This window comes from Mobula hypostoma, chromosome 13 (genome assembly GCF_963921235.1).
Source record: "Mobula hypostoma chromosome 13, sMobHyp1.1, whole genome shotgun sequence".
NCBI classification, from domain to species: Eukaryota; Metazoa; Chordata; class Chondrichthyes; order Myliobatiformes; family Myliobatidae; genus Mobula; species Mobula hypostoma.
This window is the reverse complement of record NC_086109.1, coordinates 44,828,015-44,948,456: the sequence shown is the minus strand read 5'-3', so window position 1 is coordinate 44,948,456 and position 120,442 is coordinate 44,828,015. Positions and strand designations below refer to the sequence as shown.

Genomic DNA, 120,442 nt, shown 5'->3' with positions numbered 1-120,442 from the left:
TGCTTTCAAGAAAACCTTTGGAAGAAGAAAGTCATGAAAACTGAATGACATGAATGGGAGTAAGAGTAGATAGCAATCAGAAGCGCAATTGGCATCTAAAGCCAGCTCAGTTAGTGGAGGGTCAAATCAAGAATGGTTGAACCACCTGTTACATTCTGTGACATTCTGCAAAATCTGTGAAGAAAATGTAAATTAATACTGAACAGCATAATTTCCTACAATATGTAGAGATCTTACATATTATAATGACACTAACAAAGTAGTAGTAAAAAGAACAATCCCCATACACCCATCTCATGGTTATATGATACAACAATAATGGAGTTATAGATTAAATTCAGAAATTGACAATAATAAATTAATTCTCCATTTGTCAAGGAGTAAGGAAAACCTGAGGTGGAAAGCTTTTTGGAAACTAAGAGCCCATCTGTCCTTCAGCAGATTATCTGAAACAAAGCATAAATTAAATTATTTTAAATGAATACATTGTTATTAACTATTTTTCTCCTGCTTATTGGATTTGAATTTGTTTTTAAGCACACATCTGACTTCGAGATCTATTGTACTAGATAAATTAAAACGGCAGATATTGTGTATGATTCAGACTGCCAAAATTATCATATCATGAATTAAACTGTGCTTGATACATACAGTATAATTCCTCCCTATAATTAAGCTGCCCTTTGGTTGCTCATTTCATTTCTAGTAATGTGCTTTTTGTATCTGAAGACCACAGTTTTCTAAATTATACCAATGACTACTACCATTTATAGCTGGATAGCCTTGCTTCAATCGATAATGACTATCCGGTACATCCAAACGCTCAATTTGTTCTACTTGTGTGTCATTTCACAAGTTTTACATAGACTATGAGATGCAAGAGCAAAATTTGGCCATTTGGCCTATTAAGTCTTCTTCACCATTTAACCATGGCTGATTTATTATTCCACGTCAACCCCATTCCCCCATAACCTTTAACACCCTTACCAATCAAGAAGCTACCAACCACATCTTTTCCCACTCCACACTACCGTTATACAGCACAGGAATAGACCATTTAGTTCAACTGAATAATAGCTTTATTTATAGAGCACTTTTCATAGAAATGCAGTTCAAAGTACAAATATGAAAATAAAATAAAATTAAAAATAAACATGAAAATAAAATACAAAAAATGCTAGTTAAAAGCAAAGTTAAATAAATAGGTGTTGAACTGATGTTTAAAAGTGCAAACTGAGTCTGTATCCCTTATAGTTTTTCACAGCTTAGGAGCATACTTCAAAAAAGATGTACTGCCAATTATTTTTGAGAGTTCTGAGTTCATCCCACATCCAAGTCTTCCACCACCTTTTTGCTGATAAAATCAGTCTATATTTTTTCCCATTTCCCTTGTGCTTGGTGGTGTTGTGATGCAGCAATTAGTGCCACTGCTTCAGAGTTCCAGGTACCTTCCTGACCTTGGTTATTTGTGTGTGGGTTTTGGGTGGCCATTTCAGTTTTCTTTGATACGCTGGTAGGTTCATTACCCTGACAAAAAGTAGAGAGTTTATGGCTCATGTGTATGAGAATAAGTTAGAGGAGTACGTGACAGGAGTGTGATAATGAAACTAATAGGACTGTGTAACTGGGAGCCATATCTAGGTTTCTTAAATGCATCATGCTCATCTTTCAATTATAATACTTAATTTGTTAAATTACCAGTTGAGTTTATCAGCACTATTTGATACTTATAAATCCAAATTTGGCCAACAAATTGAATCATTTTCTCTCTGAAACCTGTCCAAAAAATGATTTTGCAGATCTTTTATTATTTTTCACACTTCCAGAAAAAAACCATACACATCCTGTTCAATTTTCTTAATGGATAAAATTTCTTGGGCAAGGCATCATTTCAGTAAACCTTTCTACACTTTCTTTGTTGGACATGGTTAGGTACATCCACTAAGGTAAAACAAAAACACAAGAGTCCCGGTTCAGGATTTTGACAGTGACAATTCTTTTGAGTTCCTCCAGCAGATTGTTTTTTGAAAAAAAACTTTATTCATATAATAAAAAAAAACAGGACTAAACCACACAAGGCCTTTTCATTTGTGGTCAATGCATGAAATAGTGTTAAGTTGTATTTTTATAACAAATAGCACCATTGCCACTCATGTGACCTCCCGCCCCCAGGTAATACACTTATACAATATTTAAGTTGTTTTCCCACCTGGCCCAGCCCCTCCCTGTCCAATAGCAGAAGAATGCTAGACTGTGGACTTTCCCCAGCTTTGCAATGGGTGCACCAAGCTTCAGTACGTCCCTCAGCATGTATTCCTGTAGCTTAGAATGTATCAGTCGAACATTACATGCTGGGAGACCAACAATTTTCAGGCAGACCACAGATTGTCTTTCATGGAGTTGATCTTCCAGCAGTCTTGATGTCCATTTCTCTGTCTCTCCCTGGAAACAGTTCATTCACCAGAGCAGACTGCTTCTCTTTTTTAAATCAAAATAAGCTTCATTCATAATAAAACATTTACAATATATTTTCATTCATAGTCAATGTATTAATAGTGTTGTACTACATTCCTTAAAACCAGTAGGACTGTTGTCATTCATGGCTCCCTGGGGTGGTACACTACTACAATAATTGAGGGGCTTCCATACCCAACCCAGCCCCTCCCCGTACAGAGGTGGTAGAATCCTGTACTATGTTCCTTCCCCACTGAATGTGCCAGTTGGCAGTATTCTTCTTTAAAAATATCGAGGTGCTGGTTGACCAACAAGCTTCAGGCAGACCAAAAATTGTCTTTTACTGAGCTGATGATGAATCAGCAGCACTTGATGTCAGACTCTGTGTGTGTCCCTAGAAACAGCCTGAAGATCAGAGAGTCCTCTGTCACACAACTGCTTGGGATGAACCATGACACAGGACCCTGCATCTTTCTCCACACCCTCAAAAAAAATTTCATTCATAATAAAATTATTTACAATAAACCAGGCAATGCCTTACATTCAGAGCCAATGCTATCAGTACTGTTCTATTACATTCCCCAGAACCAATAGGACTGTTGTCACTCATGTAGCAATTGATGTCTGTCTCCTTGAGTCACTGAGATCACAGATCAGAGGCTTCTGTCACCACACCCTCCATGCTCCAGATTCTTGTGTCTCCACAGGAGTTCATTTATGGGACACAACGAGAAAACCAAAAGTATTCATGCCTCGGTACGGTCTAAACAAAGTTTAGTACTTGTTTAAGATATTTTCTCTTACAGATAAACTTTTAACCCAAATTACATTACTGGCTGACTATTTTATGGCAGTTGGCAATAGTTTTAAGGTGCATTACAGCTACCTTCTGAACTGGAATGTGGGTCAGGACATCAAAATCTTATATATTTAAGTCAAATTCTATAAAAATGGCCTGCATATAAAAGCAATAATTCTGTGATACTTTCTGCAAAGTATTATTAATGTTAAATTATATTTTATTCTGTGATAACTTTAAAATTAACCATCCCCTCTCTTGATGACATCTTGGACACCTCACCAGGACTTGCTCAACCATTTCTTGCTGATTACAATGCTCACACCTCCCATTCTAGTGTTTCTTCATTAAAAACAATGTATTACTATACATTGCTTTCAAGGATTTCTTATCAGCTCCCCTTTCCCTTCTTATTAAACACTTCAAAACACTTAGAACTTTCTTACTTTTGGTTTTTTTTTAATATGTGTTGCGCATGTGAGTTTCCCCTCCTCCCTCCTCCACTTCAACACATGGATGAACACAGGCAACTCACTGTCTATATCCCCTCCTTGACCTGTACCTACCATCCACACCTCCACATTCCAACTGCTATCATCCCCATCTTCACTTCCCTCTGCCTCCACCTTCCACCAATTCTCCAGTCATCATGGACTCACCTTCACTACTGAGCAGGTGAGAAGTGCTCTGGGGAAACTCAGACACGGCAAAGCATTGGAATCGGATGTTGTGAACCTCATGGTCCTGAAGGAGTATGCTAAGCAGCTGTGCGGAGTTCTCCAGCACATCTTCAATCCAAGTCTCAACCTGGAAAGGGTCCTGTGTGGAAAACATCACGTGTGGTCCCAGCACCCAAGAAGGGCCAACTGAAAGTCTTGAATGACTACCATCCAGTGGCCCCGACCTCACATCATTAAGACCCTAGAGAGGCTGGTCCTGGCTCACCTCCAACCCCGAGTCAGATCAGCCTTAGACCCTTTGCAGTTTGCCTAGCAGGAGCACATTGGAGTCGACAATGCTCTCACATACTCGCTGAACAGAGCCTACTCCCATTTGGATAAGCAGGGCAGCACTGTAATTTTTATTTCTCAAGTGCCTTCAATACCATACAGCTGTCATTGCTAGGGGAGAAACTCCATTCAATCCAGGTTGGCACTTCCATTGTAACTGGATAATGGACTACCTGACTGGCAGGCCACAGTTTAGATTATGAAGACATGCAGTCCTCTTTTACTGTCATTTAGTAATGCATGCATTAAGAAATGATACAATATTTCCTCCGGTGTGATATCACAAAACACAGGACAGACCTAGACTGAAAAAACTAACAAAACCACATAATTATAACATATAGTTACAACAGTGCAACAATACCATAACTTGATGAAGAAGTCCATGAGCACAGTAAAAAGTTCAAAGTCTCTCAAATGTCCCACATCTCACGCAGACGGGAGAAGGAAGAAAAACTCTCCCTGCCATGCCCGACCACGGTCTGACCCTGAGTCATCCGAAAACTTCGAGCCTCCGATCAGCTCTCCGACACCGAGTACTGAGCGCCATCTCTGTCCGAACGATTCGACTTCAATCTCAATCGCCAACAGCAGGCAAAGCCGGGGATTTTGATGCCTTCCCTCCGGAAGATTCCCGACTGCGCAGTAACAACAGCAGCGAACTAGTGTTTCAATAATTTCTCCAGATGTTCCTCTGTGCTTTCACGTCTGTCTCCATCAAATCAGAATTGTCCACAGCCCTTATTTAACAGATACAATATCATTTTTTACTGGAGGGCTGCGCACGCGCGGCGCGCTGCTCTCTCTCTTCCCACCATTAAGAGCTGTGTGTCAGACATGGGCACTGGGGCCCCACAGGGGACTGTATTGACTCCCTTCCTGTTTACCCTGTACACCATGGACTTTAGATACAACAGTTATCTGCAGAAATTCTCTGATCATTCAGCAATAGTTGGGTGTACAAAGGGAGGAGGGGAGGATGAATACAGGGCCCTGGTGGAGGGCTTGGTCAAATGGTGCAAGCTGAATCATCTGCAACTCAACATCAGTAAGACAAAGGATATGGTGATGGACCTTCAGAAGACTAAGCCTGCACTACTCCCGTTACTGCTGACGATGAGGATCTGGGTGAGGTGAGGACCTGCAAGTACTTGGGGTGCACTTGGATGACAGACGAGTGGAGCACCAACACAGAGGCTGTGTACAAGAAGGGCCAGAGTCACCTCTACTTCCTGAGGAGACTGAGGCCTTTTGGAGTACGCAGGCCTCTCCTTCACATGTTCTACCAGTCTGTTGTCACCAGTACAATCTTCTATGCAGTGGTGTGCTGGGGCAATGGCATTAATTCAGGTGATGCCAACAGGCTCAATAAACTGATTAGAAAGGCTGACTCTGTTATAGGAGTCAAACAGGACACACTGAAGGCTGTGGTAGAACTAAGGACCCAAGCAATTCTGGACAATGTTTCTCACCCTCTGCATGCCTCCTTGGCTGAACAGAGGAGCACTGTTAGTAATAGACTAAGACAACTGCATTCCTCCAAAGAACGCTCTATGTGGTCATTTTTGCCCTCGGCCATTAGGCTCTGTGAATTCACCTATAGCCAGGGAAGTAATGACCCCCTCCTGTTAGACTGTTTGAGGTAACACCTTTTATTTTTTTTTACTTCTCTTCTAATATTTGTATATCTGTCCACTTGTAATGCCACTGTGACACTGTAATTTCCTTTGGGATCAATAAAGTATGTATCTATCTTATCAAACCCAATTCCAAACAAATTAAGAGGTATCCACATTTTCTAATTCCATACCACGACGTTTTAGTTTTAAGTTTTGTTGCTCTGCTGAAAATCAAATCTCCATTTAAATGCCTAATCTTCCACCTTAACTATTGCCTCTTGAAATTTCAGTATTATAAATTCCACATTTCCACCCCTTCTCCAAATAGCTCTGTCATCCTCAAATAATGAAACTCCAATACTACTACTAGAAAATATATATTATTTATCATTATAATAAATAATAATGGACTAACAACACTTCTCTGAGTTCCATTTCCCACAATGTTTACTTGACATAGATTTCCCTACTTGCACCATGATAGATCTACCAATTAAAATTTTTTTATCCAATTTAGCATTCAACCTCTTAATTCCTTATTTATATAATTTGATGATCAAACCTTTCCACATCATATTATGCTTTCTCCACATCAAAAGAGACTGCTACTATGCCTTCTCTGTTCAATTGCATCCTCCTACCTCATGTTCTAGACATCAAACTGAATCCAAGGTCCTGATGAAGGGTCTTGGCCCGAAATGTCGACTGTACCTCCTCCTAGAGATGCTGCCTGGCCTGCTGCGTTCACCAGCAACTTTTATGTGTGTTGCTTGAAATTCCAGCACTTACAGATTTCCTCCTGCCAAGGTTCCTTTTTCTCCCCTATACCCACACTGATATTTAAAAATATCCCATCTTGTAATATGTCAATCTCTTATTAATCATTTTAAATCATTTTTCTATGATTTTACATAAATGTGAGGTTAATGCTATTGATCTATAACTTGCTGGAGTGTTAAGATTTTTGCCTGCTTTATGCATTGGAACTTTGATTGCTTCTATCTATACTTTAGTAAGTTTTCCTTTTTCCCCCCACACATAATTAAATAACTTCCCTCCCTTTCTCACTCAAATTAGGTAACTGATCCTTCCCAGGGAATTTTTCTTTGCCTTTCAAAGAACACTATTCAATTCTGTCATGGTGAACATTACATTTAGTGTACCCTCAAAATTTCCACCTATCTGCAATGCTTCCTTACTTAATCCTTCCAAATTCTCTAATGTTTCCTTTCTTTTTCCTTTATTACTCCTACTGTCAGAACTGTGTATTTTAACAAAAAGTATACACGAGCATTTCTGTTTTCTCTACATTCCATGCTACAACTCTCTCCCCATTACATAACACTGGGTATCCAATTTCCATTCATTATGTTTATCATCTTCCAAACACTTTCAATTGGTGTTTGAATTCCTACCGAGTCATAAAACTTTCATCTTTTGAATTGTTTTTACTGTTGCTTGCAAATTTTTAGTCTAATTTGTGAAAATTGTGTCCTCTTTAACATTCTAACTGCTGTATTATGAAGTCTTACTGCTCCCCCACATTCTTTTGTCCACCATGATAACATTTTCTTTTTAGTTCTATTCCATTCTTTGGTATGCTTATTGTTGTTGCTGTCATTATCCCTTCTACAATCGGTCACATAATAGATCCACATCCTGATTGACTTCAATATTCTGTAATTGCTGATCACTTATTTCTTTAAAATTTCCCCAATCAGCCTTTCAATTAGCCACCTTTCTAGCACACTTTCCTGATCTATCACTATTTCAATTGCTAATCTGCACAATACAGGGTAATGATCACCAGCTACTGTTGTTTCTTTCAAAACCTCCCATGAACACTTTTCTGCTGAAGATGCCATAAACTAATATTAAATCAATTGCTGTTTCAGAGCCCGTATGAAAATTTACTCTTGTCCCACTTTCATTATTTACACAGAACAGATTCATTAATGTCATCACTACTACTAATACTACTACATCGACTCAGGCCTAGGGGGCCGGCATCGGGCACGATGACGGACTCTCCACTTCTCCCTCTCCCTCATCAGTGTGTTCAGTTCATCTGCATTAGCCGCGCCGCTGTCTTCTAGGAGTGTCACAACACTCCCCCCAACAATCAGTGTGTATTAAAGTCCCCACAGCATACTGTATTTTCCTGGGTACCAATTTGCTCTATTAAAACTATTCTTAACTTTTTTGCAAGGATTATAGACATTTATAATTTTAATTCTACCTTCCTTTGTTCATACTTCGATTACTATGCACCCTGGTTCTTCTCCTTTCTTTAGTTGTCTATATTGTAAACCCCTTTTAACAGAAGTCACACACCTCCTCCACTTACTCTATAATTTTTTACACTATCATAAATATTTATTACAAAATCTAGTGTTGGGTTAAGCTATGTTTCTTGCACAAATATTACATCCAGTTTTTCAGCAAAATCCCTCACATAATTCTTAAGTCCCTGACCATTAGCCATTAAACTTCTAGAATTCCACTAAAGAATGAACAGGCTTAGCCCCTGGGCATGAACACTGAATTCTCCAACTTCCGGTATTTCCCTCCCCCCCATCCCTATTTCACTCTGCCCCCTCCCCCAGCTGCCTATCACGTCCCTCATGGTTTCTCCTCCTTCTACTATCCATTGTTTTTTCCCCCTATTCTTTCTTCACCTTTCCTGCCTATCACCTCCCTGCCTCCCCTCCCCCACCCCTATATCTTTCCCCTTACTGGTTTTTCACCTGGAACCTACCAGCCTTCTCCTTCCCACCCTCCTCCCACCTTCTTTATAGGGCCTCTGCCCCTTCCCTCTTCAGTCCTGACGAAGGGTTACGGCCTGAAATGTAGACTCATCGTTTCCACGGATGCTGCCTGACATGCTGAGTTCCTCCAGCGTGTTGCTTTGACCCCAGCATCTGCAGAGTATTTTCTGTTTAGGATCAGTACCAGTTGCCTTGTAAATAAACCTCAAGACTTGCATCATTCCGATCTAGTTCCACCTGTACTTGCTCCCATGATAGCTCTCCTACTGCTGCCTTCACTATCATTTTTATCTTCTCCGTTATAGTTTTTTTTGCCTGCTCAGAACAATTAATAACGTATGCCATGAATAAAACCAATTTATCTGCACTAAATTTATCTTCCATTGTCTTTTTCTAATTTTACATCCCTCCCATAGGCTGCACCTATAAATTTCATCTTGTCTGCACTGCTCAATTGAACATCTACCATACCTCTGCCTTCCCTTACACGTCGCCGCTACGTGCCCACTTTTCTGACATTTATAACACCTAAGTGGTGGTGGAGCATAGGCTCTGACACTAAAGCACATGAATCCAATTGTTACTTTTTATCTGAAATGTTAACATAACAGATGTGTTATCACTCTTTTCTCCATTCCTCACTGGTTTCATTTTTTAAAATCTCAGTCACGAATCCTCCATTAATATACTTATCTATTTGATATTTCCGTTATCACCCGTTTAACACAATTTCCCCCACTAGCACGCTCTTTTCTATAACCCCTCTTTTGCCAATATTTAGGACCTTCATTGCTTTGGCCCTCTGCTCTGAAATCTTACGAACAACCAACAGTGCTCCGTCACGCAGAATCTTTGCAATACTTATATTTAGATTACTAGTCAGTACGACCGGGTTCAGTGCATTTACTTCACTCTCTTGCTTAAAGTTAAACAGCACTTTGAACTCCTATTACCCTCCTTCGAGTCGATCGCTGTTCTCTACCGTCATCGTCATTTTCTGGTCTATTTCCACCTGTCTGCACTCGCTTGCACTCCTACATCATCGCTCTGCATTCCACCACCACTACCTGCCGTACGGACTCGAGTATGCCAAGTTCGCCGTCGCACCTCGCCCTCCTCGGCGGCCAGAACGGCCTTCCATCGTCGGGATGGCAGCGGCGCGGAACCGGACTGGACGCTCCTCACCTGTGATTGGTCAACTGGGTCACGCGGGAGAGAAGCCCCAAAGCGCCCCTGTGATTGGCCGTCGGGAGATTGTTGTTGACCGCTTCGGGCTTTGGGCCGGTACTAAGCGGGGCTGCTGGGAGCAGTAGTAGGGGTATAATGGCGGAGGGGTGGTCGGGAAGCGGCGCACGGCGGAGGCGGATCCTTTGCAGGTGAGGAGCGGGAGTTGCAGAACTTTCTGCAAGATGACTCTACCCTCTCTCTCGGGGTGGGGGGAGCTCTCGTGTCGCGTTGATCTCCGTTCACTGAAGCAGCCGTTGGGGCTCCCGTGCGCGCGGCGGGCGGGGGTCTGGAGCGCGGCGCTCGCGCTGGTTCCGGGTCCGCCGCGTGCTTCGGGCGGGGGGGAGGGCCCGCCGCCCGCCGCCCGCCGCCCGCCGCCCGCCGCCCGCCGCCCGCCGCCCGCCGCCTTCCGCCTTCAGCCGCTCCCCGGGAACAGGGGCCCCGAGTCTCGGAGCTTTATGGGCTGCTGATTGAACTGACCAGTGAGCTACGAGATTTTCCCCTCTCACTCCGACACGTAAGCAGTAATATAAACATGCTAGAGTTCCTCCAGCATCTTGTGTGTGTAAACAACTAACTGAGCTTGCTCTGCCCTCCAAGAACTTCACTAACGCCCTACCTCAACCTCTTCCCAGTCCCATCTCTATGTATCCTTCGATTCCAGTACTATTCAGGAAGCTACCGATCTGCTGTTTATTACGTGCACGGAGATGCGAGGGAAACTTCTGCCGGCCATTCCGGCACATCATACCGTACATCGAGTTAATAGAAATAATAAAAAATAGAGCTTTACTGTTACAGATAACGTGCTTGTAGGCTTGACGATGTAGATTTGGACATCGCTATTTTGAATGAATCTTCCTGCGTTCTTGGCTAGAGATTTCCACCGTTATCACCTTCAAGTACAAAGTAGTTTTTCCTTAGCGAACTGAACGGCTTGCTCTCTATTTTGAGTCTAGCCCCCAGTTCTAAACTTTTATGTATTTTTTCAGCTAGTTTAACTATTTTGTGGGATTTAAGGGTTTTAATGAATTATGTCTTTATTCAAAAGGAACATCAGGGATAAGGTAGGTCAGTTGAGAGGAGGGGAGAATAAGGAATAAGACTAATTTACACCTGGAAAGACAGTTATTGATCAGGGTTAGTCAGCATAGATTTGTTGGTGAGTGAACTTGTTTGACTAGTTTTGATTAAGGTCTAATTTTTAGTTAACTAAATTGGATTACTGTGTGGTTTATGTGAACTCCAGTAAGACCTTTTACCAAGTCCTGTGTTGTATACTGGCCCAAAAGCTTAGTTACCTTTGTGAGTGCTATTTTCTTATATATGTTAATGATTTGGATGTAATGTAGAAGATGTGATTAGTAAGTTTGCAGACGACATGAAATTTGGTGGAGTTTGTGGAAAAAATAATCCTAAAGTTATTTTTGAGGGGTGTAATAGAGGTATGACACATCATGTTAGGGTCATTGGGAAGTGTTGAATGCAGGGACCTTTACACTACTGGCTATAATACTGGAATGTAAAGTTTTTTTGCACTGTTTATTCCTTTGTATACATTTTAGTTGTGAATGAAGTATATTTTTGAAATCTACAAATAATTGTGGAAGTGTACATGGCCCAGTACTGTTAAAGGTAGGTTGAAGAATTATAAGCTAAAGAATTCTTGCCTTAATTGGCATAGAATACAATTGCAGTAAGGATTTAATAGCACTTCGTAGGCCACAGGTGGAATATTGTGTGCTTTTCTTGTCACACTATAGGGAGGATGTTATTGTACTGAAGAAAGTGCAAAGGAGGGTCATCAGGATGTTGTCTGGGATGGAATGCTGCAGTTATAAGGAAAGACTGGAATCAGTAGGCTGGGTTTCTTTTTCTTGGAGCAGAAGAGACTGGGTGGACAGCTGATGGATGGGAAGAAAACTTCCCATGCCAATAGACTGGAGGAAGGGTGGGGGTTTCAGGTGAGAAGGTGGTGTGATCAGATGATCTTTTTTTCACCCTGCACGTAATTGCAATCTGGAACACACTGCCGGAGAATTTGTTAAAGGTAGTTTTTCCTCACACGCAAGTAACATCTGGAAAAACTTCTGGTATATAACCAAGGCATATTAGGCTGCAAGCTAAATGATGGTAAATGAAAGTAATTATAGATCAACTTGATGGACTGAAGGATCGGCTTCTGTGCTTAATAACTTTAAAACCCTTAAGTTTTCTGAACTTCAGAAAATTGAAAATGCCTACTGTAATCTTTGTGGCAGATCCAGCATCTTGGGAGCGTATCTTATATACTTTAGCTGTTCACTCTCCTTGTTCAGTTGCCGGAGCCTTAGAACTCGCATATCATTTGTGTTCCTAACTTCCTGTTGCATGTGTATGTTAGCTTTCTGTGACTTGTGTACAATGGTACCCATTTTGTTCAACATTTCGCAAAATCCATTTGCTTTTCCTCCTCTAGTGGATATATTGTTTGATATTGTACTCCTTTTACCACGTTATACAGCCTGCCCATATATTAGCCTTCTGTAATTTGCAAGCTTCTAACATCGGGATAACAGATTTTTTTTTGCTTTCACCTTTTCAAATCACTGTGTGTCACATCTGCCATTCCTTCAGCAGAAGTCATTTGGAAATGCATGGAATTTTTGAAGATAATACTCAGATCCATTATCTCTATAGTCTCTTCTGTCAAAACTCGCCTATGCAGATCATTGTGTTCTTGATATTTATTGATTTTTCAGGCTCATTCACCTCTTTAATTGTCATTCCTCATTTGCTTTGACTCCTTGGTTCTCCAGTATTTTGGGGATTTTTAGAATGTCATTGCTATTCCTTATTACCCCATCAATGTACTACACACAATATATGTAGATTAAAGCTTAGTTCACTTGCTGTATTGTCCCTGTAACCTGTACTTCTGATTTCCTCATACTTTGGGTACATCACTGGACTGATAAATATTTCCAGTGTTTTCTACCTCTAACTCAATTCAAACTAATTAATTGTACTGAACCTAGATCCATTAATCAATGCGCTGATGTCATTGTTTATAAACAGTCCTAGCCAACTTATCATTTTGGTCTGTCCTTTCTGAATGTCAGATACTTTTGAATATTTGGTCCTTACCTTGAAGCTATGCTTCTGTAGTCGATGAATGGGTGCAATTTTTCAGCTGTGTTGGGCCTGCTTTACGGAAGTATGTTGCGTATGGCATGTAGGTTGTCAGTATAAAATCGGAGGAATCAATTAGACTTTAACATTGTACTATGTTTCAACCATTTAGTAGCTTTTAGCGATATTTTGAAAGCCCCCAAACTAATCTTATTCTAACAGTTCATTCTGTTGAGTCTGATTTAATCAGTCATGGCTAGTAAGTCCTATGAGTGCAAATGAAGCCATCCTGTGCATGCGCTATTTTATTGGCATAGAGCAATGTTTCCCACCCTTTTAGACCAACGTGCTCCCCTCAAGCACTTCCATACTTGCTGATTCTCTTCACCCCCCCCAAAGCACCTTCATACTTGCCAATACCCCTCTTAAGCACAATATACTTTCTAGTGCCCCCATTGTGTAAAAACATGTCTACCATATGCTAACATGAGAAAAGCAATTCTGCTTTATATTTTTATGTCTTTAAACCTAGCTTACACAGTATCTTTGTGCTGTACAGCAGCTTCAACATCATTGTGATCGAGCTTGATGGTTTTTGATATTTTCTTGCAAGCTCCCTTCCTGTTCTTCTACCCTGCAAAGAAATGTGTTAATTATCCAGTCGAGAATTTCCAAGTTATGCAGCTCCTTGAATTGATTCTGAAAATCCTTCAGTGACTGCAGGTGTAAGCAGTACTTTTGCAAAGCACCGTCTGTGAAAGAGAGTGCCATATTTTCCATGCTGGGAAACTGAGAACATTCATCTCCCAATGCTTTGCTTGTATATTTCCAATTTTCTGATTTAAAGGTGAACACTGCACTTTTTGCCTGGATTAAATTGAAATTCTCACCCTGCATTTTCATATTTAGAATGCTCATTTTATCATACAGATCAGCTCGACATGCCACACTTCCACGTAGAAGTTAATCTTGTTTCCCAAGATCTTGTCAACTTTGAGCAAAAATTCAACTACAGTGTCAAAAAGCGCAAAGAAATGTTTTAGCAGCAGCCTTTGGACAGCCACTGCTCTTCAACATGAAGAAGCAAGCTTCAAACTCTTCATCGTTATCTTGGCATAACTGGTGAAGTATGCTATTTAATGGGTGAGCTTTAATTTTGTTGATAGCAATGCCCTGTCTAGGACAGTTGACTCATCCAGTTGTATCCCAAATTCTATTTTTTTTTTTGTAGCTCTGTGCATAGTTGATACTCGATGTCTTCACTTATTTCATCATGATGAACTAGAGTTGTGACTCAGGAATTGATTACTAAAATAGTATCCATTTTGAGAACAGCACTGAGCACTACTGATACAGCAGGCATTAGTAATCTTCCACCAATTGTATGAGATTTTCCACACTTTGCTATCATTTTGGAAATGTTATAAGAAACAATAAGGCCACTATCAAGGTCGTTTTTTTTTACTTTCTTGGCAAATGACTCTAGTGTGCAATGATTTTCAAATGCTTTCATCTTCTGGAACTGAGTAATACCATAAGTAGCCTTTTCATGGTGTGTTCCTGCAATCTTGATGGCTTCATGGCTTCATTACACAGTACAGTGCTAAATAAGACACATGGGCATTGCTGTTCTGAAGGGGACTGAATAAAACCATACTCTGGTATGTAACATTGTGTTGACACACTTTCTGTAGTTTTCATTTCTTTGCAGGATTAGAATTCAATTGAGAGGGTATTCTTGACTTGCCAGCGGTTAAATTACATGAACACGTTCCATGCTGAGAGTCAGAGGGAACTGTTGGGTACTCTGGTTACTGATTTTATGCATCCCCAATAATGTCTTAATTGGTTGGATAAGATTGCCAAGTTTCAGGTGTGCTGTGTCAATGAGTGCGCACTGCCTGCAGAGGTCTGGTTCTCTGTATTCCAATGCCTCATCCTTTTTTTTCTCTTGGAAGTGCCTGCTCTACTAACAGTTGGTCAAGTCTCATGCCTCAAGTTAGGGTGCCACTTACTGCCCCCCCCCACCCAGAATCGTGAATGTCCCACTGATGATTTCTATTTCCCCAAATGCCCCCTTGGGGTTCAGTACAGTCCTCATCACTAATATAGAATGATAAATATTTTAAAATATGATCAAGTTCATATTGAGGTGTTCTGCTGTGCAAGGAACAGTAATTTGGGAGTTGGTACACAACTTGGTATACAATGTGAAGAAATAAGGTTATACACTTTTTTTTCTGTTCTTAAAATGGCTAATACAGAATGTTGCTGCATAGTGTGTGTGTGTATTTATGCACTAACTTCTAATATGTTCAAGGATGCTTGGTTAGTCCTGAATATTCCAGCAATTTCTTTCACAAAATATTTTAATCTCTCATCACTTAAAGGCTACTCTAACTTTTTGCTTATTCTGCTGGAATGGATGACTTCACTTTTCTCCACATTGCATTTCATCTGCCATTATAAGTTACTTAACATATCTATCTCTTAAAAAGTCTCTCCACTTTGTATTGCAACCTGCACTGTTACTGAGCATCGTAAATTTGGCAAACTTGATATAATGCATTGTATTTCTTTATTTCTTTCTTTCCTTTGCATTTCATTCTTTCATTCCCTTGATTTATTAATGCTAATTTATTTGAGGTCCTCGTTCACTCAATCTGTTACACTCTACTACTTCCAAGAGGATTTGTTTCTTTTCTGAAGACAGTGGGGGGGGGGGGTGAGATTGTTTGCCATTTAATTTTTGCCCTGAGGTTCGTACTAATTTCTGCATCTTTATTATAAAGATGATACTGTGGTGTTTATTTCCTGCCAGCTTACTGTTGTGTATATACTTTCCTGCTAATGCCTTGGTCATTTTTCTTAATTCTGTAATCTTCCCTGTCTTTTGGCTTTTCGATAATATTTTGCATCTTTTCTTTTGATCTGATGCTAAATAGCCATGACTGGATTATTGTTTTTCTTCTTTTACCTTTTATGGCAACTGGCCCAGATGGTGTATCTGGCTGAGTACTGAAGACTTCTGTTAAATCAACTGGCTGGAGTGTTAACTGACAGCTTCAACCTCTTGCTTTGGCAGCCTGAGGTACCCACCTGCTTTAAGAAGTCTTCAGTCAGACCTGTGTGAGGAATTGAGGATATAAAAAAAATCATTTTGAACCTATGTAACCTCTGGCTAAAAGAATAATTGGGACTGAATAGGAATTTTTGAACTGAAGTAAACTGTCTTCAGCAGTTGGCTAAAAAAAAAAACTGGCTTATACTGGTTCTCCCTTGGTTTGCAGAGAGACATTGAGAATTTGATAACATTGTACATTGTACCCTCATTTGAGTAGGAGGAGGAGGAGGACTCACTGATAAGGACAGGAATGAACATCCATCTGTAATTAAGTCAGAGCTTAGCAAAGGGAATAACTGATAAGGACTGGACAGTACATTTATCTGTAATTAAACCTTGATTTAGCGGACTCTCTTACCTAAGTAATTAAGTTTTGCTCCAACAGACCAGTTCAAATGACATCTTGCAACAGTAATGTATGGGGCTTACTACGTATAAATATACGGCTGTAACCGGAGAGAGTGGGGCCCACTTGTCGGATGGTGGCAGTACTTGCGTGCCTTCCATTTGACAACTGGGTCTCAACCTCCTGCAGGAGGGTGCGCAATAAACTCTTGTAACTATAAGAAGCTGGTGTCCTGAGTTTTATTCAGATTTGACTTTAACATGTGCCTAAGAAGAACATGGCAGCCTGCCTCAATGCCTATTGTCCAGTAGTACAACATTCCACTGTGGTGAAATGCATTGAGAGATTGGATATGAAGCTTATCAACTCCTACCTGAGGAATGACTTGGATCTGCTCCAATTTGCCTATCTTCACAACAGATGTGGTTTCATTTTATCTTCAGTCAGCTCTGCAACATCTGGACAACATCAGGATGCTCTTCATTAGCTGCAGTTCAGCATTCAACACTGTCATCCCATGGAAACTAATTACTTGGCTTCAAGACCCAAGTTTTAATATCTCCCTGTGCAACTGGATCTTCCTTCCTCACTAGCCAATATGGATCGATAACCTCTCCACAATCACAAACAGCAGAGGTGCAGTATGATGCTATATGAATAGACCCTGCTGTACTCGGCTTTATACTTTTGACTGTAAGGGTAAGTAAAGCTCAAATGCCATATTTAAGTATGCTGATGACACCACTGTTGTTGGCTGAACCAAAGGTGGTGATATATCAGCATATAGGAGGGAGATTGAAAATCTGGTTGAATGGTGCCATAACAGCAACCTCTTATTCAATGTCAGCAAAACCAAAGAGCTGATTATTGACTGCAGGAGGAAGAAGCTAGAGGTCCCTGAGCCAGTCCTTATCAGGGGATCGAAGGTGGAGAGGGTCAGTAGCTTTATATCTGTCCTGGGACCAGCATGCAAGTGCCATCACTCCAAAGGCATGACAGCACCTCTACTTTCTTAGAAGTTTGTGTAAATGCGGCATGTCTTCAAAAACTTTTATAGGTGCGTAGTGAAGAGAATCCTGACTCTTTACATCTCTGTTTGGCATAGAAAAATTAACGCACAGGAGTGGGGGAAAAGGTGATGGATACAGCTCAGTCCGTCATGAGCAAAGCCCCTCCCATCATTGAGCATATTTACCTGGAGCACTGCCACAAGAAAGCAGCATCTATCGTGGATCCTCATCATTCAGGCCGTGCTTTCTTCTCACTCCTACCTTTGGGCAGGAGCTACAGGACTCCTGGATCCTACACCATCAGTTTCCCTCCAGCAGGCTTCTGAACCAGTGTGGATAACTTAACTCGCATCACTGCTGAACTGACTGCACAAACTATAGATACTCTCAGCACTCTACAATTCATGTTGTCAGTATTTATTTACCTTTTTTATTATTAGCATGATTTGTCCTCTTAGTTGTTTTATCAGTCTGTATAGAGTTTTTCATAAACTCTATTGCATTTCTTAACTTTTTGCAGACAACTACAGGAAAATATTCTCAAGGTAGTATATAGTAATACATTAATTTTGAACACAGGATCAAGTTTCTCTAGATGTGTAAAAAGAAGAGTGTAAGTTAATGAATGGCCTTTTAACAGTTGAAGAGAAATGAAACATGAAAGTACATAGAGCAGTTCAGCACAGAATGGCCCCTTTGGCCCAGGATGTTGTGTTCACTTTTTAATCAATTCCATGATCAATCTAACCCTTTCTTCCTACCTTGCCCATAACCCTCCATTTGTTTTTCATCTCTGTGCCTGTCTAAGAGCACCTTGAATGTCCCTAATGTATCAGCCTCTGCCATTACCCCTGGCAGGGCATTCCAGGTACTTTAAATCAAAATTTACTTCTGATAGGTCCAATAACTTTTGAGACAGTTAGACAGGTACATAGATGGAAAAGTTTATAAGATTATTGGCCAGATGCTGACAAATAAGACTAGCTTGGGTGGGGCATCTTAGTCAGTATGGTCATTTGGACTGAAGGGGTATATGACTGACTGGCACCTGATAAATCACCAGGATCTGATGGCTATATCCCAAAAGTTTTAAGCAAGTGACTAGTCATCTTCTAGTAACACACATAAAAGTTGCTGGTGAACGCTTCTCTAGGAAGAGGTACAGTCGACGTTTCTGGCCGAGACCCTTCGTCAGGACTAACTGAAGGAAGAGTGAGTAAGGGATTTGAAAGGGGGAGGGGGAGATCCAAAATGATAGGAGAAGACAGGAGGGGGAGGGATGGAGCCAAGAGCTGGACAGGTAATTGGCAAAAGGGATACGAGAGGATCATGGGACAGGAGGTCCAGGAAGAAAGACGGGGGGGGGAACCCAGAGGATGGGCAAGGGGTATATTCAGAGGGACAGAGGGAGAAAAAGGAGAGTGAGAGAAAGAATGTGTGTATAAAAGTAAGTAACAGATGGGGTACGAGGGGGAAGATGAACCCACACTCAGGTTGGAGGAACAACACCTTATATTCCGTCTGGGTAGCCTCCAACCTGATGGCATGAACATCGACTTCTCTAATGCCCCACCTCCCCCTCGTACCCCATCTGTTACTTATTTTTATACACACATTCTTTCTCTCACTCTCCTTTTTCTCCCTCTGTCCCTCTGAATATACCCCTTGCCCATCCTCTGGGTTCCCCCCACCTTGTCTTTCTTCCCGGACCTCCTGTCCCATGATCCTCTCGTATCCCTTTTGCCTATCACCTGTCCAGCTCTTGGCTCCATCCCTCCCCCTCCTGTCTTCTCCTATCATTTTGGATCTCCCCCTCCCCCTCCAACTTTCAAATCCCTTACTCACTCTTCCTTCAGTTAGTCCTGACGAAGGGTCTCGGCCTGAAACGTCGACTGTACCTCTTCCTAGAGATGCTGCCTGGCATGCTGCGTTCACCAGCAACTTTTATGTGTGTTGCTTGAATTTCCAGCATCTGCAGAATTCCTGTTGTTTGCGTTTAAAGTCATTTTCTGGTATTGTGCAAAGCCTAAACTTGTTCCCGTAGATTAAGAAATAACAAATATAACCCCACTATATTTTAAAGAAGTTGGAAAAGAGAAAATGGAATTATAAACTGGTTAGCATTACAACAAAGAGGGAAAATGCTAGATTCATTTATTAAGGAAGTGGTAATGGTTCATTTAGCAATTAGTAATAGGATTGGGAGAGTTGGCATGAATCAATGGAAAAAAATGTTAGAACAAACTTCATTTTCAATTAGGATTATGATAGAAAATTAGAGCATGTGAGATTGTGGAGATTAGAATAGTTTATAGTAAAATGGCCATTATTGCAAGTTAAGGTTGGTGAGTTTTTTGTCATTTGCTGTTAAAGTTGCTATGGTGATTGGTTGCACAGTCAAATGAGTACAATTAAGAGAATCTTGGCATGTTGGTACAGAAAGTGTCAAAGTAAAGGATCAGCCATGATCTTATTGGCAGAGTATGAGGTGTTCAATGACCTACTGTTTTCTAATGTTATAATTTCTAATTTAATAGTGTAATGAACTTGGTGCTAACTTTGGGTAATTTTAAATGTTCTTATTTAAAGCATAAGGAACATTAATTGCTCTTTGCCTTTTCAGGAATTTCATCCATGGAGCTTGCAAATGGGGACATAACTGCTATTACTCGCATGACCTGTCTGTGCAGAAATCATCCCAGCTCTGTAGGCATTTTTTAAATGGATTTTGCTTCTATGGAGACCACTGCAGGTTTGTAATTTGAAATTTGTACAAATGCTTTGATTTGGAATTTGCCTAGTGATGAATTATTTTTCATCACTGGAATACTGTAAAGTGCTTCATTGTTAGTTTACTGAACAATGCATATAAGGTTAGCAAATGTGGCAAGCATCATGTCAGGAAAGAAACTTGCAATAAGATCACAGCATAGACTGATCCATCTAATTTGTTAGTTTGGTTCTCTTCTGGTTTAAGGAATGTGTAGGTATTTTAAATTTAGTTTCAATTTTGAGTATCATCTCCAGCCACCACCCCGCCCCCTTGTGTTCTTGGTTTTCTGGGATAAGTCACTACTACTGATGTAATTGTTGTCAAGTATTACGGTGTGGTGCAGGGTTCTTGGGAAATATGGAAGCAAACTTTGTACCAAATTACACAATAGTCAGTTATGTTAAGGATGTTGTGAGAATATTTTTGGTTTTTGAAGAACAGGTGGCTTAGTGATGCCCTTGTACTCTTGGAAACAGTTCTATAGTCTGCTTATAGTATAGAGCTACCTAAAATTTAAGTGTTGGGGATAAATATTAAAGTGGTGGGAATATTGTAAGACAACATTTGATTGAACTTTTGGACAATTTGAATGTTTTGTGCAGACCTAATCTGTTATTGACTATGCAGGACCAAAATGATTGCTTAGAGGAGGACATACTATTTTGCAACATGAATGTAATTAATTGCTGCCCATGCAAATCAAATGGGATCACTATACTGAACACAATAATTTGTTAGATTTGCAGTGGAGATTGGCTAGGCAGTTTATATGTGCCTCCCTGGTCTGGGACAAAATGGTTCATTTTTTTTCTAAAAAGGCTTTTTTGAAGTGTTAAATTGTATTTATGAACAATGCCTAAAAATATCATGCTAGATATCAACACATACAACCAACTGTAGGATGGTCATCTGGGAGCAGACGTGGTTCTGAGCCTGCCCTTCAGCTGAGGAGGACTGGAGAATCTTCTCAGACTTCCCATTATGTGGAATCTAGACACAACACTAGAGGATACAACCCCAGAAACAGGCGTGGTTCTGCTCCTACTATTCATCAAACTGCAGTTGGATCTTCTCAACCTTCCCGTACTGCCCACTCAACTACTGAAATGGCCTCTTGGAGTCAATGTGGTTCTGAACCTACTGTCTCAAGTTCCCTGCACTTGAGAAATAATGAGTGCTTTGGCATGCAGCTGGAGGAAGAAGCTGAAGAAGATAAGGAAAATGAAACTCCTTCAAAATCAGAACTTGGTGAAGGACAATTACCGTGGCTGTTTCAAGAGTGTGGTAAGTAACACTGAACTTTATGTAAGGCTATGTTTTGAATCTTTGCTTTCAAGTTCCATTTCTCGTGCAGTCTTTTGGAGGAAAAAGAAACTAATCGCTCAAATGAAAAGAGTAGGAAAAGATTTTGCAGCTATTGTGGGCAGGGGTGTCTAATATAGTATTTTTGGAGGAGGTGAAAAACAATTGGAAAATCTTGTTTTCAGACACTGCAGGGAAACTTTGGATCTATAAACTGAATTAGTAGGCAAAACAGGGCTAATGAATTGTAAATCATCCAACTGGTACTTAATGAATTGTTTTGGGAATTGCAGTAATATAGTCTTGCAACAGTTGAACTATGAGCACAATCTAAAGGTTGAAATAAATGAATTGATTGGCATCCATATAAAATGGGTAATACTTGACTAATCCTCTGAATGGTATAGGGACAAAGTAATATGCCAGGAAATCTTGTGGTGGGGAGTGCATTAGAAATATTTAACCAGATCATGCTTACAAATACAAGCTAAAAGCAGTGGCTTCATTGAGTACTCCTTTATGTAAAAGAGAATCAATACTGTTCAAGGTAGCAGTCTGAATATAGAGATGCTTGGAAGCTACACTCCACAGTAGTGGTCCCAGGAATCTCTACTATTTTCTTGATCTTTTTTGTAAGATGTTATGTTCAATTACCAAAGTTGAATTGGAGTTTGAAAACTGAGTGCCTTTTATGCCTGGATTCTTCACACAATCCAGATTTTTAATACATGCATGGAATTCTTTCCCCTAATCACCATGGTCAAAGACTCAATAGTTGTGAAATGTGGATATCTGGGATTTGAAGCTGCTTTTCTGTGTCTTTCATTACCTTATGAAAATCTGGAAGCTAAAGCAAAACCAGCTCTGGGAGTAGGTTAAATGGCCATTGTAAGTTGTCCCATTAGGTTAGGGTTAAATGGGTTTGTTGAGGTTTGCTGAGATGGTGTGGTTCAAAGGCCTTGAAGAACCTACTGTATTGCTAAAACAAGTTCCAGTTGAATTACTGAAAGTTGTGGCTGCATTTTGTAGTGTATCGTTCCTCACTTTCAGATCCAGGTCCTGCTGCTTGCCTTGATTTGGCCCAACCTTCCAATTACGCCCAGCACTTAAATTGGTCAAATATTGGCTTGTTCCTTGCTCTCGGGCCTTGGCATCACCACCTCATCGCTGCCTTGCCTCGGTTCTGTGGTTTCAGATTACCTCCAAGGCTGTTCCAGAAGCCAAACTTTGGCTCGTTCTCCACTCTCAGGCCTGGGCCCTGCCATGCCACCTCGATTCAGCCAGTACCCATCACATCGCAACCCCTGTCCTGCACCTTTAAGACTTCAGTTCACACCAGAAAACTGCCAGGTCGTACAGGTGGTTCAAAACCTCAGCTCCAAAAGGGAAGTTGCAGGCTGTTGACTGCAATGATAGTTTGGGGGACGGGGGGTGGGGGGGGAGAGATGATGATAAGTAGTTAACAGTTGTTTGCTGCCAGCAAGTTGTCTCTGTGCTTCACCAGTTCCATTTTAAACCAGTAACACTGCCCTCATCAATTTCCAGTAGTCCAATATGCACTCTCACCTCTTTTACTTAGTATATCTGGGGGGGGGGGGAGGGGGGAAGAAAGCTTTTTGTATCTTACTTTTATATTATCGGCTAGCTTACTCTCATATTTCGTCTTTTCTCTCAGTGCCTTTTGTTGGCTTTTAAAATCTTCCTCTTAACTAATACTGCTTTAAAAGACAAGACATTGCTGGAATCGAAAGATGAGGTAGCATCAGTGTAAAGAAAAACTGTTGTAACTTTTCATCAGCATGTGGGAGTAATAAAGGTAGCAGATCATTTTCGTGTTGCAGACAAGGGAGAGTGGAGAAAACAAATGGAATGAATATAGGGTGGAGACCGAGAGAATCTAGATGCTATTGCTGCTGCTGTCTGGTTAGTATCAGAATTGGGTTTAATATCACCATGAAATTTGTTCACTTATGGCAGCAGTCCAATACAATACATGGTAAATGTAGAAAAAAATGAGTATATATGTATATTAAATAGTTAAATTAAAAATAGCAATACAAAACAGAAATAATAAAAAGTGAGGTAGTGTTCATGGGTTCAATGTCCATCTGGAAATTGGGTGGCAATGTGCAAAAAGCTGTTCCCTGAATTGATGAGTGTGTGCCTTCAGGCTTCTCTACTTCATTTCTGATGGTGGTAATGAGGTGAGGGTATGTCCTGGGTGATGGGGGTCCTTAGTGATGGATGCTGCCTTTCTGGGGCACTGCTCCTTAATGTCTTGGATACTATGGAGGCAAGTACCCATGATGGATCTAAGTAATTTTACAACTTTCTATAGCTTCTTTCGATCCTGTGCAATAGCCCCCTCCCCCATGTCAGATGAAAATGCAGCTTGTCAAATGCTCTTCATGGGTGTTTTAGGTGACAAACCAAATCTCATCAAACTCCTAATGAAATAGAGCAGCTGTCTTGCCTTCTTTATAGCTGCATCGATTATTTTGGGATCAGGTTAATCTTTGACACCCAGGAACTTGGAAATTACTCACTCTCTCCCCCCACTTCTGATCCCTCTGAGAATTGGTTTGTATTCTCTCATCTTGCCCTTTCTGAAGTTCATAAGTAGCTCTTTGGTCCCACTGACATTGAGTGCAAGGTTGTTGCTGCGACTCGTACTAGTATATAAATGGGAGGAGATTAATTGGGACAGGAGGGAGAAAAGAATGCTGCAACTGAGTTGCAGAGCATGGGGGGGTGGTGAGTGGGTTGATAATCTTGCGGGATGATCAGAAGGGAAGACTGGTTATAGAGTTACATTCCTAATTCTTCATCACTCTGCAAACACTACTCGATACACAATACTTTATTTCCAGAAATTGCCACTCTGCATTTCAGTTTTAGCTGTACTTTTTTGCCCCATTTGCTCATTTCTTTGCATCTCTGATAATGGACCAATTATGAAGGGCCTTCAATCTGAAACATTAACTGTGCCTATTTGGATGCTGCCTGACTAGTTGAGTGTTTCTTGTACTTTTATTTCAGATATGCAGCGTCTGCAGTTTTTTAGTTCTTCAGTACAGTTTTATTGGCATATTACCTGGCAGCTTTGACAGTCTAGATGAATCAGTCAATGGAATTTTCTCCTGTAAATCACATAATTATGTACATAGTTAACTTCCTCATACTGTCTGTTTACTTAATTGTACTTGCACTATTTGTACTCATTTTCATTTAGATTTTTGTGATGTTTATTTTTAAAAGTGAATTTAGGAGTCTTCATTAGTTTTTGATATGGAAACCTCCACAGCTTACCTGACAAGTTGTGTGGGGATTTGATTTCTTCTAGCTGGGGTGCCTTAAAACAAGGAGCTATACTATGAGAAGGAATTTCCTAATGGACTCTGGAGGCTGAGTTTGTATAAGAATTATGTAATTTGTCTTGAATATTAAAATATATGATATTAAATCAAGTGGTTTTGGAACAGAGATTATTGAATGGTAGAGCAGGCAAGTGGCTGTTCAGTTTATCTTTGACATTTCAAGCAAGGATTGATGTCTTAGGTAGCAGATGAGAATAAATTGCGTAGAAAATACAGCCTGGACAGCTTGCAATCATTGAGGGAACAATAAATTCAAAATTGTTTCAAGACATTTTGCAGTAGAATGTCAGGGTGGATGATGCAACAAAATAATGATCCAAAACATGAGTAAATCAACAACAGAATGGTTTGAAAAGAAAATTCATTTTTCGGAATGGCCAAGTCACAGTCCAGACGTTAACCCAATTGAGATACTGTGGCGTGAGCTGTAGAGGGCTATTCATGCAAGGTATCCTGGAAATACTGATTAACTCAAACAGTTCTGTATGAAGGAATGGTCTAAAATTCCTCCTCTCCATTGCACAAGTCTGATCAGCAGCTAAAGGAGGTTCTACCAGTTATTAAATACAAGGGTTCACATACTTTTTCCAGCCTGAATGATTAAACAATGTGTTTACTAAATAAATAAAAAATTTGTGAGTTACTAGTTGAGGCAGATTCTCTTTGTCTATTATTGTGATTTTGAAGACCTGAACACATTTTGAGTAAATAATACAGAAAGCCAGGTAATTGCAAAGGGTTCATAAACTTGCAAATGTACTTTGACAATAAATTTACTTGGTAAAATTACACATTTGGTTAATCTGTTTGGGTAGCAATGAGTTCGCTTTGCTACATAGTTGAATTGCGAAAGGGTGAGATGAAGAAATTTCAGAACTTTAGCCTTTACATTTTTGACTTGTTAAATGTTAATAATGAGCAAAGTGGCCATGATTAAGAGATCTTCATTTAAAAGGATGCCTGTGTGAGAGAATTAATAGCAGCATAGAATTGCATAACAAAGTTTAGAGACATTCATTTGACATGATTTGCAGCTTTTTAGCATGGTTCAAGTTCAAACTTTAGAATTCCATTTTTGAAACATTGTGGGGTTTGCTTCACTGAAAATTTATAAGTGCAGATATTGACTTCTAGTATTTCTAGCCCAAGTTTATTTCAGTTATTGTCATTTCTTAAGAGTTTCCTGTTATACAGTGTAAAACTTGGTGTTACATTTCAGACTATTCATCAGCATCACAGGCAGCAGGTTCTGCTCAGCGTACGTGCCAGAAACCAAACAATGGAGTCAACCATTTAACTCAGGATGACCTGAAGGACTCTTTGGCTTCTCAATCTACTGTGAAGGTCTGCAATTACAATTTATGTAAAAGATCTACTTCTATTTATCCAACCCAGTTAACAACTGCATTTTTAAAGTTCTTCTGCTTGATATTTTGTAACTCTTGCATGAGAATTTTTTTAGGACTATATTGAATGAATTGGAATATGCTTCATGTCATTACGAATGAGTATTGTAAAACAAATTAGTTTTTTTTTATTAAAACAGGAGCAGTTATTACATAATTGTAGCATGAATGGAGGTTGAATGAGCATTATCTGTTGAAACAAACTGGATTCCCAAGTCTTGCATTCCTTCTCCATCCAAAAAAAAACTTAAGTAACTTCAGTTATTTAAGTTATCGCATAATTTTTCTGTGAGTTTGGTATTTTTCCTCTGATAGAATGCTAAAGTTTTGACTATAATGAATAAAAAGAGAAGAATGATTTACTGTCTTCTATTTACATTCAGAAAAAAATGACCACAAACCAGGCCTTTGAAATGAGCAAAGATATTATTTGTGGAATATGCATGGATAAAGTCTATGAAAAAACACCCTCTAAAGACAGGTGCTTTGCAATTCTTCCTGACTGCAATCACGCTTTCTGTGTGACCTGTATCAAGAAGTGGCGACACAGCAAGGGATTTACCAATAATATACTTAAGTAAGTAAACATCAAAAACTAAATTCTGTTTTTGTGCCATTTGTAAAATTGCTATTCTAATTGTCTTAATCATTGAATTGCCTGAAAAAGTGGTGTTTCAAGCAAGCAGTAAGGAGGTATACTGAACAGTGTAAATGTAATCACCAAATGTGCTGAATTGGTGGTTCCATATTAACTTCTGGGCGGTGGTGTGAGAAATTAATCTTTGCTACACTGTTCCTGATCAGAAAAACTGTTTTGGATCATTTTACTCTATAAACATTCTTGTAATTTAAAATAATACCGTAGAATATTCAAAGGTAATATTTTTCTTTTTAAAAAAAGAGGATGCTTGATGTTTGAGAGTATTTCAAGATGTCAAAGTGGAACTATTTCCATTACAATATTCTAAAATATCTGAATTTAAAATGTGCTGCATTTCCTAATTACAGTTGAATTTGGACTGTTATTGATGGCATTTAGAGGTTTGGCTAGACCCTCCATTAAACATTGAACATGAATTTTGATGGTATTTGCATTTTTCCTCTTAAGTGTCCTGGAAATTCAAATATTCTTTGTTTACAGAGCATGTCCTGAATGTAGAGTTGTGTCCAGTTACTACATACCAAACAGATATTGGGTAGTTGATGAAGAGAAACAGGAGCTTATTACAAAGTTCAAAGCTGAAAAGAGGTAGGTATATGATACTGCATACTGCAGTATCAGTATTAACTATTCGTTAATTGTGCATGCTATGGAAATTATGAATGTATACTATGTTCCACTTTTTTAAAAAAAAAAGTTACATTTATCTTAATCGACCTTGGACTCATTTTGTGACAACTTACACTCAGTAACCACTTTAGTTACAGAAGTGGGTCCTGGTGTGGTCTTCTGCTGTTCTAGTCCGTCTACTACAAGTTTCAATGTACAGAGATGCTCTTTTGCACACCACTGATGTAGCATGTTTGAGTTATTGTAGCTTTCCTGTCAGCTTGAACTAGCCTGGCCATTCTCCTCAGACCTCTCTGATTAACAAGGTGTTTTCACCCCCAGAACTGCCCTGCACTGGGTGTTTCTTGTTTTTGACACTGTTCTTTGTAAACTCTAGAGAATGCTATGCATTAAAATCATAGATCAGTTTCTGAGATACTCAAACCACCCCACCTGGCACCAACAATCATTCCATGGTCAATATCACTTGGATCACTTTTTTTTTCTTCATTTGATATTTGGTCTGAACAATAGCTGAACCTCTTGACCATGCCTGCATGCTTTTAATGCATTGAGTTCGTGTAATTTGTTTGACTGATTAGATACTTGCATTAATGAGCAAATGTACCTAATAAAGTGGTCACTGAGTGTGTATATATTAATGAGTTGGTGTTAAATTTGCTCATTTCCATAATGATCTGGCAATTATACCTCCTTGTGCATTTCACAACCAATGGTACTATGTAATGAAACTGGATGCAGGGATGGAACGTTGTACTTGATCTGTTTTATACCCACTGATATAGTTAGCTTTTAATTGTTGCTTCAGTTCAGAGACAATAGGAAATGGATGGATTATGTTGGCATTGTCTTTTTATTATTGTATGCATTTAAATATTCTCTTCCTGAGATGCAATGGCCATAATCTGTAACTTCTGTTGCTCAATCCAGAATATTTTCTTTTAGCTTCTACTTCCTGCTTTTGGTCAATGTGAGCTTTTACTATTGGAAGTAATTCTCAAACAACAAAATGTGATTGATTTATTTATTTTTACTAAGCCTCTTACATCCTCCCAAAAACCTGATTGGTAGGTTATGCTTAAGAGAAGTAAGAGAAACTCAGTAGATCAGACAGCATCTGTGGAGGAAAATGACTGATTGACATCGTAGGTCAAGAGAACTGAAAAAGGGTGGAGGTAGGTGTAGCCAGTATAAAGAGGAGAGAGAAATATGTGGCACAAGAGCTGCCAAGCAATAGTTACAGCCAGATGAGGGAGGAAAATGAAAATAGAGGCTGGGATTGATGGGTATAGATAAAGGGCTGCAGGACAAATCAGGCAGAAAAGAACCATGGAGAATGGAACTAATAAGGGAGGTGGGATAGGCGGATCGGAACAGTTCTGAGGGGTGGAATCTGGTGAAGGGAGTATGGATTGGATGAGGGGATAGGTGTTGTAGGAGTAACTGGGTAATTGGGGGGGAGGGAATAAAGAATTAGGCAACGGCTTGAAATTAAATGGGAACTGATGCAAAACCTCTGCAGAACCTTGCCATTTAGGCATAACATTGATTTCTTAACACCAGTTTGGTCAACTTGTATGGTACAGCTTGGATAGGAGTAATGCGTTTGTGGTTTCAAACTATGTACTTTAAACTTTGTACTGTAATTTCTTGTGGTATAGTTATCCAACTGACTCTTCTTGGTTTCTTGCTGGTTTTAGTCATAGTCATACTTTATTAATCCCGGGGGAAATTGGTTTTCGTTACAGTTGCTCCATAGATAATAGTAATAGAACCATAAATAGTTAAATAGTAATATGTAAATTATGCCAGTAAATTATGAAATAAGTCCAGGACCAGCCTATTGGCTCAGGGTGTCTGACCCTCCAAGGGAGGAGTTGTAAAGTTTGATGGCCACAAGCAGGAATGACTTCCTATGATGCTCAGTGTTGCATCTCGGTGGAATGAGTCTCTGGCTGAATGTACTCCTGTGCCCAACCAGTACATTATGTAGTGGATGGGAGACATTGTCCAAGATGGCATGCAACTTGGGTAGCATCCTCTTTTTAGACACCACCGTCAGCGTCCAGTTCCATCCCCACAACATCACTGGCCTTACGAATGAGTTTGTTGATTCTGTTAGTGTCTGCCACCCAGCCTGCTGCCCCAGCACAGAACAGCAAACATGATAACACTGGCCACCACAGACTCGTAGACCATCCTCAGCATCGTCCGGCAGATGTTAAAGCACCTCAGTCTCCTCAGGAAATAGAGACAGCGCTGACCCTTCTTGTAGACAGCCTCAGTGTTCTTTGACCAGTCCAGTTTATTGTCAATTCATAACCCCAGGTATTCGTAATCCTCCACCATGTCCACACTGACCCCCTGGATGGAAACAGGGGTCACCGGTACCTTAGCTCTCCTCAGGTCTACCACCAGCTCCTTAGTCTTTTTCACATTAAGCTGCAGATAATTCTGCTCACACCATGTGACAAAGTTTCCTACCGTAGCCCTGTACTCAACCTCATCTCCCTTGCTGATGCATCCAACTATGGCAGAGTCATCAGAAAAATTTCTGAAGATGACAAGACTCTGTGCAGTAGTTGAAGACTGAGGTGTAAATGGTGAAGAGAAAGGGAGACAAGACAGTCCTCTGTGGAGCCCCAGTGCTGCTGATCACTCTGTTGGACACAGTGTTGCAAGCACACGTACTGTGGTCTGCCAGTCAGGTAATCAAGAATCCATGATACCAGGGAAGCATCCACCTGCATCGCACCAGCAGAGCAGGGTGGATGGTGTTGAACGCAGTGGAGAAGTCAAAAAACATGACCCTCACAGTGCTCGCTGGCTTGTCCAGGTGGGCGTAGACATGGTTCAGCAGGAAGACGATGGCATCCTCAACTCATAGTCGGGGCTGGTAGGCGAACTAGAGGGGATCTAAATGTGGCCTGACCATAGGCCGGAGCAGCTCCAGAACAAGTCTCTCCAGAGTCTTCATGATGTGGGAGGTCAATGCCACCAGTCTGTAGTCATTGAGGCCGCTGGGGCGCGGCATCTTTGGCACGGATGAGGCAGGATGTCTTCCACAGTACAGGAACCCTCCAGAGCCTCAGGCACAGGTTGAATACATGGCGAAGTACTCCATATAGCTGAGGGGCACGGGCTTTGAGGACCCTGGTACTGACACCATCCGGTCCTGCAGCCTTGCTTGGGTTGAGACGTTTCAGCTGTCTTCTCACCTGTTCAGCTGTGAAGCCCACCATGGTGGTTTCGTGTGGGGAAGGGGTATAGTCATCAGAGCAGGGTGGGGGACTGTGAGGAGGGGTAGGAGGGGAGAGTGGAATATGTGTTGGTTGGGGGGGCCGACAACAGATGGCTAATGTGTGGGATGGGCAGGGGCCACAATGTCAAATCTGTTAAATCTTTTAAGCTTTCACATACTTGTGTATCAACCTTAAAGACTTCCAACAGGGTTTCTGTTGTGGTTAACATTTGGTTTTAAGAGATTTAATCAGACTTCTGATTCTTTCATGTGTACGAAGTTAGTTAAGGAAACCAATTCTTTACTTGGTACTACTGGCTACTCTACAATCTTGGTTGCTGTTTTCCTCTGCTAGATCCTTCAATTTCATGTTTGCTCTTATAAGCATTTAAGGTCCTTTGTAAACCAATGTAGGTGTTCTCTATCCTCTATTCTGGAATCACCTATTCTTCATGCACTTCATCCTTGCTCTTTCCAGCCAATCAATTTCTCCATGGTGACGATCTTGTGCCCTGATTAACAGGCACAGAGCTGAACCTCCCAAGAATTGGATGCAGTTTGTTCTAAGGCTAGTTTTTCTACTTGTATTCCTTTCTTTATGGGGTGATATCAAAGGTTCTACTTCTATGGGCAAAATTAGTATTTCAAAAGTTCAAGACCTGAAATTGCTGAAATGTGAGCTCTGTCCTTTGACATGTAAATTATTGTACTTGGGCAGGAGGGAAGTCCTCCTTGGGGCTGTTTTTCTTGATTCACTTCGGTATGGGTGGGATTGAGTTTGCTTTCAGAATGGCCTGCTGTGAGACACTATTTTGATTAACATTTTTTTGAACAAAGTTCAGGTGATGCTTAAATTTGAGATGAGAAAATTATAATCCTATTCCTGCTACAGTTAACTCACTTCTGCAATGACACTCTTCACAGGAAAATAAGATGCAAGTTTTTTCTGCAAAGTAATGGCAAATGTCCTTTTAAATCTGAATGCATATACTTGCACGAATTTCCAGAGGGATATCGGCCAGCTCGGCGTCAGCCAAGAAAGCAGAGCAATCATGTAAGAACATTTTACGTAATTACAAGTATTTGCTCCATTATTTGCATAATTGGTTTATTTTGTAGAATAACCTTGGTCTCCAAGCTAATTAGGCTGTACGTAACTCTTTGGCATATACTGAGGCAAGTTTACCATACTAAATTTCCATTTAGTATGATACAGCTTTAGTTTATTTACTGAAGCTAGTGAATAACCTAAATCAATGAAAATTAAACAGCAGCTAGAGATGGATGGCAAGAGGTTGAATCTTGGAGTGGGTTAAAAACCAGGCTGCGTTCACCAGCAACTTTGTGTGTTGCAAATTTTGAACTTGTGACTTTTATAATCAGCAAGCTTAGGTGATAGGTATATGGGTACAAATTATTATGTAACACAGGCTCTTAAATGAAAACCAAAGACCTGTAGATGTAGCATCATTTTAATATTTTGATAAAATAGCATAATGTCATTTTGTTGGAAATACTTAACAGGTCAGGCCACATCTGTGGGAAGAGAAATGTGAGTTAACATTCCTGGTATTTGAAATGATCTTAGTTTAAAGTTGAATAAGGAACAGCAGCCAAGGTAAAGAATTGATGGTTGGGGGGGTGAAAGATATATTCGATTGGTGAAATCTTTGACCCTGTGGATGCTCTAGTAATCTGTCAATTTACGGATGAAGGGGAGATTTAAGGTGATGGTGATGTACATATACTTGAAGCTTAACATTTTTTTGAATAACTAAGTTTTCCAGAAGGTTGGTTTGGTGGACTTTACATAGGTGTAGTAAAAAGAGGAATTTCCAAACTCTGCATCTTTGCATGGCAACTGTGATATTAACTCTGCTTCCATAATTTGTCACAAAGGCTAATTCCACTAGTGTTTTATACAAAATAGTTTTGGGGCTTGGAGATAAGTACGGCCAAGTTTCCTTAAAATTATTTTGTGGACAACTGATCATACAACTACATCATCAAATGCAAACATCGCTGTATTGACATTTTGGAAAGCTAATGCACTGCAGGTATGACCAGTACAGACATGGCTATGAGGCTTGCAGTCAAAAAAACATGTTTAACTGGGGGCCATTTTTAAAAATGGTGGTACATGAATCCAAAAGCAAGGAAATGGTAATCTGTTTTATAAATAGCAGAGCTTGGGAGAAATGCCTTGGTCTGAAATCTTGACTGTTTATTTCCATGGATGCTGTCTGAACCGCTTAAATTTCTCCAGTGTTGTGAGCTGGGAGAAGATGCAAAGGGCAAAGATCTGAATTATACCAAGAACTGAGAGTTTCCTTTTGAGGCATTTTGGAGATTTTAATAGTTCAAATTTGGGAGTTTTTTCTGGTAAATAATACCATTTATTGCTGAAATGAAGATTAGTAATGTGGATGGAACAAAATAATGGAACTGGTGAGGTAGTGAGGCTTAGGAATTTGCAAATTCATTATTTGCAAAACAATAAAATTAACTTCGGATTCAACATTATTAGCTTTGCATATTAAGATTTTAGGTTTAATATTTTTGTTTACCTCACAGCCTTCTTTTGGACTTGGATGGAACGATGACGACGACGATGATGATGACCTTGAGCGTGCCTTTCATCTTTTTGGTGTGCTTTCCCTTGATTCTTTTTTAGAGAATGCAGACTTTCATTATGAACTTTTTGATTCAGATCTGTCTGATTTTAGTCTGGATTATGATTTTGATTCTTCTTCTTCTGATGATTAATGGTGCAATCAAAGCCTTTAAGACTGGTGTAGTGCTACTGCATGTAGCAGGTAAATATTAATGACAGTAGTTTTTCCTATCTGGCAGTGCCGTTGTAGATAGCAGGCTAGTCCATACAGTTAGGTATTGGAATAGGTCTATTTACACTGGTCTATTGTTAGTAAATTTTATTTCTCAGTGTAGTGACACCAAAATCTATTATGCTACCTTATTTAAAGCTGGCAGTTTCTCAGCAATTCAAGTCCTTTAGATTGAAGACTTAAACACTTGCAAACTGAGTAGCACATGTGATGTATCTCAATGGTTTGAAAGATTTGTATTGTGATTTTCTGAAGAAGGATTGATTCTGCTGAATTCCGTGATCACTGCAGGGATAATATTCACTGGGGAATTGTCTGTTGCACCAAACTTTGTAAATGTGTGCTAGCAGGCCAACTGACGTGTATGCTGTAGTGATACTGAGTTACTACGCCAAAGTTTTAGAGCTGAATAATGTAGATTTGTAATGGCTACAATTGTCCTTTATAGGAACAAATGGACATTTATCATAAGAATCAGTGAGTTTAACATTTTTGTAACTTGATCAATAATGAGCTATTAATAAAATAAGCATATTTTTAAAAAAATTTGTACTAAAATGTCAAAATAAAACATTTGTAAGTAGGTGTGTATTTTTGCATTTTTGCTTCCAGTATGTTCTACAAAGTATGCATTTAAGGTGTGTTAACAAGTTTTAGTTTTAAGACTTGAAGCATCACATCACTTGCAGAAAGCCTTTCCCTGCCGGCACTGTAACCTGACTAACTTTAGATCTCTCTTAATAAATATCCAAAGCCTACTATTGCAGCAGTTTTTTACCCAGTGATGAATTTCCAAATGCTATGCTTCCCTCCCACCTTCAGCTCACCTGCTGTTAACTATCTATTTTCTTCTCTCTGATCATCTACCAGGCCTTGGGATATAGGGCTTGTCCTCTGCATCACTATACCCATTAGATGTGATTGCTGTAATAATCTTTGAGAATTAAAGATTGTTTGAAGAGTACACATGGACAAGGTTTGGGTTAGATATACAGGAGTTCCATTTATAGACCTTGCATTTTATTAGATTACTTGCAGAATTTAAATTCATCAGAAAAATTGCTTAATTTAGGTAGTATTTTCTTGATGCATGTAGCCTTCAGCTGTCTGTAATGCATTTGGTGCTTAATCCTGGGTTTATGATAAGTCATTGCTGAATGTGTGTGATGCAGCAGACTTCAACATCATAATCAGCAAGTTGTTTTTGTTCATCTCCCCTCTTGCTGTGACACCTGTCCTTTTAGCAGGAGAGAGCCTGTGGTATGTTGAATTGTCTGGTGAATTTTTTGTTGTACTGCAGATCATGGTATCTCTTTGGGGCTTTGCTAATTGCCTGCTTGGTAGATGTGGGTGCTGATGCTTTGCTGCTTGTTCTTGGGGTGATAAGGGGACTTTGGGGTTCTACATTTTTACTGTCACTTGTTCTTTGGGGTATTCAGATTTCATGGATATCTGAAGAGCAAGAATTTCAGGTTGTATATTGTATACATTCTCTGATAGTAAATGAAACCATTTGAAAATACTTTCTGCATTGTTACACAACTTTAAAAATTTAACTTGTAGCAAGGGAAGGGAAGCTGTTGCTGTCCTGCAAGGCTGAAATTGAGATGCCCTTCTAAGTTTTGTGGCTGACCAAGTGCTCCTATTCAAAGACCTGCCATACTAAAACATCTGTCCAGCTATGAGAAAACCCTCCTTCAAACTCTCTGCATAATCACTGAGTTGAACTGCACGTGTATGTAATGAGAGCTGTATAACTCATCCCCTTCTATCCTCGGCCACGAACTTATCAATCACCTGCTCCACGACTGCTGACCCAAGTGTGTAAATGTAGGAGGGGACTATGTTGAAAAATAAATGTGCTAGGTTTTCTAAAATTGACTCCTTCTACCTTAAGCCACGAAGTTGTCAATCACCCCTCATATTTTTCCTGGGAAGTTGTCAGTCACCATCTTGGACCCCTCTTCAAATATGTCCAAAACAAACCTCCCAGTTCTGTAGCCAGGCCTCCCAGTTTGGGGCTAGGAACCTGTACTCTATTGACTGCTTCTCCTGGATTCTATACACCACACTCACCACTATGTTGAGATATCTGTTGGTGCTCTCTCTGCCACAGCCCTGGGCCTCACTCTTCACTATCTCTCCAACACTTCACCCTCCACTGGATCTGAGGCAGAACACACTCTCATAAGACCATAAGATACAGGAGTAGTATTAGACTATTTGGCCCATTAAGTCTGCTGCGCCATTTCATCATGGCTGTTCCATTTCCCCTCCCCCATTCTCATGCCTTCTCACCAAACATTTCACACCCTGACTAATCAAGAACCTATCAACCTCTGCCTTAATACACGCAATGAACTGTCTTCCACAGCAATGAATGTCACAGATTTACTATCTGGCTGAAGAAATTCCTTTTCATCTCTGTTCTAACCTAAATGTAAACCCTATTCTGGGGTTATATTCTCTAATCCTGATTTATTTTTTAAAAATTTTCTTCACCCCCCAACCCACTATAAGAAACATCCTCTCCACATCCACTCTATCAAGGTCTTTCAACACTGGATAGGTTTCAATAAGATTTGCACCCCACTCTCCCAAATTCCAGCACGTACAGGCCAAGAGCCACCAAACGCTACTCGTAGGATAACCCTTTCATTCCCGGAATTATTCTTGTGAACCTCTGAACTCTCTCCAATATCAGCATATCCTTTTAGATAAGGGGCCTAAAACTGCTCACTATACTCCAAATGAGGCCTCTCCAGTGCCTTAATGCTTCAACATTACATCCTTGCTTTTGCATTGCATTTGCTTTCCATACTACCAACTCAGCCTGCAAGCCTAACCTTCAACTCCAACGTTCCTTTGCATCTCAGATTTTTGAATTTTCTCCCCATTTGGAAAATAGTCTATGCTTTTTTTTTTAATTCCTTCTAACAAAGAATTAGACCATACACTTCCTGACATTATTCCACCTGCAACTTCTTTACCCATTCTCCTAATCTAAGTCCTGTAGCTTCTTGCTTCAACACCACTGGCCCCTCCACCAATCGTTGTACCCTCTGTAAACTTGGCCACAAAGCCATTAATTCTGTAATCCAAATCACTGCCATGTAACAAAAAAGCAGTCCCAACACTGACCTGTGCAGAACACCACGAGTCACCGGCAGTCAACCAGAAGAGGCCCCATTTATTCCCACTCTTGGCCTCCTGCCAATCCTCTATCCATGCTAGTACCTTTCCTGTAATCCCATGGGCTCTTGTTAAGCAGCATCAACAAGGGCCTTGCCTTTGTGCCCCTCTGTCCATATCTGAGTTCCACACCTGCCATGATGCTGATCTCTTTTGTCACCTTCATCCCTGAGCCTAGATTTCCTACCCTCTTCCTGGCCATCAGCCTGCTGGATCTTTTCATCTACAACTGTCTCAACCTTAAGAACTCCACTTTATTTGAAATTCACCCCTTCTGATCACACTGAGCTGTCTGCACCAATCCCTACCTCACCATCAGACCTACTGACAAGAGGGTGCTGTTGCAGTCTGACAAACTCCTCTCTGCTGAGGCCAAACAGCAGCACTCAGATATCTTCTCTTATTTACCCCTTTAACAGGACTGCACTAATGAGCATCAGGCTCCTGTCTTCCCACACCATCACCAACCTCCTAGACCAGGGGTTCACAACTTTTATAAGCAATGGACCCTTCACCATTAATCAAGGGGGCTGTGGACCCAGGTTGGAAACCCCTGCCCTAGACTCTGGAGATCCATTGCCAACAACCTCCATTGTTCCTGCACTGCTTGTTTCTACTTTCTACCCAAGATCCACAAACCCAACTGTCTCAGTAGACACATGCCTGCATTCCTTGACTCCATTTTGTCCCCCTTCCTACTTACATCTGTGATACTTCATATGCTTTCCATCACTTGAATCATTTTGTTTTGTGATGCTGATTGCCTTATTTCCACAGGACATTGTCTATACAAATCAACCACCACTACCCGCAAACCCTTATCAGGAAGGCCTTAAAGCTCTCCATTTCTTTTTGGACAACAGACCTAACCAGTTCCTCTCCACCCGCAACCTGCATCTAGTGGAACTGGTTCTCTCCATAAAGCAATTTTTCTTTTGGCTCCCTCTTTATACTGAGTGCCAATGAAGGTCAAGGCCTGAAATGTCAACTGTTTATGCTGCTTCATATATGTTGCCTGAGCTACTGCGACCCTCCAACATTTTTGTTACCAGAAGGGGTTCCTCATTTCACAGCAGTAACCAATGTAAAGCCTGCTATTTGTATTTTTACACAGGAAGATTTGATTTCTCAAGGTGTGAAAGGCCAATATGGATATTTGTGAAGATTCTTTCATAGTTGGTTTGGTGGACAAAGTTGGAAAAGTCCAACCAGAAGATCAAAGTAGGATTAGGGCAATCAGCCCTTCAAGAATAATCTATCCAACAATCTTTACCATCATTTTTTGTGCTATCATAATACCTTGCTTCCAAAAAACATCCACAAATCTCTGCCCTTACAGTTTTGTGAGCAGACTTGGGCCTCTACAGTAATCCTTTCTGTGAACCTTCTCTGAACCCATAGCATTGCCAACACATATTTTTAAGATATATGTATGAAGAGTGTTTGATGGCTCTGGGCCTGTTGTCTCCAGCATTTAGGTGAATGAGGGGAATCTTATTGAAATCTATGATTATTGAAAGATGTTAATGGAGTGGATGTGGAGATGTTTCTTATGGGGGGGGGGAGTCTAGGACAAGAGGGCACAGCCTCACCGTAGAAGGATGACCCTTTATAATAGATGAGGAATTTCTTTAGTCAGAGGAGGGTGAATCTGTGGAATTTATTACCACAGATGGCTGTAGAGGCAAAATCATCATGTATATTTAAAGCAAAGGTTGATAGATTCTTGACTAGTAAGGGGGTTAAAAGTTGCAGGGGAAAGGTAGCAGAATGTGGTTGAGAGGGATAATAAATCTACCATTATAAAATGATCGAGCAGATTATCCTATATCTTATCCTGTTTGAATGAACACTAGCTGTACCTCCAGCCTAAAAAAATTTAATGCTTCTTCACCCTGACAGAAGGTGTAAGGGCACCATTGGTAGTGTAGTGGTTAACATGACATTATTACAGCTCAGGGCATTGGAGTTCAAAGCTCAATTCTGAACTGTTGTGCCTTTTTGTATAAATCACTTCTTCCACACGATGGCAGTAGTCATTTACTGTAGAGAATAGGGTTGCTAAGGAATGAAGTTCTCAGCTCCAGATTCACACAAAGTGTAGTTGGCTTATCAGTATCTTAAACTGCCCTGGAATTGTCCTTGATTAAATGTTTCAAATTGTTAATTTTAATAACACTTAATGTGTTAGTTGGCCTTTCCATTAAGCACAGGACTAACTTACAGTAACTGCTTGCTCTAAGCATCTACAACTTTCACTTAAAATATTTAATACTCAGTATTAGCAAATGTTCAATAGTTACTACAGTATTTTCTTAGGACAAGCAATATGGCAACATTATTCAGTAACTCCATAGTTCTTTTCCTTCAAAGGATAAATTGTAAACAAATCTCACATTCTCTTCATACATTTGTAAAGCAATTAGAGTTCCAGTGCAAATAGAAGTAAAGAAAACCTACAGTGCAATACAGGCCTTTCAGCCCACAATGCTATACTGAACATGTACTTGTTTTAGAAATTACCTAGGGTTACCCATAACCCTCTATTTTTCTAAGCTCCATGTACCTATCCAGGAGTCTCTTAAAAGACCCCATTGTATCTGCTTCCACTAGTCGCTGACAGCTCATTCCACACACTCTCATTCTGCATTAAAAAAAACTTAACCCCTAACATCCCTTCTATACCTATTTCCAAGCACCTTAAGACTGTATCCTCTCATGTTAGCCATTTCAGCTCTGGGGGAAAAAGCCTGACCATCCACATGATCAATGCCTCTCATTATTTTATACACCTTTATACTCCATCGCTCCAAGGAGAAAAGGCCAAGTTCACTCAACCTATTCTCGTAAGGCATACTCCCTAATCCAGGCAATGTCCTTGTAAATCTCCTCTGCACCCTTTCTATTATTTCCACGTCCTTGCTGTAGTGAGGTGACCAGAACTGAGCACGATACTCCATGTGGGGTCTGACCAGGGTCCTATACAGCTGTAACATTACCACTTGGCTCTTGAACTCAATCCCATGGTTGATGAAGGCCAATACACCGTATGCCTTCTTAACCACAGAGTCAACCTGCGCAGCACCTTTGAGTGTCGTATGAACATGGACCCCAAGATCCCTCTAATCTTCCACACTGCCAAGAGTCTTGCCATTAATACTATATTCTGCTATCATATTTGACCTACCAAAATGTACCACCTCACACTTATCTGGGTTGAACTCCATCTGCCGCCTCTCAGCCCATTTTTGCATCCTATCGATGTTCGGCTGTAACATCTGACAGCCTTCACACTATCCACAACACCGCCAACCTTTGTGTCATAAGCAAATTTACTAACCCATCCCTCCAATTTCTCATCCAGCTCATTTATAAAAATCATGAAGAAATGGGGTCCCAGAACAGATCCCTGAGGCACACCACTGGTCACCGACCTCCATGCAGAATATGACTCATTTACAACTACTCTTTGCCTTCTGTGGGCAAGCCAATTCTGGATACACAAAGCAATGTCCCCTTGGATCCCATGCCTCCTTATGTTCTCAAGAGGCCTTGCATGGGGTACCTTATCAAATGCCTTGTTGAAATCCATACACACTACATCTACTGCTCTACCTTCATCAATGTGTTTAGTCACATTCTCAAAAAATTCAATCAGGCTCATAAGGCATAACCTGCCTTTGAAAAGCCATGCTGACTATTCCTAATCATATTACGCCTCTCCAAATGTTCATAAATCCTGCCTCTCAGGATCTTCTCCATTAACTTACCAACCACTGAAGTAAGACTCACTGGTCAATAATTTCCTGAACTATCTCTACACCCTTTCTTGAATAAGGAAACAACATCCGCAATCCTCCAATCCTCTGGAACCTCTCTCGTCCCTGTTGATGCAAAGATCATTGCCAGAGATTCAGCAATCTCCTCCCACAGTAGCCTGGGGTATATCTCGTCTGGCCCCAGTGACTCATCCAACTTGATGCTTTCCAAAAGCTCCATCACATCCTCTTTCTTAATGTCTATATTCTCAAGCTTTTCAGTCTGCTGTAAGTCATCCCTACAATCGCCAAGGTCCTTTCCATAGTGAATACTGAAGCAAAGCATTCATTAAGTACCTCCTCTATCGCCTCCAGTTCCATACATACTTCCACTGTCACACTTGATTGGTCCGATTCTCTCACATCTTATCCTGTTGCTCCTCACATACTTGTAAAATGCCTTGGGGGGGGGGGGTCCTTAATCCTGTCCACCAATGTCTTCTCATGGCCCCTTCTGGCTTGCCTACATTCTTAAGCTCCTTCCTACTAGCCTTATAATTTTCTAGATCTCTACCAATACCTAGTTTTTTGAACCTTTTGTAAGCTTTTCTTCTTGACTAGATTTCCAACAGGCTTTGGGCACCATGGTTCCTGTACCCTACCATTCTTTTCCTGTCTCATTGGAATGTACCTATGCAGAACACCACACAAATAGCCCCTGAATATTTGCCACATTTCTGCCAAACAGTTCCCTGAGAACATCTGTTCCCAATTTATGCTTCCAAGTTCCTTCCTGATAGCTTCATATTTCCCCTTACTCCAATTAAACACTTCCCTAACTTGTCTGTTCCTATCCCTCTCCAATGTTATGGTAAAGGAGATAGAATTATGATCACTATCTTCAAAATGTTCTCCCACTGAGAGACCTGACACCTGACCAGGTTCATTTCCCAATACCAGATCAAGTACAGCCTCTCCTCTTGTAGACTTATCTACATAATGTGTCAGGAAACCTTCCTTAACACACCTAACAAACTCCACCCTATCTAATCCCCTTGCTCTAGGGAGATGCCAATCAATATTGGAGAAATTAAAATCTCCAACTACGACAATCCTGTCATTATTGCATCTTCCCAGAATCTGTCTCCCTATCTGCTCCTCAATGTCCCTGTTACTATAGGGTGGTCTATAAAAAAACACCCAGTAGAGTTATTGACCCCTTCCTGTTCTTAACTTCCACCCACAAAGACTCAGTAGACAATCTCTCCATGACTTCCTCCTTTTCTGCAGCCACAACACTATCTCTGATCGGCAGTGCCACACCCCCACCTCTTTTGCCTCCCTCCCTGTCCTTTCTGAAATATCTAAAGCCTGGCACTCTTAAGTAGCCATTCCTACCCCTCAGCCATCCAAGTCTCTGCAATGGCCACAACATCATAGCTCCAAGTCCTGATCCAGGCTCTAAGCTCATACACTTTGTTCATGATACTCCCTGCATTAAAATAGACACATCTCAAACCATCAGTCTAAGTGTATCCCTTCTCTTTCACCTGCCTATCCTCCCTCTCACACTGTCTACAAGTTTTCTCGATTTGTGAGCTAACCGCCCCTTTCTCCGTCTCTTCAGGTCAGTTCCCACCCCCCAGCAATTCTAGCTTAAACTCTCCCCAATAGCCTTAGCAAACCTCCCTGCCATGATATTGGTCCCCCTCGGATTCAAGTGCAGGACACACCTTCCCCAAAAGAGGTCCCAATGATCCAGAAATCTGAATCCCTGCCCCCTGCTCCAATCCCTCAGCCACACATTTATCCTCCACCTCACTCTATTCCTATACTCATTGTCCGAGATTACTACCTTTGAGGTTCTTCTTCTCAACTTCCTTCCTAACTCCCTGTAGTCTGTTTTCAGGACCTCCTCCCTTTTCCTACCTATGTCGTTGGTACCAATATGTACCACGACCTCTGGCTGTTCTCCTTCCCACTCAGGATATTGTGGCTGCCATCAGAAACATCCTAACAAAGGGCAAGGCAGAAATTAATTGTATTCAAATGCACACAACAAAGTACATCAATTTATTATTATGACTTGCACAGAGTTATCTTCACCTATTCTGATTCTTGAGTTGAATTACAGACCTTTGGAAGCATGTACTCCAATCAAGAAAATGAACAACTTCTGTTCAACATTAAACATAAAACAAGTTATACGGTAATATGTTTTAGTGCTGCCTGCATTGACTTCTTCAGAAATGTTGTATGTACTGCCAAAACATGGGACAACGTGTTCTTGTGAACGATTGTTATCTAGATAAAACAAAAAAGATACAAATGTTATATTTTAATTAAACATCATAATGGACAGTTTTGAAGTCTAGAAACGATACCTAGTTATAAGGGTGGTTAACTCATGGCACATGGCATGCAGTGTTACCCTGATTCTTTAAACCCATAATAAAAAGATACATAATGATGATCTTTATTTCCAATTGAAGTAGCCAGTACTTTTTTCAACCTGAATCTTAGAGCAAGAAAACGTTTACAGCAGCCAGAAAGTTGCAACATGATGTTGGGTGATTCATTTTGAAATCCTCGCAGACCTGGTGTACATGTTAGTATTTTCTCTTTCTGCATAAATATAATCTAAAATGTGATTAGATCTTCACATAAATCCTAGAACTAGATAAGAACACCCAATTAAATAAATAACACAAAAAACATTATACTTGTTCATTTATTTATTGAGAAAAATTATCCAATATTACATGTATTTGTTGGAAAAAATGTGAACCTTCAGTAACTGGTGTGACCCCCTTGTACAGCAATAACTTCAACCAAACATTTCTGGTAACTGTTGATCAGCCCTGCGCATCGGTTTGGAGGAAGTTTAGGACATTCCTCCTTATAAAATTGCTTCAACCACTTGCTTCAGGTCCATCACAACATTTAAAGTTAGGACTTTGACTTGACCATTCCAAAACACAAATAGTCTTTTTAAACCATTCTGTTGTTGATTTACTCTTGTCTTTTGAAACATTGTCTTGTTGCTTTAATGAATTTCTATGAAGCTTCAGGTGATGGACCGCTACCCTGACATTCTCCTGTAAAATGTCTGGATATCCAGGCTATCCAGGCCCTGAGGCAGGAAAGCAGGTCCAAACCACGATGCTTCACAGTTGGGATGAGGTTTTGAGGTTGGTATGCAGTACCCTTTCTCCTCCAAACATAGGCGGGAGGAGAAGAGAAGCAGCGCGATGCGCGTGCGCAGCTCTCCGATGAAAAATGATATCATATCTGTTAAATAGGGGCCGTGGACAATTCTGATTTGATGAAGATGGACGTGAAAGAACAGAGGAACATCTGGAAAAATTTCTGAAACACTCGTTCACTGCTGTCGTTACTGCGCGGTGGGGAATCTTTCGGAGGGTAGGCCTCAAAATCCCCAGCTTTGCCTGCTGTTGGCAACCGAGAAGGAGGTCAAATCATTTGGATAGTGATGGCGCTCAGTACTCGGTGTCGGAGAGCTGATCAGAGCGCAGTTTTCGGATGACTCAGAGTCGGACCGTGGTCGGGTATGGCAGAGAGTGTTTTTCTCCTTATCTCCGCCTGCGTGAGATGTGGGACATTTGAGAGACTTTGAATTTTACTGTGCTCATGGACTTCTTCATCAAGTTATGGTATTGTCGCACTGTTGTAACTATATGTTATAATTATGTGGTTTTGTCAGTTTTTTCAGTCTTGCTCTGTCCTGTGTTTTGTGATATCACACCGGAGGAAATATTGTATCATTTCTTAATGCATACATTACTAAATGACAATAAAAGAGGACTGCATGTCTTCATAATCTAAAAAAAATGTGCATATCTGCCAAAAAGTTTAACTTTTGTCTTATCTGTCCACAGAACATCATCTCAGAAGCGTTGAAGAACACCCAGGTGGTCTTGAGATGTGCAGCAATTTTTTTTTGCGAACAGTGGTTTCCTCCGTGCTGTCCTTCCATGAATACCATTCTTGTTCAGTGTTTTTCTTACAGTAGACACATGAACAGAGACTTCAGCAAGTCCTAGAGATTTCTGCAGGCCTTCTGCTGCACCCTTGGGTGCCTTTGCACTTCCTCCAGCATTGCACGTTGTGCTCTTGGTGTGATCTTTGCAGGATGCCCTCTCCTAGGGAGAGCAGCAACAGTACTGAATTTCCTCCATTTAGACAATTTCCCGTACTGTGGACTGATGAACACTCAGGTCTTTGGAAATGCTTTTGTAACCTTTTCCATTTTCATGCATCTCTACAATTATTCTTCTCAGCTCCTCTGTAAGTTGTTTTGATCGAGGCATGGTGCACATAAACAATCTTTCTTAAGAAGAGCAGGCTCTATCAGTAACCTGACTTTAGGTGTCTTTTTTTTTGTATAGCGCAGGGCACCTCTACTATCCCGCACCTACAATCTCATCTCAATGATTGGAATACCTGACTCCAAATAGCTTTTGTAGATGGCATTACCCCAGTGTTCACATACTTCTCCCAACAAATACATGTAATATTGAATCATTTTTCTCAATAAATAAATGAACAAGTATAGTATTTTTTGTGTTATTTATTTATTTGGGTTCTCTTTATCTGGTTTTAGGACTTGTGTGAAGATCTGATCACATTTTAGGTCATATTTATGCAGAAATAAAGAAAATTCTATAGGGTGCACAAACTTTCTAGTACCACTGTAGATAGCAAATGGCTGGCCCAGTTGGCTTTGGCTTCACTTTGTGTATGTTTTTTCCTTCTGTTGTTTGCGAGATAACACTGGATATTCTGTGATAACTGTAAATAATGTATGTCGTTTAGCTCCTCCACGAATATTCGTTCAAGTTGTATTATAATAGGCATACTGATGAAACTAGTGCTACATGCATAAGACAGAGGAGCAGAATTAGGACATTCTGCCACCATTCCATCATGGTTGATCCAACATCCCTCTCAACCCCAATCTCCTGCCTTCTCCCCATAACCTTTGACCCTCTGGTTAATCATGAATATATCAATCTCTGCCTTAAATACTGTTTGTGGCAAATAATTCCACACGTTCACCACCCTCTGGTGAAATTTAATAGACAATAGACAACAGGTGCAGGAGTAGGCCATTCGGCCCTTCAAGCCAGCACTGCCATTCATGTGATCATGGCTGATCATCCACTATCAGTATCCAGTTATCCCATAACCTTTGATTCCACTGTCTTTAGGAGCTCTATCCATCTCTTTTTTGAAAGCATCCAGAGACTTGGCCTCTACAGCCTTCTGGGGCAGAGCATTCCATATATTCACCACTCTCTGGGTGAAAAAGTTTTTCCTCAACTCCATTCTAAATGGCCTACCCCTAATTCTTAAAGTGTGGCCTCTGGTTCTGGACTCACCCATCAGCGGGAACATGCTTCCTGCCTGCAGGGTGTCCAATTCCTTAATAATCTTATATGTTTCAATAAGATCCCCTCTCAGCCTTCTAAATTCTAGAGTATACAAGCCCTCATTTTATCCTCATCTCTGTTCTATATGGACATCCTTCTTATCAGAGGTTGTGCCCTTTGGTCCTAGACTCCCCCACTAAAAGAAGCATCCTCTCCATATCCACTCTTTCTAGACCTTTCAATATCCGATAGGTTTCAATGAGATCCCCCTCCATTCTTCCAATCTCCAGTGAGTACAGATCCAGGGCCATCTAGCGCTCCTCATATGTTAACTCTTCCATTCGTGAGATCATTCTCATGAACCTCCTCCAGACCCTCAAGAATGCAATGCATCTACCCACACGCAGCATCAAAAGATTCTTTCAGGTAGTCATGGCTGTCAAATTCAATGATCATGTACAGCTGTAAAACATGGATCCTCTGCACCCAGCAAAGACCAGTATGCAAGTTCATGTATAGCTCTGTCAAGTGTACTGGAATGGCACAGCCCAGGCTGTGCGCATGTTACAGCTAAGTGAAAAACAGAAGCAGGATTCTGCTGACCATCAGCCTGGGCACTCTCCCTCCAGCGAATCAAATACAGCCTCTCCCTCCAACGAATCAAAAACAGCCTCTCCCTCCAACTAATTAAATACAGCCCATACCCTCAGCACTTAACCTACAATCTTATATCCACTGTCATACAGCAACAAGCAAACTAATTCATGCAAATACACTAATTTAAATGGTAAACTCTATTCTGAAATATCTATTATTTAACATATTTAATACTATCAACATGAAACAGATGTCATTCCTGCTTAGATCCATGCAGCAACTAATAGCCAATCGGAAAAGTGTTAGCATGCGATTATTATTAAGTTTTTCAAATACTTAAACAAACTGGATTATCAAAAAGGCAATTTATGCACTCAATCTGTATAATAATTTTATCCAAGTGTTTAAGCCCATTGTTACAACATTAAGATATCATTCTATACAAACCAATTTAATTCTATTGTTAATAAAGTGTATTAACACAGGAGGCTAAATTTTGTAGAATTTTTTATGTCAAAGTTCTCCTTGCATTTAGCAGCATTATTTTGGGAATTGACAGTGATTTTAAACTTTGCCTTCAGTGCTGCCTCAAAAGTAAATAATGGAAATATAATGCCTTTTTTATTATCAAAGTTTAAGTTGGACCCCTGCTGTTTACCCCCAACCAGCCATGGAATTATCTCAATGTACTGTATTGCAATTAATCAATGATAGATGTACACTTGGGGTCTTTGCTATTTTATACCTGCACTAGAGTTGGCTGGATATACTAGGTCAGATTGAGCTTATTCTGCAGACCTACAAGATCAATTCAGCTGGATCCCCAGCTGGATACCCAACAGGTGGCGTCCGATGGCTATTTGATAAAGTTTTTGAACTGTTTCAAATCATCTGTGATAGGCATAGACATTTAATTCCAGTTCAAATAGATTAAAATACCTAACATATCTTTAAAATTGTAAATAATACATTTACTTAAAATACACCTTTCACATACTACTTTTATCAAGGGAAAGAGATTCAAAAACTAGAGGGCTAAGGTGAGAGAAAAAATATTTAAAGGAGGCCTGAGGGGCAACTTCTTCACACACGGGTGATGTGTATATGGAATGAGCTTCCAGAGCAACATTTAAAAAAATATTTGTTCAGGTGCAAGGATAGGAAAGGTTTATGGGGATATGGGCCAATGATGGAGAAAATGGGACTGGCTTATATGGACACCTTGGTCAGCATGGACTAATTGGGCTGAAGGGCACATTTCTGTGCTGTACATCTCTATAACTCCACTAGAAATTAGTATCAACAACAATCAAATACATTTAGGCTCACAAATACCCTTCCTGTGTCTAGTTCCACTTCTGGCACCAAAGGTTGGAAAATAAGGACTGAACTACTTGAATCCAGGTGCACGCCCCTCTGTATTCACACAGTTCAACTGAAGAGTTAAGATCTGAATCCACTTCTCCTCAATGTCCAGAATAATACTCACAGAGGTTGGGTACTTTGTAAGTGTAGCTAGGATCACCTTGGCATATTTTACCGATTTCTTGAATCTCTCAGCTTGTTGGCTTAACTTTTCAATAAATTGCTCAAACAGTTCAGATGTTAGTTCTACCTGTCAAGAAAAAAAATATTGTAAGCATTGAAAAAGCAAAGTTATGACTAACATTCCTACCTCAATCAACACCATGAAAACATATGACTCAGTCATTTATCAATATTATTTGTCAAAAAAATGTATTGTGAAACTAATTATCAGATCTGTTACACAGAAAGGGTGATTACATTAAAAATACAGAATGGATTTGTAAAGCCATTGTTTAAATAATGTGGGGTTTTATCACTCATCTGTTTTCCTGTACTGTCAAACAAGATTAGTACATTTCTGTAAAGAACTAATTCCTGAAATAAAGGTCAGTTTTATACTTTTAGTTAATATTTCTCTTCACCTTTTCCCTTGAAGGTGTACAGTGTCAAAGTGCAAATGGCCTCTGGCACCTTGCCCAAGAACTATTCAACGATAATAATAAAACTGATTGAATCACAAGTAGATGGTATTTTCACAATGGCAAACAAAATCTGATCCAAGTTGATGATGCCTTTCATATCCAGGCCAACTGTTAGTTGGGATGTTGAAAATATTTGCATAGTAGAACCATTAGAGTGCTTTATGGTGTTCCTGACTTGCGACTACTTTATTGATTACCTTTCTCTCAAGCAACATGTGGACCACGGAAAGTACTTCTTCACTCCATGTTACCAAGAGGATATGTCTGTAAGTACAAACGTATATCACAATAATTACCATGAATGGGCAACGCAGTTAACAGAAAATTCTAACTGATACTCCTATTTATAACATGCTGTAACTACTGTTGAATTTTATTCAATTTCCCCTTTCACTATGGCCTTCTGCAGATTGCATTATTATTGTTCCTGTGCCAGCATCTTAATATTATTTGGAGTCTCCACAACCTTCCATGTTGAATAAAGGTAGCAAGTAATAATTTGTGGAGACAGGAGAGGCTGTAGATGCTGGAAACCTAGAGCAACACACAAGTGGAGGAAAAGGGTGGACCAAAAGTCGGCCGGTGATATGGATCCAAGTGGGGGGGGGGTGAGGGGGAAATGATTGGTAGAAGTGACATAGATCAAATCTAACCACCACCTCTCCCCCAAACACTTTTAAATGGTCTACCTCCCTTTTTTCCCCCAGACTTGATGAAGGGCCTCGACCTGAAATGTCAACTGTTCATTTCCCTTCATAGATGCTGTCTGAGCTGCTGAGTTCCTCCAGGGTGTGTGTGTGTGTGTGTGTGTGTGTGTGTGTGTGTGTGTTCATGTGAGTGATACTTTGCTACAGTGGAAAACAATATATTTTGCTGATGTGAACTGCCCATCAACATGGTCAGTGAGATAAGTATTTATAAAGAGGCTTCCACAAATGCTGCCTTGGAAGTCACTACAAAAGTGCTTTCTACAAATTTTATCTACAAAGTTTATCAATTGAATTCAATTAGAGCCAAATGAAAACCGCTGGAGGTTGCAGAGCCCTGACGCAGAGATAATATTTCTTGGGCAGGAGAACATTTCCAAGTAGGGTAGGGTTGTTAAATCCATCTCTAACAACGATTGTTAAAATCATCTAGAATGACAAATACTAAACATTCACTTTTGCTTTGTTGAAGTTCCTAATAGCAAAACTGTGGGAATTCTTTCTGTAGTGGCGTTTTAAAATTGTTCTGCATGTTGTGCTTCAATCTGTTCCCTCTCAAAGCTAAGAGATAAAACCTGAAGACAAACAAGAGAAAATCTGCAGACTTTGGAAATCCAAGGCAACACACACAAAATGCTGGAGGAACTCAGCAGGCCAGGCAGCATCTGGAAAAAGTATAGTCGACATTTTGGGATGGGACTCTTCATCAAGACTGGGGGAAAAAAGATGAGAAGTTAGAGTGAGAAGGTGGGGGAGGGGTGAAGTAAAGAGCTGGAAAGTAAAGAGGAAAAGGGGGAAATCTGATAGGAGAGGACAGAAGACCATGGAAGAAAGGGAAAAGGGAAGAGCACAAAAGAAAGGTGATGGTCAGCTAAGGAGATAAGGTGAGAGAGGGAAACAGAAATGGGGCGGGGAGCAATTACCAGAAGTTTGAGAAATTGATGTTCATGCCATCAGGTTGGAGACTACCCATATGCAATTTAAGGTGTTGCTCCTCCAACCTGAGTGTTGCCTCATCGCGACAGAAGAGGAGGTCATGGACTGACATGTTGGAATGGGAATGGAAAGTAGAATTAATATGGGTGGCCACCAAGAGGTTCCGCTCTTTTTGGCGGACGAAGTGCAGGTGCTTGACAAAGCAGTCTCCCAATCTATGTCGGGTCTCACTGATATCCAGGAGGCCACACTGGGAGCACCGCGCACAGTATATGACCCGAACAGATTCACTGGTGAAGTGTCACCTCACCTGGAAGGACTATTTGGGGTCCTGAATGGTAGTGAGGGAGGAGATGTAGGGGCACTTGGTCCACTTGCAAGGATAAGGACCAAGAGGGAGATCAGTGGGGAGCAACAAGTGGACAAGGGAGTCACGTATAGAGAGCGATGCCTGTGGAAGGGAGAAAGTAGGGGGAGGGAAAGATGTGATTGGTGGTGGCATCCCATTGGTGATGGGGGAAGTTATGGAGAACTGCATGTTGGACATGGAGACTAGTGGGATAGTAGGTGAGGATATCCCTTGTGGGCTAGCGGGAGGATTGGGGTGAGGGCAGCATTGACGGTGCAGGAAGGAAAAGCCCTTCCTTTGAAGGAAGAAGACATCTCATTAATTCTGGAATGAAAAGCATCATCCTGAAAGCAGATGCAGTGGAAACAGAGGAAATGAGAGAAGGGGATGGCATCTTTACAAGTGACAGAGTGCGAAGAGACATAGTCCCGGTAGTTGTGAGAATCAGTGGATTTATAAAAGATATCAGTAGATAAACTGTCGCCAGAGTTAGAGACAGAGAGACTGAGAAAGGTGAGGGAGATGTCGGAACTGGACAAGGTAAATCTGAGGGCAGGGTAGAAGTTGGAGGCAAAGTTGATGAAGTCAACGAGCTCAATATAAGTGCAGGAAGCAGCTCCGATGTAGCGTGGAAAATTTGGGGAGTGATACTGGTGTAGGCTTGGAACATAGAGTGTCCCACATAGCTCATAAAAAGGCAGGCATTGCTGGGACCCATGCGAATGCCCCTGGCTACACCTTTAGTTGGAAGGAGAAATTATTGAAAACCTGAATGCCTTTAAATGGAGGTGACTAATACTCGTAGTTTGATTCCATTTTTAATACATAATTTTTGTGGTTACCATAAAGATCTTAGTATGTTCACCACTAGACCAAAATGGAATGTTTCAAGTTAAAACTTTAATTTACTAAAAAACATTTTCCTGAGAGAGCATTGCACAAGATAAGCATAAAATGTAAACATCAATTAACAGAAAATAAATCAACCTAAAAGTCACTGTTAAATGGTCTGGTTCAAGGCAATCTTCTGTAAGCCTGCAAATTAGTTCCACCTGAACATTTCCTGTAAAAAAAAATTCAGAAACATTGGATTTCCTGTTATATTGCAAACAATAGCTTTATTGTCATTTTAATAAAATTTGATATATACTGTAAATTTATAGCTCTGGATCAGATGATAGTAACATTTGTTAGAATTAGAGTGTTACATCATGAAAGTATGCAATTAAATATAATGAAATCTCTCATCCTCAGTTAGGCAACTGTCTCAATGTTAGAAAGGCAGGTTCAGACATAGAAAAATTCCACACAGATGAAAAGTTGCTCTAGTAGTTACTTGTATTGATAACACAAGTGTTACTTCTGAAGGGATTCAGTGTGATACAACCTAGAACAAAGCAAGTTCAAATGTCAAAACATAGTGCGCCTCTAACTGCTAGTACAGAAGCAGAATGTCAAACCTTGAAACTACCATTCAGGAGGTTTCATGCGTGTGACTCATCAAATGGTTTTACACAATTATACCTATTAAAGTAAATCAGTGACAGCTTAGTGAAAAAAATTTTTGAAATTGGTATTTAGGGATACTTTGAATAATCTGAGATTTGGAAGAGACTATAGTTCCTAGTCTTGTCAACTACTGGGAGGATATGTCACCTCAACAATTATTCTACACTAGACCTAGACAGGGAACCGATTGCTATAACATTCAATAACTTCACTGCTGTATCACATGCAGCCGTCACATGATAGGTGATATTTTGCATCTAACCATCCCTTCATTCCCATGTTTTGCACAGTGCCTTGTTTCATTATGATAACAAAGCTGCAAAATCATAATCTTGCTCACAACAAACTACTTGTTTTCTCACAACGGGGAGAATTAAAGATAAATGTCAATGTGAGGCAAGAGTAAGCACTAAAATAATGCGTGCATTCGCCAATATTCAGTGTGATTACAGTAAGAAGTATTTTTTTCATTCTTAGTTATTCATTGCTAATTAATAGCTAGCAGTATATCTCACACAAATGCGGACCATACCAATGTCAGGAGTCTGAAGGAGTGGCCCAATCACAGCAGTGCCGGTTGGGCGTGGATATTTCTTGCAAAACAAAGTGATGGCAGCTGTTAGAAATCGTGATGCAGGCTCAGTCAGTGAGAGTACCTATGAATATACACAATCCAAATCTGTTATTGAATTTTCCTTCACTGAAATACCTTCCTCTTCTGAGAAACAAGTCTAAAGTAACTTTACATACCTCCCTTTGACTTCACAACTTCCATCTTTGGGATATGAACTTTCTCCTATCTCAGTTCTAATATTGACTTTTTTCCCCCATTCCTTCGATGTCGCAATGTCAGAACTGTTCTAATGATACCGAGTTCCATGTTGATGCATATTCCGTCTGTGTCAACCAACTCAATATGAAAATTAAAGGTACTATGGTAAGTGCTCTGGGCAGATGGGTCTCATCAGCCTTGGTTGGAAAACTCCAATCTCAAACCTCTGCTGCCTTGCAGCTACACCCATTCATGCTTCAACACTGACTGGCAACTCTTGCAATACCACTGGTGCCAGACTGTATCAGTCTTTGCCGCTCATTTGGGTTCATCAGCTGTGTGGACAGGGGATGACTGCTTGCTCTCCATATTATACTGCCCTGGCTTGTGTATACAACTAAGACGCCACATCCACGGTCGGCCTTGACCACAGAGGGCCCAAGGGCTCAATAATAAACGCAACAAGCAGCAGTTAAGATCAGAACTTTTTTTAAACTGCCACATTAGATCACCCAGTCTTGTGGGATCAGAGATATTTCTTCCATTTCCTTCTTCTACCTTCACTGCTACCTACAACCTGGTGTCTCTTGTTTCCAGTTCTGATGTTGAGTCCCATGCCTGAAATGCTAACTGTTTCTCTTCTCAAAGATGTTGCCTGACCTGCTGAGTTCTTCCAGAATTTTCTGTTTTTATTATTTTTGAAGTTCTGTTTTTTTTAAATTTGGTTCCTAACTTCCCAAATTTTCTCAGATGAACATCATTCTTACATCTAATTGTGATCACAATACTTGTCCCCAATGTCCCCACACCAAGTTTGCCAGGGTCCTCTCTGGGCACAAGAGATTCCCTAACCTGATATGGTTGTCAGAGATTCCAATTGCAGCTGCAATGTAAACTATCTACAGTTTTTCTTTAAAATTACTATATTTTTATTCATCTACTCCTCACTTCAATAGCTTCCTGCAGTAATGTAACTTGGTCAGTTTTCCCTTCCTTCACAGTCTTTACCACATCCATACAAAAGGAAAATAAGTTCCCATCCTCGACTCATAACGCTGTCAAAGATCAACTTCAAGTTTAAAGTAATCTACAGATTATGACACCCGACTCCAGTTAATTTTCTGTTCCCCTGATAGAGCTCAGCGTCTACAGCTTGCACTCCAGCTCAACAAATCTTCCTTTGCACTAATACACATCAACAGAAACTCATGATATGGAACCCTGGCATACAATTAGGCACTCTGCAGCTTTCTATATTTACTGGGTTAAATAATTTCAGAAAATAATCACTGCTCAGAGCTCTCCATTTTATCAACTGTAATTATTCTGTTTTTTCCTGTTTACATCCCCTCCAGACCCATTTTCAGTTTTTTTATATGTCCAAACACAATTCCCTTCTGCCATGCATCACAACTCCTTTTGTCAATTAATTTCCCTTGCCTTCCCTCACACCACAGGTATCCCTTTGGTCTTTTCTTCCCTTTAGGTTCTGGCCCTTGTAATTGCTTAACATCAATTACACCTCCTTCTCCAGGTCTGAGGAAAATACATTGATTTGAAACATTTACTTTTATTTCTACAGAGGCTGCCAGACACACAGAATACTTCTAGCAGTTTCTATTTTGATTTCTAAGAAACTCAGAAGCCTCATGTTTCTGCCTTTACTATATTGAATTTTGAAAGAGCTATATATCATATGCATTAATACATATACAGGAAGGCCAATGTCTGCACCAACAGTTTCAAGAGATGGTAAATTAAAAATTAGATTTTCTTTTAGAGGTGCTTCTGTCCTAACATAACCAGCAGGAGATCAATATGCCGGATCTCCTCATTCCCAAGTAGTAATTTATCTGGTATGCTCCCAAGATCTACAAATCATCCACTAATTTATTGATAAGGACGCTGCTGCAAGCCTATAAAAAGATGGAATTGAACTATTTCACACATTTTGGTCATTATTGAAAAAACAGTCCACGGTGTGCAAAACTGATAGAGGCAGCAAAACTTTGCATTCAAATCTGAATGGCCAAAAAGCACTAGAAGTTAATTATACAGAGGAAGAGATAGAAAAGAAAAAATGTTTCAGTCATGCCACAGAAGTAACCATACCCTTTTCAAGAAGAGTGTCCGAGCAAGCACAGTTGCATTGCTGTAACTGAGATCAGAAGGTAGGGAGATCAGTTTGTTGCAGGCCAGGGGCAGTTGGTGTTCTGAGAGTTCTGGCAGCCTCAGTAATAAACAGAGTTTCTCCAGCTGCAACAAATGCATTGCCCCAGTTATTCAGGAATAAACATTCACAGACCCATTGCTGAAAGGATAAGACCTGCAACATTTTACTTTGTTAAACAAATAACATGATATAGCAATAGAATTGTGGAAACATCTTCAGTTCAGCCAACGGCACACAACGTTAATTCTGGTACTGAATGAGTTTTCATATTTCTGTTGATTTTCTCATATGGTAGTGTAAAAATGTGCAATACAGTAAAAACACCTTCCCCACTTCTTGACAGCTCATAAAATTGAACAATATCTCTATCAGCTTTGTAGTTTGCACATCAATAGCACATGACTCAGCCCTTTAACCAAGAGTACATAGAATATATCAAAAGCCAAATTCATTTTTGTTACAGCAGTATCAAATGGCACATGGCCAACTGGTTAAGGCATTGGATTAGTGACCTGAAGGTCGTGAGTTCGAGCCCCAGCCGAGGCAACGTGTTGTGTCCTTGAGCAAGGCACTTAATCACACATTGCTCCGCGACGACACTGGTGCCAAGCTGTATGGGTCCTAATGCCCTTCCCTTGGACAACATTGGTCTTGTGGAGAGGGGAGACTTGCAGCATGGGCAACTGCTGGTCTTCCATACAACCTTGCCCAGGCCTGCACCCTGGAGAGTGAAGACTTTCCAGGCGCAGATCCATGGTCTCGCAAGACTAACGGATGCCTTTAATTTAATCAAATGGAAAATTAAATCTTGTCTGATTTTAATTTTTTTTAGGGTATTATTACTAGCAGAAATTCCACATGTCCTGTTTGACACTGAAAATAATATTAGGTGAAGAGTGGAATGGGAAAGGTCCATACAAATGGAGATACGTGGCTGCAGGAAGGAAATGATTTCCCCACAAAGCTCACTATTTTACTTCCTCCCCATTTTAGTAAGAAACCTCCAGGTCAAGTCTGCTGTGGCTCTGCAACCGAAGACCAGAGATTCTTCCTTGCAAGTGATAAATGCTGCCTAGGCTATGGAAGCATCTCATGGACAAGTAGAAGCCTCTACCTACCAGAGCTGTCCAAAAAGTGAAGCTTTACCACAATAACACTTGGAAAAATGGAGTGTTACTTTACATGGACAAGCTGAAATGCTTTAAAAAAAATACTCTGACCTTACCTGGCTTGGATTACACTCATTCAGGATATTCAATTCTTCAGGTGTTTCCAACTTCTAAGAACAAAAAAAAAACTATTTATTAAAAGCAAAATATAGACAGAAACTTAAGTTGAAGAACATATCCAGAGTGGGCTGAAATTAAGGTGAAAGCAAAATCAGTTACCATGATTGCAACAGATACAGCTGCAGAAATAAAAACAAATGGAGGCACCCTATACTGATAAGCAAAGAGAAATCTGTTGCAATAGTACATCAATACCTCCTTCCTGAATAACACACTTAATTACAGCGCTTAACTCACATTATTTATCTTATTTCTATCTTCAGGCTGCTACTATTCACACGATCATGGATTTTCCCAGATATTAGGCGAAGCAAAACCAGCCAACATTACATTATTGTTCTGGAATTTGGAATTGGGTCAGCACAGGCACTAACGGACTGGAAAAGCAAGCTGTCAGCTGGTTTAGGAGTGGGTAAGTGGTCTCAGTTCTTGGACAGGCAGCAGCATTTTGAGCTGAGTGTTTTGGTTGGTTGATTCTGATTTTTACAAGTAACGACCCTGTACACTACAGCCACTTATAAAAATAGCACTTACTTAAATATGTTTAACTTGCCTTACTGAAGCTGTTGCGACCAAGTGTTTGTCCTCACAGAAAGCATCAAGCTGGCGTCTGGCACAAACTAAACATGAACGTCACATTTATTTATCTTTCTGGAGCACATGAAGCTGTTGGGAAGTGTGGCTGATGCTCAGACCACCCCATCTTCTCCTTTGCGATGGCCTGCTGCACCATTTTTGAAAAGATTTGGGTAACTAACAAAGACAACATTACTTCTGAGTCAAGGTGAGCATGTTAAGGGCCATAAAAAATGACCAAAGGGTCCTAAATGTTTACCTTTACAAGGAAATTGTGCAATAATTACACAAGCACAGACCCTCAGTGGAACTGAAGGCACATTGATATCAGACCTGTCAACAATGGCACTTGGAGGCTGCAACCAAATCTAAACCTAACTAAGTCCATCATCTCACCTCAACCACCACAGAGCACATGTTCATTGTAACATAATTGTTTTCAGAGAAAAATTACAAATTGTACGAACTTCATTGTTTCTAGGTGTACTTGACTGCCTTGTAACGACTTTCGAGAAAATATTGTAAAGATTAAGAGTCACACAAGTATAACATAGAAATTGCTCACAAATTGGATTGCTCCCACGTGAGTACTCCGCACCTCCAATTTGGCACTGGTCTTCTCAGCAGCTAAGGTACCAGGCAAATATCTGAACAACTTTTAAATGTATGGATCTCCACTTGAATTCTGCATTGTACGATACACTGGAACCCTAAAAATCTGCATGAACTCAATCATTATCCATGCTTCCCCTCTAGACATTGCCTGTGAGAAAGCTACATTCAGACACGTTGTCTATGCGAATGTTAATCCAGGACCACTTCCATAGATCCTTAAAAACCTTTGTGGACACTTGTATAAGCTCTTATAAAGATACAACAGTGCAGCAGTTCGGAGGAAACTATAGAATAAAATTATCATTCAGAATAAACATATAATTTCTGATTCAGTAATAAAGTCTCCTTTTGATCTACCATGAGAAAACACAGAAGGCACTAAATTAGATACAGCCTCTGCAGTCATCTGATGCGCAAACAGCACGTTAGGAGTTCTGCACAGATTGTCACTGTGGCAACTCTGATCAAACAAGGATAATCTAACATAATGATGTTCTCTAAAGAATATTAATGGTGACACTACAGAGAGAGATTTCATTTTCTGAAGAACATCACATTGGTTAACAAACATTAAGCTGCACAGATTGTTGCTGCATGGCGACCTATGAAAAGAGGAGCTATGATTACCAAATAACAAAATTTTCTAGTCAATACTAATCTTGCAAACGAGAATGAAGATACTTTACACTGAGGAGTAAAAGTGCTGGTGAAAATAATGAAATAGAGGAGAAAATAATATTTATTGTATGTAATATGAATAATTTTTATATCAAAATTTTAAATTTGTGTATAAAACTTAGAATACTTACATCTGAGTCTGCTTCAAATATATCTCTCAGCGTGGATAACGAATACTGTTAAAGAGAAATAAGCATATTTAAAAATAGACAGGTTCATATGCAGATGTCAAATTAGCAAGCTTTTCTTTGTCAAATAATCCATCCAATGCACTTCCTTTCTTTAAATGATGCTTTTCAATTTGGTTTTCAGTAGAGATTCTTAATTTAGAATGAATGACTTATTGACAGAAAGAACATGAGCAGTGATGGCAGGGAGCAAAGGTTTTAGATTTATGGACCATTACAGATGAGAGTGAGGGTGCATGAAGTAGAATCCAGGAGACCTTTACTGGAGCAAGACATCACTCCATTTGTAAGGCAAGTCATAGCAATGAGTTCAGCCACTGAGATGCAGTAGGAAAGAAGGTTTGGAGTCCATTAGGAACTGTATTACATGGTATTATTGAAATTGTCTGGAGTCAAGGGAAAGGGATAATTTATTGACATTAAAGGCTGCATAAAAATAGTATTTGCTGTGAAGTATCAGCACATGTTCACAAGAATGAAATAGGCTGGTCAGCCTTTTGAGCCTGTTCCGCTTTTACCTTTCTTGTACCTCAATGTGACCTTCATACTTTACAGAGATATCCATAATGTGCCCTAGTATTCACAATTTTTCTCAGCTTTGCAGAAGGTTAGCCAATGAATACCCACAACCCTCTGATTTGAGAATTCCTAGATTCACTTTTTGAATGAAGAAATTTCTTCTCATTTCAGTCCTTAAGGCTTATTCCAATACTGTGGCAGCATCGTCCCTTTAAGCATTTTGCATGTTTTAGCGAGATCACCCCTTATTTTTCTAAGCAAAGAAGCCATATTATTTCTCCTCATCGAATAACCTCTCCATGGAGGAATTAATCTTTCTTGCCAGTATATCTCCCCTTGGGTGAAAAAACTAAGTTTATTCCCATTATGTTTCACCAAGACCCAAGATCTCATCATACATCAATTGGAGTATGAGAGTAAAGTCTGCAGGATCATTTGCTTTGCTCAGTGGTGCAGTAGTTACAGCTGGTGTCTCACAACTCCAGCAATTCCACTTTTAATCCTGACCCCTCCCCCACCCCCCAGGTGATATCTGTTTGCCTGTGCTCTGGTTCCTTGTCTTATTCCAGACAAGTGATGGTAGGTTCACTGGCCCTTTAATAGCTGGGCAGGTGGATTGGCAAGAGCTGACCACACATAAGGAACAGTTATTGGGAAGTGAGCGGGGAAATGAGGCTGATGTGAATGTGTTGAGAACTGGCATAGAATCAATATGGGAAAATGACCTTTTATATTGTAAGAAAATATTAATATATTTGCTTGGTATGCTTGAAAACAGAAAATCACAGGTCTCTTAGAATACTAGCATCACAGTTTCTCACCATAAAAATAGCCTGTTTTCCTGTTTCCCTTCCAGGATAGACAATCTTTGCAGCCTCTTTGACCTTCTAACACTTAGTGATCCAGCAATCTCTGTCCGTCTTCATTCATGATTGATACAGATTGTGAGTAACAGGGGCCCCAAGTACTGATCTATTCCAGTCAGAAGGACGTCAACCAGAAAGTGTCTCATTTATTCCCATAGTCCACTTTCCCTCTCTGTTAACTGATTGAATATCCAAACACTTGTATTAGGAATAAATGTCTTAGCTCTGCCAATATGCACTGCCTTTTAAAAACATCATGGCTTGCTTCATTGTAATCTCAACTTTGCATTCCTTACCCATTTTCTGAACTAACAGAACCTTCTCGAAGTCTAGGGCATTTTGGAAAGTTACCACTGAATCAGCATCAACTATCTCACCAGCTATTCTCTTCTAACCACTGATGATGAAGGTCCATCAGGGACTTGTCAGCCTACAACTCCAAACATTTGCTCAGAACCAATTCTGTCTTCCTTATTAATTTTTTTTAACCATTCTTAGTTATCAGATTCAGAATGTCAATGTGAGGTTAAATAGAAGAATTGTTCAAAGGTAAATTTTTCAACCCACCCACCAAAGGAAAAGAAAAATATTACCCTGTTTCATGACAATAGATGGAACCCTAAGCCCAAGCCAGAAAGAGAGCAGAGGCAAGTTCAGAGAAAGAAGAATCTGAGGCATCAAGATGTTCTAACTTACAGGGTAAGTAATGATGAAGACAGGGATTCAATCAGCAGAAGTGCTCAGACTGAAAGAAATCTGTGCTACGGACTCAGATGACACAGCATAAGGCAGAATATGAAACCTCTCACTTGCTCAAAGAACACTAGAGCATAGGAATTATTAGCTAGAACATGCAAATGACCTCTCTTCTCTGGAACAGTGCCATTTATATTCTCCTAAACAGAGAGAATGGGTCCTCCTTTAGTAGCTCGTTAAAAAGTGAATCTGTTAGTAACACAATGCTCTACCAGACTTCAGTAAGGCATCACTTGATGTACTCACACCTTCAGGTAGACTGAATCACTGCACCAAAACAATACCAAGGTAACTGAGAAGGGAAGGAACTCAGCTAGAACTGTTTGACTTGCCCATCTTTCGTCTCTGCATCACAACTCTTTTACGGTTCCTTCCTATTAGAGTACTAACTTTAGTTTGTCAAGGAGAATCGTACACATTTCTCTACACTTCGGAATGTCAATTCCAGTATTTAATAAACTAATTTTATTAATACCAGAGTAATTATATACAGACCAATGAAGTTTTAACCTAAACTGCAAGAGTGAATATAATTGGTAAATGTCTGTAATTTCACAGCAGGCTCCCAGTATTAACCCACGTAAGTGCCAGCTACTGCAGGAAATTTGCATTCAAACCTGCAAGTATTGAATTTGCTGAGAAATTTAATTTGTTAATCAATCAGTATGCTTCAATCCTGCACTCTTTTTCCAAGCAAGTTCAACCTTGTGGATGTGAATCAAACAAGCAAGAAGTGAATGTGAGCAGCAGCCTCCATTCAATAAAATATGGATTAATGGCTTCAGTCAAATATGAATACATTTTATTCATACCTTTATATGTTCAGGCAGGTCAACGTTTTGCTCTGTTTTCAGAAAGGTTTTCTGTTCTACCTCATCAATGTCCATTTTGTTTTGTGCGTGTGTAGGAGTAAGATCCGTGCATGCAGTTCCATCCTGGTTCTCACTGGCAATAAAAGGTTCCACACAGACAACGTCCTCTGCTCGTTTTATTTTCTTTGTTACATTTTGCTCATCATCTTCCAAAAGTGATCCATCTTTTACAACGCTTTTCCGTTTTTTAGAGTTCTGTGTTAATGCGGCAATGTCTTCTGTACCTTCAGATGATTTATCATTGCTGACATTTTGTTGACTGCAATACCAACCCAACCTTTTATCAGCAATTGAAGAACCTTCAGAATTTCCAACTAGTTCTTGACAGAGATATTTCAATTGTCTCTGAAAACTGTTTGAATGTGAATTAGACTTCAAATAACAAAGTCTACCTTCTAAGTCCTGCTCCAAGATGTCAATTAATTTCTGTATCCAAAGATCAGTATCCAAGTTTTTCTTTAACTCTGAGATGAGATGATGCAGACAGTCTTTAGGCACATAGCTACTGGCCAGGTGAAGAAAAGATAAGAGGTTTCTTCTGACCAGTACTGGTAAAAGGTAAAATAATGGCTTTCTAAAGGATGGAAAAATGATACGATGAGTAAACAGTTGATAGCATACTGCTTTCACAATTTTTCTCGCATATATTGTATTCCAAAGTGAATTGTGGCTAGTATCACACTTCTGCAGGGACAGTGGAAATCTAGAGCATCACATTCATCACAAATTATTTGTATTGCATTTAATTAACTATCCAATGAACAGCTAATTCACCAAAATTAGGTAAGTAGAGATTGCAGGAAAAAAATCTTTCATTTCTGAAATTGCTATTCAAGTATAAGAATCCAACTTGAACAGGGATAATTTCAGTATGAACTGAATTGAGACCATCTAAATCTAGATCAAGTTTCAGCATAAAATGGAGACGCAAGTAGCTTTATTATGCTTTCACTGCACAGAAAGTGAAATTATGAGAATATCAAGCACTTGGATTAAAACGGTATTCACATGGTTGGACACTTCACTCGTTCTCTAAGTCCCAGGAGATGTTAAGACATATGAATCAAGAGTTCATTTCTGATCAGAGTCAAGTTTATAGAATCAGTGATTGAAGTATACAACAATTTCAGCATTTTCAGGGTAAGGCTTGGGACAAAGGAAGCTATCGTGCACTCATACCAACTCTATGCAGGGATGGGTTTAACCAGTAAGATACTGCCACTTACTGTCCAAACTCAACTATGAACAATTGGGAAAACACCAGAAATGAAGGTCTTATGCAGGCAATCTTTACAAGGGGAAAGAATTCATTTCCTTGTTTCTAATAGGCCAGAATTAACTAAAGAGGTTTTGCGTATCAGGACAGAGAAGTGCCTTAATATTCCTTGTTACACTGCCCTGAATGACAGGTTAATTGTTTGAATGATTCCCACATATGGCAATGTACATTCTAAACTGCTCCTCAGAAGTAATAAAAAAATATGATCATGGTCAGGATAAAAATTGGGATGGGTGAGGCCAAAAGTACAAAGACAAAAGTTCTGGGAAAACGTAGAAAGTAACAAAAAAAAAATCACTATCAGAAAGATTTATTGTGAAATTATCAAATTCAAGAGGAAAACATCACCAAGAAATTTAATATACCCCAATATTTTATCAACTGAAGATGCCCAAAATATGTTAACTTTTGCCCAAATATATGGCTTAGAGATTCACAAACCATTTTTCTGTGGCCACTTCTCACCACTTCAAACAGATGTATGCATTTTTTCCTCGATACCCACCCTGCTGTCACGTTCTCTACTATTCAATCATAGAAAAGTACAGTGCAGAAACAAGCCTTTCAGCCCATCTATTCTGTGTCAAGCTGCTTAAACTGCCTATTCCCATCAATGTGCACCAGGACCATAGCCCTCCGTACCCCTACCATCCATGTATCCATCCAAACTTCTCTTAAACATTGAAATTGAGCTTGCATGCACCACTTGTGTTGGCAGCTCAATCCACACACTCACGAACTTCTGAGTGAAGGAGTTTCCCTTAGTGTTCCCTTTAAACTTTTTACCTTGCACCCTTAACCTATGACCTCTTGTTGTAGTCCCAGCCAACGTCAGTGGAAAAAGCTTGCTTACATTTCCTCTATCCATATCCTTCATAATTTTGTATACCTCTATCAAATCTCCTCTCAATCTTCTACATTCCGAGGAATAAAGTCCTAAACTATTCAATCTTTCCTTATAACTCAGGATCTCCAGATCCAGCAACATCCTTGTAAAATTTCTCTATACTTTCAATCTTATTCACATTTTTCCCATAGGTACATGAGCGAACTGCACAGAATACTCCAAATTAAGCCTCACCAATGTCTTATAGAACTTCAACATAACATTCCAACTTTTGTACTTAATACTTAGATTTATGAAGGTCAATGTGCTAAAAGCTCTCTTTATGACCCTACCAATATGTATAATGTATTTTACTTTACATGCTTGCCTCCCAGTTTGAAAATATGACAAGTGATTAAGAGAGATACGCAGAAAATAATATGATACTTAAACCAAGATGTCAAAAAGGAACCTGCATTTATAGACCACCTATCCCAACTTGAGGACATCCAAAGCACTTTTGGTGAGCACTGTCATAATCTAGGCAAACAGGGAATCTATTTGCACACAGATGCTTTTTTTTGTGGCTTGAGCCTTCTCCGAATGAAGACACTTTTCCTTGTCTCAAAGCTAAAATCTTACCCAGATTCCTGTTCCAGACAAATGTCAGCCAGAGGGAAATATCATCCTTGGATTCAGCCTGTAGTACCATGTCAGAATTTTGTATGTAAATTAATAATCATAAAGGTTCTTACAGATTTAGCTTCTGCTCATTCCCTTCCAAAAATGGTTCAGGTCGGCACAGTGTCTCTGAGAAGGTTCTCCAATGAAGAGGCTGTTTTGACTGCATACGCTGCAGAATATGAAATGCCTTGGCAGCTCCCGACGTGCCCAGGGTTACTGCATGAAGCAAAATTTTAAACGGCTTTTGAAACTGTTCCATAAGCTCTTTGCAGTTCATACTCTTTGGAAGAAATGACAAAAAAAAATTCAGCATTAAGTACCTAAATTACAATATTTTACACATAACGTTTCACATACAAAGCAATAATTTTATGTACATCCTTTCTCAGATTATTGTCTCCTCAATTCTCTCTCTCTTGTTCCATATGCCTTTAATCTGTGCCTATTGCTTACTTGGAGTACTATGTACAGTTCTGATCACATTATAGGAAGGAAAGAGTGCAGAAGAGATTGACCAGGATGTTGACAGGATTGGTTTTAGTTATGGGGAGATTGGATAGACTGGGTTTGAATTCCTGAAGTGAAGGAATCTTAGATAGGGTAGATGGTCCAATTTTCCCTCCATTGCAGGCATCAAAAACACAAGGACATAGGTGAAGGAAAGGAGGAGTTTATTTATTTATTTATTTATTTATTATTTACAGAGATTGGTTGATACCCAGAATGCGCCACTCCAAGACAAAGTAGAATGAGATACAATCACTATGTTTAAAACATTCAGACAGGAACTTGAAGAGGCAAGGCATTGAAAGGTACATTCCTAATGCCAGTCAATGGGCTGGCATGGATGCTGTGGACTAAAGGGATCGTTCCTATGTTGTACAACCCCATCACTAGTTTTATCACTACCCAGTCTTCGGAAAAGGCAGGCATTCCTTAGTTCTGTCACTCATTCTTCTCCATTTGCCCTTCTTTATTATTCATTCTATTTATCCCACATTTTCTGATCTCTCTGTTTTGTATGTTATGGCTCTAACTCCAACTTTGCTAACTTGCATTTTCTTTCTCTATATCCAGTTGTCTTTGCATTCTGTGTTTTCTTTTGTGAATCTTCTTCAATTCCAACTCGTCTTCATTGAACACTTGCTTGCCCACCAAGCCAAGTATTTATTGACCACTATCAATTGTGATGGCAAACCCCAACCCTGAATTTCTGTAGAAACATTCCCCCCCTCCCCATCTCCTGTCCTCTCCATTTGAAAACCTGAATAGAATCTGCAGTATTCACCTGATGTTTTTGTCAGTAGATCGCAATCTCTGAGTGCTCTATGACTGGGTTAGTGGGTGCTAATGTGTGATTTCTAGGCTGATGGAGAAGAACTTATCATACAAGAGTAAGAGCATCTTACTTGGTTGCCATCATCACTCAAGATGTGCAGTACAACAGCACTGAACTCTCAGGCTTTGTTCTCACCAGCTTAAGGATATGTTGGATATAATGTGATATAGATTTCCTCCCGCATTCCAAAGAAGTTAAGTGTGTCCAGGACGGATCCCTGTCACAGTATGTTGACAGGCCAACTAGGGGGAATGCCATACCAGATCTAGTATTAGGTAACGAACTGGGTCGGGTCACAGATCTCTCAGTGGGTGAGCATCTGGGAGACAGTGACCACCACTCCCTGGCCTTCAGCATTATCATGGAAAAGGATAGAATCAGAGAGGACAGGAAAAATTTTAATTGGGGAAGGGCAAATTATGAGGCTATAAGGCTAGAACTTGTGGGTGTGAATGGGGATGATGTTTTTGCATGGAAATGTACTATGGACATGTGGTCGATGTTTAGAGATCTCTTGCAGGATGTTAGGGATAAATTTATCCCGGTGAGGAAGATAAAGAATAATAGGGTGAAGGAACCATGGGTGACAAGTGAGGTGGAAAATCTAGTCAGGTGGAAGAAGGCAGCATACCTGAGGTTTAGGAAGCAAGGATCAGATGGGTCTCTTAAGGAATATAGGGTAGCTAGAAAGGAGATTAAGAAGGGGCTGAGAAGAGCAAGAAGGGGCATGAGAAGGCCTTGGCAAGTAGGGTAAAGAACCCCAAGGTATTCTTCGATTATATGAAGAACAAAAGGATGACAGGAGTGAAGCGATTGAAGATAAAGGTGGGAAGATGTGCCTGGAGGCTGTGGAAGTGAGCGAGGTCCTCAATGAATACTTCTCTTCAGTATTCACCAATCAGAGGGAACTTGATGATGGTGAGGACAATATGAGTGAGGTTGATGTTCTGGAGCATGTTGATATTAAGGGAGAGGAGGTGTTGGAGTTGTTAAAATACATTAGGACAGATAAGTCCCCGGGGCCTGACGGAATATTCCCCAGGCTGCTCCGCAAGGTGAGGGAAGAGATTGCTGAGCCTCTGGCTAGGATCTTTATGTCCTCGTTGTCTACGGGAATGGTACCGGAGGATTGGAGGGAGGCGAATGTTGTCCCCTTGTTCAAAAAAGGTAGTAGGGATAGTCTGGGTAATTATAGACTAGTGAGCCTTACGTCTGTGGTGGGAAAGCTGTTGGAAAAGATTCTTAGAGATAGGATCTATGGGCATTTAGAGAATCATGGTCTGATCAGGGACAGTCAGCATGGCTTTGGGAAGGGCAGATCGTGTCTAGCAAGCCTGATAGAGTTCTTTGAGGAGGTGACCAGGCAATTGGCTTGCCTGCAGAAGGCACAGGGTCATGGTGGAGGGAGTACATTCAGATTGGAGGATTGTGACTAGTGGTGTCCCACAAGGATCGGTTCTGGGACCTCTACTTTTCGTGATTTTTATTAACGACCTGGATGTGGGGGTAGAAGGGTGGGTCAGCAAGTTTGCAGACGACACAAAGGTTGGTGGTGTTGTAGATAGTGTAGAGGATTGTCGAAGATTGCAGAGGGACATTGATGGGTTGCAGAAGTGGGCTGAGAAGTGGTAGATGGAGTTCAACCCAGAGAAGTGTGAGGTAGTACACTTTGGAAGGACAAACTCCAAGGCAGAGTACAAAGTAAATGGCAGGAAACTTGGCAGTGTGGAGGAGCAGAGGGATCTGGGGGTACATGTCCACAGATCTCTGAAAGTTGCCTCACAGGTAGATAGGGTAGTTAAGAAAGCTTATGGGGTGTTAGCTTTCATAAGTTGAGGGATAGAGTTTAAGAGTCGTGAGGTAATGATGCAGCTCTATAAAACTCTGGTTAGGCTACATTTGGAGTACTGTGTCCATTTCTGGTCGCCTCACTATAGGAAGGATGTGGAAGCATTGGACAGGGTACAGAGGAGATTTACCAGGATGCTGCGTGGTTTAGAGTATGGATTATGATCAGAGATTAAGGGAGCTAGGGCTTTACTCTTTGGAGAGAAGGAGGGTGGGAGGAAACATGATAGAGGTATACAAGACATTAAGAGGAATAAATAGAGTGGATAGCCAGCGCCTCTTCCCCAGGGTACCACTGCTCAATACAAGGGGACATGGCTTTAAGGTAAGGGGTGGGAAGTTCAGGGGGGCTATTAGGGGAAGGTTTTTTACTCAGAGAGTGGTTGGTGCATGGAATACACTGCCTGAGTCAGTGGTGGAGGCAGATACACTAGTGAAATTTAAGAGACTACTAGACAGGTATATGAACTTTAAGGATTCTGCATGGATTGGATTGATGATATACAGAGTGGCCACTTTATTAGGTACAACTGTATACCTGCTTGTTAATGCAAATATCTAATTAGCCAATCATGTGGCAGCAACTCAATGCCTAAAAGCATGCAGACATGGTCAAAAAGTTCAGTTGCTATTCAGACTAAACATCAGAAAGAGGAAGAAATGTGATCTAAGTGACTTTAACTATGGAGTAATTGTTGGTGCCAATCGGGTGGTTTGAGCAAGAAACTGCTGATCTCCTGAGATTTTCATGCACAACAGTCTCTAGAATTTACAGAGAATGGTGTGAGAAACTAAACAACATCCAATGAGTGGCAGTTCTGTTTGTGAAAATGCCTTGTTCTAGTTAATGAGAGAGGTCAGTGGAGAATGAGTAGGTGGTTCAAGATGACAGGAAGGTGACAGTACTTCAAATAGCCACGAATAACAACAGTGATGTGCAGAAGAGTATCTCTGAATACACATTAAACGTGAAGTGGATGAGCTACAGCAGCAGAAGACCACGATGAATACTATGAAGTATGATTTACAATGCGCAATGAAAGAAGACAGGAACTGCAAATTCAAAGCAATGACAAATAATTGCAAAAGTTATTCAAATATATTTAAAGCTACAAATAAAATTTCTTTTTTATTACAGTAATAACAATTTTCATCAATAATTTTAGTGTGTACATTAGTAGTCCAACATTGCTTTTACACCTGTCAATGAGATGAATGGGCTTGGAACAGTGATATCAGCTTCTACACATCAACCTCACTCAGGAGTCTCAGATCCCCATGGGCAGTAATTTACAGTCTCTTTTGTTGCTTTGAAAGAAGTTGGGCGACTGCATGAAACCACACTCCACTAAATGATGGAAAGGTATTAAAGAGCATCTTGGCCTTTTTCCACAGTGCACAATGGTGTTCTGAGATTTCTTTCTGCAAACAGAAGTCTTGATGTGATTTTTTTTTGAACCTCAGCTTCAGCTCAGAGTCATTATGTAGTGAGATCAGCTCTTCCTCCACCCTTCCCGTTAATTCCTCATTACCAGCATTCAGGAATGGATTTATTACCTAATCTGGAATTTGAATCAAGAGAAGATCCTGAAATCCCTCTGACATGTCTTTATGCAGGTGAGCACAGTTTACTTGGAAGATCTTGGAAGACCTGGTACTCTTTCTTTCTCTTTCAACTCAAAGAGGCTCAGGAATTGGAAAAGGTCACCATTGTTGTACATACATAGGGTTAACTTAGACAGAAATATGGAGACAACTGATGTAAGATTCACATTATTTCCTTGCAATTGAAGACTAATTTCATAAAATCTTTGCAAATAACTCTGACAAATAAGCAATGTCATGCCTAACGTTCTTGAGCTGATGAACTGAATGAAACATTCGAGTCTTCAAAGAATTTTATGATAGTTTCAAAAAGCGTAGAAAAGCATCTCAGGCAGTTTCCTCTTGAGAGGCATCTGACTTCTGAGCGCAACAACAGTTTGAATGCTTTCAAGCTGTTCATCATTCTCAATACAAAACTGTGAAATAGTTGAGAATTGAGAACATGGAACTCTTATTTTATTTATTTAAAGCTGTGATACAGTATTTAATGATTTGTACAGCAGATGACTTGGATTTTTGGTGACAAGTTATTGTCTGTGAATTAGACAATGAATGGTAAATATGTTAGGTACAGCTTCTATCAAGTAATAAACCCCATGGTGGCATCCTGTCATTGATGATGCCCCATAGGTTGGTGAGTGGAATGTCCTTCTCTTTGAAAAATTGGTCAACAACCTGAATATTGAGCCCCCTTGCAAATTATAAATCTTCCACATTCTCAGACATTTCATCTATTTGTCTTTGAACAGAGTTGCCACCAAGCGGAATTGCTTTAATTATTTTGGCTGGTGACTTATGCAAAACTGTATTCAGAACCTCCTTTACTGCTGAAAGAATCAGTTCTTCTCTAATTGTAGGGGACTTAGCAATGAAATGTTGTATGAAGCACACAGACCATTACTGTTTTGTTATGAAGTGCTGGCAAACATGCTTTGAAGTGTTTTTCCATTCCCCTTAAGTTGTCACACAGTGACTAAAAATAAGCCAAATTCTTGTTTTCTTTATCAGAGTGTAATCTCTTTAAATGTTCAAGGAATGTGGACGGTTTCATTGCCTCATTTGAAAAAATACTTTTTGACACACAGACATATTGGTTGTTGTTGATAGTTTGGTGCTGGTATAAATCCACATTTCAGATACTCCACGCTATACTCTTAACACTTATTTTTCATTTAGTCTGCTTCTGCCATTTTTGTTATGGTTAAGTCCAACCTCAAGTGCTGCGATCAATAAAGGGAAAACCCGATTCTCTACCTGAAGGTACACAAAGTGGGGCAGCAATATCTCAGTTTAGCCATGAGCTAGAGAAGTATGGCCAAGACCATTCAAAAGGGCAGATTCTGAACATTACCCGATTGAATTCCATATCCTAATTCCAGGAATTGCATCATTGCGTGATTAAAGTATGGGTATCGTACGAGCTAACACTGTACTACAGTAGTGAACAGCAATAATGCATGGTCCAGACCTGTAAATAATTCAATTTCTTCAGTCCAGATTTCTCATGATATGCCAGATGCAGGGTGTCACTTGAAACTTTTCAAAAACTCTAACACGCTTCGAGCAAAGTCTAAGAGACCGGTGGGTTAGCAAGAGATGAAATGATTATGTAATCACTGTAATCAATTATGAGGCACCAAAGATCAAATGCTTATAATAAGCAATTTAGTTCTTAAATTAAGCCTGTGATACCTCGGCTGCCTCCCTCTTGCTAATGAGCACTGCTCCCTCAGAAACTCCCACTGTCCCTGGGGTGGGGGGAGGGCACAATATTGCCCACTTTGGGAACCACTAGAATAGAGGCAATTAAGAGGATCATCCCTTATATGAATGTGCAGGATTGTGTAAACTGAAAGGATTAGTTTAGCTGAGCATTTGATTACAAATTGAATTAGTCCAGTACAACATTGTGGGCCAAAGGGCCGAATCTTATCCTAACATGTTCTATATTCTAAAAAAAGCCATGTAGGCTCCAGAAGAGCAGACTTCACAGGATGTAAGAATGCCAAGTGTCTGTATTGATTCAGACATAGAATTTTCGCTGGATTGATGTCAACATTTGGCGGGTCTAGTGTGGACCAATGTTGCCCCTTAGACCCGTCGACATTTCCATCTCTGTCACAACACACACAAAATACTGGAAGAACACAGAAGGCCAGGCAGCATCTAAGAAAAAGAGTACAGTCAACGCTTCGGGCGGGAACTTCGGCTGTTTATTCTTTTCCTAGATGCTGCCTGGCCTGCTGAGTTCCTCCGGCGTTTTGTGTGTGTTGCTTGGATTTCCAACCTCTGCAGATTTTCTCTTGTTTCTGTCACCACAATACCTACTTGCTCAACAGGCCTGGGGTTCTCTGTCTGGTTTTGATCCTGCCAGATAGATCACAGTTGCCACCCCACGTAAATACACAGTTTTACTGCGCTTTCTCGCCTCACACCGGGGTAAATATCTGGCCCTCTCATCCATAGCTGAGGTAAATATTTGGTTTTCTCAGAGCTACGGCTGAACACTCTCAACCTCTGCTCCACCCCGTCTCTCTCACTGCTATCCAAGTAAGTAACAGCCTCTCACCCGCACCCGGGTAACTAGCCGGCTCTCTCACCCTCGCCTGAGGTAAATATCTACTCCACGTAACGGCCCTTCTCACTCCCACTCCGGGTAAATAACATGCCCTCTTACATCCACCCCGGGTTGGTATTTGCCCGGTAACTAACCGACCACCCAGCCCCTCTACGGGTAAATGTCCGCCCCTCACCCACATCCCGCGTACGCACAGTCTACCCAAGGTTCGGGTTAACTCCGTCGCCATTTCTTTATCAGAGGAATACCCCGGCCGGAGCCACTGCCCTTTCCCCGCAAACCCCGGCCCAGCCACCCCCAACCCCACCAGTTTGCAGCACCAACCTCACTTGTGCTTATTCGCCGCCACTCAGTTCAAACACTGCCGCTCACTTCCGGAGCGTCAGGCGGGAGACGGAAAGCGCTGCCGTTTGCAGAAAGTTCCTCCAGGCGCTATCATCACCGCAGTATCTTGTTGCGAAAACCTCAGTTCCTCAGCGCTACGCTTTCATTTGAGCCCCCCCGTCCTTTGTGTGATAGGCAGCGCCCCATGTAGATGGACGATTATGTAATTTTCCTGCAATATTTATTGAAATGCCGGACTTTCCCATGGAACAAATATGTTTCATATATTTGAGGGAAATTATCACTGCAGCCAAGACCAGTGTTTATTATTATTTCGAATTCAAAGTCGTTTATTGTCGCATGGGCAAGTGCTATGAAAAACTGGAGCGGGAAACAGGCACGTTATGCCGTGTAAACAACATTGATTGCCCTTAACTTGATGATACTATAATGAGATAGCTTATTCAAATCGTCCCTATAATGGGAATTATAGGATGGGGCCTTACTGAGGGCCTCCGTCGGCCAGAGCTGACCACGTCCTAGCTGTCTAGATACGCGAGCCTGGGTAGTGCGATATGGGGAGCAAGCTGTTGCCCATGTAGCAAGCTCCCCCTCTCCACGCATCTGATGAACCCAAAGGAATGTCAGAGGCCGATGTGGTTTGGTACCAGCAGCGTCGCAGGAGTTGCCAGTCCACATTGAACTCAATGTAGCACTCCCTTAGAGACTCCAGCTGTGGATTTTTTTCTTGGGGCTTATTCCCGAAAGTGGGTATAGCGGCAAGCCAGCGGAGTTTGAGATGGGACCTTAGTAATTTACATAAAATGGCTAATAGATAACGAAAGGGAACCTGCAGGCACTTAAGAATATTTGCAATATACAAAACATTTGTTTCAGTTGCACCTGTTGACCTTATTGTAGAACTTGTTTTGTGAAATTGCTTTGTTAAATGGTCACAAAATATTGGAGGTGGTACATGTCATAGCTATGTGATTGATGGAGATGATGCAAATGAGATAGGCTGTTTTGGCCCAGAAGGCATTTAAGCTCATGTTGGAAATGCACTCAACCACCATTAAGATGACATGCCCCAGAGAAGATGGAAGTGATTTCCTTTCAATATGATTTGTAGGTTATGGAACTTGACAGGATAAATTTATTCAATCCAAAAAATTTACAAAATTGAAACCATATTCATATTGTATTTTTAATTAATGGATTTATCATTTGTTTATTCAATTTAGTAAGTGCAAAGGGAAGCACAGCCCATAAAATAGAAGCCAATGAAAACCCCTGTACAGACTCACGCTCAAGGTTCATCCATCATGGACATTGAGTTACATCCAACTCGTCCAAAACGTTAAATGTCGAATATTAATTGCCCAATAATAAAATCTAAGATTCGGCAAGGCCAAACCACCTTCCTTTTTTGATTTATGTGAATATTTCTTAATTAACCTAAGATTTCTATTCTGCCATATATATGAAGAAATTTTAGAATCAATAATATCAAAAAAAGATTTTGGGATAAAAATTGATACCGCCTGAAATAGATACAGAAATTTAGGTAAAATAATCATCTTAATAGCATTAATTTGACCAATCAAGGATAAGGACAATGAGGACAATTTAGTAAGCAGTTGTTTAACATGATCAATTAAAGGTAAAAAAAATTAACTTGAAATAAATCCTTATGCTTCAGTAATTTTAACACCCAAATAAATAAAATAATTAGTAACCAATCTGGAGGATTGCATCACTAAATGACAATAAATGAGGACTGAGTGTCCTCATAATCTAATCTAAATAGTGATTGTCTATAAATTGAGCCTTGCATGTTTAATGGGAAAAACACACTCTTATTAAGATTCAATTTATAACCAGAAAAACTACTAAACTGTAGTGGTATTACTGCAGGAATGGATTTCTCTGGGTTAGAGATATATAGCAACAGGTCATCTGCGTATAATGATACTTTGTGTCCCATTCCCACAAATAATGCTATATATATTGGGTGAATCACGAATAGCGATTGCCAAGGGCCCCAAGGCAATATCAAATAGTAAAGGGCTCAAAGAACAGCCCTATCTAGTACCTCGGAAAAGCCTAAAAAAGGGGGATCTCTGATTATTGGTGAATACAGAAGCTAAAGGTGTATATCAATTGGATCCAAGATATAAATTTTGGGCTAAAATTAAATTTCTCAAGTATATTAAATAAATATTCCCATTTAAGTCTATCAAACGCCTTCTCGGCGTCAAGCGAAATAACAAATTCTGGAGTCTAAGATGAAGTAGTGTATACAATGTTCATTAATCTCCTAACATTAAAATGTGAATAACGATTTTTAATAAATCCTGTCTGATCCTCGGAGACGATTTGTAGCAATACCTTCTCCAATCTAATTGAAAATATTTTGGAAAGGATTTTAGAATCCACATTCAAGAAAGATATAGGTCTGTATGATGCACATTCAGTGGGTCATCGTCTAGTTGGCATGTAGCAAACAATATCAATATCTTACTGCATGCAGCAATAGATTGCTTCATCATGCAATGATCAGTTCTTTTTCTCATAGCAATCATCTGCAACCATCCTTATGATAAAAGCAATGTAATTGATGAAGCAGGTGAAGATGAGGTCATTCCACAACCATGAACTACAGTACTTAAATGAATTTCCAACCATAATCATCTTTCCTGAAGATGGAGGATTAGTGAGGAGTTCCTCTTTCCTGCACTGGATTATTGGGGTATGTTGCTTTAATAAAGGTTTTGGTGAAGCAGGAAACTTGACCTTTCCCTTCAATTGTGCATTTACTTTCTTGCAACTTTAGAACAGAAAATAACCGAAGTTCATTCAGCTTGAGTGGCAGACCTTCTATCTCATTTTATAACTCCATTCTCTTTCGGGGTCCTGCATTTATAAATCTGCCTCATTCTTAAACTTCTTAATTAAGTTATCATTCACAGTTTTCTGTAATCAAAAATTCTATCAGTTCAGCACTCCTTGAAGAGATCCTAAATATCAGTCCTAAATAAACCTAAATATCCTGAGCACATATTGGGTTCCTTGTTTTAGGAACCCAACGCTCAACAACCTTAATCACAGGAGAAATTTCTTTCCATCTCTAATAGTCAGAATTCTGTACATTTCAAAGTTTTTACATTATTCTGAGCACTGTTTAGGCCTAGTCAACCCTGTCTCTTAATACAAAAATTGTATTGAGGAAAATCTTTGATACACTCGAAAAACAGAGGTCATTTTCATGCATAAAGGATAGCAAAATTGAACATGGCACTCCAGATGTGGTTTCAAGATCCTGTAAGTTGCAGCAAGATATTCTTGCTCTTGTGCTCAAATCTTCTGCAATAAAGGCAAACATACCATTTGACTTCGTAACAGCTTGCTCTACTTTTAAGTTTGCTTTCAGTGATTCAGGTATTCAAGGATTCAGGTCTCTTTGTACACCCTCCATTGAAAAACTGCTTAAACATTAGTGTTTGTGTTAAAAACATTGTTCATGTAAAATTAAAGATTCAAGACATTAAAATGCATATATTTCAATGAAAGAATTTTATTTAATATCACACATTTCAAAATCAAAATCAGTGATCAGCACAATTTACTGCAAGAATCTTTAGAACAAATTTTATTATTCATAGACCTCAATAATGACTGATGTATAGCTTGTCTTGCTAATACAGTTTAAAATACAATTCGTAAGCAAATTTCATTTTAAACAGACTCTGCTGCTGTCAGTTAGAACAGACAACCAAGTTTATAGTTACACATTTAAAAACTGAACCTTACAACGGGTGTAAACTAGATCAGATCAAAACTGTGGACTTTCAAGTAATAGACCAAAATTTAAGTAAATAACAAGACAGTCACTTAAGGCACATGTATTCTAAATGGAGTACTATGCGGTCACTGAAAGTACTGGTTAAACAGACATTAGGCAGCAAAACCATGAAATATTAAAGACCTAATGCCAAGCCTGCTAAACGCAAAGATTAAAGATGAAACCATTTGCCACTATTGTACCACAGCCATTCAGCATTGCCAACAATATTCTGTTTAGTACTTACATTATAATCCCTGCTAAATTTCCATATTAAACATAAACAGTATCCCCTTAATTCACCCAGAAATCTTTGGTTTTCCAAGATTATTTTTGAGCAAACTGGTTGTGCTCAATGTTAGAGGCCAGAGCCCTTTTGCTCAATCTTAAACCAGGAGGCATTCATTCTCTTGAACTATCGGACCCAAAAAACTTGCATGAGCAGAAAAATAAAAGGATTAAAGTTTCATTGCATACCTTAAATAGGTCATAACATTGGGTGGTGAAGCTCATACATTCTTTGGCGTTAACAGTAATGGTAGACACCAATAAGTACAAATTTAAAAAAAAACAATTTCAAGAAAGTAATGCATCTACCCACATGCCACTGTCCTGATATTTCTTTTTAAAGACTGGGACAGATTTTTACTGAGTGTTATACATTCAAAATTTTTTTAGTACAATGAGAACAAGTTCGAACACTGACTTGCATATTAAACAGATTTCAAACAGATTAACAAATCACACCATATTTTGTAGCTGAATATGTAGAAATACATTGCCATGAATATTAGCATTTCATGTAACCTGCATTAAAAAAAGCTCATGTTTAATTGCTATTTGACAAATGCCACACAGGCTGAAGTGCAATTTCTATTTTTACTTTCCCCTTTACCAAACAAAATGCGAATGTTGGCACTTAGTATGTAAAACGCATTCCTTGTGAATATCCAAGTTTGTCTAAGTTGGGGTTGCATGCAAATTGAATCATGGGAGGTGGGCCACACATGAGAATCAATACGTCATCAGCAGGTGCTGGAAGGTGTTCTTTAATCATATCAGAATTCACAAAACCTTCACTATAATCCCAGCCTAAAATAAAAACAAACATGAAACAAACCCATGAGTGATTTCATAAAACTTGCATCACAACATTCGGTGTGAAATGTTTGAACCATTATGTAGAAATGCATTTGTCAGGATGCTGCTTAACATTGAAACAAGGTCAACTGGACTCGGTATTAAGCTTCTGGATATCAGAGAAATTAGAAACAAGAGAAAATCTGCAGGTGCTGGAAATCCAAGCAACACACACACATACATAATGCTGGAGGAACTCAGCAGGCCAGACAGCATCTACGGAAGAGTACAGTCAATGTTTTGGGCTGAAACCCTTCAGCACCTACAGAAGGTCAGCTTAAGGGTCTCGGTCTAAAATGCCAATGGTACTCCTTGAGATTCATGAAACTGAACTCATCTAAATTCCTTAGTTGTAGCAGTTATAATTCGCTGTGTATAGCAACTTCAAGCTTAGTTGTTTTAAGTACAATATTTTTGTTAATCTTAATTTAACACCATTTCAAAATAAAAGTAATTATTTTCATGTATTCACATTGCCCAATGCAAAACATTCTATGGAAAGTTTGGAGACGAGATTCTACAAATGCTGGAATTTCAGAGTAACAAAAAATGCTGGAGGAACTCAGCAGGTCAGGCAGTATTATGAAAAGGAAACAGTCAAAGTTTTGTGTCGAGATCCTTGGTCCTGATGAAGGGCCTTGGCTCAAAATGTTGACTATTTACTCTTTTCCATAGATACTGCCTGACCTGCTGAGTTCCTCCAGCATTTGTTTGTGTTACTATGGAAGTTTGGATTCTACACAAATTTCAACATAGAAGACAACTTTCAATTTCTTTGAAAACTATTTATTCAAATTTCTCACTTTTCAACTGTTCATCCAGTGATTAAAGCTTTATAGCTTAAATTTACGTTAACTTGAAAATTCAAAGTTCAAAATCAATTATCAATGTATGTTACCATATACAGGTCGAGTACACCTTAACCATAATGCTTGGGGCTAGTAGTGTTTCAGATTTTGGAATACATGTTGTGATTGCCATCATTTCAGGCTCTGAATTTGTATGCTGTAAGAAGTCTTAAACTTGTTCATCACACATGTACTTAATAGCAAAAATTACGTACCATTAATATAATGATATATGTGTGCAGGGTAACAAAAGCAGCATCGGGAGAATACCTCCACTTTTTCAGTCTCCACTTACTATGCCATGTTTTGATTCAAACATTACAGTACACTATTTGTATTTTACTTTTCCTAGGCTTTATGTAAGGTATAACAAAAGATTGAATTTAATTACAGGTCAGTGTATAGGTAAACTGAAATAAAATCATTCTATTTTTAACAAAAATGACACTGGTCATGTTATACAAACATGGGAATTTTAGGTGGAGATGAAATGTGTTTTGTATTTAACAAAAAAGTGATCTTCACTTCTAAAAGGTAAAAACAGCACCACACAACAACAATTACATCAGGTCTGAGAGGGTACATCATTGCGGTTGAAGGACCTGGAAGCCAATGCTCTTGGGATGAGGAGGCATTATGCTGGATGACTTTTTTAAAAATATGTTTCTTCCAGTGTTGTCTGCCTCATTAACATGGGTTTTTGTTGTAGGATTTTTTCTTTTTTCTCTATAAACCAACATGATTTCTTGTTCTGTTATGAATGCACACTGCCCTAGCCCTTTAATAAGCCCATCACATATTTTCACCATGTCATCTGTGAGCACCTTTTCTACTGTGTTAGTAATATCTTCATCTGCACTATTACCATCATGATCATCTTGATTCAGAACCATTTCACCATTGGCTACTGAATGAACAACTGGCCTAGCTTTTGCCTCCGCCCTTCTTAAAGAGGAGAGTGACAGTTGCAATTTTCCCTCTTAGCCCCATTCTCCTGCCTCAACTCCATAACCTTTGATGCACTAATTAATCAAGAACCTATCAACCTTTGGCTTAAATATACCCAATGACTAAATTAAATAGCCCTAGCTAAATAAATTTTCCCTCATGTTCTAAACGCATCTACCTCAATTCTGAGGCTGTACTGCCGGACCTAGACTTCTCCAGTATAGGAGACATCCTCTCCACATCCACCTCATCCAGACCTTTCAATATTTGATAGATTGCAATGAGATCCCCCCCCCCCATTCTTCTAAACTCCCGTGACTATAGGCTTAGAGACGTCAAACAGTCGTTGTATGTGTTAATCCTTTCGTTCCTGGAATCATTCTCATGAACCTCTATGCTATGACTACTGATGATGCATGAAGTCCCCATCACTCATTTTGAAAAGCTGGACAGGACAGTTAGCTCCTTCATTAAGAAGTGGATGGGCCCACCAAGATTGCCAAATATCATCTACCTGTATGGCAAAGGAGCTCTGGAATTGCCTGTCACGGGGCTGACTGAAGAGTTCAAGTGTGCCAAGGTGAGGCTCACCTCATCTTGGAATCTCGTGACAGTGTTGTCCAGCAGAGCCAGTAAAACAGGCAAAAGCAGCACTCAGGTTTGTAAACATGTTGGGTCAGGTGCAATCTGGAAGAGAGGGCCTTGGCACAGGCTCAAATTAGGCCTACTCGGCAAAAGGTGACAACACAAAAGCAAAAGGTGAACTATGGTGGTGGAAGTAGTACAGCAACAGGAGAAGCAGATGAAGTATGCAAGAGCAGTGTCTCAGGCAAAACAGGGACAGTGGACGAGGTGGGAAAACATTGAGAAAGGAAAATTCGGCTGTAAAGACTTGTGGGAAAAGGAAGGAAGAAAGATTAGCCGTTTATAATGTTCTCCCAACTTCCAAAAATCTGAACCAGTGACTTGGTAAACAACCAGCTTGTCCATTCTGGAAGTACAGCAAATCTCAAGCACATCCTCAAATATTACACCTTCAGTTCCTGCATTCATCACCTATTTTGATTCTGGCCCCGTTACATTTTAACTCATCCTACTAACTACAATTCGGCCCTATCATCTACTTGTCCTATCTCACAGCCCTCATTACACACTGCATCGTCATGCACCAACTGCCCCACCCTCAGCCCTATCACTCTAGTTCCTACCCCCTGCCAAGTTATCTTAAACCCTCCCCCACAGCTCTAGCAAACCTGCTGATAAGTATATTGGTCCCATTCCCTTGGGTTCAGGTGTAACCCATCCTTTTTGGACAGGTCATACCTTTCCCAGAAATAATCCACAAATCAGAAACCCTGCCCTGGCACTAATTCCTCAGCCACGTATTCATTTGACAAATTATCATATTGTTACTCTCACTGGCACATGGCAAAGGCAGCAATCCAGCGATTACTACCATGGAAGTCCTGCTTTTCAGCTTGTTGCCTAACACCTCACATTTTTTCTTCAGGACCCTCTCTTTTTCCTACCCATGTCATTGGTGCCAACACGTACCATGACTTCTGGCTTTTCACCCTCCCCCTTTAGAATGCCATTGAGCCGATCCAAGACATCCCCCGATCCTGGCACCTAAGAGGCAACATGCATCTGGGTGTCTCTTTCACATCCACAAAATCTGCTTTCTGCTCCTCTAATCATGGAATCCCTCATCACTGCTGCACTCCACTCTCCCCCTTCCCTCTGAGCCACAGAGGGAGAGACCTGGGCACTGCGACTTCCCCCGAAGGGGCACTCCTCCAACAGTATTCAAAGTGGTATACTTATTATCAAGAGAAACAGCCATAGGAGTACTCTATATTGGCTGCCTATCCCCTTTCCCGCTTCTAACAATCACACAGGTCCTGCTTCCTGCAAGTTAGGGGTGACTACTTCCCTGTAGCTCCTATCACTTCCTCATTCTCCCGTATGAGCCAAAGATCATCGAGCTGCAGCTCTAGTTCCTTTAACACCGTCTCCAAGGAGCTGCAGCTCAGTGCAGCTTGTGGAGAAGTAGTTATCAGGGAGACTGGAGGTCTCCAAGTTCCCACATCTCACACAAGGAACAACTACTACCTCCAGATCCATTCTCAGCACACTAGCTACATACCAACAGAAAAAGCTTATTCAAAACTTACTTAGTACCTCCACCTTTGCTTGCTCAAGCCTCTTCAGCTAAAGCTGGAACCGTTATGATAGATCTTTCTTTGTTAGTTTTGAGTAGCACATTCACGCCAATGTCGACGAATCACTATTGAGATCTTCGTTTTTCACTCTGGGCAGTGTTTTGCTACTTTTCATTAACTTTTGTTCATTACTTTCACCATTGAACTTTAACAGTTTGCCCTTCTGTTTTTTCAAGTCATTCATGGTGGTCGTCCCAACACCAAACTACTGTCAAATGCTTCAAACTTTGACCGCTGTCAAGTTTGTCTAACAACTTGACTTTGTTTTATGGATAAACATACACCACTCTGCAAAACTCTTAGGCACATGTATCGCTATGGTGCCAAAGACTTTTGCAGAGTACTGCTGCCGCAAAAAAAAAACACATTTCATGACATACAGTGGCATGCAAAAGTTTGGGCACCCCGGTCAAAATTTCTGTTACTGTGAATAGCTAAGTGAGTAAAAGATGACCCGATTTCCAAAAGGCATAAAGTTAAAGATGACACATTTCTTTAATATTTTAAGCAAGATTACTTTTTTTATTTCCATCTTTTACAGTTTCAAAATAACAAAAAAGGAAAAGGGCCTGAAGCAAAAGTTTGGGCACCCTGCATGGTCAGTACTTAGTAACACCCCCTTTGGCAAGTATCACAGCTTGTAAGCACTTTCTGTAGCCAGCTAAGAGTCTTTCAATTCTTGTTTGGGGATTTTAGCCCATTCTTCCTCGCAAAAGATTTCTAGTTCTGTGAGATTCTTGGGCCGTCTTGCATATACTGCTCTTTTGAGGTCTATCCACAGATTTCTGATGATGTTTAGGTCGGGGGACTGAGGGCCATGGCAAAACCTTCAGCTTGCGCCTCTTGAGGTAGTCCATTGTGGATTTTGAGGTACGTTTAGGATCATTATCCTGTTGTAGAAGCCATCCTCTTTTCACCTTCAGCTTTTTTACAGACGGTGTGATGTTTGCTTCCAGAATTTGCTGGTATTTAATTGAATTCATTCTTCCCTCTACCAGTGAAATGTTCCCTGTGCCACTGGCTGCAACACAAGCCCAAAGCATGATCGATCCACCGCCGTGCTTAACAGTTGGAGAGGTGTTCTTTTCATGAAATTCTGCACCCTTTTTTCTCCAAACATACCTTTGCTCATTGTGGCCAAACAGTTCTATTTTAACTTCATCAGTCCACAGGACTTGTTTCCAAAATGCATCGGGCTTGTTTAGATGTTCCTTTGCAAGCTTATGACACTGAATTTTGTGGTGAGGGTGCAGGAAAGGTTTTCTTCTGATGACTCTTCCATGAAGGTCATATTTGTGCAGGTGTCGCTGCACAGTAGAACAGTGCACCGCCACTCCAGAGTCTGCTACATCTTCCTGAAGGTCTTTTGCAGTCAAACGGGAGTTTTGATTTGCCTTTCTAGCAATCCTACGAGCAATTCTCTTGGAAAGTTTTCTTGGTCTTTCAGACCTCAACTTAACCCTCCACCGTTCCTGTTAACTGCCATTTCTTAATTACATTACGAACTGAGGAAACGGCTACCTGAAAAAGCTTTACTATCTTCTTATACCCTTCTCCTGCTTTGTGGGCATCATTTATTTTAATTTTCAGAGTGCTAGGCAGCTGCTTAGAGGAGCCCATGGCTGCTGATTGTTGGGACAAGGTTTGAGGAGTCAGGGTATTTATAAAGCTTTGAAATTTGCATCACCTGGCCTTTCCTAACGATGATTGTGAACAAGCCATAGCCCTAACAAGCTAATTAAGGTCTAAGAACTTGGTAAAAGTTATCTGAGAGCTCAGATCTCTTGGGGTGCCCAAACTCTTGCATGGTGCTCCTTTCCATTTTTTCCCCCACTCTAAAATTGTACAAAACAAAACTAATACACTAATCTTGCTTAAAATGTTGAAAAGAATGTTTCACCTTTAACTTTATGACTTTTGGAGATCAGTTCATCTTCTACTCACTTAACTATTCACAGTAACAGAAATTTTGACCAGGGGTGCCCAAACTTTTGCATGCCACTGTACATGTGATGATAAACCTGATCTTGTTATGAGTCTCTTGTGGACTGAGAGTGGGAAGGGGACAGGGAGAGGGGAGTGAGTGGGAAGCAGAGAGGCATTCTGTAGTGATCAATAAACCAATTGTTTGGAATCAAATTACCTTGCCTGGTGTCTCAGGAATGGGTGCCTATGCACCCCTGCCACTTGTCCCACACTCCTGTCATGGTGCTCCACCCTCAACGTTCCCAACAACCTTCGCTCTCACCAGATTTTACACTCCATGTTGATAAAGCCTTAGGCACCCTAGCTTTATATACGTACCCAAGACTTTTGCACTGTACTGTAAATCCTTGCATTCTTTTAACTATTACCCATAAGGGTAACTGTAAAGTTAAGCAGTCAACCAAAGAAATGACTCGCGGTGGTCCCTAGACCTAAACTGCCAAGAACAGACTACAAATACGTAACTAAATTCTTCACTGTCACCATATCCCCACCCACATGACTCATTACCATAATAAATACACAACACAATACAGATAAAAAACAGATGCATGACTCCTGCACATGGTAATCATTGTGCGTAATGCACGAAGGTCTTGCTGCGATGACTGCTGAAAACAAATTGGTGCCAACAGGACCCCACTCAAGTTATGTGAGGTCACTTCTCAGAAGTGGCCCTGGTGTGCAGACACCTGGGAACCTTCGCAGCATCTTATGGAATCTCCCATTTGTGATGTAATAGATTGCAGATTAAAATTTTGGTGATTCTAGTAGGTACAGAAATCATTGTACAGGGCCCTAAGACATTGGAGCAGAATTAGGCCATTTGGCCAATTGCGTCTACTCCGCCATTCCATCAGTGGATTATTATTCCTCTCAACCCCTTTCTCCTGCCTTCTCCCAGTAACCTTTGACACCCTTACTAATCAAGAACATAAATGTCCACTTTAAATATACACAATGATTTGGCCTCCACAGCCATCTATGACAGTGAATTCCACAGATTCACCACCTTCTGGCTAAAGAAATTCCTCATCTCTGTTCTAAAATAGTTGCTGCATTCTGAGGCTGTGCCATCTGGTCCTAGACTCCTCCACTATAGGAAACACCCTCTCCAACGTCCACTCTGTCTAGGCTTTTCATTATTCAATAGGATTCAACAAGATTTCTCCCTCATTCTTCTAAACTTCAGCAAGTACAGGTCCACAGCCATCAAATGCTTTATTTAATATTTATATATTTACCATATATGGTGGGATAGATACAAACCTGAAGAAACTACTTTAAACTAATAATGAAAGGAAATTAATGATGGGTGTTAATAAATTATATTAAAAGTTAACTACCTTCAGGAGCCTTATCCACAGTATACCACAGCCTAAAGCGATCTGGATACAGAGCTTGAAGTTCCTCCAAATCATCACGTAGCAGAATGTCTTTTTCGGTCTGATAAGAGAAAATAAAATTTAAGTGCAATTTGTAGCTGCTAGGAGAGACAAGCTGGAGTGTTTATCCCTAAGGAACAAAATAGCCTGAAGTTCTGTCTAGACTATTTTATTTTTAGAGCACTGTGAACTGCAAACCTTTTTAAGTAACAATGATCTATTCTTTCAACTGTTGCCACAGTTAGTATCATCACAGAGTGGAATGTGGAAAACTCAAAGACTGAAGATGACAATTCTCCCCTCCCCACCCCCAACCCCACGGGAGGCCATTCAGCCCACTTTATTCATACCTGCTGGGGAGAAACAAGATGCGCCTACTTTCTAATTATTCATCTATATTCTGCAATTTTTGTTTGGTCCATATTCAGCAGTTTTAAAAAAATGACTTTTGCCTCTATCGCCTTTTAATGCAGGAAGTTCAATTCCTCCACAATTCAAGTTTAAAAAATAATTTTCGATTACTTTAATCTCATCTTTTTCAAATAACTTCTCCATTTGTGTCACAATAGTGTGAACAAAAAAAAAATCCAAACTCAGTTTTACGCACTTCAATGATGTCACTTTACAGTTGCCATTATTCAAACAATCCCAACCTAGCAATCTTTTCTTAAAGGAATATTTCCTAGCTCTGACAATATCCATGTACATCTCATTTTCCCCGAGATGATGACCAGAGATTATAAAGCAGTTCTCTAGCTGTGGCTTAACAAAGTTTCTTTTTATATAATTAAATCATTATCAATCTACTCTACAATGCCCTGGCCTAATTTTAATTTACACTTTAATAAGCAAATTTGGTATAGTTTTGAGATTGCATTCTTGCAAGAAGTATGCTCACCTGGCCAATCTATTCATAACATCATGCAGCTTTGGAATTTAAACATACCTTCTATTTCAAGACTAAATCGCTACTGTATAACCACAAGTGCTCTTCACTTCGCATCTCTGATCAAGCCTATGCCACCAACACTCCCACTTCCTGACTTACATTAGCTCCTGACCTTTGAATTAAACAAACAAAAAATCTGCTTCCAAGTCTTCTATGTTCTTGCTGTTCTTTATGTGTAACATGCCCAATTTCTAGAAACTCCATTTCTGATTTTAGCCTCTGGTACATTGACTTCCTTTGGCCCATCAATGCCTGTCAGTAGGCACATTTAATGTCAGAAAAATGTATACAATATACATCCTGAAATTATTCTTCTTTGCAAACATCCATGAAAAGAGGAGTTCCCCAAAGAATGAATGACAGTTAAATGTTAGAACCCTAAAGCCCTCCCCAGCTCCCTCCTCCCACACATAAGCAGCAGCAAGGCAATGACTCCTCCCCACCCCCGCAGCAAAAAAGCATCGGTGTCCTCCACCAAGCACTCAAACGTGCAGCAGCATCAATAAAGACACAGACTTGCAGTACCCTAAAGACTAATTGTTCACCCGGTATTCGACATACCACAGGCGTTCTCTCTCCCTCTCTCAAGGTTTTACAGCGAGAGGGGAAACAGAACAAAACAACTCACAGATTTATGATTTTTCCGAGCTCTGTGCCTCTGGGCACACAGCCAGCAGCAAGCCCATTGCTTCTGATCTTCTTTGTTCTCCCACAACACACCAACCATGAACCAGCCCGTCTCTAGAGCCATGAAAATCCAGCACCCTGAAGGTGCGCCAGTCTTCTAGGCTGCGTCCTTTGGGATATTGAAAAGCAGCTGGTCATGGGGCCCTGAGAGCAGGTCCCATTCCTGCAAAGAACTGAAGTCAGAGTGTAACTCTAGGTCAGGGTCTTCAAAAGAACCTTGAAAGGGTTCCTGAAGTTTTGTCAAATTCTCAATGGTCCCAAAAACCAGTAAATGGAGGTCTGCTCTAACCTAAACAAGCTTTTGATGATATATTGTATTATAGATGTTGCAATTGCTTCCAGTTTCTATTTGTGTTGAAAAACCTCTATTTTTGCTGAAAAGTCGACTGGTCGTGAGGAAAATTTAAATAGCTCTAAGTAGGCAACTTAGTGTTTCTTTAAATACCCATTCTGTTCTAATTTTACTAAGAGATGGAAAGTCAATTTTCCTAAAGTGGATCAAGGTTAAAACAAGTGGCTCTGAATAGATTCCACGACATGAGAACAATTAGCAAAAAATGTTATCATTTGTTATTTCCCACCATCCTATCCAACTATAAGAATCAAAAATAAAGCTTTTAACTGGTCAATTCTGCTTAGGCAGGAATTAGCCAAATTTTAAATTATACTCCAATAAGAAAATTTAGTACAGTTTTGAGATTGTCCTCTTGCAAAAAGCTGTAAGTTTAAGTACTATTCAAGGATTTAAATACTTAATCCAGACTAGAGGTAGGATGCAGTACTGAAGATGCCATTTTTCTAAAGGGGCATTACACAGAATACTTGTTCTCCTTCAGGAACAAATTTTTCCAAATCACAGTATTCAGAATCAGATATATTATCACCTGCATGTGTTGTGAAATTTGTTAACTTGGCAGCATCAAATCAATGCAATATGACAATATAGAAAAAAAATTAAAATAAATCAATTACAGCAAGTGTGTGTGTGTGTGTGTGTGTGTATATATATATATTATATATATACATACACACACACACACACACACACACATATATATAAATAAAATTCAAGTAACACAAAAGTAAATTATTGCCACTTGGAATGTAAGAACCCTATATCCAGCAGGAAGATTGGACAGTGTGATAAATGAAATAGAAAGACTAAAAATTAACATCATGGGAATTAGAGAAGTTCACTGGACAGGTGCTGGAACATGTCAGAATAGAAATAAAACACTAATTTATTCTTGCGCAACATCCCATACTAATGGAGTAAGAATTCTTACGGATGAAAAAATGGCAAGAAGTGTTTCAGGACTTTGGTTTGTTGTGTTTTCTGTGATATCACTCCGGAGAAACATGTATCATTTCTTAATGCATGTATGCATTTCTAAATGACAATAAAAGAGGATTGAGTGTTCTCATAATCTAATCAGAAAGAGTGCTCCTTGTTAGATTCAGAGGACAACCAATTGATTTAGCAATTATACAGGTATATGCACCAACAACAGATGGAACAAATGAGGATATAGATAAATTCTATTAAGAGCTTGAAAAAGCAAAGAATGGATGCAAATCTCAAGATATTATTATAGTCATGGGAGATCTAAATGCTAAGGTAGGACAAGGTGCTGATGGAAATACCACAGGAAAATTTGGACTAGGGGAAAGAAAGAGGTGAGAAATGGGTAGAATGGTGCAAGATGAATAATCAGGTCATTATGAATACCTACTTCAAAAACCATCCAAGACGTTTGTGGACCTGGAAAAGTCCAGGTGATAGGACCAGAAATCAAATTGACTTTATTACTATAAACCAGTAATTACTCTAATTACTATTTAGAAACTCAGTGACTCAATGCAAAACATATCCAGGTGCAGACTGTAATAGTGACCATAACCCAGTAATATGTCACGTAAAAGTAAAACCTAAAAAACTAAAGCAGCGAAAACCTGAACAATCCCTTGACTACTCGCAATTAATTAAAGAAGAAAACATAAGACAAAAATTTACAATTGAAGCAAGGAATAGATTTCAAAGTCTAGAAATAGAATCTGTTGAAGATGATAGCAATAATGTAGAAATGAAGTTTAACTATCTGAAGGATGCCTTGGTAGAATCAGCAAAGTCAGTGATTCCTAAAAAAGAAAAAAGCGCGAAGAATAAATGGATGACAGATGAAATCAAAAATCTAATGGAAGAAAGGAGACTGAAGAAAGCAAATCCTTAGATAAAAAAGTTAAAAGCTTATGTCAAAAAGCCAAAGAAGAATGGTTAAACCAGGAATGTGAGCAACTGGAAAGAAACCCTATTATTGATCTAAAAAGGGTACATCAACAAATCAAGAATATCACTGGTAAAAAAAAGCCCCTCTGTTCTTCAGGTGGATGTTTGAAAGCAAAGGACGGTACCATTATCTTGGAAAAAGATGTGATTATGAACAGATGGACTGAGTATATTCAGGAATTGTTTGAAGACGATCGAGGTGAAAAACCAGAAATTAAGAACATTGAAGGTCCAAGTATTTTAAAATCTGAAGTTCGTAATTCAATAAATAAGATGAAGAAAGGAAAGACAGCAGGTCCTGATGAATTAGTAATAGAACAAATTATCACCCTTGAAGATTATGGAATTGAAAAACTTACTGATTTAATCAATGACAATTATGCGACTGGAATAATACCAGAAGAAATAAAAAAAAAATCAGTATTTATCACTCTTCCTAAGAAACCTGGAGCAAAAGAATGTGAATTACATAGGACCCTAAGTTTAATGAGTCATATCACTAAGATAATTTTGCTGACAAGAACTAAAAAGTAAGATACAAGCTGAAATAGGTAAAGAACAATGTGGTTTTGTGAAAGACAAAGGTACAAGAAATGCGATATTGATGTTAAGGATACTACCAGAACAAACTACTCAAGTGCAAAAAGATTTGTTTGTTTTGTCGACTACACAAAAGCATTTGATAAAGTGAAGCACAATAACTCATTTGAAATATTACAGGAAACTCTAGATCTAGATTTGAAAGACCTCCGCCGAGTCAGAAACCTGTACCGGGAACAAACTACCGCTGTAAGAATAGATGGAGAAGTGAGTCAGTTTACAAAAATCAAGAGAGGCGTTAGACAAGGGTGTGTTTTCTCCCCGATTTGTTTAATGTGTACAGTGAAACAATATTACAAAAAATAAGAGACATCTTGGGAATCAAAGTTGGTGGTGAAAACATCAATAATTTCAGATATGCGGATGACACTGTGTTAACTGCAAGTATAGAGGAAGAACTACAAAACTTAATTGATACAGTTGTTGAAGAAAGTGCAAAAATGGGTCTACCTATCATTTGCAGAAAGACAGAATGTATGGTGATATCCAAAAAGGAGAATCCTACCTGCAGGCTGAAAATAAACGGGGAAGACATAAAACAAGTACAGAACTTTTGCTACTTAGGAAGCTGGGTGACATCAGATGGCAGGTGCGACATGGACATCAAAAGAAGAATGCACCTTTTCAAGGATGGAGAGTATACTGACCAACACTAAACTAGGCATGACAACCCGCCTCAGAGTACTGAAATATTATGTTTATCCAGTTATGTCATATGGATCAGAATGTTGGACAATATCTAGTAACGTGACGAAACGAATTGAAGCAACAGAGATGTGGTTTTTGAAGAGGATGCAAAGAATATCATGGTCGAAATGAATATCTAACGAGGATGTCATGAACAGAGCAAGCACAAAAAGAGAAATAATGTATGAGATCATGAAAAGGCAACGTAACTTCATTGGACGTGTAATTAGGAAAGAGAAGTTAGAATGCATAGTAATTATGGGAAAGATTGAAGGGAAGAAAGCAAAAGGAAGCCAAAGACAAATGATGATGGAGACAGGAGACAGTAGCCAGAGAACTGGAAATGAATACCAATCAATTGATCCACTTGCACCCGAAACAGGAGTGTGTGGGCCATAGCTGTCAAAGCTCAAACTGGGCATGATGAGTCGACGTTTCGGGCCGGAACCCTTCATCAGGACTGAAGAAATAAGGAGGGGGGAGCTTTTGAAGAATGCTTGTAGTTTCAGTTGAAAAAGCAGTAACTTGAAAGACAAGGGTGGGGGAAGGGAAGCAGGGACGTCATAGGCAGGAAAGCAATGGGTAGCAGAAGGAGAAGGCGGAACCATGAGGGAGGTAATAGACAGCTGGGGGAGGGGGCAGAGTGAAACAGGGATAGAGAAAGGGAGGGGGATGGAGAATTCTATGTTCATACCAAGGGGCTGGAGACTACCTAAACGGATATATGAGGTGTTGCTCCTCCAATCTGAGTTTAGCCTCATCATGGCAGTAGAGGAGGCCATGTATGGACATATCTGAATGGGAATGGGAAGCAGAGTTGAAGGAGGTGGCTACCAGGAGATCCTGTCTGCTGTGGCGGACAGAGTGGAGGTGCTCGACGAAGCGGTCCCCAAATCTGCATCGGGTTTCACCGATGTACAGGAGGCCGCACCGGGAGCACTGAATGCAATAGATGACCCCAACAGACTCACAAGTGAAATGTTGCCTCACCTGGAAGGACTGTCTGGGGCCCTGAACGGTGGCAAGAGAGGAGGTGTAGGGACAGGTGTAGCACTTACGCTTACAGGGATAAGTGCCGGGTGGGAGATCTGTAGGGATGGACATGCGGATAAGGGAGTCGCGGAGGGACCGATCCCTGTAGAAAGCGGAGAGGGGTGGAGAGGGAAAGATGTGCTTAGTGGTGGGGTCCTGCCATTGTTTTCCTGCCTATGACGTCCCTGCTTCCCCTCCCCCACCCCTTTGTCTTTCAAATTACTAGTTTTCAACTGAAACTACAAGCATTCTTCAAATGCTTCCCCCTCTTTATTTCTTCAGTCCTGACGGAGGGTTCCGGCCCGAAACATCGACTCATCGTTTCCACTGATGCTGCCTGACCTGCTGAGTTCCTCCAGCGTGCTGTGAGTGTTGCTTTGATCCCAGCATCTGCAGATTATTTTGTGTCAAACTGGGCATGGCACCTGATGATGATGATATTTATGTATATTGGGAAAAATTTAAAAAGTGCAAAAACAAAAGTAACATTAAAAAAGCAAGGTAGTGTTCATGTATTCAATGTCCATTTAGAAATCGGATAACAGAGGGGAAGAAGCTGTTCCTGAATTGCTGAGAGTGTGTCTTCAGGCTTCCGTTCCTCCTTCCTGATGGTAACAATGAGAAGAGGGCATATCCTGGGTGATGGGGGTTCTTAATAATGGATGACACCTTTCTGAGGCACTGCTCCCTGAAGACATCTTAGGTACTACAGAGGCTAGTATCGAAGATGGAGCTAATTTTACGACTTTGCTGCTTCTTTGGGTCTGTGTGGTAGCCCTCCCCCCCCCCCATACCAGACAGTGATACAGCCTGTCAGAATGCTCTCCACAGTACATCTACAGAAGTTCTTCAGTGTTTGAGGTGACAAACCAAATTTCTTCAAGCCCCTAATGAAATACAGATGCTGTCTTGCCTTCTTAATAGCTACATAAATATGCTAGGATCAGGTTAGATCCTCAGAGATCATGACACTCAGAAACATGAAACTGCTCACTCCACTTCTGATCCCTCTATGAGGATTGGCTTGCCTTACCCTTCCTGAAGTCCACAATCAGCTGTTTCGTCTTACTGACATTAAGTTCGAGTTGCTGCTGTGGCACCACTCCACTAGCTAGTATCTTTCTCCTGTATGCCCTATCACCTCCATCTGAGATTCTACCAACAATGGCTGTATCATCAGAAAATTTATAGATGGTATTTGAGCTATACCTAGCCACACAGCCAGGGTATAGCAATAGTAGAGCAGTGGGCTAAGCACACACCCCTGAGGTGCGCCAGTGTTAATCATCATCAAGGAGGAGATATTATCACCAATCTGCACAGAATGTGGTCTTCTAGTTAGGAAGTTGAGGATCCAATTGCGGGGGGAGGTACAGAGACCACGTTCTGTAACTTATCGATCTGGATTGCGGGAATGATGGCCTTAAGCGCTGAGCTATAGTCAACAAATAGCATCCTGGCATAGGCGTTTGTATTGTCCAGGTTATCCAAGGCCATGTGAAGAGTCATCGAGACTGCATCCGCCGTAGACCTATAGTGGCAATAGGCAAATTGCAGTGGGTCCATGCCCTTGCTGAGGCAGGAGTTCATTCTAGCCATGACCAGCCTCTCAAAACATTTCATCACCGTAGGCATGAGTGGTACTGGGTAATACTCATTAAGGCAGGTCACACTACTCTTCTTAGGCACTGGTATAATTGCTGCCTTTCTGAAGCAGTTGGGAACTTCCAACCATAGCAATGAGAGGCTGAAAATATTCTTGAATACTCACGCCAGTTGTTAGGCACAAGTTTTCGGAGCCTTACCAGGTACTCCTTCGGGGCTGCCACCTTGCAAGGGTTTACCCTCCTTAAGACAGCCTAACATCGGACCCCAAAACAGAGATCACAGGTTTACCAGGTCTAGCAGGGATCTTCACAGCTGTAGTTATATTCTCCCTTTCAAAACTGGAATAGAAGGCGTTGAGCTCATCTGGTAGTGAAGCATCGTTGTCATTCATGCTATTGGGTTTTGTTTTGTAGTAAGCAACGTCCTGCCAGAGTTGTAATGCATCTGATATCACCTCCAACCTCACTCGGAATTGTCACTTTTCCCTTAGAAAAGCCCGCAGGTCATACCTGGCCTTCTTGTACAGATCTGGATCACCAGGCTCAAATGACACAGATCTAGCCATTAGATGATGTACCAACTGGGTCATCCACAGCATTTGGTACAGTACATTTTCGTAGGCACACTCATCCACAGCATTTGGTACAGTACATTTTCGTAGGCACACTCATCCACAGTGTTTGGTACAGTAAGTTTTCATAGGCACACATTCATTCACACAGGTTTTAATGAAGTTGGTAACAACTACACCCTACTCATTCAGATTCAAAGATGAATCCTTGAATATAGTCCAGACCACTGATCCAAAGTGCTCCTGTGCTTCCCTTGTCCATACCTTCCTGGTCCTCACTAATGGTGCTATAGTCTTCAGTCTCTGCCTATGCTCAGGGAGTAGTACAGCCAAGTAGTCAGACTTTCTGAAGTGAGGGTGTGGATTGGTATGGTAGGCATTCTTGATGATGGTTTAACAGTGGTCCGGTGTGTTTCCTCTGGTACTACAAGTGATATGTTGATGGTAATTATTTAGTGATTTCTTTCAGACTGGCCTGCTTAAAATCACCAAAATGATGGTGAAGGCATCAGTGTGTCCCATTTTGTGCATGTTGATCCCATTGCTCAGATAATCTAAAGTCTGTCTGACATTGGCATTTGGTATTGGAATGCATACCAATACCAAAATGACTGCAGAAATCTCCTGCGACAGGTAAAATGGACAGCACTTAATTGTGAGATATTCCAGGTCTGGTGTGCAGAACTGGGGCGCTCTTACATTTGCACACCAAGAGGACTAGTTGAAAAGTAAACAAATATTTCCAGAATCCAGGTCAATATTTATCCCTCAACAGTGATCAAAATAAATTATATTGTCTCCTGTTGCTGCTTGTAGAATTTTGCATAAAATGACTGATACACTGGCACTTCTAAGCTTTAGTATCTCAGCTGTAAAAAGTTCCCTACTTTCCCTGATCAGTGCTTTAACACTTAAAAAAAGCATGAATACATTGAACATATTTTAGACTACATACTTGATTTGCAAAGAGCAAGTAGCACATAGTTGGGTCTTCACGATCCTTCATGATAGCACGTATTAACTGCAGCATTGGAGTAATACCTATAGAATAAATGCAGTAAGTTAGTAAAGATTATCCAAATAAAAGTCTGTTGCCTAAATTGTGTAGTTGACAGTTGTTGCCAAACTGAGCAATGTCAATTCTATACTGTTTGAATTTATTTGTAAATTTAAATTACACTTAACGTTTAAAAATTTGGCTTGCTTTTTCCTTCTCAAGCAAAGGAACCCTGCCTGAAAACCCTCTATGGTCATTAGTACTTGCACTTGCATATAGCCAAGGACTTTTGTGCTTAGTTATCGCTAACGGCTGTGAAGTTACTCGTTTTCAACTCCTCCAATAAAGCTTTCAAGGTAAAGCTTGCAACTTCTTTCCCTATCTAGAGATGCATGCAAAAAGTAAATGTACTCTTTACCCATATTTCAAAATAATACACTCAACCTCCATTATCTATTTTAACAAAGAAAACAATTTACTTTAAATCCCATTTCAGTATATAGAACTGTAGGAAAATTTCAATTTGTATTAAGAGCTGTAAGTTAACATAAGTGACAATCATCACAATTACTTCACAGGCTTGCATCAAATTTGCAGAGATCAGTTTTCAAAACTCCAGCAGCAGTGGCATTTCCAATTACCTACCAGATCCACCTGCAATCATGCCAAGTTTTCTTGCAAACTTGTCTTCAGGGGGTGATTTCTTGTCCGGCTGGATGCCAAATTTGCCTGCAAAGAGAACAACATTGATGAACTGTTTCTTTACCACTATCCTTGATGTCATAATCAAATCAAATTTGTAGTCTCAATAAAATTGTACGGAGTCAGCTGCATGTAATGTATCAACCAATCCCTTTGCCTAGACTTACAGAGATAACAACTTTGTTTGAAGGTTTTTGCTTTGTTTGCACCTCTATGGTGGAGGATTACAAATACCCGGGGATACCAATTGACAATAAACTGGACTGGTTAAAGAACATTGAGGCTGTCTACAAGAAGGGTAAGAGCCGTCTCTATTTCCTGAGGAGACTGAGGTCCTTTAACATCTGTCGGACAATTCTGAGGATGCTCTTGGAGTCTGTGGTGGCCAGTGTTATCATGCTTGCTGTTGTGAGCTGGGGCAGCAGGCTGAAGGTAGCAGACACCAACAGAATCAACAAACTCATTCGTAAGGCCAGTGATGTTGTGGGGATGGAACTGGACTCTCTGACGGTGGTGTCTGAAAAGAGGATGCTGTCCAAGTTGCATGCCATCTTGGACAATGTCTCCCATCCACTACATAATGTACTGGTTGGGCACAGGAGTACATTCAGCCAGAGACTCATTCCACCGAGATACAACACTAAGCGTCATAGGAAGTCATTTCTGCCTATGGCCATCAAACTTCACAACTCCTCCCTTGGAGGGTCAGACACCCTGAGCCAATAGGCTGGTCCTGGACTTATTTCCTGGCATTTACATATTACTATTTAATTATTTATGGTTTTATATTGCTTTATTTATACTCTATTCTTGGTTGGTGCAACTGTAACGAGAACCAATTTCCCTCGGGATCAATAAAGTATGACTATGACTATAATGAAGTTCGTGTCTCAGTGTTAAATTTCTAACTTCAGCTGGCATACAGAAGTTGAAAACATAGTAGATGTAAAGCTAAACGTTTTCTGAGAAGAGCAACAAGTTGCACTTCTGATTGTTCCTAAATCACAGCCTTAAAACAGGCTAGAATGCAAGCAGTCGTGTAATTTTAGGAGCAATAACAGGCAATATATGAATGAGAGTAAATAGGTGCGGGCTATTCACCTGTATATCTACTCCATCATTCAGTATGATAGTTAATCTTTGATTTTGTGCTAATTTTGAGCAATAACCCTATCTTCCCCCTTCCACCCAATACCAAGTTTTGAATATATTCAGTAATTAAGCCTCCGCACTAAGGACATGACCCACCCAGCCAACACACTTTTTGTCCCTCTTCCCTCCAGGAGAAGGTTCAGGAGCTTGAAGACTCATACGGCCAGATTTGGGAACAGCTTCTTTCCAACTGTGATAAGACTGTTGAACAGAACCTGACCCAGATCTGGGCCATACCCTCCAAATATCTGGATCTGCCTCTCAGTTTTTTTGCACTACCTTACTTTCCCTTTTCTATTTTCTATTTATGATTCATAATCTAAATTTTTAATATTTACTATCTATTTATACTCCAGGGAGCACGAAGAGCAGAATCAAATATCGCTGTGATGATTATACTTTCTAGTATCAATTGTTTGGCAGCAATAAAGTATAAAGTATAGCCCTCTTGGGTCAAGAATTTCAAAGATTCACGACCCTCTGAGTGAACATGACTCATTCAACTATAAACAATTAAGGAGTGGAAAGCTAGTGGAAAGCATGCCAATTAGCAAATGTTAAGTTTTTAAATATAGAGGTAAGTTATCGCATTTTTATAGGGCTATATCTCCCTACAGTGATAGGTGTAACAATGGAGAAGCTTCACCTATTCGTATGTTTTGGACGTGCCCAAGTCTTGGAAAATATTGGAAGGAAGTATTCCAAACTTTTTCTGTACTCCTTTGACTGCCCTATTTGGTATTGTTAAAAGGAAAGATATCATTTTGAAGACATCTGATCTGCACATTCTGGCTTTTATCTCTCTTATGGCTAGCAGGGCGTTTTTGTTTAAATAGAAAGATGCTATTCTGCCTAATCATGTTCAGTGGTTATGGGATGTCATGGCATGCCTAAGTTTAGAAAAGATTTGTTGTTCAACTTCTGAATCTAACCAAGATTTTCAAAATTTGAGGGGGCCGTTTTTAAATTATTTTCATAATCTTTGACTTCTTGTTAAAGTACAGAAGTTGGTTAATAGTATATTTTATTATCTGATAAGTTTTATTTTCTTTTTTCTCCCCAAACAGCTTCGACTTTGGTAGTGGGTGTAGATCTTTTTTTTTTAATAAAATTGTTTATATTTCAATATACAAATTAATATAATCCATATGAATATAGAGTAAGGAGTTCACTAATGTGATTCAATATACTGTACCTGGTATTATTATATTTTTTCTTTTGTTTTATAATATGTATTCTCTTGAACTCTGTGTTCTATATAGAAATCAATAAAAAAAATTGGAAGAAATATAGAGCTTCCCAGACAAATCATAAATTACAAGATATTAAAAATGGAAGAACTGCCAAATAGATTTCAAAACAGAATGACTAACTTTTCAACGTGACAATTTTTGTAATGGATTGTCTGAAATTCTATTAAAAGCTGGCCTGTTTACATAGCTGCAGCTCGACTTCAAAACTGCTTTAAAAAACTGCAAGGTATTTTTTGACATTACAGTGGAATCTTCAAATTGTTATCCACAGATGTGTGGCCCAATCCCTCATGGACATTGAGGGCTGGGGATAATTACATTAAACCTGTATTGAACCCCAGTCCGACTGTTCTCAGTGTGCTGCTCTGGATGCCGTATTATAGAAAATTCCCCAGTGTGTGTGTTTGAATGAATTACAAATGCAAATTTCACCTTTTCCATTATAAATGAGTAATCCACCTGGGCCTCTGAAATTGATAGTATCCCCAGTCTTCAGATCTTCCAAGTACTGAGACATTTTTCCACCTTCAGGGAATTTAGGATGTACTCCTTTAAAATATATCTACAGAAAAAAGATGAACTTATGAGCTTAGAAGGGTTAAGTCTAAAAAAAACATAGATCAGAGAATATACAGGCCGTTCAGTCTACGATGTTTTTAAACAAACTCCAAGATCAATCTAACCCTTCCCTCCCACATAGGCACATGGATAAAAAAAGAGGGCTATCTAAGATTCCCTTATAAATCTCTGATCTATCTGCCTCTACCACCACCACAGCATCGTATTTCACACACATACCAGTGTTTAAAAAAAAAACACCTTTGATATTCCCAATTCTTTCCTCCAAACACCTTAAAGTTATGTTCCCTTTTTTGGGCACATCTGCCCAGTGGAAAATGTTTCTGGGTGTCCACTGTACGCCTTTTATAGTCTTGTACACCTCATAAGTCGCCTCTCATCTTCCTTCACTCCAAAAAGAAAATCCTTAGTTCACACAACCTATCCCAATAAGACGTGCTCTAATCCAACAGCACCTGGTAAATCTCAAGAGCTGCAACATTACCTCGTGGCTCTTGAACTCAGAGCCCTGATTAATGAAGGTGGACACACCATACACCTTCTTAACTATCCTATCAACTTGCACTGCAACTTTGAATGACCAGTGGATTTGAACTCCAAGATCCCCCTGTTCCTCAACACTTAAGAATCCTGCCATTAACCTTGTACTCTGCCTTCAAGTTCGTTCTACCAGTGAATCACTTCAAGTTTCCAGATTGAACTCCATCTGACATTTCTCAACCCAGCTCTGCATCTTACTGTCCTATTGTTACTTATGACAACCTTCTACACTGTCCACAATTCCATCATCTTTTGTGTCATTCTCAAACTTACTAACACACCCTTCCACTTCCTCATCCAAGTCACTTATATAAAAAAATTCAAAGAGCAGGGGCCCCAGACAGATCTCTATGGAACACCACTGGTCACTGATCTTCAGGCAGATAATGCCCCATCTACTACCACCTTCTGTGGGCAAGCCAATTTTGAAACCACGCAGCCAAGTTTCCCTAGATCCCATGACACTTGAGTTAGCCTACCATGGGTACCTTGTCAAATGCCTTACTAAAATCCATATACATCACATCCACTGTTCCTCTTTCAATCTGTTTTGCTACTTCTTCAAAGAATTCAATCATTCTCGTGAGGCATGACATGCCCCTCATGAAGCCATGTTGACTATTGCTAAATAGATTACGCTTCTCCAATGCTTGTAAATCCTGTCTCCAAGAATCCTCTATTTGCCCACCACTGATGTAAGATTCACTGGTCTATAATTCCCAGGCTTATCTTACTACTTTTCTTGAACAAAGGACTAACATTTGCCACTCTCCAATCTTCTGATATTCCCACTGTGGCCAGTGAGGATGCAAAGATAATCAAAGATGCAGCAATTTCTTCCCCCGCTTCCCATAGTAACCTGGGGTACACCACGTCTGGCTCAGGACTCAACAAAAGTTCCAGCAATCCTTTCTTAATGTCAACATGTTCCAGCATAAGAGCCTGTTTTACATTGTCCTCACAAACAACAAGGTCCCTCTTGCTGGTGAATACTGAAGCAAGGTATTCATTAAGGATCTCTCCTATCTCCTCCAACAGCAGGCACGTATTTCCTCTTCTATCCCTGACTGGCTCTACCCTTCACATACAAGAAGAACCTCTTGGGGCTTTCCTTAATTGTACTCACCAAGGTCTTCTCATGCCCCCACCCAGCCAGCCCCAAGTCCATTATAAAGCTCCCTCTAAAGCCCTGCCTGATCCTTAGTTCCTAAAGCTCAACTATGCTTCTTTCTTCCTCTTGACTAGATATTCCACATTTTGTCAACTACAGTTCTTTTATCCTACCATCCTTTCCCTGCCTCAATGGCCAAATCTACCCAGAATCCCAGGTAGGTGTTCACTAAACAACCTTCACATTTCCTTTGTGGATTACCCTGATTACATTTATTCCCAATTTACACTCTCAAGTTCCTGCCTAAAAGCATTATAATTCACCCTTCTCCGTTTAAATACTTGTCTTTACTATCTGCTTTTATCCTTGTCTGAGGCTATGGTAAAGATCACAGACGGTGGCCATCGTCTCAGAAATGCACACCCACTGAGAGATCCCACACCTGACCAGGTTCATTGTTTAGTACCAGATCCAGTAAGGCCTCTCCTCCAGTCAGCCTGTCTACATACTGTGTCAGGAATCCTTTCTGGACACCTAACATAATCCACCACATATAAACTTTTTGTACTTAGGAGGTGCCAATCAATATTTGGGAAGTTGAAGTCATCATGACAACAACATTGTTTTTTTTGGCATCTTTCCAAAATCTGCATCGTAATATCTCTGTTGCAATTGGTACTGTTTCTGTAGAATTATCCCAACATTGCTCCCGTCCTGTTCCCTCCATGGTGTTCTCCATTTCTGTAGCTTTGATACTGCTTTTGAAGAGGTGTCATTTCTGATGATAAGGAGCTAAAAATCAAGAAACTGAGTTAGCTACTCCAATCTAACACATTACAGCTCTGAATTATAGGGAATCACAAAATGTGAAGCAGTACTCTCATTACTTAATTATGGTTCAAAGCAACTATAAATCCTGAGGACCAGCAATAAAACATGTATTAACACCAGCATACCATCATAGCACAGTTCACAAGTGTGTAATGTTTCTTGGATAGTTGCAGTGAAACCAATGTAACAGTTGAAGCTGTTGCACGCAGCCAAATTATTACTGATTACCGAAACATCTGCATCTTTAACGAGTGGTCTTCAATCTGAAGTTTTTTTAAAACAGCAATTAAATGAACTTTAAAATATACATTTATGACTCAATTAAACTGAAAATGTTAAACTGGCTACAAATTTCGAGTGTTAGGACTTAAATTACTACAAGCTAAAGTTGTTTCATTTCTAAAGAACATTTCAATTTACTATTTTTCAACAACGTAGACTTAATTCATTTTTTTAATTATATGCAAAGAAGAACATGCATTCATTTAATGCATTCAAATGGAGCACAATGTTATTAGGACTACTTGTCTCCCTGGGTATTATATTGCAACTTAAATTTAGCTATCCTTGAAAAACTGAAATGATCAAAAATTGAATTAAAAATTGTTTAATTTAAAAATCTCCACTACTAGGATTTAGCATATTAATTATGGCAAATGAAATTTAATTCAGACGAGCGTGAGGTGCTGCACTTTGGGAGGTAAAATACAAGAGAAAAGTATCAGTACCCTTAACAACGAAATCTTGAGGTATCAAAATCCATAGCTCCCTGAAAATGGCAACACAAGTCGATAGGATAGTAAATGCAGCACATGGCATACTTGCCTTCATTGGGTGGGATGTTGAGTATAAAAGTAAAGAAGTCATGCCGCAGCTATATAAAGCTTTGGTTAGGCCACATTTAGAGTACTTTATACAATTCTGGTTACCACACTATCTAAAGGCTTTGGAAGGGGTATAAAAGAAGGTTACCATTATGTTATATGGATTACAGCATATTAGTTATATGGAGAGTTTGGACAAACTTGGATTGTTTTTCTCAATAGATAGAACTATTTAAAATTATACGAGGCATGACTAGAGTTCTCCCCAAACCCCCACACATCCAAGAGTGGAAAAGTTAAAGGTCAGAGGATACAGGTTCACAGGCTTAAAGTGAGAGGGGCAAAAAAAAAGTTGCTTTTTTTAAAAGAAGGAACAATGATAGTGCCTGGAACGTGCTTCCAGGATAGGCGGAAGCAGATTTTATGTTTTAGAGGTATTTGGATATGCATGTAAACAAACAGGGAATACAAGACAACTAGTGTAGGCTCGTGGGACTAGTTAGTTTGGCATTGTTGGTACGTCTGTACTTTGATGTTGTACATAATTAAACCCACAGGAAATAACAATCCAGCATTTAAAGATAAAATTATTACATCACCTAGGTACCATAGTAAAATTTTGTTAACATATCCAGTAAGGAAGTGGGCTCAGTTTGATAATATGACACAAGTCCAGCAAAGGGTACTGCCTTTGAATCACTCATTTTGAGAAAGAGGCAATATTAATTTGGAGAACGCATGGAGCAAAAGAAGGACAGAAGCCAGGTTGTTGATTTTGTGTGCAGACAAAATGTAGAGGGTAGCTTCATAAATACAAGATATTCCACAGATGCTGTAAATACAAAGAACACACAAAATGCTGGAGGAACTCAGCAGGTCAGGGAGCAGGTTTATGGAGAGGATCCAGTTGACGTACCAGGCCAAAACCTATCATCAGAACTGGAAAGGAAGGGGGAAGAAGCCAGAATAAGGTGGGGAAGGGAAAGGAGTACAAGCTGGAAAGTGATAGGCGAGCAGCAGAGATCACATAGGGAGTAGCGAGTAAGGTTGAAGATTTTCCAGTCAAGGACTTAACTTTCTAGATTCAAGTTCAATTTTGCTATGGTTACAGAATGTAAAGGAAATGATGGGTTATATGCTCATTGATAAGGAAAGGGAATATAAACAAACATTACCTTCACAACAACATCAACATAACCCTTTTCATCATCACTGGTAACTGGAGTATATGGTCGCACAACAAGGCTTCCATCAATTCTGGCAGAAAGGTACACATGTTTTCCTGCAATTGAAATTCTCAAATCAAACTAAAATTTAAACTAGGATCACAATTGAAGTAATAATGAGTAGGCCAATGGAAGACGGCTTTAAAACAGGTGACAGATCAGGCTTGACTTTGTTCTCAAGTATGGCAGGCCCACTGAAAAATCAGTTTAGATACTGATCTAAAAATAAACACATGAGCAAGTAAGTTCCTGCATAAACACGGAAATAGAACAGGAGTGTCACTGGCAAGTAGAGACAGGCAAACCCAAAAAAACTGTGGGAAATAATTCCCTCATCCGTATCCAGGGTTTGGAATTTTCTTATATTATTAGTTTTCTATCAAGTATAACAAAGGCTAGAGGATTTTATTCTTAAGAACCCAAAGTGAGATGTCCAGATGGCTATGCTTAGAGGAACACCATTACCAAAACCTCTCCAATCCAAGCCTGGGATACAAGTACATTTTATATATTAACATATTAAAGCCTTTTCCTACAATGCAATTCTTACACATGGATTTTGTGCAGTCCGGGTAAAAAAACAGAAAGAGATGTAGGTGCTGGAAACCATGCAGTTCGGACACAAAGTCATAACGCAAAAATTGCAAACTTCTACAACAGTAAGATGCCAGCTCTGCTTGGCTATCAAAAGCCGCAACCTTTTTCAATGGGTGTCTTTGATTGCAGTACTGCACAGGTGCAGTAGAAGCATTCTCATGCAAATCTGGTGTTGAGCTTTAAAAAACCAGTCTCTATAAGAGTGGTACCATCTAGCAGAGCGGTCATCGTGGCAGTGGTGGATAGAGTGATCTGAGTCAGAGTGGTAAAGTTTTGACTCAACAGGGCATCAGCAAGAACAGGTGGAGGCAAGATAAGTAGGTTAGTTAATTTCTCATTTCTTATTTCCTTTTTCCTATTTAACTCTTGAGAGAATGGGGACATGACTACAGGACCAGTGTTCTGTCCTGGGTGTCAGATCTCCCCGGAGGCCACATCTGCACCAGGTGCATTGAGATGCAGCTCCCTAGAGAACGTGTTAGGGAACTGGAGCTGCAGCTCGATGACATTCAGCCTGTTAGGGAAAGTGAAGAGCTGACAGACGGGAGCTACAGGGAGGCAGTCACTCCAAGGTTACAGGAGACAGATAAATGGGTGACTGAGAGGAGTGGGAAGGGAGAATTTCAGATAGTGGAGAGCACAGCTGTGGCCATCCCCCTCAACAGTAAGTACTCAGTTTTGAGTACTGTTGGGGGTGGTGGGTGGGGGGGAATGACCAACCTGAGGGAAGCAACAGCCACCATGCCTCTGGCACTGAGTCTGGCCCTGTGGCTTAGAAGGATAGGAACTGAAGAGGACGGCAGCAGTGATGGGGGTTCTATAGTTAGGAGGTCAGAAACACAGGCAATTCTCGGATGCAAAAAAACAAACACTTTTGGTAGTTTGCCTCCGAGGTGCCAGGGTTGGTGATGTTTCTGAACGCATCCACAATATCAGGAAAAGGAGGGTGAGCAGCCAGAAGTCGTAGTACATATTGCTACCAACTACATAGGTAGAAGAAGGAAGGAGGTTCTGGAAACAGAATATAGGGAGTTAGGAAGGAAGCTGAGATGCAAGACCTCAAGGATATTAATCTTGGGATTGCTGCCCATGTCATGCGACAGTGAGATAGGAATAGAATGAGGTGGCAGATAAATGCGTGGCTGAAGACTTGGAGCAGCGAGCAGGGATTCAAGATTTCTGAATAATTGGGATCGCTTCTGCAGTAGGTGTAATCTGTACAAAAGGGACGGGTTGTACTTAAATCCGAGGGGGACCAATATTCTTGCAGGCAGGTTTACTAGAGCTGTTGGGAGTGGTTTAAACTAATATGGCAAGGTGATGGGAACTAGAATGATAGAGCTGAGGATGAGCCAGCAGGTTTACAAGAAAGTGATGGGTATAACATAAATAAGGAAGGACAAGCTAATGATTGGGTACAAATACAGACAGAGCAGAGTTAAATTGTACCAGAGGCAAAATTCAAAAGGATGAAGAACGCAGGACTGAAGGTGTTGTATCTAAATGTGTGTAGCACTTGGAATAAGGTGGACAAACTTGTGGCACAATTAGAGATTGGTCCGTATGACATTTTGGGCATCACTAAATCATGGTTGAAAGAAGGCCATAGTTGGGAGCTTAACAAAGGATATAACTTGTATCAAAATAACAGGCGTGTGGCTCTGTGGGTAAGAGATGGAACTACATCTTTAGAAAGAGGTGACATAGGGTCAGAGAATGTTGAATCTTTATGGGTGGAGTTAAGAAACTGCAAGGGTAAAAAATACCATTGTGAGAATCATAGATAGCCCTCCGAACAGTAGCCAAGATGTGGGGTTGAGATTGCAAACGGAGCTGGAAAAGATGTAATGAAGGTAATGTCACAATTATAATGGGGGACCAATGTACACGGGTCAGGTTGGTGTAGGATCGCAACAGAGAATTTGTTGAATGCCTACAAGATGACGTTTTAAAGCAGCATGTGCTTGAGCCTACTAGGGGAAGGTCATCTTAGATTGGGTGCTGTGCAATAACCCAGATCTTATTACAGAGCTTTAACATAAAGGAACCCTTAGAAGTCAGTGTTCAGTCACACTGCAATTTCAGAGGGATAAGCACAAGTCACATGTATCAGTATCACAATGGAATAAAGGTAGAGGCCTAGGTAGTGCTTAGGAAGTAATGCAATTGCAGCAGGACTTCGACAAATTGGAAGAATGGACAAAAAAAGTGGTAGGTGGAATGCAGTGTTGGGAAATGTATGATAATGCATTTTGGTAAAAGGAACAATAAAACAGACTATTATCTAAATGGGGAGAAAATTCAGAGGCGCAGAGGGACTTAGGAGTCCTTGTGCAAGAGTCCCAGAAGGTTAATTTACAGGTTGAGTCTGTGGTAAAGAAGCCAAATGCAATGTTGGCATTTTAGTGAACAGAGCAGCAGACACCCCTGCTGAAATCTGGAGGAAAACACACAGAGGATGCAGAGGGGGATCACAAAGGCGAGGAAAGAGGACCGGGTCGAGACAACAGAGACTTATGGAGAAGAGGAGTTTGGTGGGTAATAAAATGGACGAGTTCACGGCGCTAGCCAGGCATCAGAGAACATTTCGGAAGTGCAGTGTTATGTGTTTTACTGGAACGGGGCTGCACGAGGACATACCCGATCAAAACTTTTCCGTGGATGGCTTCCAGACCGTTCAGGCTGACCGGAAGTGCAGTGGGAGTGGTAAGCGTAAAGGAGTTGGGGGCTTGCTGTTCTGGTTAACGTTTTACCCAATTTCCCTCAGGATCAATAAAGTATATCTATCTATCTATCTATTTCAAGGGGAATAGAATATAAAAGCAAGGAGATAATCTTGAGGCTTTATAATACACTAGTTAGGCTGCACTTGGAGTACTGTCAACAGTTTTGAGCCCCATATCTCAGAAAGGATGTGTTGTCCAGAGGAGGTTCACAAGGATGATTTCAGGAATGAAAGGAGCGTTTTGCAGCTTTGAGGCTGTTCTCACTAGAATTTGAAGAATATGGGAGGATTCTCATTGAAACCTACTGAATGTTGAATGGACTAGATAAGGTGCACGTGGAGAGGACGTTTCCTATGGTGGGGTATCCCGAACTAGAGGGCACAGCCTCAAAATTGAGGGACAACCTTTTAGAACAGAGGCAAGGAGGATTTTTTTTTTAGCAAGAGAGTAGAAAATCTGTGGAATGCTCTGCCATACACTGCAGTGGAGGCAAAGTCCATGGGTATATTTAAAGGAGAAGTTGAATTTCCTACTTGTTCAGGGCAAAAGGATAAGTCAAGAAGACAGGTGTATGGGGTTGAGTGGGATCTGGGATCAGCCATGATGGAATGGTGGACCAGACTTGATTGGCTGAATGGCCCAATTCTGCTTCTATGTCTTATGGTCTTATGATATTATCAGGTGAAAAATATTTGTCACACAGAAGGAAATTACAAACGGTAGCATAAATGAATCAAATTGCTCCCATGAAGTCTAAAGCAATAACGCTATTCAAAGTCAATTTCATTAACTTACCCACAGGCAAACCAAGAATGTGACTCGCTGAAGGAAGGGCAAAGCGAAACTTCCTAGTGTCATGACTCACAATCTGTTGTGAAAGGAAAACCAAGTGACTATTTCACAAATTTATTCAGTAGTTAAAGTCTGAACACTCAGCTATCCCATTTACCTCTTTATCTATTAGTCGCAGAGGGTACTTCTCATTGGGATCTTGCAACGTAACCTTAGGTTTCTTTTTTTTGGACAATACGTAACGGCCAACAACAACTCCAACTGTTGTTAAGAAAATGGCGCCAAATGCAATGAGCACTCCTGAGGTCTGTAAGACAATGGTATTTCATGGCAACAAGAAAAATAAGCATAGTGTTTTATTAATACTTTAAAGCCCTAGTACAAATTGATGCATTACTTAACAGTGGCAAACTTAATCTAAAGCATTACCCAAGAATAGAACTAATAAAACAAATAACAAATATTAAAAATCAATGCTTGTCTACTACAAACATTCATGAGATTTTCTTTGCCATCAACATCTCAACTTTACGTGAAGGCGCAGACTCATACACCAGTGAGGTACAGCTGAGCTTCAAGGAACATTGCTGCATTTTGCATAATTTAATTTGGTTCTGCAAAAAGCTTTTGACAAATGCTCCACATAAGCAAATATGAACTTGGAAAATTAGTGCATCTTGTGAATCACCATTGGATCAGAATTCTATATTGCCCTCAAATCCAAAATACAGTAAACTGACTAACTGTATCAACTGTCATATCCAAATACATGAACAATTCAGTCCCAAAAATATGAAATGTACTCAACTACAGTTAAAGTTTATGAAGTTAAAGAATAGTCTAGATTTTGTAATCAGTACAGAAATTATGTGCTTGCCACTGATTTTGAAGAAAGCTGTCCCAACATTGAGCCATCTCTGGTATGGATTTCATCTCGAAAGGGGTGGCAGTTCATCCCTTCAGTCTAACATCTTTGATATCAACCAGACTTTTTCAAGATTTTCAGATAGCAAAGCAGGAAGGAAAAGTTATTTTATATTAAAAGGTTAGTAGCATACAAGATTAAAATTGAAGTGATAAGAAATAGACTAAAGGGATTCACAATCTAGGCAAGAAAAATTAGATTCTTAATGGCCAGAGTTTGCCAAGCAAAATATTGCTTGGTCTATTTAAAAACTGATTAGTATATCAAAATTTAACAGCTTTGTTTAACAGCAATGTCAGTTCATTGATACTGACATTAGCAGATTCAATTTGCAACAAAGACCAAGTAAAACAGAATCACTAAAAGCAACTTTTAAGGTTTTTTTGACAAACCAAGAGTTACAGATGTTGGAAAACTAAAACAAAATGAAGGAAATACTCAGCAGGCCAGGCCATATCTATGGAAAAAGACTCAAGAGTTCCAGGTTGGAGAAACTTTGCCACATTACCTGAAATATTAGCCATTTTCCTCATACCACAGATCCCTATTTTCGCTTAAAATTTTCACAGTAACATACAGTCCTAGTTTTTCATTAATTACTCAAAAAGAGGTCTGATCTTTATCCAAGTCACAGTAATAGACAAAAAATTCTGCGCAATAACACAAACAATTGTACTACTTCTTGTCAATACTAAGTAAACCATTTAAACAATCCCAGTCTAGGTTCAAAAAGTATGTGAACCTCTGGGGTAATGCTTTCTACAGAATCTGTTTGTAGGTTTTGTATGGAAGAATGGCCTAAAATTCCTCGTGCAAGTCTGATCAGCAGATATATATACAGGCCAATATCCTTGCAGGGAGGTTTGTTAGTGCTATTGGGGAGGGTTTAAACTAGATTTGCAGGGGGATGGGAACCAGAGTGCCAGAGCAGATAGTGGAGCGGGGGTGAAAATAAATGATGTTAAAAGTTCAAGCAAAGTCACAAATAGAAGGGTTGTGTGTGGTGGTAATAATCTTCTGAGGTGTGTCTGTTTCAATGCAAGGAGTATTGTGGGGAAGGCTGACGAGCTGAGGGCGTGGATTGACACATGGAATTACTACATTATAGCCATTAGTGAAACTTGGCTACAGGAGGGGCAGGACTGGCAGCTTAATGTTCCAGGGTTCCGACGTTTCAGACGTGATAGAGGCAGAGGAATGAGGGGTGGGGGGGGGTGTGAGGTGGCATTGCTAGTCAGAGAAAATGTTACAGCAGTGCTCAGGCAAGACAAATTAGAGGGCTTGTCTACCAAAGCCATATGGATGGAGCTGAGAAACAGAAAAGGTATGAACACATTAATGGGGTTGTATTATAGACCACCCAATAGTTAGCGAGAATTGGAGGAGCAAATCTGCAGAGATAGCAGACAACTGCAGGAAACATGAAGTTGTGATAGTAGGGGATTTTAATTTTCCACATATTGATTGGGGCTCCCATACTGTTAAAGGTTTAGATGGGTTAGAGTTTGTAAAATGTGTTCAGGAAAGTTTTCTAAGTCAATATATAGAGCTACCAACTAGAGAGGATGCAATATTAGATCTATTAGGAAACAGGTTAGGACAGCTGACGGAAGTGTGCGTAGGGGAACACTTTGGTTCCAGTGATCATAACACCATTAGTTTCAACTTGATCATGGATAAAGATAAAGGCGGGAGGAGAAGATGGCAGCGCAACGCAGCCCTCCGGTGAAATGATATCTTATCTGTTAAATAGGAGCCGTGGACAATTCTGATTTGATGGAGACAGACGTGAAAGCACAGAGGAACATCTGGAGAAATTTCTGAAATGCCGGTTCGCTGCCGCTGTTACTGCGCGATCGAGAATCTTCCGGAGGGAAGGCCTCAAAATCCCCGGCTTTGCCTGCTGCTGGCGACCGAGGCTGAGGTCAAAGCGTTCGGATAGAGATGGTGCTCAGTATTCGGTGTCGGTGGGCTGATCGGAGGCTCAAAGTTTTTGGACGACTCAGTCGGACTGTGGTCGGGCATGGCAGGGAGAGTTTTCTTCCTTCTCCCGTCTGCGTGAGATGTGGGACATTCGAGAGACTTTGAACTTTTTTACTGTGCTATGGCCTGTTCTTCATCAAGTTATGGTATTGTTGCACTGTTGTAACTATAAGTTATAATTATGTGGTTTTTGTTAGTTTTTCAGTCTTGGTCTGTCCTGTGTTTCTGTGATATCACACCAGAGGAATATTGTATCATTTCTTAATGCATGCATTACTAAATGACAATAAAAGAGGACTCCGTGTCCTCATAATCTAATGTAATCTGGTCCTCCGGTTGAGGTTCTAAACTGGAAAAAGGCCAAATTTGAAGAAATGAGAAAGGATCTAAAAAGCATGGATTGGGACAGGTTGTTCTCTGGCAAGGATGTGATTGGTAAGTGGGAGGCCTTCAAAGGAGAAATTGAGAGTGCAGAGTTTGTATGTTCCTGTCAGGATTAAAGGCAAAGTGAATAAGAAACCTTGATTCTCAAGGGATATTGGAACTCTGATAAAGAAGAGAGAGATGTATGACATGTATAGGAAACAAGGAGCAAATAAGGTGCTTGAGGAGTATAAAAAGTGCAAAAAAATACTTAAGAAAGAAATCAGGTGGGCTAAAAGACATGAGGTTGCTTTGGCAGTCAAGGCGAAGGATAATCCAAAGAGCTTCTACAGGTATATTAAGAGAAAAAGAATAGTAAGGGATAAACTTGGTCCTCTTGAAGATCAGAGTGGTCGGCTATGTACGGAACCAAGAGAAAGGGGGGAGATCTTAAATGGGTTTTTTGTGTCTGTATTTACTAAGGAAACTGGCATGGTGTCAATGGAAATAAGGCAAACAAGTAGTGAGGTCATGGAACCTATACAGATTGAAGAGGAGGTACTTGCTTTTTTGAGGCAAATCAGAGTAGATAAATCCCCAGGAGCTGACCGGGCACTCCCTCAGACCTTGAAGGAGACTAATATTGAAATTGCAGGGGCCCTGGCAGATATATTTAAAATGTCGGTATCTATGGGTGAGGTGCCGGAGGATTGGGCAGTAGCTCATGTTGTTCCGTTTTTTAAAAAAGGCTCGAAAAGTAATCCAGGAAATTATAGGCTGGTAGATTTGATGTCGGTAGTAGGTAAATTATTGGAAGGAGTACTAAGAGATAGGATCTATAAATATTTGGATAGACAGGGACTTATTAGGGAGAGTCAACATGGCTTTGTGCATGGTAGGTCATGTTTAACAAATCTATTAAGAGTTTTTCGAGGAGGTTACCAGGAAAGTGGATAAAGGGAAAGCAGTGGGTGTTGTCTACATGGACTTCAGTAAGGCCTTTGACAAGGTCCTGCATGGGAGATCAGTTAGGAAAATTCAGTCGCTAGGTATACATGGAGAGGTAGTAAATTGGATTAGACATTGGCTCAAAGGAAGAAGCCAGAGAGTGGTAGTGAACGATTGCTTCTCTGAGTGGAGGCCTGTGACCAGTGGTGTGCTACAGGGATCAGTGCCGGGTCCATTGTTATTTGTCATCTATATCAACGATCTGGATGATAATGTGGTAAATCAGATCAGCAAATTTGCTGATGATACACAGATTGGAGGTGTAGTGGACAATGAGGAAGGTTTTCCAAGCTTGCAGAGGGATTTGGACCAGCTGGAAAAATGGGCTGAAATATGGCAGATGGAGTTTAATACAGACAAGTGTGAGGTATTGCACTTTGGAAGGACAAACCAAGGTAGAACAAATAAGGTAAATGGTAGGGCACTGAGGAGTGCAGAACAGAGGAATCTAGGAATACAGATACAAAATTCCCTAAAAGTGGTGTTGTAGGTAGATAAGGTCGTAAAGAGAGCTTTAGGTACATTGGCCTTTATAAATCCAAGTATTGAGTATAAGAGTTGGAATGTTATGGTGAGGTTGCATAAGGCATTGGTGAGGCTGAATTTGGAGTATTGTGTGCAGCTTTGGTCACCAAATTACAGGAAGGATATAAATAAGGTTGAAAGAGTGCAGAGAAGGTTTACAAGGATGTTGCCGGGTCTTGAGAAACTGAGTTACAGAGAAAGGTTGAATAGGTTAGGACTTTATTCCCTGGAGCGAAGAAGAATGAGGGGAGATTTGATAGAGGTATATAAAATTATGATGGGTATAGATAGAGTGAATGCAAGCAGGCTTTTTCCACTGAGGCTAGGGGAGAAAAAAAAACCAGAGGACATGGGTTAAAGGTGAACAGGGAAAAGTTTAAAGGGAACATTGGGGGGGGGGCTTCTTCACACAGAGTGGTGGGAGTGTGGAATGAGCTGCCAGATGAAGTGGTAATGCGGGCTCACTTTTAACATTTAAGAAAAACTTGGACAGGTACATGGATGAGAGGTGTATGGAGGGATATGGTCCAGGTGCAGGTCAGTGGGACTAGGCAGAAAAATGGTTCGGCACTGCCAAGAAGGGCCAAAAGGCCTGTTTCTGTGCTGTGATGTCCTATGGTTCTACAGGAAATGTTTGGTGGAGATTATTGCTGCTAAAAGGAGGTTCTACTAGTTATTAAGTATAAAGGTTCACATACATTTTCCAGCATTGACTGTGAATGATTAAACAATGTGCTCAATAAAGATATGTAAAGTACAAATGTCTGTGTGTTATTAGTTTAGGCAGATTGTGTTTGTCTATTATTGTCACTTAGATGAACAGCAGACCACATTTAATGATTAATGCAGGAAACAAGATTATTGTAAAGGGGTCACAGACTTATTCTTGCAACTGTATATCCAAGTTACTGCCTATTTCATTGTACTTTCATGAATATTACAACATCCTCATCTGGGCCAACATATAACACTGAATAGAAGAATAGTATCTAAATAAATTTCAACTATCTAAAATATGCTGTATATTTGTAGCTCTCCTGTGAGATTGTTAACCAAGTCACATCACACTACCGAGACAGAAAAGTGATATTGGTCAATAATTAGAGCAGGGTTTCTCAACTTGGGCTCTGTGAGAGGTTGCTCGGGGTTCCACAATAGATTGTGAAAAACATTGCTCTTTGAACGTGCGATGCATGATGCTAGTACTCACAATGGTGGGCAGTGATCGAGTGGATCTGTTAACAATCTCATTAGAGGTCCCTCAGCTCAGTATGGCAGTGTGCAGTAGAGCCACGTTTATTTAGTTGAGTCCATTCTCAGTTGTTGTGATAGGGGAGGCCGTTGTTAATTGGCAAGTGCTGTATTGCATGGGGGAGGACGGTAGGCCGATGAGGAGTGTGAAGTGCGTTTTCTGAGCATTGAATAGACTCGCCCATTTTTATATTTTATTAACACCTGTGTTTTACAAACGTAAATGGGTTTTACATGGACTGGTGATCCAAGTTGTCCCATTCCATTGTGCCTAGTCTGTGGCAAACTACTTACAAATGCTGCAATGGCTCCAGCAAAACTGAAAAGACACGCAATTACAAACCCAGTCATGACTCATAAAAGTGCTGATTATTTTAAACAGCTATTGAAATCTCAAAACAAACATTTGTTAATAGTCACAAAAACACCCAGGAAGCAAGTTTGTTAGATTTTCATCAACTGTGTGATGTTTCCTTTTCTGGGTAATAAGTTGAGCTACTAAATAACTTGCTTCCTGGGTGTTTTTGTGACTATTAACAAATGTTTGTACCCAGAAAAGGAAACATCACACAGTTGATGAAAATCTAACAATGCCAGTATGTAAAATTATAGTGGATAAAATGCTAGGACAAGCTGCAGTACAAGAAATTGAAAAGGTTTCACACTCAATGATGATGATGGCTGCTTCTTCACTTGCGAAGATCAGGAAGGAAGAGTCCTCAGGAACGCTGGCATGATCGCTGGTGACTAGAGGCCAATTCTGGATCTGCAGACCCTGGAGCAGTAGGGACACAGGAACAGTTGGGATGCAGGTGCTTGGGTAGTAGGATCCTCTTCTCATCAGCATTTGTTCTTCTGGATTCCTCAAAATTCTTGGCTGCTCCGTGGATCGGTGTTCTCCAGAGGTCTTTGTCACAAGCCAGCGGCTGCCACTCGTTGAGCTCAATATTTGCCTGAGAGAACTGCTGCTCAAGTTGGTCTCTGTATCTCTTGCACAGGGCACCATGATCTCTCTTGCCCCGAGAGAGTTCTCCGCAGAGCACTGCTTTCAGTAACCTGAAGTTGTCCATGTGAGACACGTAGCCAGACCAGCGGAGCTACCTCAGCAGCAAAGTGGCTTCAATGCTTGGAACTTGAGCCTTCTCCAGGACCTTGCTGTTGGAGACACAGCTCTGCCACTTGATACCCATGGTGGAGCGGAGGCGGCACTGATGGAGCACTCCAGCAACTGGATTTGCTTGCGGTATAACACACAGGCTTCAAAGCCGTACAGCAGTTTTGTGACGACAGCAGTCCAGTACACCTGGATTTTTGTGGACAGACACAGCTGGTTGTTCTTCCACACATTTCTGAAGCCATCCGAAGGCGTTGCTAGCTCTGGCGAGTCAACTCTCAATATTCCTTACTACCATAGGTCATTGGAGATGATGCTGCCCAGGTAGGTGAACTGCTCAACTGTGGTGAGAGAGTGTTCATCAATAGTGATCAGAGGTCAGTTGTAAATGCCACAAGGGGGCTTCTAATGGAGGATCATTGTTTTCTTCAGACTGACCATTAACCTGAAAGCCCTTGCAGCCTTGGCTAACTGTGACTGCAGCCTGCAGCACATACTCTGTGTGCATGAGAAGAACACAAAGCTCAAGAATGGGCTCTTGCATGGTTTTTGATCGGGCGAGAAGGCGGCACTCTCAAACAGTACAAGTCGACGTATTGATGACATGTCACATGATGCTGAAGAGGTTGTGTGAGATAAACCGAAATACAACAGTTTCTCTATCCAGGTTAATGAGTCAACAGATTTCACCAATGTCATGTTTTAGCATTTGTAAGATTTGTAAATGACGCTGAAATTCAAGAAAACTTTTCCTGTTGCAAAGAGCTGCCCGAAACAAGCAAAGGCCAAGATATATTTAATCAAAAGCAAGAGAAAATCTGCAGATGCTAGAAATCAAAACAACACATACAAAATGCTGGAGGAACTCAGCAAGCCAGGCAGCATCTATAGAAAAAAGTGCAGCCGAGGTTTTGGGCCAAGACCCTTTGGCAGGATATGTTTGGTCTTCATATCTGGAAACAAGGAGTCTATCTTGGAGGAACTGTGTTGGCATCTGTACTGACGGTGCCCCAATGGTTGATTTCATGAGAGGATTAATCCTTTGTTAAAAAATAAATAAAATCCTAATGTTGTCACAACACACTCCAAAAGCTGGAGGAACTCAGCATACTGCTTTCTTCAGAGGTGTTGATATCAAAAACTCCAGATGAAATGAAAACAATTCTGCATGATGCTACAAAAATGGTTAACTTAATTTAAAAAAAAGACCAGTTCACGCGAGAACGTTTAAAAACTGTGAAAACATGGACCAAGAGCACACCAATCTTCTGCTACGTACAGAAATCCAGTGGTTTAGCAGAGGAAGAGTGTCTGAGCTGAAGGGAGAGTTGCAGGCGTACTTACAAGAAAATAGTAGGCCAGATTTTGCAGAGTGAAGATGAAGAATGGCTGCAGAAACCAGCCTACTTTGCATTTTTCATCATATGAACGAGTTGAACAAGTCTCTGTAAGTTTTGACTTGAAGTGACAATTCTTGAAATGTTTTCACTGCTGCTCGGGCTTGAGAGTGAGGAAGAATCAGAAAGTCTCAAATCTTATTGAAATCCAGCTGGAAAAACTGCAGAACAAAATTGAACAGTATTTTCCCTTCTTTCAACACAAGTGTATGACTGGGTGAGGGACCCTTCCTCTGAATTTTTTGCTCAGTCTGAGAACTTGTCTTTGACAGGAAGAACTTTGTGAGATGCAGTCTGATCATGCACTCAAGATGAGACTTTCCGACCTGTCCATTGATGTTCTGGAATTCTGTGAAAGAAGAGCATCCTGCCATTCATAAGAAAGCAATGAGCATTTTGCTGCAGTTTTCAAATTCTTATGTGTAGGCAAGCTTTTCCTTGTTTAGCAAACATCACATCTCATTTCAGTTGAAGGTGAAATCCATGTGTGCTCATCTCAAGTTCGACCCAGAATTGAGTATTTGTGCAGCAAAAAAACAAGCAGCACAGGTTTCATATGTCACTTAGTAAGAAAATGTTTTTTCAAAGTCTTGTATTAAAGTGTCTTTGGCAATATTTTTATTCATATTGTTTTGGCTTATGGTTTTTAATAACCTTACTATTGAACATTATCAATAAATTTTCATATTGTAAATAGCATGAATAAAAATCAATTTATAACCTTTATTTAAATTAAATCTACCGAGCCTACTTTTAGAAATATTAAATACCATTTTGGCTTAAGCCAGATATTTAACACAAATTTATTATATTTGCCTTATGAGTTTTTAAAAATTATGAAAGGAAAAGAAAAATTAATTTCAAGAAAAATAAGCTAAGCTTAACTACCTGGTTTTTTTTCCCAAGGTTGGCTAAAAATTCATTCTCTACTCAAAAGAGCACTGACAATTACTTTTGTATTATTACATCTACAACTTACCGATCATACTAATGTACTGGGTGCTGTAGATTTAATAATTTTTACACAAGCTCTTTGAGACCTGAAAATTACTTCAAAGGTTCCTCCAAGGCAAAAAGGTTGAGAAAGGCTGAATCAGAGGATACATAATTGACTTGTGCAATTAAATGAACACAAGGACAATTTCTTTTTGCACTATTATAGAACTCCACAGCAGTGGAAGAGAGAAATTACCTGTATATTATGGAAAGTTGCATTTAAAGCCTGCTGGCCAAGTTAACTGAATATTTCATTTAGAAACAAACAGTACTCACTTGTCAGGCTAAAACTAATTCTAAACACTGCTTTGGCCAGAACATTTATTTAATTCCAACTTATTTTTCAATTATCAACTTACCCAAACCTAATAAACTTTCCAATCAGTACACTGTACAAAAATCTGAATTTTCAGCAACATCTCTTTATTTAGAATGAATGTCTGCAAAGTTAAGATTAGTAATAGAATGGAAAGTTGTATGAATTCCATTTTGCATTTTCCTTGACCACAGCTTACAAAATTTCTCTGTCCAAGTACGTCAACATTAGCAGCCAGTTATTCTCAATGACATGTAAAAACACTAAAGCCTAACAACCAAAGCCTGCTTTGGACTTTGTCAATACTTTCACATCTTTTGATGTGCGGATTTTGAATCCATTAAGCAGCTATAGACCCCAAGTTCATTTCAAAAGACCTATTAAACTCCCAAACTGGTTGAATAATATTGTTGAATTTTAAATTGGAATCAGTGAAATAAAATGTAAGGTGGTATTGAATTGAATTGATGATATCCACCAAAGTAGTTCTTTGCCTGACCATATCTCCATAAACTTAACTGCAAGATTAGTTTTTTTATTTTCTAATCACCTACCAAAATTAGATAAAAACACTTGGGTGTACAAATATTTTTCTGCGCTGAGGCAAATTTAGATGATGCTACTTTAAGTCTTACCCCCAAAGAAAATCTTGAAGCTGATTCTTTTGCATTTACTTTAGTGCAGGTAATACAAATAACAGCATTGATGCTTCCAAGTTGTTACATGAATTTATAAGCACTGTCCCAACCTAAATAAGTAAAATTTCTAGAAAATCTCTGTTGTTTCACAGGACATATACTGCCTGATGCCAAACAAAAAATGACTGCAGGATGAAGCAGATTTTATTTGGCAGACAGCCAGGCACACACAACCAACTAACTTGTACAAATCATTATTTATTATAAAGGCTTACTTTTGAAGCCCTTAATCTTAATCATAAAAACTAACCCTACGTCACTAATATTGAACCCTAAATAAAAAGCTGGAAAGATGCAAAAGGTCAGTCAAACCTTGGTCAGATACTGTTGCTGTTTATTTTTGTGAAGGCCTTCCAGAATCAAGTTAAAAATGAAAGGCAGTTTACATTGTCCAGGGACAGGGTAGAGCAAGCAAAGCTGTGATAAGACAGAAGACATAGAGAGTGAATAACACAGCACTGTGGCTGCCAGCAGCAAGAGGATGAAAGCAAATTAACCACAGATAATTCGTAGAAGTAGGACATGTTAATGTTGCTTTCATTCATTTATATGTGGACACTGGTGAGCCAGGATTTTGAATTAAGTTTGCCTTTGATGGTGAAAGCATGATAACAATGCTCCTAGCTTAGCAGTACTAACATGTTAGATCCAGCAAAAATCTTCATTTCCAAATGTGAAGTAGGATTGAGTAGAGCTTGGGAGGTGGCGATATTTCCATTTTACCTTATAGGCCAAACCAAATAACTTGCAGGATTAAACACAAAACAAAGCATTGAATCTATTTTCTACATACTGGTAGGAAAATAGTTACAGCAAAGACGACTGACTGGGATTGCTGAAAGTCAGCATCAACTTGATGGGCCAAATGTCCCACCCTAAGGAAATAGGAGAAAGTGCAAAATATAAACATTAATTGCAAAGCTTAATCAAAATAAGCAGTCCTCACCACAAACACACCCCTGGAAATACTGTACCTTGTCCAATCGAGTTTAAAATTAGTATCAGGATTACTATTTCCATTAGCAGTTCCAGCAGAAATTCTACTACAAACAATAGTATCTTCCAACTGCTGTAGGTTATTAATATCAGTAGCATTATCTTACGTAAATGCAAGTACCATTCCTTAAATAACCACCTTCAATTATAATTAGCTTCAAGAAAATGAGCTAAAGTTTAGCTGTAAACACGAGGAAACCTGCAGATGCTAGAATTTCAAGCAACACACATAAAAATTGCTGGTGAACGCAGCAGGCCAGGCAGCATCTCTAGGAAGAGGTACAGTCGTCATTCCGGGCCGAGCCCCTTCGTCAGGACTAATTGAAAGAAGAGCTAGTAAGAGATTTGAGAGTGGAAGGGGGAGGGGGAGGTCCGAAAACATTTAGCTGTACTCTCATAATCCATCCACTAGTCACATTACCAATTATGTATTTTTGTACAAAGAAGCATTATCTTCCAATTTACCAAAATGGGTTTGGTACTGACAAAACATACCATTTTCCAGGGTTATTGATTGAACGCCCCGCCCTCTTCCCTTAACCCACCCTGCCCATCCTTAGGGCCCAAGAAATTCTTATCCTTGCCCAGTCCTCGCCCAACCCCGGCCACCCCAGTCTTGGCGAAGAAGCAACGACCATAAGACCAAATACTCCGCTAAGCTCCGCGTCTGTCTCACCAGTGAGTACGCCATCACCGCCCTGCCGAGCCCAGCTGCACCGCGCACCGACAACCCGGCGTCACCCCGCCTCGCGTGCCACACATGCGCACTCCCAAAGGCGGACGCCAAGCCCAGCCGCACCGCGCACCAATCCGGCGTCACCCCTCCGCCTCGCGCGTCACACATGCGCACTCCCAAAGGCGGACGCCGAGCCGAGCCGCACTACGCACCAATCCGGCGTCACCCCGCCTCTCGCGCCACACATGCGCACTCCCAAAGACGGACGCCGAGCCGAGCCGTTCCGCGCACCAATCCGGCGTCACCCCTCCGCCTCGCGCGTCACACATGCGCACTCCCAAAGAAAAACGCCGAGCGGAGATCGCGTCACAGACAGAGCGGGCGGTAGCCGTACCCGCATTTGCAGACGGAGAACCGAGACCCACGGTGGAGCAAACCACGATAAAGTTTGTTATAGTGTGTCTGTGCCATGAGTCTGATGTCAGGTGTGCAAATGAGATGCCGTGCGATCCAGCTAACTGAGTGTAATTAGGGCCTCAGTGCCGGAGGTTTCAGCCCATGAGAGCAAACTGACATCACAAATCATGTTAGGGTCTTGAAGCAGGCACTCCCTTCTGAGCTCTATCACAGCAAGAGATTAGCAACTGGACGGAGGAAACAATTCCTAGATATTCTTAAAGCCTCCTTGAAAGTTTTCCAATCTACTTCCCTGACCCATGGCACTCACTTTATTCAAAGTGCTGGGGGGGGGGGGGGCTCAGCAGGTCTTCATCTGAAACATTTTCCATCATAGATACTGCCTGAGTTCTTCTCGTGCTTTGTATGTTGCTGTATGTCCTGTGTTCACAGTTATTCTGATAATGGATTTGAAAGATTTTGAAAAAGTGGTGTTTTACTCTTTTGAGGTGCATACTTAAGTTGTCCCTGTCACAATAAAGCAGGGATCGCTGCCCACAGTGGACCATGAGCTTTGTGCCTAGATTGAGATCTTGATCTTTAAATGCTTTTTTTCCCATCAGGGAGACAAAGACTGTGATGATACACTGCTGGCAATGGTGAATTTCATGATGTCTGCCTCCCCCGAGGAATGGGTTCTGAGGTGTGGAAAGTGGTTGACCACATTCACTGTTACGATGTGCGAGTTTAGCTTGAGAGGTTCATGTTGTACAACAAGGGCAGACTTTTACAGATGATATGTCTAAGGCTCATTTTCTCACTGAAAGCCAATATTGGAGCTCTTGCTTTCTATGTGTATGTGGGCAAACGTTGCTACAGCTTAAAGTTATGATGACCTTGGTTCTGGAGTGAAAGCAATGTATGGTTGATTAGTCCTGTAGAATAGTTCACTCCATTAGGAATCTTGGTGGTAAAGTGCAGCGTTACAATGAGGAAGATTGAAGAAAGAGTTGGGGTGTTGATGCATCTTTGATTGATACCAGTCTGTACTGAGATTGGATTTGAGATGAGCATTATGGTTAAGATCATGGCTTGCATTTCCATGTGAAGCAAGTGTAAGTTGGGGATGAATTTTGGTGGCAGTAAAATTTGAGGAAAGATAAGCTAGTCGGCTCCATTCACCGAGTGAAAGACTTTCGTGAGGTCAAAAAGAACATGAGTGTGAGTTGATACTGCCACATGGTGCATTGTCTGTTGAGCTGGAGGGAATCCACACTTTAATTAAGGGTGCAGGTCTTGGCCATTAGAAGGAGCTAAATGAGAAGGACAGTGATTGCTTTCCCTGCACCGGACAGCAAGAGACCCCTTTACTGTTTTCTTCTCTTGATCTGAAAATATTGTTTGTTTTCTCTTCTGTTTGTATGTTTATCTAGCTGATATGAAAATATATCAACCTTCAACTGAAGTATTCTTAGCCTCCCATGGTGATTGAAATTCTTCATAACAACATTTCCTGAAGTACATTCCTATTCCATTTACACAATCATCGTACCAGGGCTGCTGAAGATAAAGCAATGAATGACATTGCCTGTTCTTATAGCATCAATCAAATATCTCCCAGTGTACACTTACACTCAGTGGCCACTCTATTAGGCACAAGAGTGGAACTTCTGCTGCTGTAGCCCATGCACTCCGAGGTTCAATGTGTTGTCCATTCAGAGATACACTTCTGCACA

At 40.2% G+C, this 120,442-nt stretch overlaps 3 protein-coding genes across 9 annotated transcripts; 1 reads left to right on the top strand and 2 right to left on the bottom strand.

The window, feature by feature from the left end:
- Positions 1-9,887: 9,887 nt before the first annotated feature.
- Positions 9,888-45,199, top strand: mkrn4 (makorin, ring finger protein, 4). Of its 5 annotated transcripts, none has more exons than XM_063065601.1 (9): positions 9,888-10,026; positions 20,089-20,217; positions 21,113-21,522; positions 26,137-26,261; positions 26,707-26,900; positions 27,465-27,572; positions 31,780-31,909; positions 33,430-33,502; positions 44,551-45,198. In XM_063065601.1, exons 1-9 carry the CDS (start codon positions 9,974-9,976, stop codon positions 44,682-44,684), a joined length of 1,356 nt encoding a protein of 451 aa, XP_062921671.1. In that variant the 5' UTR covers positions 9,888-9,973; the 3' UTR covers positions 44,685-45,198. The 5 variants fall into 5 exon arrangements, with proteins under 5 accessions (XP_062921671.1, XP_062921674.1, XP_062921673.1 ...); XM_063065605.1 differs by having other exon boundaries at positions 9,897-10,026; positions 21,139-21,522; positions 44,551-45,199; XM_063065606.1 differs by lacking the exon at positions 9,888-10,026 and adding an exon at positions 10,256-10,391 and having other exon boundaries at positions 21,139-21,522; positions 44,551-45,199.
- On the bottom strand, positions 34,838-72,026 carry fance (FA complementation group E). Of its 3 annotated transcripts, none has more exons than XM_063065598.1 (11): positions 71,939-72,026; positions 64,316-64,524; positions 61,396-62,029; positions 58,386-58,430; positions 56,322-56,375; positions 55,036-55,179; positions 52,684-52,807; positions 51,630-51,705; positions 48,848-48,914; positions 48,131-48,256; positions 34,838-42,955 (listed from the first exon to the last, which is right to left on the bottom strand). In XM_063065598.1, exons 2-11 carry the CDS (start codon positions 64,519-64,521, stop codon positions 42,854-42,856), a joined length of 1,578 nt encoding a protein of 525 aa, XP_062921668.1. In that variant the 5' UTR covers positions 64,522-64,524; positions 71,939-72,026; the 3' UTR covers positions 34,838-42,853. The 3 variants fall into 3 exon arrangements, with proteins under 3 accessions (XP_062921668.1, XP_062921669.1, XP_062921670.1); XM_063065599.1 differs by having other exon boundaries at positions 64,316-64,460; positions 71,939-71,991; XM_063065600.1 differs by lacking the exon at positions 34,838-42,955 and having other exon boundaries at positions 48,173-48,252.
- Positions 72,027-75,503: 3,477 nt separating this feature from the next.
- Positions 75,504-118,464, bottom strand: LOC134355560 (NADH-cytochrome b5 reductase 1-like). Its single transcript, XM_063065597.1, has 9 exons — positions 118,311-118,464; positions 106,220-106,369; positions 106,066-106,138; positions 101,897-102,003; positions 97,269-97,398; positions 94,375-94,458; positions 93,688-93,773; positions 84,273-84,372; positions 75,504-76,874 (listed from the first exon to the last, which is right to left on the bottom strand). The coding sequence occupies exons 1-9, from the start codon at positions 118,323-118,325 to the stop codon at positions 76,702-76,704; spliced, it is 918 nt and encodes a 305-aa protein (XP_062921667.1). The 5' UTR covers positions 118,326-118,464; the 3' UTR covers positions 75,504-76,701.
- Positions 118,465-120,442: the final 1,978 nt, after the last annotated feature.

Bases quoted from the DNA above. Each gene is read 5' to 3' on its own strand.
- mkrn4 (XM_063065601.1), top strand. From the start codon at position 9,974: ATGGCGGAGGGGTGGTCGGGAAGCGGCGCACGGCGGAGGCGGATCCTT. The intron at 21,523-26,136 runs GTAAGTAACACT...GTTACATTTCAG, and splicing joins GTGGCTGTTTCAAGAGTGTG to ACTATTCATCAGCATCACAG. The intron at 27,573-31,779 runs GTAGGTATATGA...CACTCTTCACAG, and splicing joins AAGTTCAAAGCTGAAAAGAG to GAAAATAAGATGCAAGTTTT.
- fance (XM_063065598.1), bottom strand. From the start codon at position 64,521: ATGAACTGCAAAGAGCTTATGGAACAGTTTCAAAAGCCGTTTAAAATT. The intron at 62,030-64,315 runs GTAAGAACCTTT...TCCATCCTTTAG, and splicing joins AATGAGCAGAAGCTAAATCT to AAAGCCATTATTTTACCTTT. The intron at 51,706-52,683 runs GTATGGTCCGCA...TTTTTTTTACAG, and splicing joins CCTTCAGACTCCTGACATTG to GAAATGTTCAGGTGGAACTA.
- LOC134355560 (XM_063065597.1), bottom strand. The intron at 106,139-106,219 runs GTAAATGGGATA...CTTTCACAACAG, and splicing joins TGCGACTAATAGATAAAGAG to ATTGTGAGTCATGACACTAG. The intron at 97,399-101,896 runs GTAATGTTTGTT...TTTTTTCTGTAG, and splicing joins ATGTTGATGTTGTTGTGAAG to ATATATTTTAAAGGAGTACA.